The following is a 135,428-nucleotide window of genomic DNA, read 5'->3' as shown; positions in this document are numbered from 1 at the left end:
GAAGGCTTAAAGCAGCATGCCAAATACCACTGCTGAAAAAGTATGACAAATTTCAACTAAACCAATAATAAATCATTAAGTAAGAATACATTTCATATTTAAATCAAATGTTAAAATTTGGTTACTCAGAATTAAAATATAAATGTTAAAATGTCAATTACCATCAATAGATTTGTGGTAAGTTATGCGAGGATATGAAACTGACTTGATAGTACCATGATTCCATATATCATCAATGTTTATTATAGGGTATACATGATCGTTAGATAAATTGTCTATTCTTAAAATGGCTTAGAAAATTTGTTAACAGTTCATAAAATGTAGAAATGTTAGTTTTTTATATGTGAATTAATTACAATTAACATATAAAAATATTATGTATGTAGAATTAATTTAAAAATAAATTTTTTAAAAAATCACTAACCATTCTGGAGTTTACTGAATTACTGCCCGAAATTCTGTAGAACCACTGTCGTGGAATTTGGTAGGTGCCCCTCCCACAAATGGGGAAGTACTTTCCATTATCAGTTTGAAATATTGCAGAACTTCGAAACTGACAGCTGCATCTTGTCCAATTTAGCCCATAACAACAGACCCTTACAAATTCCGTATTTATTTTAAATTCGACAACCGTGCAAATAGTTCTGGGGCAGTTTATACCTTATAGCAGTTTGTTTCCTCTAGTCACTGAAGGTCAAAGTCAAGTTTTTTTTTTTGTAATTCAAAACAAGACCTTTCGGTAGTGTAATAACAGCCCCTTTTAACAATTATCACCGGGCTTGTTTTCACACATTAGACATGGCTTAAACGGCGAAATAGCCTATTTTGAAATTACAACGGTAAGTGGTCGCCCTTGTTTTCAAGTTTTAAACGCGTTTTGACAGTTCCGTTTCCGTGGCCTACTAATTATTTGTCCCTCCGTCTACCCGTTGGGTTTTATATTCTTCTCGACATTCTAGGGGATGGGAGATGATTCAGCAGGACGGAGGATCCCTCGCCCGACCTTAGAGTGGTGAAGAACTTAACAGAAAAAGTATGGAACTTAAAGTCTGGGTGGAGGGCATCCAACGCATAGTGTGTGGAGTTACAGAATCTACTACTTGCCAGGTGATTTAAACGTCAAAACTTATAATCAAGAGGAAAAATCAACCTATCAAATTTATATTTATTTATCTTGTTTGTTGTAATCGATTGCTTAATCTATCCTCGAAAGTTGTTGAAATGAAAACCAATTTTGTTTGTTTTACTTCTACCTTTATAAACAGTGCAGTTTTTGATGTACTGAAAACAACGGTGTTCTCATGAATCTTTCTTTTTGTTTTTTGAGACAGTTGGTTAACTTAAATGTTGGAACGCAATATCGGGTGTATGTTCTAATCAGAGGCATGAATTGCATACACAATGAGCATGTAAATTGATCGTCTTATTACACATTCTGCCCATGAAATTTTCAATGTGTTTAGAATGTTATGTTGCTAATGCACCGCCAATAGATCTTGTCCTTAAAGAAAGGGTAGTCACCCGCCAAAAAAAGAAAAATGAGACAATCGATATAGGAGCAAGCCAAGGGGAATAGACTGGTTCCGAAGCACAACTGGAAAGGAGGTGAAAGAGTCCTTGGAAAAGATGACAAGGGCATCATGGCAAGAAAGATGGACAAACAGCAATAAGGGTTGGCTGATATTCAAACTTTTCCCCAGCATCGAAAGGAGACAAAAAGCAAAATGGCTACACCCCGACGACTGGACCACCCAAATGCTATCAGGACATGGAAACTTCGCAAGCTATCTCCATAAATTTAAGAAAAGAGACAGCCCTTTATGCTCCGTTGCATTGCAGCACTGAAGAAGACGCCGAACATAAACTCTTCAGGTGTACCAAATTCAATGCAGAAAGAGAATGTTTGCTAAAAACCTTCACCTCAGCAGAATGGCCACCTAATCTCCATAAACTAGTCTGTGATACCAAATCATTTGCAGAACTAAAAGCCTTGCCTCAACTACGCTTAAATGAACACGTCCCTATTTATTCTGCTTACTAAGTCTTAAATATTGTTATTTTTATTTTATTACCGTTAGTTATTTATTTATTGCATAATTAAACATAGGTTTAGGCTGTTTTCCTCTTCTTAGATAGAAAATTTTAGATAATATAAATATATAGAAAATAAAATCGCGAAAATGTAAGTGTGCAAGGGGAAATCAGCTAGGGAAGACCTTTTATTTTAGGTTTTAAAATGAAAATATTGTTCCCTCGTAAACCGACCAGCGGTCTTGCCTGTAGGAAAGATTGTTGGGATGTAATTTTATCCATTTATTTGAAGTCCCTTAGATTTATAAATTCGATTAACTTAGTTTGTCCACCGGTGTAGGGTCTTCTCAGGTACGGCGGGGTGGTGGAAAGGGAATATAAAGAAAAGTGTGTTTAGAATAAAGATTTATTTATTAAATCATCACCAGTAAATCTGTTTAGAATCTTTGTAATTCAAACAACTTGAGCAAGTATCATTGTAGGTTGTAAATTTCATGCTGTGGTGATACTGCATTCTTTAATGGCTATCGCATTCCCTGTTAAAGTCTGCAAGGCGGTTTAAACAACCAGTGTTTAATGGCATAAAGTGTTCCAAGATAACAAAAAAATTATAAGCTATAAGCAGCAACAAAAAGCTTCAGTGAATCATTTAAGCCAATTTTAAATTAGACTGAAAAGTACATACATGGTCACACAGTTGTTCTGTTTTACATTCCCATTAATTCATCATCACAGGTCAAAATAATAAGGGGTTACTATGTATGATAGATTCAATTGGTTCTACTCTATCAGCATAGGCAACGCGAAGAACAAGACCGAGCACCCATCCTCAGTAGTCAGGATTCAGCGAACCTTTGCTTGGCATTCGGCAAATCCCGCATGGCTAGATCCACTTAGACAAAATGAAAATAAGGAAACATAGAATTCACTCATTGGACATGAACAATCCAAGAACCTTTCTAGCAAATTTTGGAAAGAAAAAGCAGTGAAATGCATTAAAGGAAGCAGGAAAAAACTTTGAATACTGGGTTCTTGACAGGACTGCGGACTGAATGGGCATTTCAAGAAGATTGTTATAGTCCACACGCATTTGCAGATTCTGCAAGGAAGCAGAAGAAACACCGACTAACTGTGGCACTTGCCTGCAGGAGGAAGTATTATGGGATATACAACATAACCATAGAAGAATTTTAACCATTGAAACCATGCTTAATAATAAAGTTTATTGATGAATTAAGACTCATCAATGCCCTATAGCTCTAAAAAGGTACAGTATATTACTCACTCTACCGGGTAGAGGAAGATATATTCCATTTTGTCGCGGTATGCCCCATTCTATCCCCTATCGTTTGTCTGTCTGCATTCGGTGAAAGAACCGTGTCAATGGACAGACTTATAAAGTTGCTCAACGGCCCAGATTGGACGCATTTAGTCAATTATGCAAAAGAGGCCTGGGCTTATCGAAATCTAATACTAGATGAATTTAACTAAGTAATTTTTTTCTTTTTTTTTTTACAACTTATCTCTCTTCCCCCGCTCTGTCTCTTGATATTTGATACCTCTGTTTCATTGATTTTTACTTCTCAGTTTTGTGTCCTCTTTCTGTTTCTTTATTCTGTTTTGGACTTTAATTTAGTTTATATGTCTTATTTTATGTATTATTCATATTCTGGTTATTTTTATTAATATACTACCGATGCATTGGTAAATATTTAGTATATTTTTTTGTTATAAATATTACATTTAGCATATCATTGTATTTATTTAGCTTAATGCATTTATATGTTTTCTTTATAGGACTTAGTTAATAATTAATCCAAACTCCAGCAGACTGTTACCTTGCCGAATTAAGTTTATTTTTTTGTTTGAATTGTCTGTAATTTTTATTTTCTTCATGTGTTTGTTCAATAAACTTATTATTATTATATTACTCACTCCAAATGTTACATCTATATCTAATCTACATTCTGTAGACTGACTCACTTTGTGAACTACTTGCAACCACTAAGATATGCTTTTTTGGCTGTGGCCCCTTTTGACAAACCTACACATTAGGCTACTAGCAAATTTACCTTCTTTTTTGTCATTTTTTAATTCAATGCTCTGTTGGTTTCTTGTATATCTAAAATGACAGTTATGTCTGTTATATTATGTATTATAGTATCTTCTTTTCATTAAATCAAGTACTTGTCTCAATCACCTGAATTTCCCCTAGAAATAAATTGGTATATATGCTTGTGTGTTTTGAGTACCTTTCATCTCTTCTAATTCTTAATATTCATGTAAAAACACTGATCATTGGCACTAGTACATTAGCATTTTACAAACTTTGAAACTTAACGGCTTCAATCGGCACAAGGTTAGAGCATTGACACAACTCATGATGTAAAAGTTACTGGTTTGAGTTCGGAACTGCTGAGATTCAAACCCAGGGTTTTTACAAATAGGCTTTTTTTACAAAAACACCGGGACCCACCAGGGCAGATATGATCTCCACTGTTGCAAATCCTTAAAACAAAAACTTAGAAACTCAGATTAGATTAGGTTTGAATAGAAGTCATCCTTTTACAACCTGCGCAACCTGAGTAGGTCAATTGTGCATCTCGATTGTTGACTAGAGCTCCTCATTAAGCTTAAGGCTATTTATTAGATCCCGATACTTTTTCCAAGACTCCCGTGTATATCCTTCAGCTTAGGCTTTTCCTACCCAAGAGCTGCTTAGGACATGCTCCAGTCTGTCTTCTTCTTCTTGGCAATATCTGCACAGGCTTGACTCTGCCACCCCAAGTCTATACACTTTCAGAGCCTGCAGTGTCCAGTAGGCAATCCAATTTCTAACACATCCTAGGTTTAGGTTCTGCTGTTTGTTTCTGAGATGGTCCTTTAATGAACATTTTAACATGCCTTTGTCCTGGGCTACATTCCTATTGTATGGAGGATTTTTTTTTTTTTTAATCCATTATCTGAGGGATCCATGTTTTTAGCAGTTTGATGCTACAAAAGGATTCAGATGTGCCCAGGTACCCAGAAAGGGTAATTATTGACAGAGCAGTAATGCAATCCCAAACATCTCTGGATTTATCACCAGCAGTAATAAACCTCAGTGCTGCCTGGCTGTCTGAGTAGATGGTTATTCTTCTATTAACATTGTCTAGCCTTTTAATCTCCTTGGCACAGTGTTCAATAGCCAGACTCCGCTTGAAAGAAGTGGCATATTAACTAAGGCTTATATGAATTCCTTGGTTTATTTCTATAAATACCAGCTCCTGACCCAAACTCGCTTTTGGAGCCATATGTATATCTCATATGGCCATCATTAACTCAGATAAGAAACAACAAAATTATCTTCCACTGTAGAAGAAATTGTGTGAGAGTAAAAGTGGCTTATAATTTGACGTAACATTAATACACCTTAAACATTATTAAAGGATTAAAAACAAAAATAAACAAGAGATTAAGTCGTTAATGCTGCCTAGACATAAACAAATTGTGTTGTAACAACTTATCTCATTTTCATTTTCCATCCGTTCATCAGTAAAAGGAGTTCATAATTATTCAGTTAAATTAGTCATTAATCGTTAAGTGCAACATTTATCATAGAAATATAATAATATGTTAATGTTTTTATAATAAAACAAATTACAGGATGTTGTTTATGCACTGGCACACGCTACTGGTAAAACTGGCCGTTTTACTTTAATTGAGAGATGGAGGAACAATGAACGTCTATTAGCTCCTCAAGAACACCCTCTCAAAGTAATACCCTCATACATATTTTTTTAATATATTTTTTTAAATATAAATTCGTTACAAGGTTGTTACAAAATGGGGCGAATATAGCAGCGAAGTACAGCTAATCCTGCAGCGTTCTGGTGGCTGGGGCACTCCTCAAGCTACCCCATCCGCCTCGCCTCAACAACAAATAGGATCCTCGTCTCATTACTCGCCCACCACCAATCAGGCGAAAAGATCTCTAAACTTCAGCCCAACCAAACGCCTCCAAGTTAAACATCAAACACCTCTTCCTGATACTAGTCAACAGGTATTTCTCAAAAGATGTATAACTTATTTTTCAAATTGGTAATTCATTTTGTTTTAGAATAATAAAAAAGATAGAGGGGAATATGCAATGTTAAATACCTTGAAATACGTGTCTCCTGATAAAAAGTATGCAAACATTATTAAGGTAAAGGTAATTGGACGTTTTTTCCCTTGTATTTTAAAAAGGACAAGGATTTAAAAAAAAATGGAATATTTATCATGTTTTATTTTATCATAGGGTTATAATGGAGGAAAAGACGAGACTGTCGTCTATAATGCTCAATACAGAGACCTTGTCAGGCTTGTTAATTACCAGAGAGAGAAACTTTCAGCACAACAAGCTGAACTTACTAAAGTACCCTTTCACTTTTCCTTTTTCCTTAGTATTTTCATTATATTTATTTTGTATTTATTTTTATTTGTAGTTTGACGCAGAAATTGTATACTGGGAAGGCAAGACACGCGAACAGCAGCACCAGATAGAGTACGTGAGCCAAGAAGCAGCAAGATTTGAAGCAGTTGCAAATTCCAATGAACAATTGGTATACTTACAATTTGTTTTTATTATTTTTTTTTATTTTTTTTTATTTTTTTTTTAATCTTTGATATGTTTGTTACTCTAGCTTAAAGCTTTGGGTTGTGTAGAAGAAGAGAAAGAATTAGTGCAGCAACAGGAAAGAACACTTAAGTCTGAGCTAACACTATTAAGGTCGAAATTAGCCAATTGTGAAACTGAACTTCTCCAATGTAAAAAGAAAATCAGGTAAGATTTTCATCTTCTATCATTAAATGTTTTTTACAAGAAAAAATTGTTTTTATTATTAATTCACTACTTTCTTGGTCCACTTGACCAATTAATACATGACAATTAATTAAGGCTTTTAGTTGAGATGAAAAAACGTTAATGGCACGAGCGTCGAGAATCAAAATCGATTACACGACATTTGAAAAATGGCAAAAGGAGGGAAAACTCATAAGGTGGGGTTGAGATGGGGAGTTGATGTCCGAGTGGATCGAGGTCACGATAGCTCAGGTGGTAGAGCAGCGGTGTATCTAGCCGAAGATCGTGGGTTCGAATCCCTCTCGTGCCATTAACTTTTTTTCATCTCAACTAAAAACCTTAATTAATTGTAAAGTATTAATTGGTCAAGCGGACCACAAAATTAGTGAATTTAATGAATTAAAATGAAGTACACTTCACTAAAGCTCTCCGTCGCCATTTCAATTGTCGTCGAGAATCCAAACCGATTACACGACATTTGAAAAATGGCAAAAGGAGGGAAAACTCATAAGGTGGGGTTGAGATGGGAAGTTGATGTCCGAGTGGATCGAGGTCACGATAGCTCAAGTGGTAGAGCAGCGGCATATCTAGCCGAAGATCGTGGGTTCGAATCCCGCTCGTGCCATTAACTTTTTTTCATCTCAACTAAAAGCCTTAATTAATTGTCATTGTTTTTATTATTTATTACAGAGAACTATCTGAGGAGCTTGAAGCTGAAGAAAGAGGTGAAGTTGCTCTTTTGGCTGAAGTTGAGCGATTGCAGAGGGATATCGAGCAAACAAAGACTAGAGCAGAGCTTACAACCCATTCTGCCGAATCTTTACGATCTCAAGTGATTTTCCGACCAAGTTGAAATTGTATCGCTTACTCGTTTATTTTATTATTTTTTCTCCTTGTAGGTAATGTCGTTAGAAACAGCAATAACTGACAAAAAGAGGCAGGTTGAACGGCTCGTGTCTGAAATGAAAGAAGCCAACCTTCAGTCTCTTGCTGCCGCACCACCAGAAGAATTTAAAATGCTGTTAGAAGGTATTGATCTGAATTATTTAATTCCACTATTGTGTTTTTTATAGCCATCACACTTGTATAGCACTATTAATTTTAATTTAATTAGGAAAATGTTTAAAATTCCTTGATTTTTTTGTCTCTATGACTGAGAATTCTATAGACTTGTAATAAGAATAACAGGTATTGGGTGTGTACATCATTTTTTTTTTTTTCCAAATTTCAACTTTCGTCCTTATAAAGGTGTTTGTTTATTACTTGCTAGTCCTGTTAGCTCTTGGGTGGGAAAAGTCCTATTGAAAGAGATTGTTAAGAAAGGGGTACTCAATCCCAAAAATCAATTTAGAATAAACAGCGACATGTACAACATAGAAGCAGATAAAATTCATTATTTACATACGAGTCCAATCTCTCTCATCAACAGTTGCCCCACCATCCTGACCTTGCTCTTAACGATTTTTACTTGTTCTACTCCCTAGTCAACCACTTAAAATTTAGAAAATGTTTGTACGAAAACGCCATGAAAATTGGACTTATAGATTCTTCTTATTTGTCATCAGACTTTTACAATAACGGGAATTGCAGTATTTTATATAAAATAAAGGAAGTTTTTTTTTAATTAAAAATAAAGCATATTTATATTTTGAAAGTTTGTCTGTTTTATGAAAAACAAAAAATACTTATGCGCACACTATAATCGACAGTCGATTATTCAGACAAAACAACTCAAACAAAAAACTATAATCACAGAATATATTTCAGTACAACAACTAAAGTATTTTTAGTTTGGACAAATTTAGGGTTTATCAGAAAATAATTGTTTTTTTGGGGGGGGTTTTTTCAAAAAGTTAATCTGTGATCAATTTCATGATTGTTGTCCTTTTTGTAAATAACTTTCTCAGTTTGAAAGCCTTAAAAGTTCTGTATTTTGCTTTCTGGCAATAGAAATTCAATTTTGTCTATGTACTTTTAGATCAGCATGATCGATGAAATGAGAAAATATTTTTCTCTGTCGGCCATGGCTTTCAGTTTTCCTTTTGTTTCTTTTATAGGAATAGGCTTGTTATTGCTGTGTGTTCAATGTGTCAATGAATTGAAACAGATTAAGATAAAGTGATCAAAGTAAGCCACCAATATTGGTCTGTTGTGCATCTCCTTTGTTGTATAGCACTTCTGATTATCCTTAAAGGTGGCCATTCACAACCGCTCCACTGCCATTTGCTCCGATCATCACCTAGTGAATTATTTCCTCAAAACGGATGACGATCTCTTGTGTTATGCTGCTGTTAGTTTATATATAAAAAGCAAAAAAACCGAAGAGAAAATGGAGTAAGAAGTAGCTCCTGAACAGAAGCCGTAATACCCACATTGATGAAAGATCTTTCCCTTGAACCCGCTGATTGGAGGAACTATTTAATTGTCCACCACTTTCCATAAACATGGTAACCTTTTGTACAATTCAATCACCTAAACAATAAAATCTTGATTGGATGTCATTGCCAATAAAGAATAAACGTTTTTGACTTTTGAGAATATACGATGGAGACTGTGCAAAAAACAACATGGATTTTCCCATTCATGACCAATATTTACGCCAATATTCCACCGTTTACACCAGGTTTTCCCATTCATGAACGCGCCATGCCGTCACGCCTTAGATGTTTGGAGTGGCACAATGGAGTTTGGTCAGGTCGAATATTCAGCGCTGCTCAGCATGCCAGTTCAGTTTTCCATTGACGGGGTTTTTGGAACGGCGTCGCTCCCTTTGGACGGTTGGGAATGATCATGAATGGCCACCTTAAGGCTTTTTACCAGATCTCAAAGCTGTTTCAAGGACTCATGTGTAACTTTCAGGCTTTTCCTCTCCTAGGAATAGGAATGTTAACTTGCACCAGCAGAGCCCAGGCAAGGAAATTTTCCCAATGTCTGTCATCGAACCACCTTTTCAAATGTAATATGTCAATAAATAACAAATGAAGCCTGAAGGGTTTAAAGGGTCAATAATTTTTATACAATTAAATTTTTAAAATTTAAAAGAACTAGGAGGATTCTTTTGTATTTTAAACTTTCAACAATCAAATCAGAGAGTCGAAAATATATGGTCTACTTGAAGTACTTAAAGCAGAATTTTTCCTTTTCCAAAATGCAGACAGTATTAAGCACAGGCTTTATTTGCACATTGCAGCATGTAGAAATATATAATTTAGATTGTGTTCAAAGTCTATTGGTCCTGAACGAATCAGGTAAGGAAAAAGTCTAACATTATTCTCAGATGAACCCAATAAAATAAAACATATCTGTGTAGTTTAATTAAACTGGCAAATTTTAAAACAAATTTGTTCTTCCATAACCAATTTATAAAATTGAATCATAAAAATTTAATGGGTTTACATTCTAAAACAAATGAAATCAATCAAATTTCATGCTTTGACCTAAGGATCGACATTCTGTCTCGGTAAGGCTCAGCATTTATTAGACAATTATATTAATAAAATAAAAAATCATATGAAAAAGGCACATAAATAAAGATGTGTATTTTTATTACAGGACCACATAAACCAGGCAGCGTTAGGAGAATGATCGGCTCACCTCGGCAGCTTGAAAATGCCGTACCCACCAGTAAAAACCCACATGGTGTTTGGGTTTAATTGAAATTCGCCTTTAAGGCATGATTTAAAGTTTTAAAAAAAGTAGACAAATCACTGCATTTATAGATGATGTTTGATTCACATTTTTTGAGAACGTTTATCCACAGCACTACTTTTTTTACCAAATTTTTGTTCTCTTCAAAATTATGTAAATTAGTTTGTAGGTTTTTATTAACATATATTATTGTTTAAATTGACTGATGATGTATTTATTTGGTCTTTCAAGATACAAAAGAACCGACCTTTTGCCGTCATTGTGGCGCAATCAGGTTAAGTTGGGTTAATTTGCTTATTTATTGACTTAGATCTAAATGCTTTGGTAGTAATTTTATTTCATCGTTGCATTATTTTTACTAGCCTTTTTCATTAATTTAAAAACAAATTACCAAAAACAAAAAATCACACTAGTCCACAATTAATTATGCGGCATCTTGACACTATTATGCATCCCTTTCAATTTTGAAAAAAAAAATCCATTTTTTACCCTATTAAAATTCTAAAACTGCTCGTAAAAGTTTTTAATCTTAAATTATTTGCTAGAGGATTAATACTGACAAATGGAGAAGTCTAGTAAAATAAATAAAACTAAGTAGTGCCATAAAATAAAAATGTGCTTTAATGTTTTATAATAGATGGAAAAAATATTGTGATTTGAAATGGAATTCAATTATATTACATATATATTTTATTACCCCCCTTCAATTTTACCATATCGACTGTATATAACAATTAATAAGGACCTTTATCAATTTTTCCCATTGGAAGATAAATTTAAAAAAAGGAAAAAAGTCTTTCTTCGTTATTACTTTTAAACTTTATTTATAATACACCTTAATTTTTTTTTTAAATTATATTTATTTTGTTTGTTAATATTAATTAATATGATACTGAATTTGTCAAAGGCCAAATCATTATAAAAGATTATTCATTTTGTTTTAAGAACTTCAAACAATTTCTCTATTATTTTAGTTGCATTCAACTTATTAAACCTTTAGTCATTTAATAAGGTAAATTATGTAAGTTTCTATTTCATTAATAGAAAGAAAATTGTTCATTATTGATTCCTTTCTTTACACCTTTTCATTAATTATACTATGAATTGATCAAGTATTAAGAGGAATAGTATTATGTTCTTCTCATTTTGATTAGACCCGTACGAGTGCTGCTGACCATAAGAGCGAATGAAATCTTAGCAATTGGGTCATATTGAACCAGGGAGAACTGGAAAGGATGCTGGAGATAGCATCCCTTGTAAGGTGGAACATTCCAAGTCTCTCCCTCTCCCCCCTTACTCACTCTCTCTCTCTCTCTCTCTCTCTCTCTTTTTCTCTCTATATATGTCATAAGGTAACAATGAGAGGTTAGGAAGTAAAGAAAACAAGAAAAATGATGAAAGAGTCAGCGTAAAATGAAAACTACAAAATATTCCATTTTATGCGTAGTAGGTCAGCAATGACCACTAGATGTACGTTAGCTCATAATATAAGTACATTACTTTCATATTTATTTATAACATTTTATTTCAAAAATATATATATCATAATTAACATGATTCAAGATCTCCTCCGATGGTATTTTTGTTAATTTCGCTAATTCAGCCTCTTACTGAAGGGGATAACAGTCTGAATATTTTTCAAGGTGTTTTCTCATATATTCTTTCTGCTCCCTGAAACAAATAAATAAAATTATTAAAGAACATAACAAAAAACACATTATGGATTATTATTATGATTTTTTTAATGCATTAAAACGCTCCTTTAAAAAATATATATATATAATAAAAAACATTTCGTTTAAATTTTTATCAATTAATTTTTTTTTTAATTGCAATATTAAATTATTTACATTAAAATGTCATTTTCACTTGCTAAGACATCAGTGAACATTTCAGTCCAGTTGGGTTTCTTTACTTTTTCTGCTCTTCCGAATCCTTTCAGGATCTGAAAACCAAAAAATTGTAAATAAAATATTTGATCTGACAATTTAAAAAAATTAATAATATAAGAGTTATGCATTACAATGGATTTAGCCTCTTTTTCGCATTCACTTTGTTTTTTCTCATCCCACAGATTCTTTCCATGGAGGTATTTAAACGTCCTTACCATAGGATTGTCAGTCTGTACCCATTTTTTTACTTCTTCCGCTGAGCGGTAAGCCGAACTGTCGTCAGATGTACTATGATGACCAACCCTTTAAAAAAAAATGTTTAAAAATGTTAAATTTTAGTTTTAAATTTGTCCCACCTGTATGTCATTGCTTCAACAATAACAGGTTTGTTGTTAGAAAGGCAATAATTTCTAGCAGCAAGAGTGGCATTGTACACGGCCAATATGTCATTACCGTCAACCCTGATTGATGTGATTCCATATCCTTGGCCTCTACTGACAATACCGTCACCTCTGTATTGTTCTTTAACCGGCGTTGAAATTGCATAACCATTATTTCTACTGTAAAATAAAATGTATGAACGATTGAAAATCCCAGAAAAAGTATGAGAATAATTACCAAAAGAAAATGACCGGGCATTCAAGTGTGGCTGAAAAATTAAAAGCAGCATGCGCATCTCCTTCGCTTGCAGCACCATCTCCAAAATAAACTATAACGCATTTTCCATTCTGAGCTCTTTTAAAAGCATATGCTGAACCAACAGCTACAAAACATGAGATAATAAACTTCTTTTTTTTTTATTTTACTAGATTTTTTTTACCTTGTGGCATCTGTGTAGTTAAAGGAGACGATATTGTAATAAAATTATGAACTTTACTTCCGAAATGGCATGGCATTTGTTTTCCTTTTCCTTTATCCAAATTATTACCGTAACATTGATTCATACATTCTTCAGGAGTAAATCCCCTCCAAAGAAGAACTCCTAATGAACAGATAATTAAGTTTAAAAGATTTTTTTTTTCAATTTCATTTTATTACCAGTTTCTCTGTATTGAGCGTAAACCAAGTCTTCATTGTCTAACGCCGCTGCAGAACCTAGGTGAGAAGCCTCTTCTCCGTAACTTGTCATATAAAATGATATCCTACCCTGTCTTTGCGAATCGTATAAAATTTTATCCATCACGTTTAATGTGACCATTGTTTCGTACATTTTGACCAGTTTCGCATCATCTATCTGGGTAAATTGATATTCAACATTAACACCAATAATGTTAATAATTTTTAAAGGAATACCTTAGGTTCTTCATTTTTATTTAAAACTTGGCCAGATAGGTCGAGCACCCTATAACTCGGAATTGTCTTAACTGTATCGGGAGAAAGAAATTCCAGGCTGGTGGTAAAGTTTTCATTTTTGTTGTCTTCAGCTGCAGCTAAGTTTACAGAAAACAGTCTTCTAGTTATTGCCTAGAACAGCGCAAAAAAATTATTCAAGGAGTTGCATTTTTTAAGAAAATTAATAAAAGTTTCGAATTCTAAGTTAAATTTTGATTTGTGTAAGTAAGATCAAAAGCGTCTGCATTTTTATTACAAAATGTATGGTAAGCGGCCATTTAATGGACCGAAAAAGGGAAAAACTGACACAGAAACCAGCCGAATCTGTAAAGAAGCAGAGACATTAGAGCATGTCCTTTGTGACATCAATGCTTTGGCTCGGAAACGGCACAGCCTCTTCAGAGAGGCAAATATGTCGCCTGAAGAGGAACCACAGAAAGCCCTAAACTACCTTAAAGGTTGTGTACTTTCAATGAATACAAATAAACGAAAATAGAACCCATAATAGATCTTTTAGGTCACATTGGAAGAACTGGACTTTTAATCGACCAGTGATGCCGAGAAAGGAAAAAAAATTATACACAAACTTTTGTCTATCAAATTTGATTAGTACTCATCATTAAGATTTGAAAAGTATTTTAATATATTGAATTTGAATATATAAATTCCAACAATGCATAAATATGGGGCTCAAAAAATTGAGTGCTTATTTATTTTTTTAAATACAAACACCCAATAAATTAATTTGTGATTTTTGTCATGTGATATGAGCTATATTACTTCTAATATATAACAAGTTGGCACTTAAAATTTTGAGTTAAGTATAAATTTCTCTTGTGCATGGGCTGCTGTTTAGTTTTATTCTTGTTTTGTTCTCTTAAAGATGTTTATAATAAACACATATCAATATTTTTGCATTTAATGATTTGGAAGATTAAACCACGTGACTGATTTTTAATATATATTCAATTCGAATTTTAACAACAAAAAGCCCACTCACCACAAGGTAATTTGTCACATTTTTTGACAATGTATATCATATAAAGTTCTAAGTTAGACTGATTTTCATAAGTGGGATTTATTATCCGGACAGCTTTAATCGTTGCAGGATTACACGAATGAGAAATATGTCAAATAACTTGTGACTATCAAATTTGGCTAGTAGTTAGATTATGTCAAATAATTAAAAATTAATTTATCAAGTGTTTGTTAAAAAAAAAAAAACTCAATTATTTGAGTCCTATATTTATGCATTGTTGGAATTTATATATTCAAATTCAATATATTAAAATACTTTTCAAATCTTAATGATGAGTACTAATCAAATTTGATAGACAAAAGTTTGTGTATAATTTTTTCCCTTTCTCAGGGTCACCGGTTGACTAAAGTCAAGTTTCAAATTCTAAGGTGAACTTTGATTTTCATAAATGAGATTTATTATCCGAGCAGTTTTAATCATTGCAGGATTACACGAATGAGAAATATGTCAAATAACTTGTCTATGAAAAAGACAAAAAAAATTTAAATTTAATATATAAATTCCAATAATGTTATAAATTTAATACTCAAACAACTGAGTTGTCCTTTTTTTAAATACAAGCACTCGATAAATTAATTTTTGAATATTTGATATGTGATATGAGCTAAATAACTTTTCATATATAATAAGTTGGCAGTCAAAATTCTGACTTTGGTATAAATTTGACTAGTGCGTGCTTTTTAGTTTTCCTATAGTGTTACTGTTAAAGATGTTTTAATAAATCTATATCAATATTTTTGCTCTTCATCGAGTGGATTTAACGTATGTTCCATTCTAATTGTAACAACAAAATGCCCATTCCATGACCACATAAACTGTCACGTTTTTTTATATTGTGTATCATTGCAATCTCAACTTGTTTCTTTTTTGTTTTTATGCAAAATAAACTCAAGTTTCAAATTCTAAGGTAAACTTTGATTTTCATAAATGAGATTTATTATCCGAGCACTTTTAATCATTGCAGGATTACACGAATGATAAATATGTCAAATAACTTGTCTATGAAAAAGACAAAAATTTAAATTTAATATATAAATTCCAATAATGTTATAAATTTAATACTCAAACAACTGAGTTGTCCTTTTTTTAAATACGAACACTCGATAAATTAATTTTTGATTATTTCAGTGATATGAGCTGTATAACTTTTCATATGTAATAAGTTGGCAGTCAAAATTCTGACTTTAGTATACATTTGACAAGTGCATGTTTTGAGTTTCCCTGTAATGTTACTGTTAAATATGTTTTAAAAAAAAGTATATCAATATTTTTAGCACTTCATCGAGTGGATTTGACGTTTTGACCTGACTAAATGATTGATTTTAACATATGTCCCATTCTAATTTTAACAGCAAAAAGCCCATTCGTCACAAGGTAAACGGTCACTTTTTTTTGGCAGTCTCATCTCAGTCGCAACTTGTTGATTCTGCCAAATTTTAACCTACATTTTCCCAATAACTTCAAACCCAAATTGTAAATTTAAATAGGTATAATGAAAAAAAAAGTCAATACCTTCGATGTTCGGTTTCGAAACAATTTCGACAAAACTGTAACGTATCTGACTGACATTGTTAAATTTACAGTAAAATATATATTTTAGCGGAGGAATCAAGAATGTGATTATGAAGAAACCCTTATCGAGTTTAAGACGATTTATGTAACGTATTCTTTAAGGTTATACCAATCTATTGGAGTAAATTGGAATGTACAACTCGTTTTTTTGTTTTTTATTTTTTATTTTTTTAAATGGGTCAGTGACGTCTAGTTTTCGTAATAAAATAAAATAATGACAACATCCAATTTCGGTATGTACAATTAAGTTTTAAAGAAGAAAAAAACTTATTTTATATAATGTTATGTATTTTTTTTTTAAATAGAATTAATAAAACTCGTACTGGTTGGATTTCTGTGGGGTACGACCAATGTTTTCCTCAGAACAGGTTCCAAAGGAGTGGAGAATGTCAAAGGAGACAATAACGTATCAAAGACGATAAACGAAATTGTATTTTTAGTAACGAATCTTAAGGTTTCCAAATCACCAGTAAAGATCCAAGCGGAATATTAATAACTTTAAATCGTTTACAGTACATCGTACCGTTCCTGCTAAACCAGTTGGGATCGCTCTTGTATTTCGTTACACTGCAGAGTTCAAGTACGTCGATAAAGAGAAAATTTAAAAATGAATTCATTATTCCCATGCCGTTTCAGATTTGACTCTGGTCGTGCCATTCGTGAACTCTTTGACTTTCGCCGTTACGGCAATCACCGGATGGGCTTTCAATGAGAAAATGCCAGATAAGAGTAAGAGCTTAACAGCTTTAACAATTTTTAACTTTTTTTTCATTAATTTTCCTTTGTTCTAGATTCGTTATTCGGATTGGCCCTGGTAACGCTTGGAATCGCCTGTTTTACCATCAATTCTGTCAATTGAAAAATTAATCAAAATATTGTTCCTATATATAGACAAAAAAAAAGCATTGTATTGTTTTGTTTTTTTGGTTGTTTATTTGTTGCCATGAAACAGCTGAAGTTTCAATAATTGTTCTAGAACAGTTTGGATGTTTGGATTCATATTTAACTTTTGATTATTGGAGTTATACATTATTTTAAAGGTAACTTTTTTCTTAATTTAAGCTACGTATAGATGTATTGTAAGAATTATACAAATGACTTTTGTATTTATAGTTATAATTTTTTTTTTAAATATATTTGCCCTTTAAAAAGCAAAATGTTCCTTTTGCACATCTATCTTAAGGGCAAAACAACCCTTTATGAATCTTGGCCTCTCAATAAGATTATGTGTTGGACATATCGACCAATTTTTTACTCAAGAATAATCCAGATCTTGGTATGGTCTGCATGAAAAAACATTCAATTGTTATCTGCCAAGCTGTTGACCTATTTCAAGCTCATCTTCAGGGCAAAACAATCCTAAAGATGTTTACAAATTGACATAGTTAAGTTTTTAATCAATGGTTTTAATTTTATTTGAAGATAGGCTCCCAACATTGCTAAGAGCTATCAAACATTTATTAAAAACTTCCTGTTGTAGACATCATCAAGAATGTTTTACTCTGATTATGACCTTAAATAGGGCAGAAGCTTGGCAGGCGATTGAATTTGCTTTTTTCGTCCAAACCATATTGAGATCCATATTATTCATCAATAAGTTTATGCCAGAAGTATCTATCATTTGCGGCTGCGAGCTCATAGAATAATATTCGCATCATTGCGTACACCATCAATCCACTTAGCCCTTCCAACCTCTATGGAGGGGAATTTTCTCTTTTCACATTTACTTCTTTGTTATTCAATCTTCGCCATTCTTTCTTTTATATCAATGAAAATTTTTCTTTAAAAATAAAGAGATTATTTTTGTCTTTCCTGGGGATGGTGCAAGTATGAGAATCATACTGGGCATATGAGGGTTTTCTACAGCATAATTTTTGTGTTCCTGAAGATTAAGCTGCTTTTCATATATGTTGAAAGGTTAAGGTAGCTACTATTAGTAGGTATGATTCTCTTGGGATATGGTTTTAAAGGAGCTAATTTGGAACCCAAGATAAATAAATTTGTTGACTCTCTGAAAGAGAACAAAGAAAAAACTTTGAGCTCTTGACTTATCCACAGTATTTTAACGGACGTAAAGCGGTTTTATTGGTGGTACATTATTAATTTGAGGAATTCTTTTAGATCCTCTAGTGTTCCTGACTATATACATAAGATATTATTTACGTAGCGTTTCCAAAAAATGACAGATTTAATTAATGTATTTAATTTGAAAAGAATTTTTTGAAAGTTATTCATGAATATTTCGGTACAAGCACTATTTTGAGTTTGCATTGTACACATTGACAACAATTTGGCATTATTCTGTCTATATTGTATTAAAGTAAGATGTCCAGCTTCACATTGGTTTGATAGGCTTAGATAATCCTGATAGTTATGGTAAGTTCAAACAGTGTAGGTGCGTTCAAAATATCTTTTAGTGTAAATCATAAAAATTGTAAACCCATTAATAAATTTAAAATGTTTTGCATTATTGCAGAGGGATGGTGCTTGAACATAAAACTGAAGATCTTAGTAAATTTTTAAACCCTGGGGAATTCATTAAAAACGGGAAAAGGTATGTACGAGTGGTGACTCATGACAGTGTCAGAGATCTCATAATACCAAACCCAAATGCTAACTTGAACACGGCTGTCTATTGCCCAGAAGAGCTTAAAGAGCTTTCAAACAGGAAAAATGTATGTTTTTTTTTTTTTTACGATGATTGTAAAATTGTCTAAATACCGTTTGTTTACTCGTAGTTAGGAACAGAGAACGTAACAGCCTTTTCCAAAAACCTTAAAGAAGAAAGGGAAAATGAAGCTAGAAAAGCAGCTTTTAGAAAGAAGGAATTACAGTCTTATCCTATTTATAAAGAGTACGGCCCAAGACTAAACAAGGCGAGTTTATAAGCTACACAATGTTTACTTATATTTTACTGACTCAAAATTTAGTTAGAACAAGAAGCAGAAGCAAAAGCGAATTTCCTCTTAAACCGTGCAAAAGAAATAAGGGAGGAAGACAACGACAAGATAAAATTGTGCAATAAATTAATACTAAGCACAAAATGCCATGCCATTCGGGATGCACAAGTTGCAGAAAAGCAGACGATTCAGTATGTTCTAGCTTTAATCATTATCAATTTAATAAATTAACCACAACAAATTTGGCAGGAAAGAGTTGCAAGAAGAAGAAAGGAGGCTCGACATGATGATGGAACAAGAGAGGAAAAGAATGTTGGCAAAAGAAATGCTGGACAAAAGCGGTGACCACGAGAAAAAAGAAGCCTATAAAAAGGCAATTACCGAACAGGTCCAAGGAAAAATTCTCGAGCGGGAGATGGAAGCAGAAAGACTTATTGAGGTTTGTTCGTACAACTTTTGCAAAAACAAAACTGCTAGTACATTATCTACTCCTACAACATATTTATACAATCTAAAAAAAAAAAAATATATCCTGTTATTATTATATTGAGAAAGCATTAGAAATTGTTTTGTTTTGCATATTTATTAATCTTGTCATCTCCAATCATCCTGATTTGCCCATTTTTGCTTGTTTTATCTGACAGGTGTTTTTTTGGCTTTTCTGGAGTCATAACTTCAGTGGTGGGTTTGACTGGCAAATCAACAAAAATAAGGTTGATCGGAGATGAAACTATATTATTCAGCTGGCAAACCTTACAACATAAAAGATAAATTTAAAAAATGAAATACAGGGGATCACCGTAGCTGAGGGGTTAGCATGTTGACCATCGACTCATAGACCCCGTTGTTAGATTCCCATCACCCCCCTGGCTATTGTTTTCAAAAAAGCCTTCCCCCCCCCCAAAATATATATATCTCATTACATTCCTTCGCTAATATGCAAAGTTCATAAGGCCATTAAAAATAAATAAACTAATGCATATTTGTTTTGACATAGGAAATGAAAATTTTGAATGAAACAGCAATTCAAGGTCAAATTAATGAGCTCCAACTCATGCAGAAGAAAGCTGAGCAGCAAAAGAAAATGCGAGAAGACTTGAATAGAATCAATCAAACCATGATTGAGAGAGCGGATAAGGAACGAAATCAAGCAAAACTCGCTGACTTGAAAGTAAGGATTTTATTCATTGATTAAATATATATATAATATTTTTAAAAAATTAATTATAATTATGGGCAAATTTTAGATCCAAGAGTTTATGAGACAGAAGGCAGAATTGGAAGACATGCGTGAAAAAGAGTTACTAGCTGCTAAGACAGAGAGGGAGAAAGAGTTAACCAAGCTAAGAGCAATGCAGCAAAAGGCTCAGGATAGAGAGAGCGAAAAAGACGCACTCCGGGCTAAACGTAGGCAAGAAGAGGTGGAAAGAGAGTGGCGTGAGAAAGAAAAACGCGTCAAAGAAGAGAAACAGATGAAGATGGATAAGCTCAAACAGGAGAGAATGAGACAGATCGAAGAGAAAAAAAGAACCCAAGCCATAGAGGCTGAGAGGGAGCGTCAAGAAAATTTAAGGCTGCAGGCTGTAGAACAACAAATCGAGAAGAAGGAACAAGAAGAAGAAAACAAAAGAAAACAGGTGAATTCTGTGCAACTAAAATATTTTATTAAAATATTTGACTTTTTTTTTTTAAGATCTTCCCTGATTATCACATTTTACCCATTTTTACAGTTTTCATTGCCAGCCATGTGAAAATAGGTACCTCATGATAATCGGGATGATCATGATCACACTGTCACCTCACAATGTTTCACAAAATAATTTTCATTTCTTACTTTATTATATTTAATTATAGGGTCTCGAGAAGTATAAAGCCAGCCTTTTAAAACAAATAAACGAAAAAGAGTATGAAAGAATAAAAATGAGAAAAGCAACATATGAAGAAGGAATTTCAGCAGCGATTGAGAGACGCAACCACGAAGATTTCTTGAAAAGCATAATTAAGAAGAAATTAAATGCTATAAGGTATTGTACATTATTTAAATGTACAATAAATCTGGATAATTTAAGTAAATACTAATTAACTGAAATCTTTCCAGGGTAAACAACGTGCCTGAAAAATACGTCGAAGAAATAGAAAAAAGACTTAATATAAATTAAGATTATGGTTTGTTATTCCTCTTGCACTCCAACTAATGTTGCACTAAACTTACAAAAACACAATCTAAAAAAAAATAAATAAAACAATCTGATAATATGCATTGCTTGGTGTTGCCTTTTATGTAAGAGTATTGAAAACAAGGCGACGGAGTTTGGGAAGTTTTAAAAATTGAAATTTGTGTATTCAATGGTACACGTTAGAGTTAAGTAGATGGCCAATAGAGGAAGTCAAAGTAGGTCTTTCGTTCATCATTGTGGCTCATGCCTCTCCTCTTACGTCAGTCCTCTAAATTTTCTTTCCTCGTACGATCCCTAATTAAAGTAGTATACTTGTTGACCATCTTGACTCGAGAAATCAGTGATAACTCCAAGACCACTTCACACAGCCCCTGTTGGATTTTCTCCAGGTCATGCTACTTCCAAGCCGTACTGTTTTTTCAACGGCAGGTTTCACTGTGAAATTAATTTGTTTACCCATCCAAGACTTGCTCTTAGTTAACCCCCAACGTTTATGCTGAAAAAGTTAGTCAAGTAGTGAACTTGAAATGGGATCAGCTCCTTTGAAATTCATTCTTGCACATAAGCCATCGCATCCTTGCTCTACCTCGTCATTTGTACAGTACAGTTTTGTTAACTGACAAAATTTATTCACACACTGGAGAATCTGTAAGATATTTTCTCATGACTGTGAATGTAGGAAAAATGAAACAAAATATTATTTTCAAACAATACAAATTCTAAGCTTTTTTTAATGATAAAGATACAAACTAGAAGTGGCACTATGATAAGTCAATAGTTTATTATTATTAGTTTTAATTTTGATGAAAATCAGGAATAATGAAAACAAAAATTCTTACATAAATATATTTTATCACATATAAAATTGCTTATTTACAAGTGTTCTATGACGCGAGAGCTTTTATGTTCAATATTGTATATAATTTATGCTCATATGTCATAATTGTTTTATCAAAAGTATATAACATTTTACAACTTACATTTTTTTTTTTTTTAATCATAGAGGTTTATATGCCAGTGATTGTTTTATAAAAGCATCCAATTTCTCTTTGAAAAGATCACTCTTGATCGGTTCGTCAAGACTGCAGACAGGATTTTTCACAACGTACTCAACGTATATCTGTAAAAGGATCAAAGTATTCAAAAAGATTTTATAATGATCGGGTTGGAAATAAAAATACCTGGCTGTACAATTTTCTAATGAGATCTCGAATGTTGTGCGCATTGACATCGGTGTTCAGGACGAATTTCAATCCGGTCGGTGTCTCGAGGAAGTGCAGAGCGTATTTGTTCGTCTTATAGCATAAAAACCCTTCTTTCATATCAAGCGGGGAGATCTTAGCGACAAATGACTTTATCGAGAACAACATCCCGTACATTAACTTGGCCTCCTTGAACAAAAATTCTCAAATAATTTTTTTACTTAAAGGATTTTTTTTTACATACCTCTTCCCTGGACATCCCTGATTGCTTCACTCTGAACCATTCTGTATAAAACAGCAAATTACCACTTCTGTCAAATATGTACAGATTATGAATTGTCATCGCTTCACAAATATTATGTAATATATATTATTTTAAAATAAAGGGTTAAGTTTAAAACATACAACAGAAAAAATTGAAACTTGGTAATGTATTTCTAATTCTGAAGAAATAAAGCATAAACAAACTTTTGATAAAACACTGCGAGAAGGTTCTTTTATCGATAAAACAATTACATCGATCCTGTTTACCCTAAATTTTCTACAGACCCGCTATTTTCCGGAAAATTCGAATTGAAATATTTAATTTATTTTTAATTTTCTAATTTGTACACTCCAGACAGATTTATTTTGGGTTAAAACAAACATAATTCGAATAATAATAAATGTTGCAATTTCATTTGACATATACATAAAATTGATTATCCCCTTATTATTTGAACTTAATAAATATTTAAAAAGTGCAAAATATGTCAATATAAAAAAATAATATAAAGAATAATCCAATATGAACAGTTCTGTAATAGTTTCAAATATTTGGATGTTTCTTTCACCCTCAACTGGCAAGTTTTTTTGTTTGTTTTTTTAACAAAAATACTTCAGCTTCCTTGGTTGCCTTGGCAACTCTGAGAGCTTGTAAAAGTGATGATGAGAACAACAGAAATGTAATATATGATTCCCTTTCTGAAAATTTTTTTTTATATTTAGCCGAAATTTGAGGGCCAAGATATGGTGGACTTTCTTGAGTGGAGTCAAGTGGGTGTTCTAATCTCATAATTGCTACTCCATTTTTCAAAAACCCACCCGATGCTTACGTAGGTTGGAAACTAGTAGAGTATCCACAGATGTTACAATTATTTTAAAAATGTTAAATTGGTTGTTGGTTTTGTTGAACGTGTCAGATACCCTACTTCCCAAATATTGTTTTATGAGACTGCAAAAGCTAAATGCTGAAAATTACACAATTCCTTTCAGTTGAGTTGATGAAATTAGATCACAACTTGGAATTATTGATACTCATTGTAAAACATTGGATCTTTCAACAATTAAAGAAAATATTACAATTATTTAGAATCAAATAAAAATAATTTGTTATGTAAAGATATTGAAGTTGTCTTATACAACGACTTTAATTTGGCTAATAGAAAAATTAGCAGTCTAACATGCAATAAACCTTATATAAATGCAAATGTTCACATCAGTAAATATGAGTGTTTGCTCAATTGAGACTTGCAAATAATCAGTCATGCGGTACGTATTTAACAGGAGATTACACTTATTTAATTCTGAACAACCTTCTAAATTGCCCCCCTTAAAAGAACCCGAGCACCTTACACTTCCATTGGCTCCTCTCAGAACAAAATATATCAAAAATTACATTCCCCTAAATAATTTTAACAATGAGGATAAATTTGTAAGCATACTTACTATATCTGACACAAGTGATCTAAACACACTAAATGACACGTATATATTTTTGTTAAATATGCTCTAAAATATAAGAGCAATTTTTGTTCGCTAGGATCATATCTGCGAATTTTTGTATTGTATGTGATACAATGTTTTTTATTTTGTTTAAAATATTTATGAATGTACATTATTATTATTATTTCTGGTATGCTATATTGTATGTAATGGCAGGATAAATTTGTTTTATTTTCATTACAATATTGATAAATGTATACTATTATAGTGGTATGTTATATTGTATATAATGCCAGGATCATTTTTTTATGTAAATGTATATTATTATTATTAATTTCACTAATTTCATCTGCTTGACCAATTAATATATTATAATTAATTAAGGTTTTTAGTTGAGATAAAAAAGTTAATGGCACGAGCAGGATTCGAACCCACGATCTTCGGCTTGATATGCCGCTGCTCTACCTCTTAAGCTATCGTGGCCTCGATCCACTCGGACACCAACTTCCCATCTCAACCGCACCTTTTGAATTTTTCGCTCCTTTTTGCCATTTTTCAAATGTCGTGTAATTATTATATGATTGATTTTTAATTGATTATTAAATGAATTAAATGATTACACGACATTTATTATATCTCAACTAAAAACCTTAATTAATTATAATTGTTATTAATTATTAATCCATTTATGGTTAGTGGTCTAAATGATCAAATTATTTATTTCAATTGATTATTATTTTTAGGTAAGGTCTTGGTTGAATGTAAAAGTTAATGTCACAAGCAGGATTTGAACTCTTCAGCTTGGTCTTCTCAACCAAGACTTTACATAAAATGAATAATTAATTAACATTCTTAGTAATATTGTATGTAATGAAGACCAACCCCCATCTATATGTCTGAAACTGTAATAGATTAAAAATAAATTACTAAAAAAATAATAATAATAATAATGAATAATCATAGCATAGAATAATGTAGAATTTCAGTGTTCTATATTATATTGTCCTTGCTCATGGTTTCCTTTTTTTATGGAAAGGACAAGCATGTTTTAATATTATTTTATTACTTTATATTATTATGTAGATGTGTTGTAAATTCCAGAATATTTCCTGGAGGAGTGTCTCTTCACAGTTATTAGTTGTATCATCTGGCTCTTTGTACTTTGTAGATTTCTCTTTTTTCCCCCTCTTCTATTTTCTCTAATCGACCATGTAATTTCTTTGTGTTCCAAATCATGCAAGGAGATTCTTTGATTGCTTGTGTCCAGTAAAAGATTCTGTTTTGATGTTCGATAATTTAGTTTTCACAAGGATTTTTCCTTTAGATCTCGAATGTAAATGTAACTAAGCGGAAAAAAGCTCAATCAATCAGGGCTTTTATGATTGGCCCGGTGGTTTTATAATTGATAAGAATGATTGATTTATGAGATGAGAATAATGGCGTCGTCGTTCGGCGGTTTGAGTTTTCTTTTTGGACTTTTTTTGTTTGATTTGTTTTTATTGTTTTATAATATTTTTAAAAATTTATTTTTTTGGTGTTTAATTATTTCTTTTTTAAATAAAAAGAATGTTTGAGGATGAAATTATAGTCATTCTATTTTGGTATCGATATTCGATAGGGCTTCGATGTATGGAGATGGCTTGATACGTTAGGGTAATCGCCGTTATATTTTTTTGTTTTTCGACATAAAATCTTTTTTTCCCTGCCTGAAAAAAAATACCTTTGACCACAATTGGTCACGAGTATTTGAATTGGTTTTGGAAAACGGCCAAATGATCAAACGTTTCCAGATGACGTCATACAGGAAGGAAAGATCGTGCTCGGCTTTGACCGCTCGTCGTGGGAGTTTTGGACGCCATCGTCGACAAAAGTTTTAATGGTCGATTGTGGCAATGGCGGACTTGTTATTTGTTGTATGGGGCCCCAGAGTTTAACGTACTTTCAGTGATCGCCCTTTTGGTCCCAAACGCGTCAAAAAGGGTTTTTCAACGTCGGTTTTTCCCTTTGAGCTGTTAAACGACTGTCTCGGGACAGGAGCCCGGTTTGTTTTTTAAGTTTTTAGTTATTTTTTCTTTTAATATTCTTTGTTTACCGCCTCTCTGGACAGGTTTTGTTTTTTACCGAGTTTTCCGCCTCTGTGAAACAGTGAGAAATAATCTTATAACAATTGTCTAGTCTTGTAAGGTTTGTATTATTCATGGATCATTTTTTTTTCTCTTACTGGCTGGTGGAACGTTGTATATTTTTCTATCCGGGGGGCTTTCTTCATTCTTGATCGCTCCACGGCTTGTACCCTTCACTCTCTCACTATTTTTACATTTTCCCCCTTTTATTTTGCTATTAGAAATTTGTTTTCAATTTTTCCGCTCACAGAACTTTCTTGCACGTCGGCGTTAACGTTTTTGTGTATTTTTTAAAATTTATTTGCTTTCTGATAATATAATTCTTCTTATTTCATACACCGGTTCTCTCTATTTCTCTCTAACCAAGTTTAATAAACACGTTTAAAAATCCCTGAATTGTTTTTTTTAAATATATTTTTAATGTGATTTTAATATTTTTTTCTATTTAAGTTTTGTTATACATAAATACCAAGGTAAAAAAAAATTCAATGACATCATAAAAATTAAATATATTAATTTAATTTATTCAAAATAATCAATTAAGCATAGTTCATTATTACAAGTTAGTAGTGACCACTATTTAGATTTATTGCCTTGGCTTGCCTATTGTCTCTCTTGTGAGATAGTGTAAAAACCACAGGCAAAGACAGGCCCTGCTCTGAAGGAGAAACTAAATTGTGTCTGACACAGAAACAGCGAAGACAAGCAGACTAAAACATTCAATTTATACAACTCAAAACTCAAGTATGGACTGATTGTGTAACTTAACATGTTCATTGCGGATGAAGCCACAGCGACGTCAAGTTCTCACAATTGTTTCTAATATCGTGGTTAATATACAAGTTAAACGAAATTGGTGGTCCTGCGGTGAACATGTTAATCATTCTGGTTTGACTTTTCTCTAACTCATGATAGTATACAAAACCATAAACCAGCACTGAGGAATGTGAAAAGCTGGAATGTAGAAACAATGAAGACAGGCAGATTAAAATGACCAATTTATATTAACTTGGTTAGTTACAATTGTGTGTTGATAATGGAGCTTAACATGTTCATTCCGGTCAAAGCCACGGTGATGGCAAGCTCTCTGCTGTTTCAAATATCTCAGAAAATATCCACCTGGTAATCAAGTCAAGTGAACTACGTTCAGCAGTGAACGTGTTAATCATCCTGGTTTCACTTTTGCCTAACTCGTGAGTGTGTATATAAAACCACAGACCAGTACTAAAAATGTGACAAACAGAGACGTATCTGTCGGACAGAAACAATGAAGAATCAATTTTATCTTTTTTTAGGCACTTAATAATTTTTTTAGAAAAACATTTTTCTTTGTTGTGCCAATGTTTCGATCTTTATTGAGATCATCTTCAAGGCTCAAAGTGTTTGTTTTCTGCGTAATTGTCTCATTCTTGTGTGCCGTGTTGAGAGTGCCCAATATATAGCATATATAACATTGATGATAGGTACTCGCAACACAAAAAGTGTCCGATTGGTATACACATAGAAGAAAAAAGCTTCGAAGCCTGAAATTCAAAGTGTTTCCTATTATCTGCGGTGTTGCTTGGTATGTTTCCTCCCACAGATAATGAGAGTCTATTGTATATTAACTCAATTAATTACTATTAAGTTTAACATGTTCACGGACGACTCCATAGTGGCATGAAGCTCCCAACTGTTTCAAATAACAGGAAATATCATCCTGGTAAACAAGTCAAACGCAATTTGTGGTCATCAATGAAGGTGTTAATCATCCAGGTTTTCTTTTTTAAGATAGTATACAAAACCAGACACATACATACACAGCTTTAAAGGATGTGAAAAGCTGAAACACGTCTGACAGATTGAAATCAGTAAGGATAGCCAATCCAAAATTAATCAATTTATATTTTCAAAACTATAATAGTTAACACGTTCATCACTATAAGTATGTAATTATTATGTACTATTCTATAGCTAGATAGTACATAAAATAGCAGACAAAGACAGACCTCACACTCAAGAACGTGAAAAGCTTATATCAAAGACAGGCAGGTTAAAATGATCAATTTATATTACTCAAAACTAGTAATATAGCCAACTGGCAAACAAGTCAAAGAAAAAGGTCCCACAGTGAACATGTTAATCATCCTGGTTTGTCTTTTTTTTCTGTCTCGTGAGATAGTATACAAAACTATGGGCACAAGCAGACCCAGCATTAAAAATGAAAAACTGAAACGCAAGAAGTAAATATTTTTCTAAGTATTTTATTTGTTATGTTCATACTTATGAAGGTTTTCAAGGGATTAGTTGTAAATATTTCGAAGGCTGATTCATCTTTATTTACAAAACACTTTTTATAATTCCTGTCTTCTTATTATTTTATTTTCAATTATAGATAATCTTTAAAAAAGTGTTGTCTTATAATACAAATGTTAATGGAAATGTTTTTGTAATTAAAATTGTACTTTGTAATTAAAATTTGTTAACTGCAGGTATGAGCGCAATGAGTGCGTCTTCTCCGCCTGCGGGGCTGATGCCGCTTAGCTTGATAGCCGAGCATAAGTCCACTGTACCCCAAAGTGTCCAACCGTTGCCGAGGACGGAAAAATGCCCACCGACTGTCCAGCCTACACCAGTAGTCAACAAGCCGAATGTAGCCAATGGCATGGAAGCAACCACCATGGCTCCAGTCCCGTTGGTCGTCCCTCAGCAGGTTGAAATTTCTCATCCGATCACTGCCATGGAGACAACACCACCTCCTCCACTTCCGACCCCACCGACACATCAACCTAATCTTCCTTGTAAGTTTCCTTAAAAATATTTATATATTGAGAGCATTTTTTATTCTTTCTGGAATTTTAGTTTAATTTTTTTTGTTTTGTTTTTAGGTGGAGGAAAGGCTGAGAGCAACAATTCTCATGTTGAATGTTCTAATAGTACAAACAATAACCCGGATCGAGGGGAAGAGAGTGTGGCAGAAGCTCCTGTTCCAGATATGGCATCTCAACTCCCTGTCAGCGCGGCCGTTGCTGTGCCACCACCTGCCCCAGCAATCGTTCAGCCAGCAGCTGTCCCCGCGGCCCCTGTGCAAGAGGTCGTCGTCCCCGAAGTACAGGAAAGCAGAGATGAGGAGAAAGTGGCTGCATTCCCCACAGCCCCAGCAGTCGTTCCAGAGGTCGCTGAACCACAGCAGCCGAAGGAAGTGGCAAAACCCGTTTCGTCTCAGCTTCCAACACAGCAACAGAACTCATCAGAAGTCAAAGCTGAAACTTCCACTCCTGCACCGACAGAAGCATCTCTGCCAAGCCCTGCTCAACCACCGGCTTCCAATGCAATGACATTAAGCTCCCCGGTTTCTCCATCGCCCGCTACGTCTATAGTGGCTGTACCTGTAAAATCAGAGCTACCTAAATCTGAAACAAAAGTCAGTCCAAGAACAAAACGAACTTATAAGGTATTTTCTATTTTATTTGGTTGATGCACAAAAATTGCAGGTTTTCTTTTTCGCTTCACTTTTAATACCAATTATGTAAACAAAACTATCCATTATGCAAAGGGATACACATCGTTTTAAAGCTTATTTATCTCGCTTTCTTTCTCTTACGATTTTTTCGTAAATAATTCAATCTGCTCAGTGCCTTCAAACAAAATTATGTCTAAGAGTGATTTTCGGCAAATTTATTTCTACGAATTTAAACTTGGGGGAAGTACAGCGCAAACCGCTCAAAACATTAGTGACATTTGGGGGCAAGGAACCATAAATGACATATCCACAGGTTGGTTTCAAAAATTCCATAATGGAGAATTACGATCTCACGAGCAAAGAAGGTGGTCCTGCTGTTGACAGTGACCTGTTAAAGGCTTATTTGAAGCTGACCACACGAAATATATTGAGAAATGGCTGAAGAACTTGGTGTTGACCAATCCTCAGCCATTTGCCATCTGGAAGCTATTGGGAAAACAATCTAGCCAAGTGGGTTCCGCATGAGCTGAACGACCGCCAGAAGTATCGCAGGTGTGAAATCAGTTCAATGCTTTCTGTGTGCATAAAAAATGATCCATTTCTCAGTCGTATAATAACGTATGATGAAAAATGGATTTTGTACGACAGAAGACAGCATTCTAGACAGTGGAGAGTTAAAAACCCTTAGCCAAGCTTACATAAAAAAAATTGTGGTCACTGGTGGTCATCTGCAGGACTCACTCATTACAGCCTCCTCAATCCAGGTGAAACCTTCACTGTTGAAAAGTACTGTAATGAAATTAATAAGATGGACCAAAAACTGCGACATTTATGGTCACCATTGATGATTAACCAGTCGGATGGGGCTTATCCTCCTTCAAGACAATGCATGCCCACATGTCCCTCAACGGACTCTGGCACAACTTCATGAGTTGGGTTATGAGGCTTTACCACATCCACCATACTTACTGTATCTTTCTCCTAGAGATTATTACTTTTTTTAAACATCTCAACCACTTTTTGTGCGAGAAATGGTTCAGAAGCCAGAAGGACATCGAAAATGCATTTCAGTAGTTCACCGATCCCAGAGACCCTAGTTTCTATTCTTATGGGATTAATGTATTGGATGTGCATTGGCAAAAATGTATAGATAGTATGGAAGTTATTTTGATTAAATATATTTTGTTGAAGTTAAATTGTAGGTTGTTTTTATTAGGTAGTCAAAAACCTGCATTATTTTGGCATCAACCCTACATAAATACACTGTTTTCTTTTCAACTTTTATTCATTAGTCTAATGAAAGTTCCAAAATACTTATTTTTACTTATGAATTTATTATTTTGTAGGCAAAGAGTGAACCAAAGTCAAAACCTGACACAGTTAAGGAGGATACCGAGGAGGACGATGATAAGAAACCCAAAAGGAAGCGTCTCCCAACACAAATATATCAAAGCCCAATACCAGAGCTTAATATCATAGCTAAAATCAATAAGATCGACAAAGCACCTAGTAAATCGGAAGATAAACTCATTGTATTCTACAAGTACTAAAATTTTATTTTTTATTCTGAATGGCTAAATTAATTTTGGTTAATTTCTTAATATTTATTAAATGTATTTTATTATTTTTCAGAAACGAATTCCTAGCCGTACGCAATGCTGAAGGTGGCTTTTATATATGCCAGGCGATGCAAAACATTTATCGGTCTAGTTCAAAAATTAAGATCAGATGGCTTTCACAACTTCCAAATAGTGACGTATACTCTCCTGACTTCTATGACCAGACAGGTTTGTACGTTGTGTTGTATAATTATGAAAGTATTTTTATTTTACTCGTGTATTTGTTTGCAGAATTTGATTGCATCCTGACAAACTTGAGTTTAGAAAGAATCGCAAAAGGAAAATTTAAACTACCAGCTGTGGAATCACAGAGGACAGAAAGTATACTTAAGAGAGCGATCGATGTAGAAAAGGGGATAGCAGATGATTCCAAAGTGACAGAAGAACATCCTGATGGGCGTAGGTTCAATATATTTAAGTTTAAATATATCCAGATTATTTTATATTGATTTTTTTTTTTTTTTTTTTTTTTTTCAGTTGATGTTTCTTTGTACCGCAATGAAGACCAGCTGAAAAAAAGGAATTCGCACAAAACCAAAAAAAAGACAGGAGAGAAGTCCACTTCCAGAATGTCTAAATCAAGGAGGCAGGCGCTTAAAAAGAAAGCCAAGGTGACAAAATCCGAGGTAGTGAAGAAAATAGCCGGCAGAGCTCTATTGGCCTCTAAAAGAAGAGCACTTTCGCCTGCCCCGGCTCCGAGTGCCCCAAGTGTCCCTGCCAAAAAGGTGACAAAGAAAGCAGTAGTCACCCAGTCTTTGCCCTCGGCCAAAAAAGACACTCCTCAGCTGGCCAAGAAAGAAATGAAATCAATGACTGGCAAAAGAAAAGCACCTTCTACTACATCGGCTTCTGTTCCGGAAAAGAAACCAAGAAGGGATCCTCTTGCTAAGAAAAAAAGTAAGTAAAGAGGATTTTCAAAATTCGTTTTACCTGCGATAGATCCCTTTGATTATTAGGTCACATATGTAATATTTATACTTTTTTTTAATATAGTTTAGAAAACTAGTTCAAATATTTGTTTTTATTTCTGGTCACCAATTTACAATTTGTTTCTTTTAGAGTATCTAGCGAAAAAACATTTGCTTTCTATTTCCTATTAAAGCACCAATTTCCAGAACTGTAACCAACTCACGGTTCTGCAAAAGTAAGTTGTTTTGTTATTCACGTAAGGGTGGTTTTTATTTTAATACGGGCTCTCGAGGTGCTAATATTAAAACTATTTTCTCAATTAATAAGTTAACTGCTCTTCCCCGTAGTTGTTGGATGTCTATTGGGCCTGAGTTATAAGATCATACTGACTTTGGTAAAGTTTTAACTGCTGTCTACAGGTGGAGCGACAGGAGGGGGTCCAGTTAAGGGCAGTGCGACAGCAACAGGGCCAGCAATGACGAGACGAACTCTCCGGAATGCAAAGTAGATCAAATTTTCCTCATAAAAAATACAAGAAAAACTTTTGTCGCACTTAAAAAGGGAGAGACACAAATAAATGTGTATATATGATTATTATTATTGAAACTATATTAAAAAAGTAATTAAATAAAATTAATAATAAATGCAGCACACAACACAAGAAGAGAAGCCTATAATATTTATCAGGAAAAACGGATGCATTGTATGTGTACATAATTGTTCCTATCTGTGTACAGATTTGAGGCTTGGAAATCTAGGTGCCTCTCTATTAGAACTTCTCTTTTTTCCCCACCTTTTTATTTTAAAAGTAATCGTTTTTTTTTTTCTTTTGGAAAAAAAATTTGTTATTGATAAATTCAAGGTTGTGACATGGGTGTTTTCAAACTAAAGCTCAATTTATTTCTTGAGAAACAATTCTATACAATAAGATCTCCAAAATCAAATCAATCTCTCTTTAAGTGTGCATACATAAAAATTAAAAAAAAAATCAACGAGATAGTGTTGTTTAACAAAAAAATATATATATGAAAATTTAAGAAAAAGAAAAAAGATGATTGTGCAATAAAATTCTATTCCAGTATTAGAATATTTTATCCTGAAATTGACTACTGATCGATTAAATCTCAGTTTGTATTGAAAACCTATTTAGGCATTTTCATATTGACCTTGAAACAAAATATAAAAATGAGAACCCGGTTTTGTTTTCCGGGGGACGTTGGTGTTTATTTTTATTTTTGTTGTTTCTGCTTGAAATTTATTTTATTTGTCGCAAATTGTGTTGTAAATATTTTCATTATAAAACTTGTCCACTAAATTTTCAACAAACAGTTTTTGAGAACTAATTTTGTGCTGTTCAAATTTTTTGTTTGAATATTAAAAAAAAATTAAATATTGTGTTGTGTGAATCACAAAGTATGTACACCTATATTAGAATTTAAAAGAAGTACATTTTATTAGTTGGTAGTTTTATGAGTTTTTTATTATTTCTAGACAGATTTTAAAAAATGATTTATTACTATTGTACCTTAAGTAATAATAAAAATTAAATTTATCTATAGCAACCTCTTTTGCCTTAATAAGGATTCTAATTGTATAAATTATATCTGTTGGGACTAGATAAGGTTTGCAAAACCTTTGAATTTATCCAATTTTTTAAAGTAGGTTTTTCTTCCCCCCATTTGTACAGTTTGAAACTTATATTACAAATTTAATTGTATTACTTAATTTCGTTTTTTCTTTTTTTTCTTTTTTTTTTTAAACAAAAGTAAGAAACACTTTTTTATATATATATAAATTATTGTTAAGGGGTTTGTTGCAAACTAAATGGGTCAAATTCTCTCTTAACCAGCCCGAAAGTTTTCCGGCGAAAAATATCCGGTTCTAAACATTTATGGATTTTATCATCGTCAGAAAATGCATATAGTAAATAAGATTGCTACTAATTTTGTGCAAATCAATTTTTAAAAAAGTACAAATTTTATACTATATATAAAATTAAAAAAACAAAACAAAAAACTGATTCGATAACTTTTTAAATGTGCCACAAATATCGCCATTTGTAGTCCATAAAAATAATGTACAGTTGAATGAAAGATAAACCTCCTTATTTACTTTTCAAATTATAGTATTAATTACTAGACATTGAGCAAGAAACAATATTTCATGTCTGAAAGATAATATAATTTGTTGTAATATCTAGTGTATCTATATTTTCCTTTCCTATTGGCCTGTCAATGTAATCACCGATAATTATTTTATAATAAAAACAAAAATTAATCACGTTAGTGTTTAATGCGAGATATAATTTGCACATCATTTTCAAAAATACAATAGACCATAATAGAAAGTAAGTGGGTCAGTTACCTATCACATGGTCAAGGAGAATGATTATGATAAAAACGAAACTTATACATTTGTCATAAGTTTAAGGTAAATATACCATTCCATGTAAATGGTGGAAATGGTAGTTGGTACGATAAAGAAATACAAGTTTCTTCAAATGCTTTTTTTTCTTTTTTCAACAAATGCTTTGTTGTTTAACCAAAATATTGAAACCTAAATCAGATTCTGCACTAGTGATAATATTGTATCATTCATTTGTACTTTTTTCTCCATATTACAGGCGACTTATTAGACTTATTAATGTCGTTAAAGGTACAATTAATTTAATTTTAAAACATTTGTCAATTTGTACAATTCTCAGTTACTTTCAGGTCTCATCATTCATAAGTGTGGAAAAAATACAATTTCAAAAAGGAAATATACAGGGAACAACTCGCGTGTTTCATTGGCCTCAGCTGCTAAATACTGGTTTGTATTTGCTCAAATCTGCACATGAATGTACATACACGTACGTAGTTGAGCCTATCTCTCAGTTTGCTGGCAATTCAAGCTTTTGTGTTATTCACAATAATTACCGTCGAGCACGCAGGGAAGACAGTTCGTAAAGGCTGTGTAAAATAATCTTAAACTTGTAATTAGTTCATTACTGTCTGCCAGAGAGAAAAGCAATGGACCAGATTAATCGGGCAACTAGTTCATCTTGCAGAAGAGAAAGAAGCGAAAAACCAGGCTAGGTGCCTTACAGTCCTCACCAGTTTCATTCCAAACTTAACTATTAAAGATTTTGACCACCTTAAAAATAATTTTATTTTAAATTTGAGTCGAATTCTTATGAAATGTGGAATTAAGTTTGAAAAGTTGCAAGTGGATTGGATAGGTTGTATGCTATGTCATGAAATTTTGCAGGTCTTTAGGGCTGTGCTTAATTAACACATTCATTACAGCAGAAACAATTTGTAAATACCACTTCCAAAATATGGAATTTTTAGAAGCAGTGCACTTCAAGAAAATGTGTTCTGGAACGGAAGTGTTGACTTGCATGAATATGCACTTTTGTGAAAAATTCTGCTCTCAAAGTATGACAGGTAATGCCAAAAAAGTAGTTTGATAAAGCTACAGTTTCTAAAAATTAACTTTAGTGTACAGACAAAACCAGGATGACAATGTACATCACCCAATGAACCTACACAGTTGTTTCACTATTTAAATAAAATATGTGATTAGATATTTATTTGTTGATATTTTTTTTAAACTTCTAAATTGTGTTTTGATTGCTTCCAAATAAGATCTCAATGTTTTAGGAGTTGTGCTATAATTGGAACGGATTAGTTGGTTAATGCTTTGTCTCTATATTTAGTATGACAAATTTTTAAACTTTAACTTAAGGTTCCAACCAGTGAAAAATAACAGGAGGATAACTTTAAAATGTATGAATATAAAAATTTTCATTCTTACTTATATGCCATCTCGGAGTTTGTTAAAACTTTCCATCTACTGCAACTACCGCAAGAATATATGAAAAAAAAACTCAAGAAGACTTATTAATAAGAAGAATTAGAATAAAAGGAAAACGTGAAGAACAACAAAAAGAAGAATATAAATACAATGTTTTTAAAGAACAAATCCTGTTCTCAAAGCTTGACAGGCAATGAAAAAAAGAACAAGTAGACTGGGAGGATGAAGTTGTAGTTGATATATAAAGTAACTGCTTTAACTTTAAAACAATCAAAGCCAACCAAGATGATAAATCTACAACTTCATTATCCAACAGACAACACATCAATCAACAGCATTTAACTAATTTAAATTAATTATTAAATATTTAAGTATTTGTGTTTTATTTTAAACTTCCAGATTGCAGTATTTGGATTTAAATTTCAGTTTAATTCTCACCAACTTGAGCAATGCATGTAATATACTCGAGTTTTAAAAGTTGAAATGTTTTTTGTTTTAGGGCTGGTACTCTACACCAGGATATTTGATATTCCTCGGGGTAATTAAAGATAAGCCCCACATTTACAATAATAAATTAAATTCACACACCAGACCTCATTCATATTACACCAAAGTTCTAGATACTTCTCGGGTTAATTGGGTATATGCTCCCACATTCATGCTAATAAATTGCATTCACACACCAGACTTCATTCACACTACCCCAGAGTTTATCTCTTTGCAGTTTATTGTTATGTGCTCTAGCAAAATAATTTCTCTTCACAAAGGGCATTGGAAGTGACCATGTGTGATCTAGGTATGACTATGCGCAACCTGATAAGCATGACCGTTTCCTTTTTGACCCAGCCTCCTCAGGCCAGATGTCTTTTAATTTTTTCAATTTAGATGTATTCTTTCCCGTCCAGTAGATCCTCCATTAATTTTTTATTTTATTAGAAATTCTTTTTAAATCCGCCGGATGTACATAAAAGGTAGGTTTGAGGGGTCTTATCGCAGCCAACTTTGCTGCCTTATCTGCTTTTTCATTCCCAACCAATGTGAGAACGATGCCAGGATCACCTTTCCCCCTTGACATCGATCTGTTTCAGTTTTTGTATATTTTCCTGGTCAATGGGTCGGCAGATGCTCTCCTGAGTTCTTGTATCATGAACAAGAAAGTCTGTGCATCATATGAATGTATTTCCTTTTTTCTTTTCATAATCCCTAATGCAATGGATATGGTATTTAGTACTGCTGTACATACACTTGCTGACGGAGCGAGGAGTGACAGTGTACATGAAAGGTTTTGTTGGTCAAAGTTTTGTATTGTCATTAAACATTAAACATTTTTAAGCATGTACTTGTTAAAGTTTCTCCCCCTGGATTCAGTTGATATGAAATTAACTGTTGAATAACTTTAAAATAGTATGTATCAAATGTCTTGTATAAATTATAGGAATTTTTGGATCCTTCTTTTACAAGATTTTTAGATTGTGTTGTATAATTTTTTTAATTTTTTTAGTCAGTGTTTGTTTGCACATTGTATTCAGTTGGCTCCAGGGAATTATTGCATCTTTTTTATTTAGCCTGCATTAAATATAAGAATAATTTTATCTTAGAAAGAACATTAAACATAAAATAGTTTGGAGAAAACATTTTAAAACAACCCTAGGAATTCCATAAAACAATAAAGATTAAACCCAACATTAGGTGTGTAAATTATTAATTAATAGAAAAAATAAGACTATAAGAATATTCAATTATATAATAACAACTAATAGACAAATACATCTATTTACACATTATTTATCAATGTAAACTGTGTAATAGTAACATAAATGTTTTATAGAAAAGACCTTTTCTCAATTAAATATGATATGCAATACCAAAGTTATCAGGCCAAAAGGGCAAAACTATTGAATTGAATGTTGAATACTTCAAAATCACTGAGTCAATAAATGTTTTAACATTTTCATCATATGAATGTATCATTTTAAATAATGTTCTCTTGGCTGTTAGGGATGTGGTAAAAAAAAATTATAATCTTCGCCTAGCTTTTGGAACTACAGTTACCTTCTTCAGGGCTCTACAATAGGATATAGTACACATTTTAATTTTGGCCATAACTCTCATTTTTGTATTTACTGATTTTTAGTCAGAAGTATATAAACTTAAATTCTTTTGTTTTCATGTTAACATTGTACGTTATCTGCATAAGTTGGTCGATAAATCTACAAAACAGTATCTTTTTAAACTTCCAAATTGGATTATGTTTTTATATAGTAAAGATGGGGTGAGTATGTAGATTCTCTTTTTGTGTATTATATAGATGCTAGATTATGTAGAACCATCATTTACAAAAAATGATATAAAAATAATGTTTTATGGAAAAATCCTATTCCCAAAATATAGCAGACAATAACAAAAGGGCTAAACTATTGAACTGCATATTAAATATCTCAAAATCTTTGAGTGAATAAATGTTCTAGTATTTTTATCCAATGAATATATTATTTTAAGCTTAAAAATTGGATTGTGTAAGCATTTAAATTCTCTGAAGCTATCTCTCTGCTCAACCATGATCTCAATTCAATCAATCAATGGTCAAGAAATAACAGCAATCCTTGAAACCCTAACAAATCTCAGTCCTTATTAATTTCCAGAAACCCATTAATACAGATTTCCCAACCCCTCATATCAACGGCTTCCCTGTTAATTTTTGTCCAAAAGTTAAAAATTTTGTGTTATTTTTAACTACAAGCTTACACGGCATGACCATGTGAGCTCTATTATTAAAAAGATTTACTCAACCTCCATTCTCTTTGACGCCTTAGCTTTTTCACTCCACAGAAAACTAGAATTCTCTCTATTAAATCCCTAATTATTCCTTTATTCTCTTAGTGCTATTTTTTCACTTTCTTTGGACTCAGTCTGCGAGTCGCCTTCAAACTGCTTATCATTCTTGCATTAGATACTGTTATGAAGTTAAGCGAAGAGATCATATTTCTTCCTACATTAACATCTTCAGCAACCTTAACATTCTAAGCACTTATAAACTTTATTAACTTATAACTTTAACTTAACCTTTTAATATACATGTTTAAAATTAAATCAAATAAATGTGCTCGATATCTATAAACTTTTTCCCACATTTCTTATCCAAATGCATCAAAATATCCCAAGTCTTCAACACTCCTCTAAATCTTTAGCCTTATCCTTCAGAATTGCAGGGTCAAGACTATGGAATTTGTTTCTGCTTTTCTTTTATAATGTGGTTTTAATTTCTGATTAGACATAATTAATATTTTAAAGAATATATTATTGATTATTTTGAGATCGTGTGATGCTGTCTTGTGTGATGTAGGTTTAGAAAAAAATTTTTCTTTATTGTACCAACATTTTGATCTTTATTTACATCACCTTCAGGGCCTGAGATTTGCAGACCTTGTTTGGATTATAGAAATACAATTAAGATATGAAAATGAATTTATACAATAATCTAAATAAAGATCAAAACATTGGCACAATAAAGAAAATGTTTTTCTAAACCTACATCACATAAGATCGCATCTCATGATCTCTAAATTATCATTAATTGACGGTCACTAAGTACTACACATTATCATTATTGTTTTGTAATTTTTATATTATTATTTAACTATGTTTATACAACTAAATTTATTTCTCATATATCTACAAGTAAGGGGCTTAAAATCATATTTGTATCTTTAAAATAAATAAGTAAAGTTAGAATTGGTTTGTTGGTTAAAATTTTGTCTTAAAATTAAACTTTATAAGCTTTTAAGCATGTATTTGTTCAATTTTTTCCCTGGATTGAGTTGATATGAAAATTAACTGTTGAATAACTTTAAAATAATGTAATAGTAATGTTTTATGGAAATATTCTATTCCCAAAATATATCAGGCAATGCCGAACATTGTCAGGACAAAATTGAACTGGATTTTAATCTTTTCTCACAATCTTTGAGTGAATAAATATATAAATGTGCATTTTTATCCAATGAATGTATTATTTAAGCTTACAAATTGTATTGTTAGCGTTTAAATTTTTAAATTTCGATTGATTTCCCACCAAATTTGAAACCGAATATTTTAAGAGTTGCAAAAGATGGAATAGAGTATTTCGGAGTATTTATGCCATGGCAATAAATTTTAAACGTTTTTTATTATGTATTTATTTAGAATTTTTTCTCCAATACGGTTTTTTCATTATTTTTTAGGTCTGGATGACAATGAGCAAATTTGGGGATACTTAACCCGGTGAGTAGGTTACGTTTACCACTCCGCATTTAGCTTCATCATTTAACTTCGGCTGTTAAACGGATTTTCAACCTCATTTGTGAACAAACAGATAAAATATGAGCTCAATCGGAACAGGCGTAAGCATTCAATTATTTACATTTTATTGATTTTAGCATTCTAGGTTATTACAAACAAATTTGGTACTTGAATAAAACAAAAACAAAATTGTCGTTTTGACTTGCCTCAATGGTTTACAGACCCTTAACTTGTAGTTATTGGTTTATATTTACTATAAGTTTACTCAACTTGTAATATAATTGAAATTTTATTTCACAATAACATGATAGACCTTGAAACATCAAGGTCTATGTGGAGAAAGCTTAATGTCTGTGAGGATTGTGACTTGTCTTGTCTAACAAATCCAGCAATAATGATTGAGTGCAGTTCCTATGAAACATTACCTGTTCCTTGGTCACTCCTATAAAACTGTTCTGCTTTTTCTTGCTGGTTTTGCCTCAGGCAGGTTAAAGCTTATTACTATAGAAGCCAAATTTGGCAAAATACCTTGATATAGTTGATCCTTGGTTGACATCATAACAGTTGACGTTTCATTATTGCATTGCCGAGTCACTTCGGATTGTCCTGAAGGTTCACTGACCTTGTTTCATTAACACGGTTGTCGGAAACCCCTTGTGCTCATTTTATTTTCGCTTTTATAATTAATTTAGAGTGAGAAGTTTCGTCATTGTGGTTGGTTCTGTTGTTTTGCACTTGTTCCTGTTTTCAGGATCCTAACCCTGACATAGAGGACTTACTGAAACTAAAAATGGCAAAATGCTGAAAAGTGTCTGACTAAAAAATCTACCGAGAATGACTAAATACAATTCTTATGAAACATTATCTGCTCCTTGGTCAACTCTAATAATCCTGTTATGCCTTTTCTTGCCGATTTTTTCTGTACAGATTGTTACTATACAAACCAAATTTGACAAAATGCTGATACAGTAGAACCTCGGTTAACGTCATGACAGTTTACAATGGTTCCTTATTGCTTGCTCATTCGCTCATTTTGTGTTGAAGGTTGACGGACTGTGTTTCAGTAACATGGTTGTCGGAAACCCCTTGTGTTCAACTTATTTCCTTTTGCTGACTTTGCATGTGCATTCTTCACATAAAAATTGTTCATATAGTGTAAGTGGTTTGAAACTTTTCAAATCATGCAAGGAGTTTCTTTGAACAGTGAGACTTCCAAATTTGTCGCAGGTAAATTTAAAACACCTTGATGTAGCAAATACTACTGTCAGGGACAATCACACATCAGATATTTTTCCTTTCGGTACTAACTCAAGGTGAAATTCTCTGATACGTTTGTCATAATACAAATTTCCTATTGGAAATATCAACTGAGCAGTAGAACTGCTTGTATGAAACAAATTAACTAATTACGTTCATTAAATACATAAAAATTGTTAACATAATTATATAAACTTAAATTTTCATTGTTTAATAAATATATTTTTTCTTATCAAGTACGATTTATCAGCCTCTCAATTTTCTCCTGATGGAAGAGTCTTTCAAGTTGAATATGCCCAAAAGGCTATTGAAAACAGTGGGTGAGTTATATTTTTCTTAATAATTAATTAATCTTATGTAAATTTTTTAAATTTCATTATTTTTCTTTTACTTTCAGGACTGTTATCGGTCTCAGGGGGAAAGACGGTATCGTACTGGCAGTTGAGAAGTTAGTGACATCAAAACTGTATGAGCCAGGGGCAAATAAGCGACTATTTACGATTGACAAGCATATCGGAATGGTACTATAAATTATAATTTATACCATTAAAAATTAAATTAATTAATTTATAATTTGTTACAGGCTGTTGCTGGATTGATATCTGACGCGAGACAGCTAGCAGAGGTAGCGAGGACGGAGGCCTCGAATTACCGCTCACAGTTTAAAAGCAGTATCCCTCTTAAATACCTAAATGAAAGGGTCGCTGGTTACATGCATGCGTACACGCTGTACAGTGCCGTCAGGCCTTTCGGATGCAGTGTGATACTCAGCACTTACAGCCAACTCGACGGCCCTGAAATGTATATGATTGACCCTTCAGGTGTTTCATATGTATGTTTTTATGATTTCTTGTTTTTATTTATTGTTTCTGTGTACTATCTTAATTATTTTAGGGATATTTCGGATGTGCTGTCGGAAAGGCTAAACAAGCTGCTAAAACCGAAATTGAAAAGTTGAAATTGAAAGACATGTCTTGCAAAGAGCTTGTCAAAGAAGCCGCAAGAATGTAAGCGATTATTGTACTCTTTTAAGTTTTAACTTTCTCTATATTTTTTTTCCTACCATTCCAGCATATATTTAGTACACGACGAACTCAAAGATAAACAGTTCGAACTAGAAATGAGTTGGATTGGTGCACACACGCAAGGTTTGAATGAAGTGGTTCCACCTTCGGTACACGCTGAAGCTGAAAAAGATGCCAAGGCAGCGATGGAAGAAGATTCAGATTCAGAAACAGAGGATCTCTAAAATTCTCACTATTTAAAAAATATATATTTCTTTAATAAATTAAGTCTTTTTTTTTTTTTTTTTACTGTGCACACAATATTAAACTGTTTATAATGCGATATTTGTTTATATATTTTATCTTTTAACCCCTCAAATGTTTAAAATTTGGTTGCTGGAAATTTTATTACGCAAAATTCTATTGTGATAAAAGTTACAAATCATTGTTGAGAATAAAGTGAAAGGGAAATAAAAGTCAAATTTTAAAATTTTCATATTTGAAAATTCTTTATAAAACAAAATTTGTCATTTATAAAACCTGTATAAAAATAACAATTTTTTTAAATTACAAAATCGAGTTTAAAACCAAAGCAAGTAAATGTTATAAGTTATTTGTTGGATGTACAAAAAAATAAGAAGAAAAGCGCACAAATTCAATCTATGATTTGTCAATTTGTGCACAAAAAAAAAGTAATAAGACAAAACATTCAAACAAAATGTATCAACATATATACAGGTTTAACTTTATCTACTCACTAATACTTGCGTTCGACGGCGCTTCGTTTAGTGTTAGATAAAGCTTTTTTAATAATGGCCCAGTCTTCGAGAATATCTGCTTCACTTAACATGTACACAATGTAAGGTCCATTGACGGTGACGGGTTTCCTCCTGGTAGAGTCAGCGTCCTTGTTGCCCCTCTTCCAAACCCTTCCACCGTTCTTCCCACTCCGGCTGTTTTTATCCGTCGAAGTGTATATGTCTTGTTGAAGGTCGACGTTGTTCCTATCGTCTTCTAACCTTCTTATTTTCTCTTCAATTTCTTCCTTCAACGTGTCGAAAAGAAGGCTCTTTTCATTCTGTAAAGAAAACATTGGATTTAGTGTTGAATTTCTTTATTAAAATTAAAAGGCGGCTCACCTCGAAATTTTGACGAGCGGCCTGTTCTTCGGCTTTGAAACCGTTTTCTATGTTTTCAAGCCTCAGTTTCTTTAATATCCCAGCAACTTCAATGCGAATGCGCATATTGTCCTGCAGCTCTTGCAAAGGCTCGGTATACTCTTTGGCAGTCCCTTCATGAACTTCTTCCAGCTTGGTTTTTATTTGAGCAATTCTCTCCCTGTACAGCCTAAAACAGAATAAATAAATCAAAAAACTCCTGGAAGGGAGCAAATATGTAATTCAATGGAGTTTATCCATCAAAATAATTTTTCTTAAGATTATTAATCAATTTTTGTAAGTTGTTGCAAATATTTGGACCTAAAAATCTTAAAAATAAACAATATCAAAATAATGATAAAAACTGTGATTCTTACTGTTCTCTTAAGGAGATAAATTGCCGTTCCAATTCTGCCAGTGTTTCCATGCATTCATTTCTCCTCCTTTCGCATTCTTCCTCATCCATTTCTTTAAAATAAAAGAGAGAAAAAAATGAGCCAAGTCAATAAATAACTGTGACATGCAATAAATAATTACCAGAACTGTCATCGGAATCGGAAGCATCGCTGCTGTCCGAAGTTGAACTGGATTTGTCTGAATCGCCAGAGTCATGATCCATTTCATCTCCGTCAGAATCCTCCCGTTCATCCTTGATGCTCGTCATAATTCGAGTGATGCTAAGGAGGAAAACTGTGAACAATATTTACCAATTCGATTTAATTAAACAAAGAACCACCAACATAAAATGTAAATAATGTTTAAGGGGAAAATTAATCAATAATTTGTTTTTCTCAAGGAAAATAAAATCCTACTGGCATGGGAACTTCTGTGTGACATGGGATCATTAACGAGAAACTGCAGAAGGCTTTTCACTATAAAGTACACACCAAATAGATAGTTAAAATCAATTCTTAGTTCAGAAATATTTTAATAACTTAAAATAAGCCAAGATTTTAGGGTCATGGGTTCACTGGCTAGAGACTCATCTAATCCAAAATCTACTTACAGGTAAAAATGAAAGAACTTGGATAACTTTGTACTTAAGTATTTCTGGCTTGAAATAATGGCTTAAACCTTATGTAGGAGGCAAAGTGTTTCAGTGTAGACTATTTGGCCAAAGATGAACATGGCAGGAATGATAATCATCATTCATCATCGGATAGTTTGGTAATCACTAACTGTTAACAACCCATGGGATCTTTACCTCTGGCTTGAATAAATACAATTTCACACCGTTCGGCGAATTTTTTAAATCAGAAATTTGTCAAATCGAAATTGAAACCTCCGGTGAAAATAATTTTTCGAGAAAAAAAAATTGAGTCAAATCACAAATTGAAAGTAGAAGAAAAACAAAACAATATTTTGAGACGTACCTTTTTCCCTATCCAAGGAGTTTCGTTTTCATTTAAAAAGTGTGTTTTTCCACCCGCATAAGACCTAATGGTGAATTTTAAACGGGTAGAAGCATCAAAAACTAAAATAAAAACCTGAATTAACCTCTTGGAACTAAGTTTGTAAACAATTTCGAACCTTTCGCATTCTCTGGCCCAATGTCCCTGAGTTCCCGCCTGGCCAAAAAAAGACCACAAAAAAAAGTTCCAACAAGCCAATAAAAAAATAAAAAATTAAAACATTTTATTAAAACAATCCGATAAAACTTTAAAGTTTATTACAGGGCATCAAATTTTACTAGGCTTCGATAATTGTTTTTTTACTTGTTCAATTACATAACACACCCATGCGTCTGATTTTGAAGGTTGAGCCCCTTATCAGCTCAATTGGGTTAATTTATTAAAGAATTGAATTTTGGAAGGGATGGCGTCTTAGCAGCTACAACAGTATAAAATCCATCGTCATCAGTTCAATCTTGCTGGAAGAATGAGTTCCAACCTTTTTAGACGCATTACTAAGCAGGTATCGTTCTTATACTTAGCTTTTTTCCTAATCAATTCGACATTGAAAAAAATTTCGGTATATTAATACACAATTTAGATGCATATACGGATATTTTTAAAATGTGCTTAAGGCCATGTCGATAGTTGTTATTTAAAGAAAAATGAAAAAAAAATTATAAAGTTGTTTTATATCAAAGATATCAAGTGTATTTAATTTATTTTTTTTTTGCAACAGCACGAATTCCATGCCTTTGGGCCTATTTCCTTCGTTTTTATTTCATCTAAACTTTACATATTTTCATTGTGCCAAGATCCAAATATATTTCACATTTGTTACATCATTAGCTCTTATATAACAACTAAAATCTACTTTTTTACATCCTCATGAGCCGATCTTGGATTATCATACATGAAGGGTTAACAAAGTATTTTTTTCTAGTCTATTAATAAGGTATCCGAATTAATTGTTGCAGGGGTATTTGGATTACAGAGGGTGTTAAAACAAATCTGTGCTGATGTTGATCACTCATTCTTTCTTTCTCTTGCTCTCACTCTTTCCCAGTAGTCCAAACTTTTGCTGAAAGGGAATTCGGATTTCACTGGACTTGATCATTCGTTTGTCTCTCATTCAATCACTCACTCTCTTACTCATCTCTCTCTCACTCTCTCTCTCTTTTTTTTTATATTTTATTTCTTTTTTCTTAATGTGTAGAGATTAGTGACCGTTAATCGTTAGTTATTCAGATATCGTGAGATGCGGTCGGGTGTGATGTAGGTTTCAGAAAAACATTTTCTTTATCGTGCCAACGTTTCGATCTTTTGTTGAGATCATCTTCAGGGCTCAATAAAAGATCGAAACGTTGGCACGATAAAGAAAATGTTTTTCTGAAACCTATATCACACCCGACCGCATCTCACAATATCTGAATAACTTTTTTCTTAATTTTTATTTTAATTTCTTTCTCTTAATTGTTCTCTTATTCTGACTGTTCATCTCTTTCACACACACACACATATGCTCACGCTCGCTCTTTTCTTTTTCTCTCTCCCACAATCTCCCTTTCTCCTCAAATAATGTTTCATCTGTTTACATTAAAATTTTGACTTCTTGAATTTTTTTTTTTTGTTCAGATTACTGGAATGTTCAGAGTGCAGACGGTCAGATTAGGGCCAAAGCACTGTATTATTTAATTCTGTGACGAGTTGGATTTTGTACGATATTGTCCTACTTACTATCTGTGCGTTATGTTCATCTTAAGAACACATTCGAACATACCTATATTAACATTTCATTGATTGTTCTTTTTCTTTATTCTCTTGTGCTCTGACAGAGGGTGTCTTCTCATCCAGGGCTTTTACCTCCTCAATCTTTTTTCGTTGATCTCCATGATTTAGAATCTCTCATCTCTGTCTCTTAGTAACTATTTTTTATTGTTGATCGGCTCTATTTTTCTTTTTTGTGCATACTCCTTTTCAAGGAATTTCTTTAAAAATTTAAGTTACTGCTGCCTTTTGAAATTTGTCTACCTATAAAAAAATAAAAACAAAAATGATTTAATAAAATAATTATAACAGTGCAATTATAATTAAAAATTGTACATGTCGCTGAGAGAAGTTATTTAACTGACTTCCAAGTGAGATGATGTCGCACAAATGCCCAGATGTTTTAACATTTTGTAGTGGGAAAAGGGATTCAGCCGATGAAACGGTTTTTCAAATTGTTCCATTTCTTAAGAAACATTGCATTTTATCATTTTTTGTGTTGTATAAACAGTTTATTTCTTTATTCTTCTCTTGGGTCCGTTTATCCCTTTAATGCCCCACTCACCCTGGGGCTCGATCTGCTCATTCATATGGATACTCGTGTTTGAGAAAGGTTTTAAGAAGATAGAAACAGAACATTTTTAAAAGAGTGTGATATTTTGAATAGTTTTAATATATTTGTTCATAAATCAAAAATAAATCATAAATCAAATAGTTCATAAATCAATTACAAAACAAGTTTGTTTCATTCACCGTGATACTGGTTTGACATGTGCACTCTTGGTTTTATATAATTTCTTGACTTCCGCTATTTAAAATCTTCCCAGTCTCTCAAGTTTTTGCTATTATTTTGAAAATGCACACGTTCAAAGGAATATGCTCACTTTACCCAGTTCTCATTTCTTTAAATGCAGCTATTGCCCTTCTAAACTGGTCTAAAGCTGAAGTATTTTATTTCATTTATTTATGTTTTTTTTTTTAAATTAATTCTTGGATCCCGCAACCCTAGGGGTTGACCCTACTTCCCTTTATTGGGAAAATGAAATTTCCTTTAGAAATTTGAGGACTTTCAGGAGGAGAAAATAGCCTACTAAACACTTGACAATAACAAAGGTTGAACAATAAATAATTCATGATCACATTATTTTTTCAGTTGTCTAAAAAAACTAAATTGTAATTTTTTATATTAAAAAATTATTTAATAATAATTATTTTTTAATGTCTTTTATTTTCTTTATTTTTAGCAAACTGCCACTCTTAAGAAGTGGTATAGTTCTGCTGCAGTAGTGCCGAATACAAAGCTTTTCATTAATGGAAAAACCGTCGAATCTCAAGCTGCGGAATGGATAGATCTTCATAATCCAGCAACAAATGAAGTAATGGCTCCATGCAATAATCATGATTTGTAGTTAATAAAAAATATTTTTAAAAGAGTTAATTATTATTCGTCAATTTAAATTTTAAAACAATCTTTTACTTTGACCTTTATATACTGTTTTGATCTCTTTGGCATGATGTTTACAATTATGTTTCTTGTATTACAATTTGTTGTATTTTTCCTTAATTGATTATGAAATTTAACAGTTAGTTACAAGAGTGCCAAAAGCGACTCAAAAAGAAATGGAAGATGCTGTCCAATCGGCTAAAGAAGCCTACAAATCTTGGTCGAAAACATCAATCATTGCGAGGCAACAAGTCATGTTCAAATACCAAAACATAATCAAGTCTAATATGAGAAAACTGGCTGAAAACATAACATTAGAACAAGGAAAAACTCTCGCTGATGCTGAGGGCGACGTATTAAGAGGATTACGTAAGTGATAAAATTGTTGAATTGTGAAACATTCCAAAACATGCAGTAATATTATAATTTATAATCGTAGAGGTTGTGGAGCATGCCTGTAGCATGCCGTCGCAATTGTTAGGTGAAACGCTTCCTGGAGTTGCCAAGGATTTGGACATCGTTTCGTACCGGACACCGTTGGGTGTAACTGCCTCTATAACACCTTTCAATTTTCCGGCCATGGTGCCTCTATGGGCAATATTGATGGTAATAATCTGCGTTAATACGTATGTTATTAAAGTTTTTTTTTTTTTTTTTTTTTTTTTTTTTTTAACGTAGTTCTTTGCTATTTTTATTTTCTTATTTTTGTTCAGCCTTCTGAAAGAGTCCGTTGAGCTTGTATGATGCTTGTTGAAATGTTGAGTGAAGCAGGCTGTCCTCCTGGTGTTGTCAACGTTATCCATGGTGCTCATGCAGCTGTTGATTTTATCTGTGAGCATCCTGATATCAAGGCCATTTCATTTGTTGGATCTGACACTGCTGTATGTTTTGTTTATATAAATTTAATCCATTTTCAGTAATTTAACATTATTATTACTATTTATTTTCTTTTTTGAAGGGTAAATATATTTATGAAAAAGGATCGAAAAATGGAAAACGTGTCCAGAGTAATATGGGTGCAAAGAATCATGGAGTTATTGTAGCTGATGCAAACAAAGCAAACACGTTGAACCAACTTGTCGGTGCTGCTTTCGGTGCAGCAGGGCAGAGGTGCATGGCATTGAGCACAGCGATTTTTGTCGGTGAGGCCAAATCGTGGATGAATGATTTGAAATTACGAGCTGAACAGCTTAAAGTCAATGCTGGAAATGTACCTGGCACCGATTTCGGCCCTGTTATCTCACCACAAGCTAAAGAGCGCATTGAAATGTTAATCCAGTCCGGCGTGGATGAAGGAGCGACTCTCTTGTTAGATGGAAGGAATTTGGTTGTCAAAGGTCTCGAAAAAGGAAACTTCCTCGGTCCGACTATTTTAACCGATGTTAAACCAAACATGAAGTGTTATACAGAAGAGATTTTTGGACCTGTGCTCATCTGCCTCTTTGCCGACACTCTTGATGATGCTATTGAAGTAATAAATAAAAATCCATATGGAAATGGAACAGCCTTATTTACAAACAATGGTGCTACAGCTAGAAAGTTTATCCATGAGGTTGATTGTGGACAGGTAAACTTATTTTATTTTTGTTATTTATTATTATTAATTGACTTTTATTAAAGATTGGAATCAACGTTCCTATTCCTGTCCCTCTACCTATGTTTTCATTCACTGGATCAAGAGGCTCATTCAGAGGTGACCTGCATTTCTACGGGAAGCAGGTTAGATTTTTTTTTGTACCTTTCAATAATAAAATAGCATAAAAAATTTACTTTTCTTTTCAGGGCGTTCACTTTTACACAGAAGTCAAAACAGTCACACAGTTGTGGAGGTCGACCGATGTGACCCATTCACAGGCTGCTGTCGCTATGCCAGTGTTGCGATGAAATTGAGGGGGGGGAACTGAAAAGTTCAGTTATAAAAATTCAGCTTTAAGAAGTCTTCCGATTAAATCAGGCTGTTAAAACTTAAATTGTGTTATTTCATAACAACTGTAAAAATACATAAAATGTATTTTTTGAAAATTAAAATATATTTACATTCCTGTTAAATTTATTTTTGTTATCTTAAAACCTTGAAAATAACGTCAAAACTTACAGACTTTTATTATACTGATTCCTAACAAAACTAACAATATGATATATTCAAAAACTTTTCTTCTGAAATGATCTTTTTGTAATCTTTTTGTCTTTTTCTTTTTAACAAAAAGAAGTGCACAGGAAATTACGGACGTAAATAAATGTCAGTGTTTTAATCGTTTCTCCATTATCACACTGTTTGTTTAGCACTGGGCTCAATGGATGAAGAAACAACAGTTATATAAATGTCAGTGTCACCTTCAAGGATTTAAACTTCACATAATAGAGATAATAAGGATAAGAAAGTGTGAGCTTAACGATACAGTAGCAAACCATTAGAAAATATATAGAACAGGATTTCACATTTTCTGTAAAATGTAAGCTTACTCGAGTTTTGTACAAGTGATGGCAGCGTCAAACCAGCAAAAAATATTGTACGCTGTAATCGACAATAGATTTAGTACTCTGTAACAAATTTGGTGTGCAAAAAAATGCGTTTTATTACTTCATGGCGGCTATGACAAATTGGTAATTTTTTTTGGTGTCTTCGGTTCACATGTGACGTCGCATGATTTAGCACGGCTAGTTTGAAGGATGTGCGACAGTTTGGGAGATCTCTTGAGTGAATGTGCCAAAAGTGTGTGCTAGAATTTAAAAAAAAAAAAATGGAAGGTCCTAGTACTAAAATTTCAATAGAAATACATTTATTATCATCTAGACAACTATAATAAAGAGTTCCTCACTGAAGATAGCACAATGCTGAAGTACTTAGGAGTAAATACCCCAATGTTGGTTCAATATAAATAATTTAAATATTTTTTATTATTTAGAGATCATGAGGTCATCTGGTCATCACATCTCACGATCGATCTCTAAATTGTCATTAATTAATGGTCACTAAATACTGCACGTTAAATACTTTTATTGTTCTAAGCTTGTAAATTATTAATAAAACGTTTATTTTAATCAAATTACCAAAAATAGCCATTTGAAAAGAAATTTGAGATAATCAAATGAGTGCTTTGTCCTTCTTTAAACAGAAAGAGGCCTACACCTCAATAATGGTCATTGCTGATTTTATGACAAAAAGAAAGATCTTTATTCTCATATGTGGAGGTATGGTATGACGTTTGTTATCTTGAAGGGTGGAATTATTTCGAATAGCTAAATAATATCTTCCACGAATGCCAGGGAAAACGTTACGTTAATTAAATTGCCATAATGCTATCTACACTTGTGATCTTTGTTATTTTGAAATATTAAAATTGGGATAATATTGCGTTTCATTTATTTAAGTCAATGTCAAAAATACATTCAAAAATCTAAATTCCATACAGGCATTTGGAATATTCTAACAAAGAGCAGAAAAAATGTGCACAAAATGTATACAATTAATAGAAACAAATCAATATGATTCCATTGATTTGAAGAGGGTTGAGGTTTATGAATAGTAATTGTGACATTAATCGATAAGATTATTAATGAAGATTAGTAATAATTAATTAAGCTTTATCACATGTGTATGTAGATTGACGTCCAATTTGGCTGAGTGGACTCTAAGCACTCAGATAATCACATATGCAAAAGATAGACACTCAGGCTTCATATTCACAAGTGCACAAACAATCAGATATGAAACAGGCACAACAGGCAAAACAAACACAAGCATAAATATACTAGCACATACATAATCATATATGCAAAAATATTCAAACTAAAAACAACCAACAACACGAATAATAAATATACACATAAGAAAACAATCAAATATTTAAAAACAATCGAGGCACACAAGCTTCACTACACGAAAAATATAATAAACAACCATGTATACGAAAATATACACGCTAAAAACGGAGGTAACTTTCTATATACAAAAAATAAATGCACAAGGACACAAACGATCACGTGCGGAAAAAATAAACTAAACAGCACACAAACATGTAATCAAAAACAGAGGTACACAAGTTTCCCCATGCACAAAAAATATATGCACAAGTACACAAACAATCACATACACGAAAAAAGTACACACTAACACTAGACAATCTCATATGCAGAAAATATACGAACTAGCACGCAAGCAAAAAAAAGCAAAATATACAAACACTAGACACAAACAATAACATACACGAAAAATATACATACTAAAACACAAACATATAATTAAAAACTGAGGCAGACAAGCTTNTTTCCCCATGCACAAAAAATATATGCACAAGTACACAAACAAGCAAAAAAAAAAAAAAAAAAAAAATACACCCTAGTAACTATGACATACGCAAAAATTATACACTAGCACGTAAACAATGACACGCAAAATATACAAACACTAGACACAAACAATAACATACACGAAAAATATACATACTAAAACACAAACATATAATTAAAAACTGAGGCAGACAAGCTTCCCATAGACGAAAAATATATGCACAAGCACATAAACAATCACATATGGAAAAAATACACATTAGCATGTAAACAATGACATACGAAAAAAATATATGGCAACTAATCTACATGCAATAATTTACATTTTCTACCATGGACTGTCTTTTTACTTCAGAAGTAAACCTTTCATAATTTTCATTATTAACAGGGTACATTTCGTAATTTCCGCTTTTATTAAACAATCGGAAATGTTTGTTCCCATTAAGTCATTGATCGGCCTCGCCGTCACTAATATTTTTCTTTTATTTTAATAAGGCTTTCGGAGCGCGTTTCTAATTAGAAGACCTACGCTGAATTATCTTCGATGAGCTAACTGATTTTTCCTCTATTCGTCGTTCTTTATCAATTTCGTAGTATACGATAATTTTTATACGCAAATGCTATCTCGTCATTAATAAAATCTAAAATACTTTGAATATAAAAAATATATTTTGCATTGTATAAATTCACTTTTTTCCACATTCTACATTTATTTGTTCAATTTAAACAATGTTTGTAAATCCCAGGCCCTGAAGATGATCTCAATAAAGATCGAAACGTTGGCACGATAAAGAAAATGTTTTTCTGAAACCTACATCGCACTAGACCGCATCTCACGATTTCTGAATAATTAATCAAATCTAATTTAATATTTGTACTCTCAAATCCAAATAACATGTCGAATTTGCTATGGAGTCATATACATGCAGTGCATAGTGGTATTCAGTCGGTTCTCCGGGATTGCACCTTTTTCTTTCAATTCCCTTAATTTTCGAATACTAGCAAATATTCGTTTTGGAAATCTCCGGGATCTGTCTCTATAAAAAGTGTATCAATTAATTTTTGACAAATCCCGACGAATCTCACTCTTTTCGGGCTCGCCCTTCAAAGTTAAGAAGTTTTGAACGTCTCTGGATAAGAGGATTTATTGTTTTTTTAATCTCTACACTTACGTTAAATTTTGCAAGCTTTTTCAACTCCCTTTTTTTCTCTGGATTTTATTATGTTATATTGAGTTTTTAAAACACCTATTTTTTATAACATCTATGTTTATTTATGCTCGTGGCCAAGTACAGAAAATTTATTGACTCTTAAATGTGTTTGATAATGAATTATCTTTTCTTTTTTTTTCGTAACACAACCTTATGGATTATTGTAGGAAAATACCCAAGGGGTCGGGGCTGAAAAGTCGCTTTTCAATCCATTTTAAAAGAAAAATTAATTACAGTTTTAATAAGTGTACTAGGGGCGTCGGTGGCCGCAACGGTTTAGGCGTTGACACGGCGCTCATCACTGTAAGGTAAAGGTCCCGGGTTCGAATCCTTCGGCCCTGCATTCGAATCCGACATATTTACAAATGGCCTTTTTTTCAAAAACACCGGCACCTCGAGGGTTTATATGACCTCTGCTGTTGCGAACCCTCGTAAAATTAAAAAAAAATTACCTGGCCACCCCCTGCGTACCTAAGGGAGTCTCCATACCGACGGACCATGGCCACTAAATTAGTTTTTATGGTTTGCAATTTAAGGGGGTCTTATGGTACTTAATGGCTTCCTTCGGCCTTGTCCTAAAAGGAGAGGCTCAAGAAAGTAAGGAAATATTCTATTATTATTAATTTACCTAATCTAACAGGTCTTCCCCTTGATGGTTTATTTTTTTAATATACATTTTCTAATAAAACAAATAAAATAAAAACAATAAAATATCTTCTTCAGTTTAGTACTTCTAAATTTATATTATTGCTACTATTATATATATTTTTTAAATTTATTTTGTAGTTCATTGCACTACATTTTAAGCCGCTATCTTTTGCGCAAAGTTCCATTTGAGATTAATAAAGTATTTTGCCATGTACTTGCAGTAAATATTGCATACAATTTGTCGTTTATAAACAGATCGATCCAACTTCGTTTTGCTCTCTCCGCAATCTGAGTGCAAAAAAGGACCTTTTGCACATTATTTTAATTGTCCTGTTTATGAGCCACTTCAAATGGCTTTCGTAAATAATGGTACTCATGTGGGTCAATCCATTTTACCTGGTGAAATTCTAGTGGAGGTATTGTATCCAGTGTTAAAAATACGTATAAGGTATATATATATTACACAGGGCGGGCGACCAGGACCCGAGGGGTTAAAAGCCTGAGTAGGCCCGTACCCCATCCCTAGAAGGTCCGGGACCTGGTCGGCTCACGAGTCCTGTATAAACCTATTGGACCTATTCACAAACCCCAGGATTGTGGACCATTTTATCCTGGGGAGTGTTTTGGTTATGTCCTCTCCTTCGAAAGTATTAAATCTTTCCCTAGCATACCTATCGCATTCTGCGAGGTAGTGTCGGGCCGTTTCTTCTTTTGTTTCGCAGAAGCGGCAGAAGGGGTCTGGTAGAGTACCCATTATGAAGAGGTGTCTTCTCAAGGGGCAATGGCCCGTTAGGATACCTATCAGCCTCCTTATTCCCCTCCTAGAGTTAGAGAATAGCCATTTCGATTCTTTAGGTTTGATTTCCTTCAGAAACTCCTTCGATTGCCTGCATCCTGGGGACATATTCCATTCCTTAAGGAATTGTTTCATGCCCCAGCTACCTATACTCTCTTTTGCTGTGCTTAAAGAGTGGGGTAATACCGGTTGTGGTCCGACGAACTCAGTATTTGATCCTTCCTTGGCCAGGCTGTCCGCCTCCTCATTGCCATAGTGCCCCTTATGAGCAGGTATCCATATGAGGGTTACCCTATTCTCATACCTGGTGATAGTCCTATTAATGAGTTCAACGGTTTCCTCTACCAGTCTAGATGTTGATAGTTCTTTTTGTAATGATTTTAGACTGACCTGACTATAAGGTATACAACTACTTTTTTCAGAATATGGAAGTGAGGTCTTTTCTGATAAGCGAATGAGCAATGTGATGTATGAATGAAAATATTGTAATTTACTACTGAAAAATTAAGCAAGGGAAAGTGTTAACTTGCCAAGGTGTAACGCTTGACTCAAAGCTAAATTTTGTCAGATACATAAACAATCGTGTGGGGTGCTCAGGAGAGAGTCTGGAATAACGATACCCAATAAATTATTAATATTTAGGATGTTCCCAGCGCGGAATTTCACTAGCCTTATAAACAATAAGATACAAGCAATTCAAAATAAATTTTTGCGGCTGGCCACCGCCTCTGCAAGAAATTTAAGACTGAGTTGTATGAAAATACAAACATGATATGGATAAAAGAGGAAATACATAACGCGGTCAAAGAATTTTTTATGCGTACGGGGGGACCCCACAAATCCGATTTGCTGGTCCATTGGGGCTTATCCCACGCCAGCTAAATGGAAACACAGGCGAATTTAACTATTTACCGAAACTTTAATCTAGTCTAGTTAGAAAAAGAAACTGCCTGTCATATATTTATTTATTTACTTATTTAAATGTATTTTTAAATATATATTCCTATTTATTTACAAGTTGTTTTTTTTTAATTGGCCTTATGATCTTTGCATATTAGCCATGACGAATCTCTTATATATGTTGTTCAAATTGGAATCACATACACGAAAAAAGTACACACTAACACTANTGGGGGTTATCGGGAAAAAAGGGCCAGAGGCGACGGTGGGAATCGAACCCACGACCGCGGCGTGAGAGTCTATCATGCTAACCACTCGGCTACCGCGGTCCCATTTACAAGTTAAATCCTTCTGTTTTGTGGTTTTTTGCAAACAAATTTTCCACTTTTTGTATTTATGTAAATCGTATTGCAGTAGGAAGTTAGGAGTGCTACGTCACTTTCCCTACTATCTATTGTTATATGTATTGTATTGAAATCATGTAAATAAACATTAGTTCATTCATCTTAAGAATGCAAGTAATAGTGGCGTCGGTAGCCGCAACGGTTTAAGCGTTGACACGGCGCTCATCACTGTAAGGTAAAGGTCCCGGGTTCGAATCCTTCGGCCCTGCATTCGAACCCGACATATTTACAAATGGGCTTTTTTCAAAAACACCGGCACCCCGAGGGCTGATATAACCTCTTCTGTTGCAAACCCTCGTAAAAAAAAAAAAAAAATAATAATGTATGTAATAATAAATATATTTATGTATAAAAATATGTATATATTTATATGTAAAAATATATTTCACTACAGTTAACGTCAACCTTTATAAATTCTAGGGCTTGGTTTGTAAAAGTTTCTGTGACCTTATTGTTATTCTTAGAGGACGCTCGTCTCGAAATAAAGTATTTCTCTTTCTCTCAAAACGTGTAAGAACATAAATTAATGAATTTGTAAAAGAGTAATTTGCTCATTGATTGACATGTTTCACTTAAAATTTTTTATTCTCCTCGGATCTGAGAAAAATATCAATAAAAAAACTTTAAATATTAAAAACATTTTAGGACCTGTGATGTACCCCTGAAGCCCTCTCGAAAATGTAAAGTAGGACATGGAAGAGTTAATATTTTACTTATAATATTTTATTTAAATATTATCATAGTGAAATAATAAAGTTTAAGAGGGGAAAGTAATATGTTTGTACCTTTGGGCGTTTAATCTAATTAAGTGCCTTCTGTCACTAAACTGATAAATTGCAATGTTGTCAAAGTGTCCTATTTGGATTACTAAACTTCGTTAAAATCCATGTCATCCATCGTCGGATGACATGTTGAAAAGAGATATAAAGGTGGTAACCGGTAACGTGGGGGGCGACGGCTGCAGTTTTGACGTAACTCCCTGCTAACGCGAAGCGTTCAGTTCCAGTCCTCTCTCGAACTTCGGTGAAGTAACAGAAAGCAGGAGGTCAGCCGACTCTGAGTGAAAGTGGCCGTTTCTACACGACTCATGTTCCAATAATTCCCAGTCAAAATAAGGTACTCGCTCAGGTACACCCATCCATGCCTTTGGCCCTTTTGAATATGAATGTGATTAATTTTCTAAACATTTCAATCTCTTGAGGGCTCCTGCGCCCTGGGTAGTCCTTAGGGTCAAAAATAAATTACATTTTTTCTTTTTAAAATATCCTAACCTAAGGTCTACGCCTTTGGCCCTTTTGAAAATGAATGTGATTAATTTTCTAGACATTTCAATCTCTTGAGAACTTCTTGCTTCCTGGGTAGTCCTTAGGCTCAAAAATAAATTCCATTTTTAAGTCTAAAATATCTTAAGCTATTTCAATATAATTATATTTAAACATTAAAATTAATATTAAAAAAAAATCAATTATACTTTCACCATACGATCCATTGTATTCACTTCTTTCTGCTAAAGTTATTCACAATTTAATCAACAAATGCTATTATTGCAAAATCAGCTTTCCCCTCAGTAATTAAATTTACAATTTAATTAGCTATTTACGGGAGTTAGTTGACAAGAAAGCGAAGTAAAATACTAAAAAATCCAGACGGATGTTCTACTTATAAGAAAATGTACAAATAGTTTATCATATACAAATGTGTCGAATCCAATATAAAAACACATCTTAAATTTTTTGAAGACAAAATTTTCCTTTTTGTTTTAAGAAACAAATATCCATAGAAAATACAAAAAAATTATCAACAGTTTCTTTTCAAAATTTACGCTAGAGTGGGTTTAAAAATTATTTCCGCCCAAAGTGAAACTATAAAAGTGCTAATCGTCCAGCATTTAATAATAAAAAAAATAAGACAATTAAGAGGATTGTTCCAAGTTACGCGGATGCCTTCAGATTCCTGAAGAAACCGAAGAACTAATTTTAAAAAACGAAAATCATTCTGACGCAATTCAAATTGCTGAGTCAAATTTTAAAATTGAACCTAGCTTGAAAATCAATCACACGGTTAAAGATCAATTGTCAAGGTGAGAATTTATATAAAAACCAATACATAAAGTAAGACGAACATGAAGAAGATATAAATTTATTAAAACGTAAAATTGTTGATGGGGTGCACAAGGGCTTTTTTCCGATATAAAGTAAAAACGGAATTTTGGAGGGAGTAGTTGAACAATATTAGTTAAAATTGACAATGCCATCAAGTTACGGTGCTGAGTACACAGGCAAAAGACATTTTCTAAATTAGCACAAATGTTTTCACTTGAATGCCCAGTTGCGTGATGGCATGCTTAAAAAGAAATAGGATTATTTACCGAAAGTTCCGAGCCACTTTGGATATGAATAATTAATAAATTTTTATTACAACGTTATCAAAACTGTCGTTTTTTCCTCGCCTCGGTGGTTTTTTAAACAAAGAGTTACTAATCGAATAACAGACGGCTACTAGATATCGACACGTCTTAAGAAGACTGAATTAAAAAAAAAAAAATTAAAAGACGGGCACAATTTTTAAAATTTTTAAATTCATAATTCATCGTCATTTCTGAGAAAATTACATTTGTCTGTTTTCTAACTTTTACAACGTTTACCATAGTTTTGTAATTATGCAATTTTTTATTTAAACGTCGTTTCTTAATCGCTGAGAAGAATTTTAAAAAAGAAAGGAATATTATGTATAATTTAAACTATAAAATCAACATATTAGGTTTAACCACTGTACTTTATCACGCTCCGCCTGTGTCTTATTAAAGAAAAAGAAGAAATGCAGTACTCTCTAAGTAATCCGAACTAATTACTACAGGGGAGTATTTCAGGGGGAAGGATTCACTGAACAAAAGAAATTCTCGAAGTTTAAGCTGGTCTCGGTCTTTCGCATGACCCCTCTCACTCACAATAACACTCAGTCACTCACTCTCTCTTGCTCTCACTCTTTTATTCACACTCACTCGTTGACTCACTCTCTTTCTCGCATTCACTCTCTCTTTTTCTCGCTCCCTCCCTGTCACTAACTTGTTCTCACTCTCTCTCACTCATCCACTTACTCTGTCTCTCTCTCTCTCTCTCTCTCTCTTACTTCACTCGCTCACTATACCTCTCACTAACTTGCTCTCACTCTCTCTCACTCATTCAGTCACTTTATGTTTCTCTCTCTCTCTTTCTTTCTCTCGTTCTCTCCCTCTCTCTAACTTCACTCGCTCACTCTACCTCTGACTAACTTGCTCTCACTCGTTGACTCACTCTCTTTCTTTCTCGCATTCACTCTCTCTTTTTCTCGCTCCCTCCCCCTCACTAACTTGCTCTCACTCTCTCTCACTCATCCAGTCACTTTCTGTTTCTCTCTCTCTCTTTCTTTCTCTCGTTTTCTCTCTCTCTAACTTCACTCGCTCACTCTACCTCTCACTAATTTGCTCTCACTCTCTCTCACTCATCCAATCACTCTCTTTCTTTTACTTTTCTCTCTCTCACTCTTTCATTCACTCTCACTCATTGACTCACTCTCTTTCTTTCTCTCATTCATTCTCTCTTTTTCTTGCTCCCTTCCTTTCACTCACACACTCTTTTTATCTTAGTTCACTCAATCACTCTACCTGTCACTAACTTGTTCTCACTCTCTCTCACTCATCCACTCACTCTATTTCTCTCTCTCTCTCTCTCTCTCTCTCTCTCTCTCTCTATTTCTTACTTCACTCGCTCATTCTACCTCTCATTAACTTGCTCTCATTCTCTCACTCAACCTCTCTCTTTCTCTCATTCACTCTCTCTCTCGCTCCCTCCCTCTTACTCACTCTCTCTTTCTCTCATTCACTCTCTCTCGCTCCCTCTCTCTCACTCACGCATTCTCTCTCTCTCTCTCTCTCTCTCTCTCTTCTCTCTCTCTCTCTCTCTCTCACCCAGAGAGAGCATCGAATGCAAAAATTGGAAGGTTGCCTATATTCCCACTGTTGTTTAAGAAACTAAATTAACGAAATCAACTGACAAAATCACCATACAGCGAGAACAACGCAATCTTGGCTGCTGTAAAATCGATCCGAGTCGTTGAACTATGCAGTGAGCTGAAAGGAGTAAAACTTCAAAAGAAAATATGAATAGACGCCTTGAAAAGAGATCTATTAGCCTTTAAAAATTTCCTTATAAAACTAATCCAATAATCGATTATGATTTATTTTAATGTAACTTTTTTGGTTGTTCAATCTGGCGTCAAATTTTAGCTGTATATCAACTATCTAAGCTGATATTTTTTGCCTGTAAACACAAAAATGTTTATTAAAATTATAATATATTGAACCATTAACAACCAAGATTCTAGAATTTATTCCTTTTTTTTTGGGGGGGGGGTCTAGTTGGTTCATTTACTAATGTTTATGATTTTTTTAAAAACTTTTTTGAAAGAGTGAGCGAAAACTGTTGGAAAATGAATGAACGAGATATTATCTAATTTCTTCTAGAACTGTACGTTTCCTTTTTCCCAATATCCTTGACTTTTAAACCTTTCTGAAGGAACTAATGAATTTTTCCGACCGTGACGATTTTTTCATCCCCTTAATGGCGTTGGTTGGGGTTTACCACGGGTTATGCAAGTCTTTTAATACCGTCGGTCAACAAAAGGGATTCTGGAAGGAATCGCGGATTAGCGGATTTTGCCATTTTATCCAACCCCAGGGGTGGTGGTGGGAGGGGGTTGGAAACATGGATCAATTGTGATCATCCCCATGAGTTGAGCATATTTGTCGTGTTGCATCAGTTACTCACAGACCAACCACGAATATCAAGCCAAATATAACTAAGTTCAAAGTTTATTACAATTAAAAGAAAAATGGCTGACACTAAGGGCACAATTTTGTAGAAAGTCCTATCTTCTTTAAAAAACGTTCAACAAAAGTAAATAACGGTAGTTATAAACTGAAAGTATGTATGAAGGCTTTTATGCTTTTAAAACCATGAAATTCTTCCTTTGTCCAACCTGAAGGTTGACGTTGTATGGCCGAGCGACCCGTATGTTGTCTGCGACCTGTTTTGAAACTTCGTCTACAAAGGACTTTCCCGCTGTTTAATTCAACAAATTATTAGGTCAAAATTAGCTCTCCCATGAAAGGAATGCAGAATGTATAAGGATGCGCCCTCCAAGATTTAATGTATCTTACATAGATCATTATTGATTAAAATTGTATTCTTAAAAACAAATTCTCGTATTAATACATAATTAGTAAGCGTGACGGGTCTTCTCTGCAGATCCTTTGTTCGTAGATCGGCCATGAGACGGCAAAGCCCTGTCATAAGACCTGCCGAATCTGCATCTTTTCCCGATCATATTATGTATTCTGAAATGTCTGTCTTTTCAAATTCTCCAAGGAGAATTTTAGATTGCAAGGTTTGCACAGTGGGTGAAACTGAAACAAGATACCTTGGTATGCGTTGACTGTGAGAGCTTTGGTAGAGTAGATCAAGTCAGTGATTCTTAACCAAAAATCATCGATTTTTATAATTCTGTTGCATTCCTTTTTCATATAATGCGACCTGTATATTAGATTATTTGCAAGGATCAGTTATTTTTGAATTTTTTTTTTCCTAGAACCTAGCGGAGTGTGACCCGGTTTTACATTGAACTTTAGAACTGTATTCCAAAGGACGAACGAAAAAACGATCGACTAGAACTACTAGAAACATTAGAGTGCCTGAGAACCTTTGAAAATAATAGAAGAGGCTACAGACTCATCTACCATATCATAATATACAATGGTAATATGATTGGCATTGTCTCATGTTGGTGAACCTACACTTACTGGCTCAGGTCGAGACAAGGCTTAGTTTTGAGATATCGAAGTTTCCCTGTCGTACCGCATCCTGTCACACCTTGTACTAAAATAAGTATACAGTAAACTGCTCATGACTAATTTGTTGTATCGTACTTAGAAGAATCGACACCTGATGACCCAGGACGAGAACGATAGAAGAGCTTTCGTAACATCGAGGATTACCTACCTTGCACTAAAAGAAGTACATTTTAATTTGTTCATGATTGATATGATTTGCTGTAGCACAGTTTGATTGACCGATACCTGATGTTTCAGAGAGACGTTTGTAAGGCTTTGTTTTGATATATCCCAGTGATCGTTGGTCCACACGTGCCACACTTTAGGCTAAAATATGTTCTATATAAAACTGCTCATGATTGATATGATTAGCTTTAGCGCAGTTTTATGAACATACAATGAAGCCTCAGATCGAAATCTTCCGCGGCTCTGTTTGGTAACATCGAAGCTGCCTCAGATTAAAACACCTTGTACTAAAAGAAGTGAGTTTTAAACTGCCCATGATTGTTATGAGTGTCTGGAGCACAATTCCTGATAGGTCAATACCTGATATCTCAAGCCGAGCTTTTAGTTTTGATATATCGAAGTTGACTTGTTTTCCGCATGCTGCCACACTTTCCAAATAAAATAAGTATGCTGTAAACTGCTCATCAATGATATAATTGGTATGATTAGCAGTAGGGCAGTTTGATGAACCGGCACCTCGGTATGGGCCAGGTCACCTCACAACTAAGTGCAGCAAACTGTCATGTGAATTCACGGTAAACTCGCAATGATGATGATGTTGGATACTAGGAAGCGGGGAAAGCTCGCTAACTTCCTATGGTAAATAATTGCTATGATAGGCATGATTGGCAATGCCTCACGCTGATGGATTTAATGGCTCTGGTAGAGACAATATAAGGCTGTGTTTAGTAATATCGAGGATGTAAAAGACGCACATTGTTAACTGTCATTGGCATGACTAAATGAAGAAATAACCTGAGGCTCTGTTTTCAAATATCGAGGCTCTCTCAGTTCACCTCAACTTGTACTCAAAGAAATTGATAGACCTATACCCCATTGCCCAATTTGTCTATATTCGATGGCTCTGAAGATTTCAAATCTTCGAGCTAGTAATGGTCATATACAATGATCCTTGGACTAGACACTCATGGCTTGAACCTTCTTCAAGGTTCACCTTTTCTTGACGGTTTTCTCTATTTCCACTCTCTTACTGCTACTAGGCGGGTAGTTTTGTTCAGGAAGATTTGTTTAAACTTGAATTTCTTTCTCGTATGGTTAGGAGTCGTGAATATCCCCAGAGCTTCTTTTTGTAGGGAGAGAGGGAGAGGGAGAGGGAGAGGATGAAAGGGAGGGAGAGAGGGAGGGAGGGAGAGGGAGAGAGGGAGAGAGAGGGAGAGAGGGAGGGAGAGAGAGAGAGAGAGAGAGAGAGAGAGAGAGAGAGAGAGAGAGAGAGAGAAGGAAGAAAAGTAGAAAAGGGAGTGAGATTTTCTCGAGGTCTGGAGGGTAACAACCTGCACTTTGGTGGATCGATGTCATCGCTCTTGTGATTCGCAAGTGAGTTATTTTTGTGCCTGGTTTAATCATGTACAAATTGCAGTTTTTAACAGTAAAATAATAGAACTTGAGGTTTTATTTTATTTCTTCTTTAATTTTTTCGAAGTTTGGGTATTGACACCATGACAATGAAAACGCTTTTCATCCATGACCTCGTGAATTATAAAGTAAAGAAATTCGACTTTTTTTTAATCTTTCTATTGACTTTTAAAGGTAAGACTAAAATGAAACAAAGACAACCCCATTAGATGGAACTTTAATCACATTCGTTTTTTTCTCCCTCTCTTATCTTTTAATTCATTTACAAAAGAGTCAAGGTTAAAGATAGCGGTCGAATAGAACGTAAAGTTGGGCTAATTTTATTAAACTGTTGATTAATCAATTTTTTTGGTGTTACAGGACGGGTAATATGGAATACAACGTGACCAGCCCGAACCACGGAGAAGACGGCCCAGTTCTTCAGTTCGAAACTTCAATAGAAACGAACGTAACAAATTGCAATCCTTTGTACATTCCTTCTATCGACGAATACTTCACGGGTAAGGATAAGACGTTCGTCCTTCGGTTTCGAAAAAAACTGACGGATGTGGGTCACCTAAGTTCTTGAACTGTTCTTCGACAAGGCTGGTTCAAATTGTACAAAAAATACACAAGAAATCCATGGACTCGTTTTTGGATAAGATGGTTTTAAGACTTTCTGTAAATAATTAAAAAATATTATTTTATTTCAGTTTATTTTGTATATTTTCGAGCTTGTTTCACTTTTGATTCTTAACTTGCAAGTTTTTTACTATCATCGATCGAATTTTAAAGATTTGAGTTTGTTTTTTCAATGATCCAAAAGGACAATAATTATATTATAAAGTTTATTATTTGTCAATTTTTTTTTCTAATTTAACAAGAAATCTATAGTTTATAAGCCATATTCACCCTAAAGCAACTCAAATAAACTTAAAACATTAAGATACAAATATAAATTTGACAATATTTCATACATTTCATTCATTTTACATCAAAAGAGTAAAAATATTGCAAACTTTCAAAAATTAATACAAACATTACAACAAACACAAACTGTTGAGCAGGGAAAAACTATAGTTTAAATCGTCAGTGTTTCGAGGACTTAAAGACGAATATTTCGGAGTATTTTTCTGACAAATATGGACGAAATGAACGTCCTACATTTAAATGTGGCTCCTATGGTCAACGTTGTTAATTTTTTTTCTAGCTTTGATAGTCAACGATCTAGCCAAATTTTAAAATGCGAGGGTTGTTGGGATGTTGCAAGTAGGAAATCGTACATGCAACGAATATCGCAACCGATTACCCCCCCCCTCAATGGTGTGTTTCGAAACGTGGAAAGAAATTACATTTGGATATTATAATGACCCCCTCTGGAAAAAAAGTTTTGGTTTTGTTGCGAAATTTGATTATTTAAGTTCTTCTTATAAATACAATTTCAACTGTTGATTGTTAGACAAACAGGGGACATTTATACGACTTTCACTCGAGCGAATCATTGTTTTTCCATTATAGCCTATAATGATTCAATAAACTTTTAACTTCGAGCTTCGAACTTTCGAACGAAATTGAATGAGTTCCAATTTTACAATTAGCCTTGCAACAGTACAACGACTCTTCATTGTGCAACACCAGACGATTTTTTTCGTTTTCCAATCGATTATCAATTTATTATCACAACTTGGCGATTTTCCCCCTGAATTATTAATTTCAAAAAATTAAATATATAGACAATATATAACTTTATAAATGAAAAAAAGGAGATCCAGTTGAGGTCTCAATTCATCTGGACATCTTTTTTTCTTTCATCGTAAATGTGGGCCAATCATCCTACTACCATTATTAATAATTTGGAGCTGGATAATAATAGAAAATTGATGAAAATCGTCTGATTAACATACTCCATTCTGTCACATAATTTTATTATATTATTTTATAGTCCAGACTATACTAAACAGACAGAACCACCATAAATTAACTGCTTCATTAGTCATTGTTCAAAAATTATAATCATGTTCAGAATGATTCAAAGCAAAAATAAATAAAAACTCTAACTAATTATTCAGAAATCGTGAGATGCGCTCTGGTTGTAGGTTTCAGACATTCTTTCCCTGAAGATGATCTCAATAAAGATCGAAACGTTGGCACGATAAAGAAAATGTTTTTCTGTAACCTACATCACACCGGACCGCATCTCAGGATTTCTGAATAATTATCGATTAACGGTCACTAATGACCACACAAAAAACTCTAACGTGAAAAACTTTTGTAATTTGAGTGTTTTTGTTTGTGTCTATGTACGTGTTTTTTTGCGAATCTACGTCTGAGTCGCATTAGTGTTCGTTTGTTGCACATTAGGTGTGTGTGTGTGTGTGTTCCGTATGTGTTTGTTTTATGAAAGTTAGTTTTTGTAACGTTTATGGGTGTGAGTATTTGTTGTGTACCAGGTGTGAGTACCATGCGTATTTGTTGTGTATTTGCGTGTGAGTTTCGCATATAATTAAGTAGCAATTCCTCTCATACAGGGAAAATTCCAAGGGCAATGGCAGGATTCGAACTCAGAACGGCTAGCGCGGTAAATTCGAGTCGGGTGCCCCTCTCATAACAGGTGTGCGTGCTTATTGTTATGTAAATATGTGTGCGTTTCGAATAATTTAAATCGACTTTTTTTTATTAACGATTGTCACATTGGTCAGGGTGCTTAGTATTTGAAAAAATAAAACAATACACAGAAAAAGGTGTAACTTCGTCAAGAAAGCCAATGGGATGTCTGATGAAGCATTCTAATTAAATAATTCATTTTTAATTAAATTTTATAGTGCGTAAAAATCGTATGTTGGTACAATATATTAATATGAGTTTGTTTTTACGTGTGCGGAGGTATAATTACATAATAGTTAAGCAAATATATATATGCTTATAAATACTAAGATTTTAACATTTTTTAACTTAAAAATCTATATTTGTCGTAACTGTAATATTCACAGATTGTCATGATAATTTTATCAATATATCACAATTCGATCTGAAAATGATCCAGGCTTGTTTTGTACAGGATTTAGAGGGGGTAAATCAATTGATTGACTTGAATGATTGTTCTTTTATATTCATTTTTATGTGGAGCATTTTGATATTTTATGTTTCGATTGCCATATGGTTAGCAAGGTTTCTAAACGTAAAAGCATCTTTCGTCAGTGTCCCTGAAGAAATTGTAAAGTGACAACGGACCCAGTTACCATTCAGCAAGACTTCACAATTTGACGCGATTCAACATTTCAGTAGAGTGTGTCAATCCTGTTGGACTCTACCAGTTGCCATCAGCATCTACTGGAAACGCAAAGAACGGATCCAAGTTTCAGACTTTCTCCAACATAACACCCATGATGTAACCGTTTCCTTCTTCCGTTTGCGTGCCCCTTTCATTAATTAATTCCAAAGGTTTCAAACCCAAAACCGACAACCTTTGTATCAGGGTCATTTCCAATATAGCGTGATGATAATAAAAAGAAGCAGAAGACAAATGGAATAGTGCGTCAACCAGTGGCCTAATGAATAATGGTTCAAAATGGACAGAATATAATATAAAAAGACGGTTTTTTAATAATTAAAATCATTTCAGTGCTTTGCTTTTATCTTGCTGAAAATATAAATTAACATCTATTAACATACTCTTTTTAACCTGAACTACATATTATCTGAATGCTATGAAAACCCCATATCTTACAAAAAGAATAACACTAGTGTTTATAAATTCACTTTTAAAAAATTGGTTAAATTACATGGACAAAAATTAAAATTAAACATAATGTGTCCAGTTGCAGAACAGGATTTTTTATCAGATTAAAAAATAATGGTCCAAATAACCCAAATATAATTGTACGCTGTGGACCATTTAGAATAGATAGAATTTGTCCTTTTGACCCTTTATTTTTTAATCGATACTTTACAACAACTATGTTTAGGTAGTTCATTTTTTAGTTTTTGCCATCCTTGAAAATTTCTTGAATTCTTAATTTTCTTCTATTTAAGTACCTACTTCGCCTACCTTGACTAGTTTTTTTTCTCACTTTTTAGCCTTATAATCTTCGTCAAATATGTATTGGCTTAAATTTACTGCGGTAAGGTTTCTGATAATCACACAGATGACCCAAAAAGAACAGTTTTTAATTAATTATTATCGATTATTTTAGCGAGTTTTTTAAAACTATTTTTGTGCAACAAAGGACGACATTGCAAGGCAAAAGTTCTTTGGTAAATGACAGAGCAATAAATCATATTTTATAATAAAGCGTATTTCTTAAATAAAATATTTCGCATTGGGGTTTTTTTTTCTCTAAAGAATTCAACAAATACTTAATTTTTAAAGTTTTCTTCATCAGGGTGTGTAAACTGATGTAACTGACGAGAAAACCGCCGATGATTGCTGAAGCAACAGCGCAGCTTCACCATCCAAAACTCTCAGACATTAAATTCTTTTTACATGAACTTTTGTACTATAATTTGACGTGTTAAAAAAATAGGTTTGTTTAAACAATAGAAAATCTTGTCAAATTAGTTTTCGCCCTTCTATAAAATTGTGCTTTTTTTCGTGTCCGTTTGTTTGTTGAGTTACGTATGTATGTAATTGTTTTTCTTTGGTATAGATGGTATATTGTGTGTGTTATCGCTTATGTGCTTTTTGTTGAGTCTGTGTTGGACTTGCGTGTAGGCATTTAGAAAAATGTGTTTGTTTAAACAATAAATTTTATACATTTTAATCCGTGAATCACTATTCTCGTAGCCAAACGCTTTTCCATCTCGGTTCAATGGATATCCAGTGAAACACGGGTCACTTGTAAACAATAAAACAACAAACAGATCAACAACTCAAAATTTAAAATGACTCGATTATTATTATTTATAAATATTGTGTTTTAGCATTCAACGAGCTCGGCCTGGCTTTATTCACCCTAGGAGGAATAGCCTTACTTATAGTTTTATCGTTGTACTTAGATACAGTAAAGCACATAATTGAGAAAGCACCAACGGGCACCAAGACCCATTCGGTCTTCATCATGAGTGTTTATCCTGTAAGTATTTAACAATTATTGTTAATATGTGTCAATATTCTTTTTTGTGATGTCACAGGATCAAATTTAATAAACGAAAACAGCTACCTTTTTTAAAAAGACAATGGAACCGACTTTCTTCTTGAGAAGACTGTGACGGCCGATACTCTTTATTGATTGAAATTGACAAAACGGTCACTTATTTTGAAAAAAAAGAGAAAAAAAAAAGAAGTGTTTTTTGATATTTTCTAATGGTACACACGGAATCTGACTATGGTCCGGTCAAGAAATCCCACCTGTCAAGGACTCCTGGGTTATTGCACGTGTTGAAACCCAATGAAAGTCCCAATTCCGATTTGATCAGGCGGGTTTTCGTTTGGTCATTCTTAATCAAAATTTCTATAAAAAAATAATAATAACACAAATAAAATAACACAAATATAAATTAACAAGAGATGTTAAAAGTGAATCTATCCCCTTTTTAAAATATCCAATATACATATATAAAAAGATATGATTTTCAAAGTATGTCAAGACATGACTTAAATGCAGATGAAAAACCCTAGAAAAAAAAAAGATATCAATCATTGCTATTCTTCACACAAAAATTTAATTTTGGAAATACTCCAAGCCTCTTGACTAATTAGGGCAATGAGCAAAAAAAACGCTAATAATTTATCACATAATACGTTAATAATATTATCAACGGCCTTGATAGGATAAAAATAAGAATAAAAATAACGATACGAAATATTTAAATCTAAATAAATATAATTTTGACAATAGCAGTCCAATTAAAAAAACCACAGGTGGATTTTTTTATTTATGTTTTATAACAATTCTACTTGGATTAAAACTGGAGTATTTAATCATCTGAAAAGGATTTATTGTGTTTATTAATATTTTTAAAAAGTCAACAAAAGGAACAGGGGCAACAACCGAATTATATCCTTTGAGCCACGAATACCTGTCGCTTTCCTGGATAAACTTTGAGATTTATACCTGAATGAAAAACAAATCGATTTATATCCTACTGAAGTTAAAAATCAACAAATAATTTTTTATAGAGATTTGATTCTGCAGGTCGTATGACAAATTTTTCGAGCAGAAGACTGTCACCAATTTCAAAACAAGATTAGGCTAATAAACGTTTTTCTTTTCCTCCTTACATACTAAAAGGATTTTCCTATGAAATTTAGGGGACGTAAAAAATAATAAACTTATAACAAAGCAAAACAAGCTGCAACAAAAAGAATGAGCATCTATGACAATATTAAGCTTAAAGAGTGCAGCATAATTTTATTATCCTAATTGGATATTAACTATTTTAGTAAATTAAGATTATTTAATGTGTATAGCTAAAATTTTTGGTAGATTTACATCACAATGTAGCTATGATATGAGTAGAAATCTGTAGATTTTAGAGTTAAACAACTTGTTAAACAATTTTCTCCCTGATTCTAACATTAATTCATCCATAATTGTAATGGTATTATTTTTTTCCTGTTATAAATCTTGAAACATTTTCCAGTGGAGAATGTTGCTCCAGTGTAGAGTGTCATGTTTTCCTTTTTCTCTTGGGAAAATGTTACACAAGCCATGTTAATTAATTATTTCTTCAGGTGGACATTGAGTCTATGGTTGGATTAAAAGCTTCCTACTTTCTCTTTTAACCCCTTTGAGGGTTTGGCGGTAGGGTTTAGCCAAAATAAAAGGGCTGCAAAAGGGTTTCAGTCTGTAAGAAAGCTTTTTACATGCAAGAATATGGGATCTTATGGTATTTTAATTTAACTAATGATATCTGCTTGGCTGTCAAGAATTTTTAGCAACTAGATTAGATTATAGTATGAGCTGGCCTCTTTATATCCTGTGTACCACGACTCTTTTTGGCCTATTGTGCATCTCCATTGTTATTTAGAGCTCCTCATTAAGCTTAACGCTTTTGACCAGATCCCAAAGCTTTTTCAAGCAGTCTTGTGTCTATCCTTTAGACCAGGGCTTTTCCTTTCCCAGAAGTAGGAATCTGAGCCTTCATAAGCCTTCGCACTGACAGAGGACTTGTTCCTCTGTCTCTTCTTCCTGACAATATCTCTAGACTTGTTTCTGTCACTCTAAGTCTATGTATATGCGTCCAGAATTTTCAGCATCCAGTTAGCAGTCCATCTATTATTCTAGTCTTAGCTGATCCTAGTTTTTGTAGTTCTGCCATTCTGCAATGGTCCTTTAATGAATTTTTTTGTATGCCTCTGTCTTGGCTACATTCCCATTACCGAAGGACTTATTTTTAATCCATTTCATGGATTCACGTTTTTGGCAGTTTGATATGTCACAAAAGGGTTTGGGGCCATAGGTGTCCTCATGAAACTTTTCTAGGTCTGTTTGTTGCCCTTCTGCCCTTTGTGCCCTGGTACAAGGGTAATTTTGTTGTTTTCTTCAATGTCTGACAGGCTTTGTTTCAAATACTGCCAACATATTGTTTCCCCATTCTTATTAACTTTTAACAGATCGTTTTTGATCAAACATACAGAATGTGATAATAATAATATCTTGTTATGATTGTATTTTATTTTATTGACAATTAAAATCATTAATGCATTCATATGTTAATGACTTTCTCATGGATTGGGTAACGTTAGCTTTTCAAATTAGACTACTCTTGCATAATACAAGTTTCACTTCAAGAATAAAACATTAATACAATTGTTCGATGATATAATAAGAAAATACCAATGATGCAGCTATTAAAATATTTATTTTTATGTGTTAATATGTTTAGACGAATAAAAATGAATATACTGGTTTATTTACATACATACTTTAATTCTTCTTAATATCGTTACTGACAATTTCAGGTAGTCGCAATAGCCACATATTGTGCCACGATAGTTCCTAGAGCTCAGCTGCTCGCAGAAGCAGTGACCCAGGGCATGTTTATGGCATGCCTTTACCAACTGTTTTGCCTGGTGGTTGCTTATTGCGGCGGAGAGGCGGAAATGATCAAGAAAATACACCCTGGGACATTGAACATGCAAGTCACTCCATGCTGTTGCTGGCCTTGCTGTTCCATTCTGCCTCATGTCGAACTGAAGAAGTAAAACATTCTACTTCTAATCCCTACTTTAAGTTCTGACTGATACATTTTTGCAGAAAGCACGTAAGAGCTCTGCGGATGCTAGTTTTACAATTGCCTGTCGTACAAGGATTGATTTATATGATTTTGCTCGTCATGTGGGCAGAAGAACAAGTAAGAATATTCGTATTATACAATCGTCCTTTATCATAATGTATATATATTTTTTTAGAGCCTATATCAAGTGAATTACAATTATTTCCAACCTCTTGTTGTAATGTCAATTCTCTTTGGAATCTGGGGAATGGTGATGACAATGAAAGTGACTCTTACATGCTTAAAAGATTATCATATTCAAGGGAAATTCTTTGTACTTCAGCTGGTTCTTCTTTTTGCCAAATTTCAAGGATTTATTGCTAAAATTGTCGCAACGAGTGACCTCTTCCCATGTAGATATCCAATAACATCATCTGTTTATGCAAATCGTAAGTCATGTTTTTTAAAATATTTTAATGTCGGTATTTTGAATTTTTAAAAATTGGTTGATTTCAGTGATTTACAACTCTCTTATCATCTGGGAAATCGTACTGTTGTGCACCATAGCCAGATTGCTGTACAAAAAATCAATTCCAATTGAATCGTACCCGATAGACGACAATTCAAATTTCTCAAACCAAATTAAATCTAAGGATGACAAAGTGCCAAAAGAAGTCATCAGTGATAGAAATGTTCCAGTTGTTTGATTCGACTGCCTGAAAATTCACCAGGTGCAATTGTAAACTGCAAACGGATTAAGCACAATGCTGATTATTTGTTCAAATAACTGTGATAATTGATTTTAAACATGCTTTAAAATATTAAGAGCTTAATATAGTCCCAATATATTCAATTGTGTATTTATATTTTACATCTGTGTTTCATGTTCTTCAGTTCAACTACTTGTTAGCACATTTTGTATTTAATTTGTTATAAATAAACACAATATTTTATTTTTACTTTCATGAAAAAGCTTTCTTTAAATTAATCCTTTAAAATATTCGTTAGAATTATCTCTTTTTCAAACGCAATTTTATCTTGGGACAGGTTTTAGATATGACCTTGATTATAAAATCCCTACTCTTCTTGTAGGCCCTCATTTCTCCCCTCTAACAGACAACCGGCCACAATTTGCCACTTTGGATCCCAGTAAACTTATTGACATCATCAGTTAGTATGTCCCTTTCCAGGTCTCTGTCCAAATGGGGGAGTTTGCTACGGCATGTCCCAAAATGCCAACAGCGCCATGCATCACAGTATTACCCCATTGATGAGAGCATTTTCGGCCTGACCGAAGAACAACAGCAGGTAAAGCACCGTTGCAGGGAGAGCCGTTCGGGTTGAATTAATTTGTTATATGACCAGGTCAGGCCAATTAATAGATAAAGAATGACGTCAATTATATTATAACGTTAATAATTTTATAGACTTATCTCAAGGTCATTCAATAGCCACCAGATTTTGGCTTGAGTGAAATTTAATTGAATAATGACACAATTATATATATTTTTTGTGGGATTTCTTTGACCTGTGGCGAAAAGTATAAACAATTCTTCTACATCATAAATTGTTAAATCGCATATATAGCCTACTTATCATCAATCATCATCCATATTTTTATAATGCAATTAATAAGTTCAGTAATAAAAAATGAAGTTTAATATGTGTATAATATGTTGGTTGAGGACCACAGTTGCCAGGTGGTTAGACGCCGGCTAAACTCTTGGCTCATAGACCCTGTGTTCAGGGGTTCAATACCCACCATCACACCTGGCTTTTTTTCATGTACTATCCCCCCAAAAAAATTGTGTACGCATATATCTATCTAATGATGTCTCCTCTGGTTAATACACAAGTTTTATGAACCATAAAAAATTAAAATAAACATGTTGATACTGAACATTGTAATTAACATGTTTTACTATAGTGAATTAATTAAAAAATACTATTATAATTTTTTTTAAGTGTTTGCACTTCAATTTTTTCCTATGAAAGTTGATAACAATATACACATTACTCAGCAGAAATTTAGTCTGATAGAATGTGCTGAGAGTCACAAACTGTAAAAATCTGTTCATTTCCAGTGGGCAGAACTATCTGTAGTGTTCTAAATTTAAACCTTTATGCTACATGTTCGACAGAGTAGTGAAATCTCGTTAAAGTGAATAGGTGGTAGTGCTATAAATCGTGAGAATGTATTGGCTCTCTTAGTGGTATTTATTTTAATTCTTCCCTTTTTGGACCAAACATTGAGGCACTGCAAATGGATTTGTAGTTTTCTGTATGAGGTGACTGGATCTTTATGCTAAAGATTGCTGTGAAATGATGGCTGTATTGTCAGCAAAAGTGTAAAGAATTGTTTCTGAAAGGATAGGAATTAGCTAAAGAAACTGTCAGTTCTGCTGTAAAAACACTGTTGAGTACAGCCAGAGAAAATTAAAATTCACAAAGGCCTGTCCTGGTCGTTTTTTCATCCCCAGAGTGGAATCGGATCATAAGAAATATTTAAGGATGAGACCAATCAGAGTGGAGTTGAGAAAATAATTGTTTTAAGAAGATTAAATTCCTTTATTAAATATTTGTTTATATTTGTAGATGAATCAACTCTGATCATCCTGGTCCACTAATTCCCGCTCAGATGTGTTTTACCCATTTGATTTTACCCATCCCACCATCTTCTCTAGTTATGCTGTTTAAGAAAATCATCAATAGGTAAACCAGGATAGTCAGAGTTGATCAAGTTTATCACTATTAAGATTGCAAGTAATTTTTCATGATCAAACATCATAATAAACTATCAATATGGTTAATGCATAAGTTGTATATATATGTTTACAGTTAAGACAGAGCATATTTCAGTTGGCGCAAAAGGAATTAGCACCAAAAGCAGCAGAGATCGATAGGGATGATTATTTCAAAGGAATGAAGGTAAGGGATTTATTTAATGTATAAACAAATATAAAGGGACGTTTTCAATTTGACAAAGAAAACTAGGAGTTTTGGAAACAACTGGGTCAACTCGGAGCGCTCGGTATTACTGTTGAACCAGAGTATGGAGGTAGTGGTGGAGGCTACTTAGACCATGTGATATTAATGGAAGAAATATCAAGGGCTTCTGCTGCTGTTGCACTTAGCTATGGTGCCCATTCCAACCTCTGCGTCAACCAGATACGAAAAAATGGTACTGAAGAACAAAAGATGAAATATCTACCTAAGGTGAGACTCCGCTTTTGAAATAAATTTAAATAATTTTAATCCTTTGGTTTAGCTTTGTTCAGGTGAGCACATTGGAGCATTGGCCATGTCTGAAGCTGGATCAGGTTCCCACGTCGTTTCAATGAAATTAAGAGCCGAGAAAGACGGCAACAGCTACATTCTCAATGGGACAAAATTCTGGATAACAAATGGATCTGACGCCGATGTCCTAGTTGTAAGTGTAAAAACATTAAAACAGCAAAATCCATTTTAACATTTCTCCTGTCTTCAGGTGTACGCAAAGACAGACAAAAATACCAAGAAACCACAGCACGGTGTTTCGGCATTCATCGTAGAGAAAACCATGCCAGGTTTCAAAATTGCTCAAAAATTAAATAAATTAGGTATGAGAGGATCAAGTACAGCTGAGCTTGTATTTGAAGATTGTAGAGTACCAGGTATTTTATCACTATTAATTTCTTTTTAAACAACTACTTGAAAACTATTTAATTGCAGAGGAAAATATGTTGGGTGCTTTAAATAAAGGCATTTATGTGTTGTTCAGTGGCTTGGACTTAGAAAGGCTCGTCTTAAGTGGTGGCCCGTTAGGGTATGTTGTTACATTGATCATTAATAAAAAAAATAAAAATGTGTCAGTTTTTCTTTTGGGTTATGCTACTGTCATAAAGTGTTAAGTTCAGTGCTGTGTAGACGTGTCAAATATGTAGAGGTCTGTCAGCTGATCGTCGATGATCATTCTGCTCAGCCTACCTCACTGGTTTTGTCTGCCAGGTGTATTTCAGGATTTCTCTATGATAGGTGCTGAAACACATAGGCATGACAAAATCAGCGAGAAAAGGCAGAACAGGCAGATGATAGTTATGATAAATTTATGTGAAATGTTGAGAACTTTTGCTTGATAAAAAAAATGTTTACAGTATAATGCAATCTTGTTGTGACGTCGCATTTGAATATGTACACACAAGGAAACAGTTTGACCAGCCAATCGGCCTATTTCAACTAATGCAGGTAATGTGTAACACCTCAAACCCCTGAACAATCTTATAAATAGGAATTTGAATATTTTCAGGGTAAAATAGCAGAGATGTATACAAATTTGAGTGCGAGCAGAAGTTATGTTTACAATGTTGCAAGAGCTTGCGACAAAGGCCACAACAACAGAAAAGACTGTGCTGGCGTTTTGATGTTCTCCGCAGAAGCCGCTACGAAAGTCGCTCTAGAATCTATTCAATGTTTAGGTAAATTTATTTAATTTTTATTACTTTGTTACAGCAATAAAAAAATTTTCAAACAGGTGGCAATGGTTATATAAATGATAATCCAACTGGAAGATTTCTCCGTGACGCTAAACTCTATGAAATAGGAGCAGGAACCAGCGAAATAAGAAGACTTGTAATTGGGAGGACGATAAATGAGGAATACCTCAAATAATGTCTAAATATTTAATAAACGAAATCATATTTTCTAAACTGTTTATTTATTGATATAAATTAATTTAATCACACTACACATTAAAAATTATCAGTCAATTTTTTTATTAATTACACACACATTGGTAATTTATGCTAACATGAGTCTCCGGTAACATCTAAGAGAACACGATCTTATCGCCATTGGAAATGTGTTCAGATTATTTTCATAAACAACAGTCGAAGATATTTTTCTCAAGCCAAAAGTGATCACCGCATGAGGCTTTATCGGGTAGGTGGAAGTACCGCAAACACAGTACATTGCGTTTTCGAGATACATGATTAATTCCCTGGGCAATGTTTCTTCAGTGTACTCTGCCCTACAAAACAGCATAACTCAATGTAAGAGAAAAATAATAATTGATCATTCCAACTTTGTCCGATTAATCTTCATGAAATAGTTTTCTTCTAAATTTTATACAAAAGTTGATAAGGGTTAGATCTGCTAGTATGCTGACAATGTTTTTGTATTTTTGTTTCGAAAGTTGAAACAATATAAAAGTTATGTACACACCCAATCTGTAGGGTAATGTACATTTCACCATAGACCCACCCACACATTCACTTTTCTCTCACTCAACTGATTTTGGTATAACATAAAAAGTAATAAAAACATTCATTCAGTGCAATATAACTAACCTTAATTAAGTACCCCTACGTCTACCATAGACAAACCGATTTACTCAAACCCTCACACTAATAAATACATACTAGATAGGAAAAACCACATGTGGAAAGCAAACACTTCAGGTATCCAATCAAATTTTGGCTGTCATCACTGCTGTGTCTTAGAATGGCAGATATCCATGGACAAACCATACCTTGCTCTGTGCCCAACTTACTTCCCCCCCCCATGGATACCAGGAACTGGAGGAGTTCCCTGTACAGCTTATTGTACTTTATCCCTGGTTCCATTTTTTGAGGGGCTCGTAACAGAAGTGTGAATTTGAGCCCTCAGTGTGCCGGTGTTCTTCCATCGAAGAAACTTATTTTTGAAGGGGGTTGGGACCAAATTCAGGGTCGCTGAGATATGATTCCGCTCCTTCCATTGAGGAGTGCCGTGTCAATTTCTTTCAATTAGGGCCACCGGTCCCCTTATGCATCAGAAAAAATTCACAGGCGACGGTGGGGATCAAACCCACAACCGCAGGATCTAGTAGCCAAGAGTCTGACGCCTTAACCACTCGGCTACCACCCCCCAACTCACCGTACCAATAAGTATTTGGTAGAGCAACAACCGACTTTAAGGAATTATCAGGCAAGTATGACCTATATTTTAAATAATTTTGTCATCGATCATCCTGGTCTACCGATCCTCACTTATTTCTACATCTATATTTGATGGGTATGTATTCGACTGGCAAATAAAATAAATATGATTCTGAATTGTAACTGGTGGACAGTGAAAAAAGTTTTATCAGGGGCAGGGGCGATTAGCCACAAAATAATCAATAAAATTTATTTTTTATTATTTACCTTGTCTGGACAACTACAGATGCGGCAAGATCTAGAAGACTATGTTGGCCTACATTCCCCGTAAATTCTTCAATTCCGTATGAACAGCCTTCATTCCCACTGACATCGATATTTTTCAGAGACAAAAACTGAAAACTCGCCGGGAGCCATCTCAATTTATTATTTGCTAATATTAAATTGCTAAAAATTTTTATCAACATATTAATTTATTTTATAAATTTCTTAATTATTTAATTAATATAATTACTTTAAATTTGTAAGCTTTCCTAATGAATTTGGTACACGAGACAACTCATTGTCGCCTAAATTGAGATAAGACAAGTTTTTAAATCTACAAATTTCACTTGGCAAGTATTTAAGCTGAAAAAAAAAAATGTATAAAGCAAAAGTATTTAACTATTTTTTGTAAAAATCAAACACCTTATTGTCGCAAAGATTCAAATGTGTTAGGTTCTTTTGTAAATATTTCCCTTTTATCCAGCTCCAATCGTTGGACAAGCCAAATTCATTTTTCCGTAGATGCAATTGCTTTAGATTCGGAAGTAGCTCTATCTGTGATGGAAGGGTTTGCAAGCAGTTACCTTCAAGCATTAAAACGGTAAGATCTTGCAGCCGAAGTATCCTGTTGTCAATTTTTTTTATTCCACAGTTAGTAATCTGTAAGATGAAATTGTATAGCACTTTTTTTTTCAATGTTAAGTTTAAACAAAAACTATACTTCGATTTTCTCAAGAGACCTGGGATACCCTTCAGACCCGGGTAACTTTTCCCGACAACTGACTGACAATTTGGTCTTAGGGAAAACGACAGCTTTCTTCTCTTTTGCCAGATTAGGAAGAGGCAATGCACTTTTGGATCCGCCCTTTTCGGCGAATTTCATCAGAACGGAGAGAAATCTTTCGAGCTGGTTTGTGTGCGCTTTGATTCTCAAGTCGATCGCTGGCTCTTTTAGTCTTATAGTCGCTTTCCCTTGGTTCAGATACTTTGTGAACACAGTTAAAATGTTTTCTTCCACCTTTAAAATAAATAAAAAAATCTTGAATTGAGTGACAGTTTCTTCCATTTGAAACTTTTACCTGATATTTGACCCCCACTTGGTTGGTCCTAGTCTGCAGATAAATGTACACGGCCCCTTTGCCGAACATACGTCCGATTACCAACAAAGTACGTTCTGGTCTTTTTTGGTTGAAATTCAAAAGTGGCAGGACCCTGTTGTAAATCTGGACATTGGCGGTGAGCCGCATTTTCCAAACGATGTTCGAATAAATATAACTAATAAATATAAATAATAAATCAAAGGTGGCCGATTTCGTTATTGGCAAGTCGAAAGCCTTTAGAAATATCTGGATAAGACATTAGAGTGTAAGACTATGACTTTCCTTTTAACTGTAAACATAACAGTTAACAGAACTCTAGGTCGTTTCCCGCCAAACCACACTAACTACTAATTTCCCGCCGATTAGTGCTATTTTTTAAAAAGTTTGTTCTGTTTACCGTAACAAATATAATTTTCGTACATTTGAATGTTAAAAATTTTAATAATAATTAAATAATACACTGTGTAAATTTCTTTATTTTTTAATAATAAGGATCATAAGAAAAGTTGGAGAAAAAACAGATATACAGACAAAAACACGCAGGCACACAAATTCTGTCTTGAAATATAAAGAAACAACTGAGAGAGAGATAAAGAGTGAGGAGAGGAGAAGGTGAAATAGAAAGAAAGTACAAGGAAAATAGGTAGGTAAGTTAGAAATAAATAATAGAAAGAAAGTGAGTGAGAGGGTATGGCAAGGGTGTAACAGAAAGAACGTAAAAAGCGAGGAAAATAGATAGATAAGTTTGTTGGAAATAAATAAAAGACAATGTGTGAAAGACAGATAGAGTGAGAGAGAAAAATGTGAAACAAAAGAACGTGCGAGGGAAATAGGTAGGCAAGTTCGTTAGAAAATAAAAGAAGAGAGAAAGAGAGTGAGTGAGAAAAAGAGGAAGAGGGAGGGAGAGAGAGAGAGAGAGAGAGAGAGAGAGAGAGAGAGAGAGAAGAGGATGAAACAGAAAGAACGTACAAGGAAAATAGGTAGGTAAGTAAGAAATAAATAGAAGAGAGACAGATAGAGTGAGAGAGACGAAGGTGAAACAAAAGAACGTGCGAGGAAAATAGGTAGGCAAGTTCGTTAGAAAATAAAAGAAGAGAAAGAGAGAGAGGAAGGAAGAGAGAGAGAGAGAGAGAGAGAAGAGGGAAGAGGGTGAAACAGAAAGAACGTACGAGGAAAATTGGTAGATAAGTTTGTTAGAAATAAATAGAAGATAGTGTGTGAGAAACAGATAGACTGAGAGAGATGAGCGTTAAACAGAAACCACGTACGAGGAAATAGGTAGGTAAGCTAGTTAACAATTAAAACAAGAAAGATAGAGAGTGAAGGAGAGTGAGTGTGCGAAGGGGGAAACAGAAAGATGTACCTACGAGTAAAATAGGTCGGTAAGTTAACTGAAATAAATTACAAATAAAAGAAATAGTGAGTGAGTGAGAGGGTAAGTGTGTGAGTGTGTGAGAGACAGTGAGGGTGAAAGACAAATTAGGGAGTTTGGCAGAACACTCTATACTAGATTTTATGTTACATAAATTCTTTTTTTAGGCTAAATTAAACAAAAGTCACCAATAATAGACAGCAAAAACCAATAAAATCCTCAGTATTATTGTCAGGATCTTTTATTTTAGAAATATGTACAACTAAAACATTTCGTTTGAGCCAAAGAGTTAATTTGAAAAATGGCGGATATTTCTACAGCATCAAATTTAAATGACAAAATGAAATATCGTGTTTAGTTTGAAATAAAGAGATATTTTTTATGACAATAAATTGCGTTGTTTTTTTTTATTGTTTTGTTTATTAAAGTTTGACCCGTCTTTAGAATCGAGGCGCAGCCCAGCGACACTGCCAAGTGATAAGATAAATTTCATTTCTGCTGTAATTCAAGATTGTTGTTGTTAAATATTTCATGTTTCCTTTGTTTATCATCGATTAGACGACGTTAATACCACAGTTAATCCTATTATATCAACACCGAATATTATGTGCGTGTTGTTAAATGTTAAAAACAGACTTTAAAATAAATAATCAGTTGTAGTTTGACTTCAAGCAGCACACAGAAATTTTTTTTCACTCATAAAAAATATTATAACAAAAAAAAAGTTAAAAAATATAATATCAACAAAAAATGACTACGTATAGGGTGAGTGTCTTTAATAATTCAAGGGTATTGTAGTTCAATGTAACATTTACAAGATTTGTGAACAATTGGGTTGATACATTATCTCAGTTTTTGAACTTTGCTTGCAATCAATGTTGGGTTTGTTGGTAGAAAGTCTGATAAAGTAAACTATTAGCTCAGATAAAATGCTATTTATTCAGGGAAAGACTGGCCCCCCTAACCATTTAAAAAGAAACGATGTAAAATAATTTGACCAGTTCACATTGAATTCTTAAGTTAAGTATTTCGTTTAACGATTTCCAGACAGTTCGTTACGATGGAATTGGTAAATGGATTAACACAGTTTATCTCATCAGCTCGATCGCCTCTGATCATCCTTGGTTGGTACATCAAAAATTTCTATAATTTAAAAAAAGTCTATTACTGATATGACACTGAAAACCAGCAAGAACAGGAAAGGATGATCAGAGATGATAGAACTGCAATATAAAACATTGCGTCTGTGAAATAGATTTATTTGAAAAAAGTCAAAACAGCATAACATTTATGATTTACATATTGTTACATATAGATTTTATTGTTTTTAACAGCCAATCGATTCTAAGAGGGAAGAGTTCCGGAAGTATCTAGAAAGAGCTGGTGTGATGGATGCTCTCACGAAAGCACTCGTGCTTTTGTATGAAGAACCCGACAAGCCTGAAGATGCTTTGGAGTAAATATACTGCATGCCTGTTATTATTCACATATTTATTTATTTTTTAAAAAATTTAGCTTCATAAGAACCAGCCTTGGAGACAAGAGGCCGAATGCAGCGGAGATTGATGCCATGAGATTTGAACTTCAAGAGGCGCAGAACAGAGTCAAAGAGCTCGAGCGTGAAATAGCAATTCTAAAAGGCGAGGAACTTCCAGATGAAAACGAAGATGAGGCGAAAGCCTTTGATGAAGCACCTTCTGAAGTCAAGCCCTAAAACTATAAATGTGAACTAACAAAACAAAAAAAAAAACCAACAAAAAAAAACCAAAAGTGCCTTGATGCTCAAGACTAGATTGTTTTCCTCTCATTTTTTTTTTTTTTAGTACCAAAAGGTCCAAAGTTCTTAACTTATTATTTTTTAGTTTAGGAGTGACAAAGTTAACATTTTTAAGTTCAATTAGTAATAAATAAATATCAATCTCATTTTCAGTGTTAATTTTATTTACTTTTAAAGATTAAATTCTTAATTTATTCTTGTAAAGTTATAAGGTTCAGGATTATATTCTTCACTATAAGAGAATCCAAGCTGTAAGTAAAGTTTGATATAATCTGTGTAATTAAATAGTAAAATCGTACAATATTGAGATAAGTTCTGCAAGTTGATAATATGGTTTGATTGGAGACAATCAAATGATAAATATAATAGTGTGAGATATTTTGTCAAGGTCAACTAGGTGATGAACTTGTGGTTTTATCTTTTCTGATCTCCCCAATCCATCTATTATATCAGATGCATTTTGGTGTAGTCCATTGATAAAAGGATTAATCACTAGAGCTATCAAGCTACACTACAATATTATTAAAAAAACAAGGCAAAAAATGGTTTAGAATTATCAATACTTTTGAAAAATTTACATGAAGGCTAACTGTTATCACATGTAAAACCAAAGGTTGGAAGGAATGTATAATTTTATCATTCCTGGCTTTAATCAAGATGGTATGCTGTAACTGTCAAGCCGGGGTGATCATAAATGATTGAGCTGTCATACAAGGACAAATTATTTAATACAAATTAATGCAAAATATAAAAATCAAACTTCAGGAACATAGTTTTACTTATACACGAACTCAATTGTATATTCTCATTGTATATAATATTTGTAATTACCCTGTAATGTCTGTAATAAAATTAAGAATTAGCAATATTAATTAAGGCTATAGTGTTGTGTTCTAACAAGGTACAGTGCCCTCACAGTAATCCAAACGAATTTTTACAAGGGAGGAATTGAATTACTGAAAAATTTGGATAGCAGTAGATACTAAAAATGCTTATGTAAAAAAAATCATTTAAAATTTTCTTAAAAGCCTTCCAATTTTCTCTGAATTTAAGGACAAACTCGGACTAGAAAATTACGATGACCAACAACAAAACGCTGTCAGAGAAGTAGTCAAAAAATGGGTGGTTCACAACTTTACAGGGAAACTGAGCGAATCGTTTAGAAGTAATTGTGCAAATAGGCACCCAAAAACTTTGCCAGAAGTCAGGAGACTCCTTCACAACCACTATCAGTACTTAAAACAAAGCAATCTTACAATACTAAATGCAACGTGACATCAAGTTGTTAATATAGCATCCAGTAATCAATAATTTTTAAATTACGGGCCGACATCTCAATTTAGAAGTTTCCAAAAGAACCGGTAAATTACAAACAAACTCATCACCAACAAAATACGTTTGCCCCTAAACAACAGATTCATTGGGCAAAAGATCCCCAACACCTACAAGCGTTTCACATGGGGTACTCAACAATATCCAATATTCAATAGTAACAATCAAAACTTTTTGCACAGCATGGATATAAATTAGTATAGTTAAATAATGTTGCTACTAACGGAAATTATTTAAATTCTACAGAAAATTCAGAAGACTCATAATTACTATGAATGCGACCCTAGAGAATTTTTTTTCAGAGGATATGGAAAAAAGGGAACTAAGTCGGCACCACTTTTAGAGGATGGAGAAAAATACCCGACGGTCACTTAAGTAATACTACCATACATATTATTTCCAAACAAAAATTTATAAATCCTCATCGGTACGGGTAATACAAAACATTTGTCAAGCCAAATATTGCTAAAACATATTTCAACAAAAAATTAAATTCAAACCATAATAATTCGAACAGCTCATGGATCATCTTTGGAGAAATGCCAGAACTCTCATAGATTGCTCCGAATTATTCAACTTTGATTCTCTCTAACTAAAATTAATGTTTTATTTTCATGACTATTTCAATTGGGCTGGACATTGTATAAAAGCTGCATACCCACAAAGAATTCAGAACAAACACGCTTAGCTCTTATGAATTTAAAAAATTTTTATTATCAAATACATAAATTGAACAACAGAAGAAATTTGCCCTTCATGTAATGTTCATTACAAGAGGGTTTTACAGTGCAATTGAACTGATCACGGCTGACAAATCAACACTGTATCGGCTACTGTGACCCTTTTTGCAAGCTGTACATAGATATGTAGTTACCATGTGCATATTAATAAAATAAATAAACAATACCCTTCTGTATACAATTAACAAAAGTTCATTTAATATCATAAATTACTGTTGTATTAGAAAATAATATGTGTTTTTCAATCTAGGGTAATGTTATATTGGCCATAATTTGATACAATGTATATATACTATGTGTTAATAATTTTTTTTTTGCTCAAATTAAATTACATAACTACAAAACACTATAAATGTGGTAGTCAATGTTAAAAATGCTACGCCTTTAGGGCAGACCAAAAAATTTTTGTTAGGTCTGAGGATGTAGCTGTAGGTAAATAGTCTCAGATCACCTTGATTTACTCTCATGATGAGGAATGTCCAACTTTTGACATTTATTTGCCAATGTTGATTTCTATGATGCGTGATTTACCAAATTTTCATGGTCAGTTCTGAATAGTACGGTTGGTAAAGAAAATATTTAATAGATTGACTGCATGAGGTGCATTCCTTCTGAGCACGTGGATTCTTGTTCTGGGCCTTCCCATTTTTACTTTCAATCTACTTCCTGGTACACAATTCCATTCGACATTCCTAGGGCCACATCACAAAAGGGCAAATTATCACTGGCTACAGTGAAGAAAAAAAAATTGTACTGCGTGATTTTGTGATAAACATGTAATTTGTTTTTCTGTGTTTGTTATTTTATTTAATTACATATCATTTTGTATGATTATTTAAAATAAAATAAAAATAATTTTAGAAAGTAGGAACGACTATTATTCAACTACCTCAACTATTATTCAACTATTCCAAATTAAACAAATTTTCAATTGCCTACCTCACTTACTTAGCAATGCAGGGGACATAAAATTTATTTCCCTTAGATAAATAAAATTTAAACAATCATTTACATTATTTTTAAGTACCAGAGAGTTATTTTATACCATGAAATAGGTTCCACTGTGAGCAATCAAAATGGGCCAAGATGCAGTCAAAGAACTGATCAATCTACATAGGAACTGTTTAAAATAAAAGTCAACATAATTCTATATTATATTTTAAAATATATTTAAACTTGTAAGATAGTTAATGACAAAAAGCATAACATAACTCTTAAAACGAATATTTACTGTGATTATAACAAAAAAAAAGTTATATAGAAAAAATAAATTATATGATTATTGGTGTAATATTTAATACATTCCAAACAAAATTAAGATGCTGCTTTCACTCCTGCTTGTCGTTTTACATTCCAGTTGTACACCCTCGCCATATTGACTTCCGTTGTTGTAAACTGATCCCTAGAAATTGAATATGACTTCAATAGACAAGTCAATAAAAAGTGAACTATAGTTTACCTCAAAAAGTCTAAATCATTTTCAACTCGTTCTAAATTCTTTTTCGCGTTTGATATATTTTTCTCCAACAATTCAATCGCTTCGTCTAACGGGTACTCGAGCATGACATTCGCCTTTTTAAACAAACAAAAAGTTTTAAATTGTTGGTTTAAAATAAACAGAAAAGTGATAGCTTACCCCAAGCCACAGGCAAACTTTATCCGTTGGGGGAATTGAAGCTTTTAAATAACATTGTTCTGCGAGGAGAAAGCTCAATTCGAAATCCTCTGTCTCGCCCTTCTTGTTCATTAACATTCTAATCATGTCAATAGACCTTTCTAAATCAGGGATCTGCACCTTCAACCTGACAATTCATGATAATTATTTTTGTTTAAACCCAGATTCCTTCCAATTTTTAATTTACCTATTTTTCTTCGATGTAAGGTTAAATTCCATGAATTTGTATTTGCTGTGTTGCTCTTCTAATTTCTTTAAAACAAGCTCGACATTCCCATTGATGCCTGAGCTTTCCATGTAAGATTCTACATCATCCTTTAAACAAATATAAATAATAATCAGACAATGCTTATTTTTCCCTAGTCAGTATTAGCTTTGAGTTCTCAATAATGGATCAAAAAGGAGATAAAAGGAACAAAGCTAAAAGAATATTATATCAGATAAAATTATTGATTAGTTTCATCTTGATAATCTGTATCACAGAGATTACTCCTGGTCTTTGTCTTAAGTGGGTTGGCCTGTTTATATGGTCACTGGTTTTATTTTGTGGTAGGGTTTCCAAAGCATATTTGCCACACTAGGAGTAGTTAGTTCCCAGCAGAGCAGATGTAGAATTGAATATAATATTTAAAATGAAATTCTCCAATTGGCGCTTTTTTTGTACAACTGTGGGTCCAGAACTTCAGTTTCAGCTAGAATATCTATTTGTTTGGAAGTAGGTTATATTCTCCCATTTATGTAAGCAACTTAGGCTGAAACAAATGGTTTCATTGCCTTCGATGAACATTCTGACAAACTCCTGACACGTTTGAAATAAATCAAATTCGATAGCTTCCTTCAATTCTTCAATCTCCTCATTCCCAGAAACAAACCTGTTGAACCAATTTTGCGCACTGTGCTAAACTTATTGTATCATAATCAAACTCAGTCCTGTACCATAATAAAAGCTATGTTAAAATTCATGAAATAAGTATGCACAAGTTGTCGCCTTTGAAGCCACGAGGAAGAAAATATACACAGAAATGTAAAGGCACTTTTTTCTTTATGAATTGATGCATTATCCTCTTAATATTATGTGACATAAATATCTAATCCTCAAGTTGATTACAGGTGTAAAGATTAAAAACCGCACGAACTTTTCTGGTTATCTGCTATTAGAAACAAAGCTCCCAGTGTGCACATAACTTGTATTTCTTTACATGCAACACGTTTAACAAAATATTAACCATCTATGCAACCACCAGGAGACATTGTTTCATATCTTAAATAAATAAAACATTTATTGAAAATTTCAAGTGGGGAGAAAATCGTGTCTTTAGAAATAATTAAGAAAAATCCGGCACGGTTTGCCTTTTTTTAGTAAACATCTCAATAGGCCTTTAGAATTTATTGTCTATATGTTATGTTAGGTATACCATACCAGAAATTCCATTTCGGGAATTCCTGAGAACGGCTTCGAGGTATCTTCATCGACCTTCGTCTCATCCTTCTTAGATGCGTCCTTTTCCTTTGGTTCTTTGCCAACTTCTTTGTCTTTCGTCGAGTCGCCTTCCATCGTGAAAAGGTCTGAAGAAATACGCTGTTATGCTTTAGGGAAGGATAAATCTTAAGAAATACACAGAGTCTGAGCCAGGTGCGAGCAATGAGACCCGAGACGATTTTGAAACCTACACAAAAGTCTCCACTGCCTTTGAGTTAATGCATCTTACAATAATGAATTTATCAAACTGTGATCGTTTTTGTTTTGTTATTTTTTAATTTATTTTTAGTCTAAACAATTAAATTTTACTTTATGTAGGGAAAATGAGTGACATCTAATAGAGAACGCTAAAAAAACGGATATAAAAAGGATTATGCTATTTACTGACTTAGACAACAATAGATAAATATTAAAGCTATAAAATTTAAATTCATTCCGAAAAATTAACATAATTATGTTATTTATTTATCTGAACGGGCACATGCCTAAAATACAATTACAATATTATCTTAAAGAATGTTTTAAAAAACGCCTGACTGCCAGAGAAAATAGAGCAATGAATAGTAAAACTATGTCTTTTACGACAATGTTAAGTGAATTATAAACAATATACGTTTTGTTTGAAAAACAAAACAAATGCTTATTTAAAAAAAGAAAGAAAATTGAGTTGTTAAAGTTAAACAATAAATTACTTGAAAGAATAATTTAGATAGCGTGCATCCTTGAGATCAAACTTGTCGGTTCAACCACTAGAGTCAATTCTAAAACGGTTTTTCAACCGTAGTGCTTATGATTGTACATTCGCGGTATTGGGGCTTCGAATGAAGTCATACGTTAACTTAAACTGAAAACCGATGTATTTTATAAATTGCTCTACCCGATTTGGAATGTTGAAAAGCTGCATTTTTCCCCGATTTCACTGAACTCCAGGGATTTCAGGACGTACGACAAGCGTAAAACTTTCTTTTTCTCTTTCAAAATCCGGGAGGGAAATGGATTTCGAGGATTTATGTTTAGACGTTATAAAAAGCGTCCAAGAGAGGCAGACAACAATAAAGGAACAGAAATTGGCACGGGAGAAACTCAACAAAGAGGAAGAAAAGTTCGCCCAAGAAAAATGGGAACAATGCCTGTCAGGTATAATATAAAATGTTTATTTAAAAATCTTACTTTCAAAAATATACCAATAGCTCTTTTTTCATTTTCTTTTACAACCCATTTTACTATGTGATCTTCACGTCACATCTATTATTTGCAACAGACAAAAAAAGAAACACAAGAATTGACTTTATGTTTATTTGTAATGACATGACAGTATTGATGAAACATTTATTTGATAGATTTAAAGCTAGGTTTCCATTGCGTGAAAATCTCTCGTGCAACTATTTCCCAAAACTGTCTTGCGTTTTGGACACCTAGCCAGGACTGCAAAACTTTTGGCATGATGATGTTTTGGGGTGAGACAACCAGCTGTCTGTTTTTTTTTTTTTTTTTTTTTTTTTTTTCGCGCATCAGTGTTTCGCGTTGTTTGTTTTACTCTAAATGCACTTCACTTGAGGATTGCATTCGGCTTAGAAGCTTTCATGTCTTATTTTTTGTGGTGTTCGTATCGGTGGTGATGGGAATATTGGTCAACGGTTGTTTTGGAAAGAAAACGACTTTGAATCTTGTCTTAATTTTTGCATGTATTAAGGTAGTTTTACATTATCACAACATGACACGTCTCGGATGCAAAGTGGTTCCTACAAGACAAACATTATTTCAAGTTTTCTATACATAGTAGGTATATATTGCATCTGAACCTGCCAGACACGACACCTATCATTCAAGACGTTCTGACATTCTTGAGAAGAATATTTTTTCTGACACAGTCTGTGCAGGTGCGTGTCTTAGATGAGCCCCTCTGATGGTTTGCAATAAATTTAGGCTCTGACAGTCTCTTTTTGACTTACGCAAGGTAAACATTTGCAATTATTCAAGTCTTGAGCTTGTTAGTTTTTTTTTTTTTTTTTTTTTTTTTATACAATTTAGAAATAAGAAAAAAAAATCCTATTTGTCATCCATTAAATTCGGTAAAATGGTCCAAAATTCCCCTTTTTTCTTTCAGCATAGGATGACTCCAAAGCGACAATAATGAATAAGCTGCTCATCTTCATACAACAAAAGAGCTATCGCGCACAATTCTTTGATTGAAAACCGAAAACTGTCACAACAAACTTTGCCATGTTGGAACTTGGTCTTGACTAACTTGGTAAATATATGTACTCTGTTGATTTGTCGGATCTGCATCATTTTGCATCTGCGACATGTTATGTGTGTTAATGTGAATTGTCACAGGACACTGTATATCCTGGTTCAGCCAGGAGTGCTTTTGGGTATGGAACCTTGGATGTGCGGCCTTCGAGGTCCTTGCTGATGAGAGAGTGTAATGTAAAAAAAAAACTGAAGGTGATAGAGGTGAATTTTAATTAAAAACAAATAAAATGTTGGTGAATAAAACATATATGATAAAGGTAAACGCTTTAATGAATAGAAAAATAATATTGATATGTCGACTAAAGATATTCTGCAGGCCCTGAGATTTTATTTGTAAATAGTTTAACTAACCCCTAATTAGTTGAGAAATTTATCGGCCTAAATAACTTTTTCCTTTAATTAGTCAAGAAGCTTATTTGAATTTGCTTTTAAAACTTATTAAATCCTACACTCATTCCTGGTGCCTGCCGGTAAAGTGTCCCTGAATGGAGTTTAATAGTCCCGAGATTTTATTTGTGTCAACAATTTGGATAAGAAGAATAGTTATAACCGGCACTTACATCAAATTTGTAAGAAAGAAAAAAGAATTAAGAGGGTGATTATTAAAAATTAGCGAACAATAATAATATTTATTTAGTTATCTTACTAAATATATAAAATATGGGGTTTAGCTGACTAGAGTTGTTCAACAAGCTTCTTATTTAAATTATGCAATACAAATGGCCCAATGATTTTATTTCTCTGCCAAGCTCAACTTCAATTAGGCGTTGAAAAGATGTTCAGCTGATCTAGCACTTTTTAAAAAACATTCCTCTATTTGTTAAGAGGTTTTTGTCATATTTATACCAAATAGTTATCACTCTCTTCCTGGGTCCTTTCATCCCTTTAGGGGCAAACCCTCACATCATCCTGTAATCAAATTATCTGGCGATAGGTCATTCGTGTTTCCGAATATCTTCTCCAAATTAGGAAATGGGTTTTACAAATGCGTGTGTTATCCTGAATAAAAGAATTAGTACAAATCCTACCAATCAAAACAACAAATCCATTTCATTACACAACTCAGAGTAGAATGGGCTGTGAGCCTTTGATGATAAGGCCTTGAAGGGCATGGACCTCAGGCCTTAGAGCTATGTGACAATATTGTTAAAATCTGCAAATATCAGTTCACTATCGTTGATTATATTGAATGAGAATAGTCTTAGCAGGTTCAGATGATGCCCAATGAGGCTAAGGCCACACTGGAGTGTCTTGCTTAGTGCTTAGGAGCGCAAAGACACCTGGTGAACAACAACATAGAACTTTGAGACCGGCCGTGTAGGACAAGTCAGCCACATGAGTCACCTGGTATTTCTAGACGAACAGTAAAGTTGGTTTTTCCTGGCGTGTGGTCTAATTGGCGCATCCCATGGCTTTGTAATTAATAATATGACAAAAGTATTGTAAAATGGTTTGACCCCTTCTAACGCCCTCCAGTTGGACATTAAACCCTCTTGTGCCACTGGAATTACTGTACTGTGCAAATAAATATGTAAAATACTTTCAATAGAATGATGTAAATTGTTTCAGATTTAACTGATCAGAGAAGAGAAAAAGAAGAAGAATTGCAGAAAGTTGTGGTGATGAAAAAAAACGATGAAGACCTTCAGAAGCAAATTCAATCACTTCAAGAAGAAATTGTAATTGAATATAAAAAATGGTTTATTGGTTTTAAAAAGAATATAGTTTGGGGCATCGGTGGCTGCAATTGTTAAAGTGTCTCGGTGCCCATCACTGTAAGGTCCTGGGTTCAAGTTCAGGGCCACTGGACATACTTACAAATGGGCTTTTTTTTCTTTTCTTTTTTCCTCCAAAAACACCTGCACCCCTTGAAAAAATTATAGCCTAGTTTTGGTTGCTTCATTAATTATTATGTGGGGTTTTATTTGAAGTGATCAATCTTATTTTTATGCATTCCTTTTATTGAAAATGCATTTCAAGCCACACTGTGGCTTCTTTGTTGTTAATTTAATTAATATTTATTTATTTCCCTTAAGTACTCAGAGATTAGCTTGTGCAGTATTATAGTCATACCGCATAGGGGGAAGGGAAGCATGAAAAAAGGACAAGGGCAATGGCAGGAATTAAACCCATGACTGCAGGGTCTACAAGTAGAGAGCCTAACATACTGACTACACGTCTACTGCAGTCCTCTAATTATGATGGTAATAGTTTTAATATCCTAAGGAGGGGCTATAGTGTAGGACTACAGGGACTACAGTACAAAAATAAGGATGATTACTTCAAATAAAAGCAAACATAATAGTAATTTTTTACGTCAATCAATTGTATTTGTTTTTCAGAAAATAATCCAGTCAGACAATGAAGCAAAATTGTCTAATCTTTTACACTTTAACAATAGAAAGAACAGAGCACTTGGCTCTCTCAGTCTGAAAGATCAGATGTATATGGAAAGTTTAATGTAATTTCCTTTCTTTTTTTAATTAGTTGAACATTTAAATTCAGTGTTGTAATTAATAATGTTAATTATCCAATTGATATTTTAGGAAAAGGCTTAAGGCATTTAAAAAGCTCACATGTGTTTACTGGGACTACACATTTTGCGATCATAAAACCCTTTGTGGGTGTATCCTTTTTTAATTCATTATATATTTTATGAGTGTCTATTCTCATTTAATTTATTACCATTTACATTTTAATTGTGTAATATTAAAACTCTTTCATGCTTGTTGAATTCTTTTATTATTTTAAAAGTTGAACACGTTGATGTCTATTTACATTATGATTTCCTTAATATATTATCAGATATTTATAATAAAAAGTGCAATAAGGCCAAGGCTTTTAAAGTAAATTTGCTTAACAAGGAGAAGAAAGAGATCGCACATGAACTATGGTCATTTATTTATGTTTGTATATATAATGTAAATAATGTTTAAATTTAAATAAAAAAATATATAATAATATAAATTTGATATTTTTTGTAAAAATTAAATGTAATTTTATTCAATTTTTGTTAACTGTTTGAAACTATTCCCTTCATTGTCATGACATTAAAATTGCTTCTCCTATATTTTGATGTTTTACATGCCCTTTATGGGCATCGTTTCAGAACAACGTACCTTTCTTAGAAAAATCCCTGCATTTTGAAGTTTTGTTGTTTGTAGGGTGTGGGGGATGGTCAATTATGGTTAGGGTGGGTTTCACGGATGTAATAATAATAATTGGTGGGGGGGCATGGGTGGCCACAACAGTTTAGGCTTGACACGGCACTCATCTGTAAAGCCCTGGGTTCAAATCCAGCAACCCTGCATTCGATCACAACATATTTATAAATGGGCTCTCTCTCTCTCTCTCTCTCTCTCTCTCTCTCTCTCTCTCTCTCTCTCTCTCTTTCTCTTTCTCTTTCTCTTTCCTTCCCCCAAAAAATAAAATTGAGTTCAGATGTTTACATTGACTTTTTTGTAATTAATGAATAAAATGTCAATCAAATTTGGTAACCCCTCAGCAACCTTATGAATAAGAAAGACCAGAGGCAGAAGAGGAGAAAGACAAGAACTTTGAAATGGAAGAAAATAACTTTCTCAAGGAATCTACATTCTCGCTAATAACATTCTTTTATTATCCAGATGTCACATTCTCCTACTTCCTTGATACTCCTCAACATCAATAGTACTTGATATTCCTCAGATAAACAACCCCTTCCTCTCACGCTAATAAATTACATGCATTCCAATAAATTAAAAATAACAAAACACCCGATACAAACGTCTGGTCGCATTTGTATGGCTATACAGACAAGTAGAACATTTTGTTTGTTAAAATTTTTTAGTAAATGTGGGTGATTATCCAATCCAAAAATATTACATACAGAACAAAACAAACATAAACGTAATTTCTTAGAAATGTTTCGACGTCAAAAATCCAAAAATATTACATACAGAACAAAACAAACATAAACGTAATTTCTTAGAAATGGTTTATATCAACAGAGATAAACACAGCATCAATTACAGAACAGAGTGTAAACTCAGTCGCCAATATCATTAATCAAATTTAATATTGATAACAGACATATGTCATTACATTACACTACCTTTCTATATAATCCTGAAAGGATAATCTGGCTGAACCATTACCAACACATTGTTTCTCTTCGTTGGCTCTTTTCACCTCAAAGAAGCCATCGCCTTATACAAATGTCTTTTCTAAATCGACTTCCTTCCCCACCCCTTCAAAATCCAACGTATATAAACATAAAACAGCAAAATCTCACACAAGAATGGACAATTACACAGAAGACAAATACTTACAGTGAGTAGAAATACTTTGATTGAATATAAAAAATACATTTTGCATTGTATAAATTCACTTTTCCACATTCTAAATGTATTTGTTAAATGTAAACAATGTTTGTAAATCCCAGGCCCTGAAGATGATCTCAATAAAGATCGAAACGTTGGCACGATAAAGAAAATGTTTTTCTGAAACCTACATCACACCAGACCGCATCTTACGATTTCTGAATAATTAGTTTTAAGTAAAAATTTTAAAAAAAATTGAGTAAATGAACACAGACTGCTATAAAACAAATAGTCAAGGGGATATAATGCAATTTAAATTTACTTTTAGCCTATTTTTAACAATTTTTTTCAAAAACGAAGTATACCAGAGTCCTGTTGTGAAAGGTTGTAAATAATTAGAATATTATAATATTGTCAAGGGGATATAAGACCAATAAAATTTACTTTTAGCCTGTTTGCAACAATTTTATCAAAAAGTTGAGGAGTCCTCTGTTGTGAAAGAAAATTATGAGAAATTGTGAACGATTGTAAACAATTCAAACATTAAAGTTGTACAACATATAAAAACAAGTGAAAATTTAAAAATTCAAATAATCTTTAATGAAACTTGAAAATGTTGCATTTATAGTATCTGCATTTCATAATTCCCTCCTGATGAAGCCTATTAACGCTGTAAAAAAATCAAACTATAATCAATTTGGCTTTTAAAACGAATGTCTTACAGATGGGTAATTAAGTAAAAATACTTACAATTCTGCATAGATTTATATTGATTTTTAATTATTTGTTTTTTAATAGTGTTGATCTAGGAGTGGTCTGTGGAGAAAAAAAACAACTCGATCCCAAATCAAGTCTCCAGTCCGTTCAAACACTGAAATTGTTGTTTCAGTGTATTATTGTCACTTAGCTTTTTTTATTATTTCATTTAGCAGTTAGTAGTGTCGTTCTCTCGTACATATTTTAATTTGACATAATCGAAGAAATACGATGTCTTTCAGAAAAGCTTCTCACGCTGGTAGCTGGTATTCGGATTCGGGTGAGAGCCAATTGGAACAAAATTCCAACATCATAATTATTTTATTTGCCAAACTGTCCAATTTAGGTTTTCTTAAAATTGTTTTTTGTTGCGAATGCCTTCAGAAAAATTGACAACACACAATAATAGTCAATTTTTTGCTAATCGAATCTGTCATTAGTGATTTTAATATTAATCGAAAAATAGGTCAAAAAACTTAAGATATCAACTTTATCAATTTAAAACGGCATATAAAATGCTTCATCTCACTTTTATTAATGCTATTCGAAGGCTTAAATTACTCTCTTACTGACAAAATTCATGGGAAAACCTCTATCATTGAAAAAGTAAATCATCATCAGGTGATAAAAGTCATATTGGTGAATGATAATGGTCGACAAACTTGTTGAATGTTTATATTAAAAAAAGAAAAAGTATTTTTTTTTAGCTTATTAGCGTATTAAAAGTTTGGGAAAACGGGCAATTTCAACAGGCGTAGACTTGCTTTACAGAGAGATCTGAATGTGTAACTGTTGTGGTCTGAGTAGGTCAAATATATTGTGGTGATATTGTACTTTAAATTCACATTTACTCCCCATGTTAATGATAAAGTGAATAAGGGCAAAGCAGCCATCCACGTACTTTTCTCTCTGCTCTTTCACCCGCCGATAAACATCTCCTATCCAAGGTAATGATCTGACAGATGCTCCTGAATGCGTTCCCCTTCTGGAGTCTCACACACAAGACTAATGTCACCAGGCTGCGGATTATGTAAAGTTTCTGAGGTGACAGACTTTCAATTAATATGAAAAAATAGGTAAAAAACTTAGATATCAACTATATCAATTGAAAACAGCATATAAAATGTTTACTTTCACTTTTATTACTGCTACTCAAAGCTTAAATTAGTCTCTTACTGTCGAAATTCTTGGTAAAAGCCTCATCAATGAAAAAGTCAGGTGATTTGTTTTTGAAATATCATACATTATGGTCATATTGGTAAATGATTATTTGTAGATCGTGAGATGCAGTCTGGTGTGACGTAGGTTTTAGAAAAACATTTTCTTTATCACGCCAATGTTTCGATCTTTATTGAGATCATCTTCAATGCCTGGGATTTATAAACATTGTTTAAATTATACAAATAATTTAGGATGTGAAAAAAAAAAAATGAATTTATACAATACTAGAAATTTTAGACTCAAAGTATTTATACTCATTCAAAGTGTTTTTTATCTGTGTAGATGTGTCGTGTTGAGAGTGCCAGTGAGATATTGATGTTTTATGTACATATACGTTGGATTTTGAAGGGGTGGGGAAGGAAGTCGGGACAGAAAACATTTTTATATGACTCTTATATGGCACTCTCAACACGATACACAAGAATGGCACAATTTACACAGAAGACAAACACTTTGAACCCTGAAGATGATTTCAATAAAGATTGAAACGTTGGCACAATAAAGAAAATGTTTTTCTGAAACCTACATCACACTAGACCGCATCTTACGATTTCTGAATAATTATTTTTATATGAGTCGGCTTCTTTAAGGTGAAAGGAGCCGACAATGGGAAAGAATGGGTAATGGTTTGGTCTGATTCTCCTTTCAGGATTTTATAGACGAGTATAATTAGGGAAAGGAAAGCTAAATTGATGAAGAATTAGACTATGTAGAAATGTTTGATGTCAGGAATGTAATGATTGTTTTATATGTTTTGTGTGATGTGATAATGATATATGTATGTTATTGATATTGAATTTGATTAATGATATTTTAGCCTAGCTGCAACTAAGTTTACATATGTCTGTTCTGTAATTGATGCTGTGCTTATCTCTGTTGATGTAAACCATTTCTAAAGTTACGTTTATTTTTGTTTTGGCCTGTGTTTTAATATTTTTGGATTGTTGAAGTCGAAATTGTGTTGGTGTTCAAATTGCTAGGTAGCCAGTGCTGTAGGATTTTGTCTGGGTTTTTTGCAGTCATAGATATGTTGCTTTACTCTCTCATTGGGATGTAATTCTGATGTAAGTTGCCAGTTTAAACAATTGATTTTGTAAATTACATTAAACTTATTTGTTACTGGTTTGGGATCTTTCATTTTGGAAAAAATTGTGAGAATTGTTTTATAGTTTTTAAAGGCTATTTTAAAGTTATCAGAAGAAAGAAATGTGTTTAATTTATGTGATAGGCTGTGAATGAATGGTGAAGTGGTGAATGGCATGGTACATCGGTTTGTCTGTCTTTGATAGATTTGAAATTACTAATAGTATTATTAGTAATAGCAGATGGTGTTAGTGTTGAGTTGTAGTTGTTGATTATGTGTTAAGGGTAGTGATTGTTATGAAGGATATGTTTGTATATCTTTATGTTTGGTGGTGAAAAGATTCATGGCTTAGGGTAATACTTCTGTGAAGTAGCTCATTAGCTACCACATATTGGTGAATGTTGATGTTCGATAAACTTGTTTAAAGTTTATAAAAAAGTTTTTTTTTTTAAAATAAATTTTCTTAGCATAAGGAAAGTTAGGGGAAACAGAAGCTATATGATCACTTTTCCCCTCTGCTCTGTCACCTGCCAATAAACTTCTCCTGGACAACGTCAGGCCGATGGTCCTGAATGCGTCCCCCTCCTGGAATCAAACACGCAGGACTGTTGCACACAGGCTGCAGGTTGTGCAGAACAAGTTTCTGACGTGATATACATGCCTATCGGAACTGTACAATCTGACAAACGCGTTGATGCTGCTGGAATACATCAGAGATGTAGCCATTAAATTTTTAAGCAATGCGAAGATAGTACCAGTAGAGTCTGCTGCCAAATAGGTAATTATTGTTTGGATGACAAATGAGAATAAAGCTCTCCTATAATTTGTCCATGATAGCTGGGGTTGTAATATTTTATTCCCTAATAGAAAAAATAATTTAATTAAATGAATAATAATTTTCTTGTAACTTAACTAGGTGAAGGTATGTGGAGACAGAAACTCCACTAAACCACTATTTAATATATTATAAATAAAATTTTATATTCTGTTTCTTGAAGTTATGACAGTGATTTAATTATTTGTTGATAATTGATTATTGGTTAGTTTATTGTATTTTTTAATTTAATCAATTACAAAAAATTGGCCATACGAGTTTGTTAAATTGTGAGATTTCCTCTATGGACTGCTGATTGATAGATCAAATTATATACGTTCGTGTTAAATTCATCAATATATCTCGAGCATTCCTTAGGATGTCCCCTAAAGGAGCTGTTATTTTATTATTTGATTCCATTTATGAACATGACTAAATATTATGAAAATATCTTATTTTTAGCTTGCACAGCAAAAGCTGCTATTGATTATCTTTTAACTTTGTTTATAAAGGTTTAGAATTTGGAGATTCTTAAGCATTTTTTTGTAATTGGCTCGTTATTGCAGGGAAAGAATTGAACAAACAATTGGATAATTGGTTGAACAATGCCGAACTCCTTCATGGACCAGCTCGTGCCATAATTGCTCCGTAAGTGGAATATGTGTAATTATTTATCTACATTTTATAAATAGAAAACACTTTATTTTTCTTAAAAACAAATAAATAAAAATAAAATATTTTATTTCCAGGCATGCTGGTTATCAGTATTGTGGAGCTTGCAGTGCCTTTGCTTACCGCCAAATAAGCCCGATTGTGGTGTATGTAAATTTCCAGATTTTATTGAGTAAACAAGTCATTCGGAAGTAATGATGTTTGTTTTTACTTTTTAAGGAAAAGAGTTTTTATACTTGGCCCATCTCATAACGTACGCTTAGCAGGATGCGCCCTTTCAAGGGCTTCAAAGTATAAGACACCATTTTACGATTTGGTCATTGATACACAAGGTATAAAAAATAATTTTTAAGTTTATAAAATTGTTTAATTTGTTGATGAAATGTGTCCAGTCTATTCTGAACTTGATTCTACCGGTCAGTTTGAGAGGATGGATATGGTTGTCGATGAAGAAGAGCATAGCATCGAGATGCACCTGCCTTATATTGCCAAAGTTATGTCAGAGTAAGTAAGATGTGTAAATTATATTTTATGTGTGGTGATTAGTGACCATTAATTGATAATTATTCAGAAATCGTCTGGTGTGTGTGGAATAGTTGTTTGTAAAATTGATTGTCGTATGTAAAATATCCGTTAACACAGAAGTGTTGGATCATTGTTACGAGCGCGTTCTTTGATAGAGTTGTGTGTGGTGTTATGTTGGACCATTTTTCTTTAATAATGTTCAGTGTTGTTTCTATTGGTATGTTGGTAAACAATGATGAAACATCTAAATGTATTTGTTAAATGTAAACAATGTTTGTAAATCCCAGGCCCTGAAGATGATCTCAATAAAGATCGAAACGTTGGCACGATAAAAAAATGTTTTTCTGACACCTACATCACACCAGACCGCATCTCACAATTTCTGAATAATTATATTTTATGTATATAAAATTTTCAATATTGTTCTTTTGTAGTTTTAAAGATGGATTTACGATAGTGCCAGTTCTCGTCGGTTCTCTTAGCCCCGATCGAGAGGCTGCGTATGGACGTATTTTTGCCCGTTACCTAGCCGATCCTCAAAATCTTTTTGTGATATCATCTGATTTTTGTCACTGGGGGCAGAGGTTCCGTTACACTTATTATGATAACTCCTACGGTGAGATATATCAATCAATCACCAAATTAGATAAGACGGTTTGTATGTCTTTTCTACCATTTTTTTAAATAGAGATCCAATATTTTATGTAATCTATCGTTTTAGGCGATGGATATAATTGAAACACTCAATCCTTCTGATTTCACTGAGTACCTCAAGAAATACGGGAATACTATATGTGGCCGACACCCTATTGGTGTATTATTACAGGTAATTAATATTTAAAGTACAAAGAAATTAAAATTATAACTTTTTCGTCTTTATTTCAGACTGCTCAGCAGTTAGCCAAAAGTGGCGAACACAAAATGTCTTTGAAGTTTTTAAAGTACGCTCAGTCAAGCCAGTGTCGTAACATGAACGATTCCAGTGTCAGCTATGCATCTGCCTCATTAATATTTGAATAATCTCATTTAAAGTAATATTATTTATGCAAACAAATTTCAATGTAGATAGACATTCATGAGCAGAAAAAACCTCAAAATTTACAGGGTTATGCTCGTATGTACACTCGTCAGATCTCTTCTGCTTGTGGGCCAAAAATTATTTAATTATTTTGTTTGCACTTAATTAATCAAATAAATATATATTGCTTACATGTGATGTAATCTATATCAATTTAAACATAAAATATCATATTAATGTTTGTTTGTTTTTAAATAGAATTTTAATATTTTAGAGCACAAAATAATTGTTTAAATTTTATAAGAAATTTCACAAGTAGTGAATTTTGGGTATTTGATTTTGGAAATTATGATGAGTCAACACTATGACAGGTTTTTCAATTAATTTTTAATAAAGTTGGTACACAACTTGTAACACGCAGTGACAAACTTTTATTTTTATTTATTTATTTTTTTTTTTTTTTTGTAAAAAAAAAATATCTTTGATTTTATTATATTAATATAATAGTATAAGCTTAATGAACAAATGTTTAAAGTACTTAAGGTATATTTCTTTCAAAATAGTTTCATTTCTTTTATTAAAAAATAATTAAAGTATTATAATTATATATGAAAGAATTTGCTGAAGATAAGGTGGATAAACATATTGATTTTCTATAAAAAACAATCCAAGGTCTAACAATTATTTCTGAACAATTAAATCACTTTTGATAATAAATAATTTTAAAATTTAACTTTTTAGATCCATATTTCATATATTTTTACCCTGTCTATATCTGAATAAACAATTTAAGTGGCGCTTAACACGTTGACTGCGTCCTATGCTTGGCCAATTTGGTTACCTATGGTGGTACCCCATTTATCACATAAAGTGGTTTTCTGATAATTAAAAATAATTATTTCTTCATATTTGTATTACATTTGTCTAAGTGATATAAATTATTTGAGCCAACAGTTGTGCCCGCCCCCCAGCACTAAGTATGGTTAGGCAATATGAAGTAGGCAACCCGCCGTTCAAGTTAAGTTTGTTTCAACTTCAATCATTTTCCCTTTACATAATCATACAAAATGGGTAAATAATTAATTAAAATAACCAAACACATACACAGAAGAGCAAATTATTGGGTTGTCCGGAAAATAATGCAGGATTTTAAGTTTTCATTAAAAAAAATCTATATAAAATATTCTGTTTACGTTTACAGGATTACNATTTTGATTAAAGAACATTGCTTTAAAGTAACTAGTTTCTTTTTTTTTGTTTAATACCAAAATCCTGCATTATTTTCCGGACAACCCAATACATGGTTTTCACATATAAAAAAAAAAAAATCGCTTCCAGTTGAAAAAAATTGAAATGACACGTTTGCCCTTTCTGAAGCGGATGTAGGAGGTTTGAACAGAACTGTGCAGCAGGTGAAGTGGAGAGAGTGTTTAAAAATTAATGGGGAGGATGCAGACCATACACAGGAATGTAAAGAAGGATGCATTTGCCTTGCAGTCAACGTGTTAAGGAGAGAAATGTTGAAAAGCAGGAAGTCGTCTCTTTTGCTCTGCTAGTGTTGGGCTGATCTCGTGGGGTTGCGTCCAACGGTTACCTTTTTCTCCTCGTGAGTATTCCCTTGTATGGCACTGCAATATTTCCAATGGAAAAATCAATTTGTATATGCACACGCATGCAACAATTCTTTGTTTTATAACGAATAATGTGTCACCCACTGGATTGTGCTTATTCATTTGAATATAAAAATTCTAAATAAAATCAGGCAAAACAGCACATAAAACCAGTTAGGCCAAAACTAAACCTCTAATGTATAAACAAAAGAAATGTAAAATAGTTTACATGGAGCTATGGTGGTAGCCGACTGGTTAGCGCATTAGACACTCACCTCGTAGACTCATGGTTATGGATTTGATTCCCACCGTCACCCCTGGTACTGGATGCAATAATAAATCAAAATTTAACTTATGGATGCTACAATTACAATGGGGTGTGACAACAAATGGAATGAATATTATTCAGAATTGGACAGTTTATTGATTTTTGTCGATTTTCAATGATTACTTTTTCCAAAAGGGCTACCAAACAATTTTTTTCTACAGTTAATTAATTTTTTTTTAATAGTTTGTTTCACCACTTAAAATATTGACACATGAAAATTTAAAACATTTATAAAAAATATGGTACAATTTTTAATCTCTAAAAAGTCTTTATGGCTATTTATTTTTTATTTTTTTATTTTTATTAAGCTTAAAATATAATATAAATTATACAATGAAATAATTATACAAATAAATAAATATATTTTTGCATTATTCAGCTATTTATTATTTAATTTGTAATTTGTTCAACTTAATTAAACTATGTGAAATTCATTGACAGGATTTATTGGAAAAAGATTTGTATAGATAGTTTATAAATGAATAATTTTATATTGTTAGGGTCTTATGTGTAATTTTTAATAAATTATAAGAAATATATTGCTTGAAAAGTAGGCTTAATAAATGTATTAGGTTCTTCTGTAAAAAGTTTCATTTAATTAAAAATTGGCCTTAATCTTAAATACATAATTTGTTTATACATATTTACATAGTTATTTAAAAATCTTAATGGAACTTGATAATTTAATGTTAAAATGAGTTCCACAAGGCAGTTGTGGCAAAATTTAAAAATAATGACTAGTAAAATGTAAAACTATATACAGACAGACGTTTTAAAGTTATTCTAGTTGTAAAGGAGGAGGGGGTTGGAATGATGCTTGGGTTGAACGAATCGGCACAGGGAGGTGTTGTTTTGTTGTGCCCCTTCCAATTTTGGGCCCCCTTGAGCCCTGGTTGCTTGGCCCTGCTGGCTTCAACCTCGGCCTACCCGGACCCCTCTTCACAGCACCAACTATGAACAATTACAAAATTTTAAATGAGTCATACGTTTTAAATAAAAGATGTATAAAAAAAAGTTTATTTACCAGAGGGGAGGATGCCCGGGACACTCTGCCTGGTCAGGCCACCTCGCAACGGGTTCCTGGGAGGCCTTCCTCGTTTGGGTCTTGCCCTTTCTGAAGAAAGGCAAAACAAAGCAGTAGTTTTAATATTGTGCACTATTAAACCAAATGTTTTACATGAAAATATTAAATATAAATATTAACTTCACCATTATTACAGTGCTATTACTTATTAACAAATGAAACGGACAACTCATAAAATATTTATTAAATTCAAAGTGAAAAACTTGAAAAGAAAATTTTCTTTCTTCAAGTCATCTCCGAAGAATGTTCCAAAATTTACGGTTTGCTACAAATAACGCATTATTTCAATTAAAACACCTTGAGAATTCATTGCTGCATTGAAATTATTATTCTGAGGCTTTCTTTTATAATCCCCAAATGATAGAAGGCATACAAGCTGAAAATTACCTGATTTAACTGGACGTCTAATTACTGGTATATCTGGGTTTGTCGTTTCTGACGTTTGTACAGTTTCTTCAGAACTCTGACAAAAATAAATAACATTTAAAATCCTTTATTTAAAGAAATTATATTCACATTTTTTTAAGTGTATATGCATGTTCATGTTTTCCTTTTGTGTGTTAAATTTTTGTTTGAGTGTGAGCATGGTTAAGTAATACTGAATTTATTTATTTAGAAGAACTAATATTTTATATTGTGTGTACATTGGAAGTTACTGATGATATTTAGGGTGTCAATGGCATACATAAATAAAAAACTTCATAGAAATGTTTCCTAACATAAACCAATAAATTTAAAGTTAAAAATATAATCTAGGTATAATTCAATAGATTTTGTTCATTGCATAAAAGACTACATAAAAATGTAACAATTTAATATATCTATGTTTGTATTGGGGGTGTATGCATAAGTTTTTTTCGATTTTTCAAATTTTGATTTTCCCCCTTATAAAGATGATCCTTTATTACCTGCTGGCTCTGTCAGCTCTAGGGAGGGAAATGCCCTATTGAAAGAGGTAACTGATCCGAAAGGTCAGGCTAGAACCGACTAGGACGCATACGACATGGAAGCAATTAATTTTTTTTTTAAATTCATAACTTCTATCTGAGTGACCAGCCTTTACTTATAACTGTCTTGCGGATTAGGGTCGTGGTCAGAAAAACAATTATGGATGGCGCTGTAGCCGTGCCTATATTCTGCTGTCAGAGGCAAAGCGAGCAGCTCTCATGAGCAGCACTGTTAAGTCTTAACGAGTAAGAGAGTATGTATCTGGGTGATATGTCTGTATGAGTGAAAAATTAAATAAGATTGTTCTCTGTAGACCCTGAAGAAGACGAAATATATCGTTGAAAGCTCAGCGGTGGTACAAAGCACTATTTGTTTTCTGACCACAACCCTAATCCAAGAGACTATTACAAAATTCATTTGAGGCATTGCTTGTTATATGAGTTCACTCTCAAGTGATGAAATTTATGTGGAATTTACGGAGATTCTTAACATAAGTGGTTCAGACGTTTTAATAAGTGAGAGAGCTGAATCAAAGACGAGCCTCGCTGTCAAACGCCAAAGAAGCTTAACAAGCGAGGTCAAACTAACTGTAGATAGCTATCAGATTTCAGGTACTTTGCACAACAATAGAAAGAAGAGTATTTTCCCTGTGCTATGTTGTGAAACTTATGAACGGTGAATTGTCCTAAGCTTGAGGCATATCACACCTGATTAAGAATAAATCGGAAGGATTTAATTCCTATTTGGTCACTGAGGATGAGAAGTGGGTCCATTATAAAAATGTTAAATGCCGAAGGACTACTGTCGTCGAGAGCAGGATTGCACCCTCTTAAAGTCCTATTGTTTGTTTGGTGGTATATTCGAGGAATAACTTATTTAGAACTGATACCACAGAATTATACGCTTACTGTGCCCAGCTAGAGCGTCTTGAGTCAGTGTTGAAGGAAAAACCTCCAACCCTGGAAAAATGGTAGCAACTTTGTGCTTTACCATGACAAAAGTTGCATTCACTAATAGTAAAATTGCAGAGTTAGGCTGGTCACAGTTGCCCCACCATCCGTACTCTCCAAATCCGCCCCTTCAGATTTTTACTTGTTCTAGTCTATAGACAACCACTTAAAAGATAGGGAATTCGTGATGAAAACACTGAAAATTGTACTTATAGATTTCTTCTCATCTAAATCATCAGACCTTTACAAACAGGGGATATTTCTACTACCAGAACAAAATCAATTTATATTTTGAGTATGACTTTTTTCGGAAAACCCAAAATACCAATATTTTTGAAATCTTTGATTCAGCAACACAGACAATAAAAAATCTGTATATATAAAACAGTTCCATGACTGACAGACAACGCATTAAATCAAGGATCTAAAGGGCTGAAATTTCGACGGTGCATTCCTACAATGACATAAATAGCACTAAGAAAGGATTTTATGAATTCTCATCCCTAAGGGGATCAGATGGACAATTTTTTTACCATGAATGGACCAAAGTGTACTGAAGAAGAGAAGAATTCAAGAAATGAGACATTATATTACAAAGCCATACAAGCACTCTGCATTGTACAAGAAAAGTACATTAAAACTGAGTCCCGTGTGGATGAAGTCATGAGTAAAAGTAAAAGTTAATAAATAAAAAATGGATTAACCATAACTAAAATATACTAGTATCAAAAAAAAGGTCCTTATCTACGTTAGAATTAATGGCTATGAACAAATAAAAACTATAATATTTAGTGTACTCAATAATGTATAATATTACATTAAACAATATTATCAAAAAATATGTAATAATAAATAAATAAATAATTCCAGCTAAAAGAAATACTTACTATATTTACAGTTGTAGTAGATGGTACTGCTTGATTAGCTAATGCATTAGAGGCTTGGGATGGATCAACACTGACCTCTTCAGTCTTAATTTGTTTAGCTGAATCCTAAAATAATATATAGAATAATTTAAACTTGAATTTTATTGAAGATATCTTCGTTGTTAACCTTTAAATTGCTGATGGCATGTTTCCTTTTACGTTCCCTATCTCTTACATCCTGCCTTGTTTCTTCTATCTGTTTTCTTTCCGCTTGCTTCTGACGATCTTGAATAAAATAATGTTTAAAAATGAATCTTTATTAATTAAAAAATGTCGGCTTACATTTCTGTTCTATCTCTGCATCATCGAGCAAGAGAGAAACAACTTCTTTCGGCTTTAGCGTATCCGGTTTGAAGTTTCCTCCAGATATGACCATCCGTTGAATCTATGAGTGGCATTTTTTTTTAATTTTCATGATGGGAAGGTGATATTTCAACACATACCTCACTCTTTTCCTGAGCTCTTTGCAGTATCCTCTCTTCAATCGTCCCCTTGCATATTAATCTGTACACAGTCACCTGTTTAGTCTGACCCAACCTATGAGCTCTGTCCATTGCCTGTTGATCGACTGTGGGGTTCCAATCACTGTCATAAAATATTACAGTGTCAGCAGCAGTCAGATTAATTCCCAAACCTCCCGCTCGAGTACTTAGGAGAAACACAAAAATATCCGCCCTGAAAATTTGACCAATTACTAAAGGATATCCATGTGTATAGTCTTATATGTTTTGTTTAGACATATTTACCTTGTTTGAAAATCAGCCACCATATCACGCCTGTCTGATATTTTCGATGAGCCATCTAACCTCATATATGTGTGCTTTCTGTACCACATGTATTCCTTAAATGTCACAATTAAAAAAGGAAAAATTATTAATAATTAATAATTTTAAAATTATCATACTTCCAAAAGGTCAATCATCCTAGTCATCTGAGAATATATAAGTGCTCTATGGCCTTGCTGTTTCAGACGAGTAAGGAGGCCATCCAAAACATAAAGCTTTCCTGCATCTGTCACGAGAGTTTGTTTATCTAAAAAATTCAATTAGTACAATATAAATTTAAAAAAATTATGCAAGTGCATGTGACAGATGTACCTGGCACAGATATATTAGACCAGCCATGAATCGGTCTTACAGCAAGAAGACCGCCTGGTGAAACTGGGAAAAACCGTGAGCTGTGAACAAGTTGTGCGAGTTCAGGACTTCCATACCATAAAACCTGAGAACCGACTGGCCCTTCACATATCATGTGCCTATTCCAGTAATTCGCCCAACTTCTACTTGCACTGTACATTTCTCTCGATTTGCAAATCTCAACCTAGTTAAAAAGACAAAATTGTACTCAATATGAAATGATAGAATACAAAATAAAGCATACCTTTAAAGTTGGGATTTTCAAAAATGGCGGAAAAGAAACAGGATGACATTTTAATATCTGAGGCTTTCTAGGAATGTGATCAAACTCTGGAAGAAGTGGTATCTGATCATTTACCGCTTTACCTGAAACCTTTAAAACTCAGTTTTATTATTTAATTAATTTATTAATTTTATCTTTTTACTTTTAAAATTACCTCAATTTTTTTAGAACGCATTATCCTATGCTCTAGAGTTTCAGGTACTGAATTAATCACCACAGTGTCGTGACAATAAACCTGATTTTGTAAAGACACAAAGAGAAATTCATCTGGAATCTCGACCATTCTAACTTTGTAAAAACATCTTTTCCTTTTCCAATTGTGAGCTTCTTTGTTAACCAATGCTAAATGCAACAATCTAAAAAAAAAATTTAAATAATTTTGGTTAAAACGACTGTCCAGTTAACATTTTCTAAAGGTACAACATAAATATAAAATTTGATAATTTTTACCTATTCAAAATCCCTCCAAGAGTTAAGTCATATAACTCGCCAGGAGATACTCCAACAATTCTTGTGAAATTAAACAAACTGTTGTCATCATCTTTAAAAAATAATAATAATAAACAAATAACATTAATATCGAGGTTCTTTCATAATTCAATTGTACAAATTACTTTTAAGCGATGAATTAATGTAATCCGGCATTAATATTGACAACAAGTTGTATAAAATATGCTTTTTGGATTGAAGCATTGTTTGCATGAGTCCTTCATCAGTAATCAATTTTGGTACAACGTAATCTTCACTTGAGTATGTCAACGGTGCATACGGCTCTCGCCTTTCAAATAATTCAGGATGATTACAAACCTGCAAAGTAGTTGATATTTTCTAGACATTTGTACTTCTTTGTCCTATAAGGGGAAAATGAATCTAAATATTCAAATATCCAACTAGTATCATTGATAATTTATTAAGAATTAACATAACGTTTAAATCCTGGTGGTGATTGTGAACATATATCAAGGTTTTTTTAGTTCAAAAATGAAGATTGATGAAAATCCCCTTACAAAAACAAAACCATTCTGCATCATTTAAAGTTAAAAAAAAATAAAATATATATATATATATATATATTATATAACCTAATAAACAATTTTTAAACCATTCAGAACAGTGAGCATTACATTGCGCTCTTGCTTTCACCAGTGATGAACCCCTACACAGGTAATGCGAGCATGATATTGCACTCCAGTCTCTTTACTTTTAGACTGAAGTTCAAAGAAGTGGTGTGTTGCTTACCATGGTAAACAATGGCATTATGTTTTCTAAATTTTTCACACTAAAAATAATAACTTAAACAGTAAACTGCTTCTGTGAACTTGAATCTAAAAGTGAAGAGAGTAGAGCGCGATTTACTCTCAGCAGCTTGGAGAATGAAGAACACTGACCATCCTGAATTGGTTAAAAGTTAGATTATTTACTTAAACAATCATTACCTTTCTAAACTGCATAACTAAATTCATCAAATTTGATGTTATGCTCTGAGCTGATTGGTATGACCCTGATGAATGTAGAAGGTCTTCAATCTTTATTTTTTTCTTAAGACCTAGAATAAAAAACATTATTGCACTTATTTTTAGGTTAATGACATTTAATTTCATTGTGAAATGTGTTGAGGTGTGTGAACTTGTAACATATCATCTCTAATCACCCTGATGGACTTGGAGAAAACAACAGAAGATAGGTAGATCAGGATGATTTGATCAAGCTAAAAGTCGACGGTGTGTGCTATTTTTAAATTAATGTGAGACATTGCTTGCTATATAATTTCAATCTCGGGCATAAAGCAGCGGATGTCTGTTGAAATGTATGTGCAATTTAAGGCGATAACGAGTAACTGAACGAGAGGGTCAATGGTTCAGACTTTTTGTAATGGAGAGAGATGAATCAAACACTAGTCTCATTACGAAAGATCTAAAAGCTTAAAAGCTTTAACTTATTAGTGGTATTGGAAGGTGACAACAAATTAACTTTTTAATTTTGATTGGTGGTTTAATCCCTATTTAGTCCCTGGAGATGAGAAGTGGGGTTATTTGAGAAACAATTTATTGGGAACTGTTACCATGCAACCAACCTTTACGGCACAGGTAAACTGTACACAGGTAGAGCATTTAAGGAACAACGTCCAGCTCGTGAAAAGAGCAACATCATGTTCAAACATGATATCACCAGGCCACAGCTGCCCTCGTAGTAAAATCACAGTTAGGTTGCAACAAATGCCACACCCTCTGTAATCTCCAGACCTTGCCTGTTCAAATTTTTACTTGTTCTGCTCCCTAGACGACCACTTAAAAGGCATAGAATTTTTGAACAAAAATTCTCTGAAAATCAGGCTTTCATATTTCTTCTCCTCTAAGTCATGAGACTTTTACAAAAGTGGATATTTCTACTACCAGAATGTTGGCAGTATGCTATAGAAAACTAAGGAAATTCTGTTTTGGAATAAAAAATAAAATCAATTTATATTTTGAAAGTTTGACTTTTTTATGAAAATCAAAAACTTACGCACAAACCAATATATTTTCTATTCATTTTTATACCTGAATATAAAAGTTTTTGCCTGGTTGTCAAGGGGCAATATACCATGATTTCTATCTTATCTGAAAGCTCATTTTCAACATCTGTTTTGACACGACGAAGCATAAACGGTTTCAAAATCATATGCAGTCTTGATAAATGCTCTGAAATAGATAAAAATTAAATTAAAGAACAGGAGGGAAAAGTAAATAAATATACTAGCCTTACTTTCATCAATGCTTGTTTTGTGTTCAGCATGGCTCTCAATATCTTTAGAAAACCATTCGTTGAACTCATCATGTGAATCGAACATGGAAGGCATTATGAAATGAAGGAGGGCCCACAGTTCAGCCATGCTGTTCTGAATCGGTGTTCCACTCAAAAGAAGACGATTACGGCAATTAAAACCGAGCAGAAGTTTCCATCTCATGCTAAAAATTAATTTAATCATGTAAGTTTAACATTTCTGTATGATAATGAAGATTCTTAATACCTCTGAGTACTTTTGATTGCTTGAGCCTCGTCCAATATTAAATATTGCCATTTGATCCTGTTGAAATATTTAAAATCGGTGATAACAAGCTGATAACTTGTTATGACGACGTGGAAACTGGCTTCTTTCGTGTGAATGTCCTTTTGATCCCAGAACTGCCTTAAAATTTTCCTCTCCTGTTGGTTTCCCCAATACGGTACAACTTTAAAATCCGGGACGAACCTTGCCATCTCCTGCTGCCAGTTGTGAAGTGTAGATGCAGGAGAAATGATGAGAAATGGTCCCCAAACCGCTATAGAGAAAAACATAAGATTTTTGATTATTATTACAGAATTAAACTTAAAGAGTCTAGACTTACAATATTTCTCAGCAATGTGGCAAAGAAAAGCAATGGACTGGACAGTTTTACCAAGACCCATTTCATCGGCAAGGATTCCATTTATTCCCTAGAAAATTAATTAGAACAAAAGAGAAAAATTAAAATTAAATTTTATATTGTGACAGTCTGCGATTTTCTCTGACAGACCAATCACAAATAAGAAATTGTGACAAGACAAATCAAGCAAAAATAAGCAGAGCTGGATGATCTGATATGAACAAGCTACAAATCAACTTTTATCTTTTCAAGTTTAAAAATATTTACCTGATCATAGAGATTGACTAGCCAGGTCATTCCCTTAATTTGGTAACCTTTCAGAACACCTCTGAATATGGTTGGTTGTGGTTTATCCGGTCCTTCTTCAGGTTTTGTTTGGGAATTTGCCATTTGATTCTTAATCAGAAGGCCGAATTCTTTTGCTCGTTCTTCTTCAGCAGAACAAGCCTTTTCAACTTTTATTCTCACTTTATCTTTCTCCACCTCACTGAAAATATAACGCTTTGTAATAGCCATTTTATTATCTTAGGAATTAATAGTATTTTCTTCTTTATTTCCAGCTGAATTTATCACCCGTTATTAACAAAGTTGTCAACCTATTAATAAAAGCATACCAATCGTAATCGTCGATACCAGCCAAACGTGGATTTGCATCTTCCTCTAATTGATTTAAAATTCGTAGCTGCTCTTCAGCAGACCCACCGCCGAGTTTTCGAGACATGAAATGGGCATACAATTCAGTCTGGGTGATTAAAAAGTTCAGTTTTCTTTGTTGCCTTTTTGCCTGTTAAAAATATTAAAAAAACAATAACTTTCTAATTAAAAAATTATTTTAATTACATTTTAATACCTCCATTAATTCGACATCGAGCTTCCTCTGCTCCTCGGCCTCTTTTTCCATCCTTCTCCTTGTTTCCCGTTCAACTCTTTCAAAGCGTTTCCAGTACATTTGCATTTCCCTTGTGAGCCTTTTCGCTCGCCAAATAACCTCTTTCATATTTTTCTGGGACTGAAATTGACACAATGCACATTTCAAAATGTCAAAATAAAACTTTAGACTTGAATTATAAATCTTTGAATGAATTAAGATTATAATTTTTGAATTATAAATACCTGCATTGCCTTCTGGCGCCAATGCCTCATACAATAATTTGCCACTCTTTTGCAACTAGTCAATACTTCCTTGTGATTATTCATTTTATACCTCTGCACCTGGAAGTGAATATTACTATTATTATTATTAATTTTTAAAAGGGTTTTTATTATTATTATTAATTTTTAAGGGTATTTATTTATATTAATAATAATTATTACTAATCAATAATAAAATTTACCTTCCCCACTTCTTTCTTTGCCATATTTGCCCATATTTTTCTTCTACGGTGCAACATTATTTCTGCAGCCTTCGACTGAGTAACTTTCTTTTTATGTGCTACATTTTTCTTAGCTTTAGAAAGAGGTTTTATGTCTTCTTCAATACTATTTTTAGTCTGGTTCTAAAACCAAACAACCTGTAGCATTTTGAAGTATAACCGTAAAAAAATAAGTAAAAACAAAAAAAACCTTCGCATCAAAATTAAAACTTTCAGGAAGTTCGACTTTAATTTTTTCCTTTTTCTGCGAAAGCCTTTTCTTTTTATTGAAACCAGCAGTTGCAATTTGATGTTCAGGAAACTTGTCATAGTTTGATAGTAATCCTGTCGAATAATACTGGTACTGGCGATTCTACAAGAGATAAATGATAAAAACAATTCATTCAAATCAATAATTTAAATTAAAAAAAAAAAACCTTTTGATGTTTATAAAAGCTATTCCGATGTTTTTTCATCATAACATGTTGCCTAAGCATAACTTTGAGATCCTCCTCAGTGATCTCATCGTCAGATGAATCGGATGTGTCACTGAGGAGGACATCTTGCAGCCATCGTCTGTCCGGCCCAACGTTGTTAATGTTATAAAGGCGAAGTTTGTCTGATATACGGTCTACAAATAAATAATTCATTAGGAATTTTAATAAGAAAACATTTGTACAATAAAACAACCTTGTTTAGTTGTTGTAACGCCATTCCATATGGTTTCCCCCGTATAAGCATCAACGCCTGCTAATTCTGTTTCTGAGTCACTGGAAGCTTCTCCCTCCTCTCTAAAACAAATGAAAATAAAATAAATTTTATTTGACCAAGATTATTAACAACATGAAATTAATATTGTTTTGGCAGATTATGTTTTCAATATGATACAATATAGAATTCAATTGGAAAAAATTGAAATATTGTTTTCAAACTTCAATAAACAACACTGTTTTAGATTGTGAAATATTATCTCAACCAAGACCTTACATAGAAAGAATAATTAATTGAAAGAAGTAACTTGGTAAATTGACCACTAAAACGTAAATGGATTAATATTTAATAAGTAAAGAAGTATCACTTCACTAAACAGCTCCGCCATGGCCACTTCATAAGTCGCTGAGAATCCAATCCTGATTACACGACATTTGAAAATGGCAAAAAGAGGGAAAATTCGAATAGTTCTAGGCTGAAATGGAGAGTTGATGACTGAGAGGATCAAAGTCATGATGGCTCATATGATAGAGTAGCTGAAGGTCGTGGGTTCAAATCCCGCTTGTGACACTTACTTTTTTATCTCAACCCAGATCTTACATATAAAGAATAATTAATTGAAACAAGTAATTTGGTCAATTGACCACTAAAATGTAAATGGATTGTGAAATGTGATGGGGTTTGCGAAGTGATGAACCTGTAGCTTAATCATCAGGTAACAAAAGCTCATCCAAGCTCAATTGGGATACAGAGGCCGCCATCCTTTCCATTTCCTATTATTGTATTCACTATGTAAACCGAACATCTTTACACATAGCTTGATCATCTCAGATCATCCTGGACTGAATTTATTAGCTACATATTTCAGCTTTTTCAAATCAATAATTTTCAACCACTTTACCAGAATGGCCAGAGGCTACATTGCAGACCTTAAATTTCATACAGTTGAATTCAAAGAAAAAACTAAAATGTAGAAACTATGTATATGCAAAAAGAAAAATGAAGATTCAGTAAATATATATGTAATGATTATTTCCACAATGTTTTACCACCTGAAGGAGTATTTGTACTTATAGACTTATAGGCATTGAAATAATTCAATACTGCTGAGTTACTGTTATGTTGACAGAAAAAATCTGTTGAAATAACTAATTGTAAAGTACTAACCCTACTGGCTGTTTCAAAAATTCCTCGACAAAAGTCAAAAAAGATTCAATGTCCAAACTCTTCTCTAACTGCTGATGATGAAGAGGCTTAGCAATTTCCGTTTTTACAACCATTTTCGAAACTTCATCACTCATCCTGAAACTGAATTGGCTCGAATTATATTACGGCATTTATTCATTCAGTTTTTAAACAACAATAAATTAGTCATACAGACTTACACGGATTAACATGAAATTCCTACAGGAAGGACTAGTATACACTTGTCCATATTACCACTGACGGTTGACATTAAAATAAATATAAAATTGATTTTTCCACCCGAGTTATAACCTTAACGTAATAATGTATTTTAACCCATCTTGTATTTTTTTCAGCGTAAAAAAGTAAGGGCAATCATGTTAAAACCAAACGCAAGACAACCTCCGGTAGTCGAACAAAGGCTTTAAACAAATCTCAAAATGTTCGCAGTCCCAGAGTTTATCCCCATTTTAATATCTTTATAGTCTTTAGAAATAACTCGACTGTGGCCCTTTTTCCACAGCTGGCCGAAACTCTCCTTTAAAATACAAGAGATTCGATTCCGCCATTCTCACCATTCGGCCAATATTGAACTTTCAAATATTTTCTGCAAAAAATATATTGGTATATCGTAAAAAATAATATAATTATATTTAACTATAATAAAAATATGCTTTTTTGTAATTTTAATAAATATTTTTGTTCATTTTATTGAGTTAAAAACTCTGTTTCAGACCGCCACAAGTACAAGAAACTCAAACTAAGCTAACGGTGATTTTCAAGGGAATAAAAGATGGATTTTCACCCTTTTAATGTGAACCATTAAATTTAATCGTCGGCTTCATTAATGATTAGGATAAAGTACAAAATTTAATTTTTAAAATTTCTACTAGACTTTCACATTTAACAATACCATTTTAAAGATTAATTGTCTCTCCCTTAAGAACTATCTACCAATATTAGTTTTGATTGTATAAAAAAACGTATATATGTATATATTTATTTATTTATTTGTTGGTTTAAGTTAGAAAAAAATTTCCATGTGCTGTTCTGTTAAACAAATAAAATAAAAAAAAAAACATGAAAATGTTTGCTAACATAAACCAACAAATTTAATGATACAAAATTGTCTTAAAAATTCCATGTTTAAAACAAAACATATTTATGTTTATATCACAGAAATTCAGTTTAATAGCATCTGTTTAATGTAAGAAATACTATTTATCACATATTAATTAAAATTGAAATTGATTGATTTTTGTCGAATTATGTGACATTCTGCAAGTGCTGATCTGAAGCTTAGTGTTGAAAGCAGTAAGGCAGGATTTTGAATAAATGAGGAATAACGGTGGTAATGACAAATAGAAAAAATACATGTACAGAATTGTACTGAAAAATACACATAAATCTAATTATAAAAATGAAAAAATATAAAATAATAAGAAAGAAAGAGTATTAGATACATGTTGATTACAAACATGGCCACTAATCAATGGAATTTAGAGGGCTATGGAGAAACCATAGTAGGGGTGTAAAAAGGATAGGGAAATAATAGATGTGAATGTATTAGTTGGGGTGTGTGTCCTGAGCCCTTTAAGAGGTGTTGTATTCCTAGCTAATAGCACACCGGTGAGTCCTACTTCATCAAGGAACTTGATTAATAGAACTCGTTTCAGTGATTGAATCTCTTCTATGGTTACATTATATGTCCAAAAATACTTCCTCCTGTCTAGCACCATAGTTTGTGAGTAAGTGCTTTGATGTTTCCTCTCCTTCTTTGCAGAATTGGCACTTCCTGTGTTGGATTATGCCAATCTTCTTGAGATTTTCATTAAATTGGCAGTCCTGTTACGAATCCTTTTAGGGTTCACAGCCATGTCCTGCTTCCTTTAATACATTCTGTTAATTCTTTCTTTTTAAAGTTTGTTAGAAGGTTCTTGGATTGTTTGTGCCCAAAGATTGAGTTCCATTGATTCCTTATTTTCTTTTTATTCTTTTGACTGTGGGCCCATTTGCAGTGTGGTTTCGTATGCCATAGAAGGGTTCGGATGAAACAATAAATAAAAATAGTATCAGTACGCAAGTAAATAAATAAATGAATGACTCAAAAACAATTTATACATTTATTTTATGACAAATCCACACTGATTGTTGCTTATTATAGTTTTTCATTTGTTTGTTACAATAAATTACAATAAAATATAATATCGTCACATTTTTTATGTGTTGTTTGTGATTTTTTTTTAAATACATAAATTGTTGAATTACATGTAATAATGAAATAGCCAATATTGGATAGCCGACATAGTCAACATATTTTTTTAAATATGTTTTTTTAAATATGCAATAAAACTGTGTATTAATTGTAAAAGTAATATCATAGTTTTATTTAATTATTTTTTGGCCATTTTTAAAAGCACCAGAATTAATTGCGTTTATTTCATTGCAACATTATAGGATTCTGTCTTATCTCAATACACTGTATTTCTGGACCTTTATAGAAAGTTTATGTACAATAAATCAACTGAAGTTTTAGAAATGAACTGCATTGAGGATGGCATAAGATACCGAAGCCGCAATATAATAAAGTTTTCAAAAAATGGCTGACATGAAATGAAGAGAAACTACATATGAAAAAAAATGAAAATAATAAAATCATATTTTCAATGAAAAGCATATGTTTCTATTAACATAAATCCATTATTAAAGTGAATAGGATTGTGGTTTAAAAAAAAGTAAAATATAATTCTTCAATTACTTAAATAATGGAGTGGTGAGAAGATTGTAATGAACAGGTGGACTTGAAAATCAATAGATTTATTTTTGTTTTAAAAGAGTCAATTTTTGTTTATTTTCGATCATTACGAATATAAGGTAAGTATATTTTTTTAAATGAAATAATTATTATTTAGGTGAAATTATTTGTTTGTATTTGAATAAATTTGAATGGAAGTCATTCATTTGGCGGTCGACGTTCAATGCCATTTTGCATAATACTTGATCATGACTATGTTTACTTTTGTGTGTAAATTTTACTTTCTTTATAATACACTTGTTAAAAATGTTGAAATTTTTTGAATTAGTGACTTTTTCTTCAATATTACCGAGTTTGCTAGGTTTTGTGTTAATAATTGAGTTATAATTCGTTTGATCTCTTTGGCGGAAGTGAATTTAGTATCCCTTTGTCGTACATCGTTGTCGTCGCTATTCTAGTTCGCTCTTCTCTCCCACTTCTGTCGCTTTTCCGTTCCAGCTAGGCAAGCTTTGTTCAAGGACTTTGCTTTCGCTCCGAAAAAATACTGTCTTTGACTTGACCACCAGCTATCTTCTTTTCACACACAGAGGTAATTTAAAGAGGTTTATTTCTGCGAGTAATTTCACTTTGTAGTATTCGAGTTAATGGGTGGAAAAAACGCACTCTAAACGAAGCGTGTTCGGCCATTACGAACGCGTGCCCCGCAGTCGGCCTAAGCCGGACCCGACTCGTTTTGTCGTATATTCCCTCGTACAAAGTTTGTAAAACTTATAAAAACGATATATATATTTAAAAAATCATCTGTCGAAATCAATTTTTGTCGAATACGGAAATCTGGAAAAGATTTTCAATAGGATATTTTTCAGGATGGTGGGATCCCGAGTTTATGTCGGCGGCTTGCCCTACGGCTGCAGGGAGCGGGACCTCGAGCGTTTCTTCAAAGGATACGGGAGGACGAGGGACATCCTTTTGAAAAACGGCTACGGTTTCATCGTAAGTATGATTTTCCTCTGGTCGGAAAATTGTCTTTTCCGTATTTTCTATAACATTTTAATAGTTGCATTACTTTTTGGTTATGAAACGTGGAAAATGGCTTGTCGGCCAATTACTTTAAAACTATAAATTTCTAAAACTGGTTTAAAAAACAGTTAATTTTCAAAGTATTGCTTAATGTTCAAAATTCATTCAGCTTTCTATAAAATGTTTATTAAAATATTCAACTTAACGTTATTTTTATAAAATTGTACTGTAGGATAATTAAGCCTTAATTTGCAGGTACAGTATGTATGTATACGTTACACTTTTTTTTTTTTTTTTTTTTTTTTTACATATTCATGTTATAGTAATCGTTTCTGAAAAATTTGTTTTGTCAGAATTATTTTCAGAAATAAATATAAAAATTAAACATGAAATAATTTGGTCAGTGAATGTTGGGCAAAATTGCCTTACAGATAAAATAACATGACACCAAGGAATGGGTAAGTTCTTGCGACATTGGTGAACTTTCATTAATCATTCAGCTTTAAAAAAAACAAAAAAAAAACGAATTGACGTTTTTCATGGGCTTCTAGAATTGTGATCCAATCAATTGAGTGAGCACCCTAAACAGTGTTATAAATTACAAAGAAATATTTTTAATATCTATAATTATTTCAATTATGTATGTATATGCGTATTTTTTTTTAAAAACTAAGGTCCTTGTTGAGATAAAAAAGTTAGCGCGTGACAAGTGGTTAGAGCAGCGGCTATTGAGCCAAAGGCCGTAGGTTCGAATCCCGTTCATGACTTAATGTTTTCATCTCAAGCAAGACCTTAGATAAAAAAAAGAATATTTAATTGAAATTATTAATATGGTTAATTATGACGGCTAAACTGCATGGATTTATAATTATTAGTAATATTTTTTCCTTTTCTCAAATACCTCTTGTTTATTTTTTTTCTTTTTCTACTGTAAGAATAAACATGGTGAAATAATTTGAGCTATTAATTCTTTTGGTCAAATGGTTTATATATTAATAAAATTAACTTGTCAAATTATTTTAAACTGTAATGGTACATCGAGTGAGCACTCTGAGGCAACTCTGTTCAATCGGTTGACTCTATTTGGTAGCTCGGATAAAAAGTAACATTTTATTCTCCTGTTGTTAATAATTAACAATGGGTTGTACACTTGTTAACAGTTATAAATCATAAAGAAATACTTTGAACATTTATAATTATTATTAATCTTTTTTTCCTTATCTCCAGTGTCCTAGTTTGGGGGCCGCGGTAGCCGACTGATTAGCGTGAGACTCTCGGCTCGTAGACCCCGCGGTCATGGGTTCAATTCCCGCTGTCGCCTCTGGCCTTTTTTATCACGATATCCTTCCTCCCCCCAAAAAAAAGAATACGCATAACTATTGTCTGTCATTGGCTAATATGCTTAGAACATAAAAAGTCCCAGTTTGTTTTTTTAGTTTTCTTTTGTAAACATAAACACGTTAATTTTAATTATTAATTCTTTTGGTCAAATTTGTTCAGCTGTTAATGAAATAAACAGTCAAATTATTTTAGACTGTAATGGTACATCGAGTGAGCACTCTGAGGCAACGCTGTTCAATCGGTTGACTCTATTTGGTAGCTCGAATATAAAGTAACAATTTATTCTCCTGTTGTTAACTATTAACAATGGGTTGTACACTTGTTAACAGTTATAAATCATAAAGAAATACGCTTTAATTTTATTTATAATCATTATCAATTTTTTTCTTATCTCGAATGCCCCGGTTTATTTTTTATTTTTCCACTAAAAATAAACACTATACATGAATTATAGCGATGAATTCTTTTGGTTAAATTGATTTAGGTGTTGATAAAACGTAATATGAATAAATTTTAGACTTACTGTATGTATTAAATATGTTTAATTTTTCTATTAACTATTTTCTCAAATTAAAACATTTTCGTATATTTTTTATGAACAGCTTGATTGTTTGTTTTCAACTGTTTGGAGTCTATAATGTTGATAATTTAAAAATCTTTTCTGACATCTCTTATGAATGTTTCATTGATTAAAGACAGATTACATCTGATAAAAGACTCATTCTCCATTTTTATTTCATTCTGGAGGTTTTTGACAAGTTGTGTGTACTATGTATGAATTGACTAGAAAATGTGTTAACTGTTTATGTTGTAGCTTTAACTAAACCACTTTTATTGGTTGAATTTGCCACCTAGAGTCTATAATGATGATGTTAATAATAAAAAAATACTTTTCTGACATCTCTTATGAATGTTTAATTGATTAGTTATACATCTGATGAAAAAGACTCATTTTCCCTTTTTATTTCTTACGAAGATAGAAAAGTTTTATTGTGTTATATTCGTCAAGAATAGTACAAATTAATTTTTATACCAGTATTAATACACGAAAAAACTTAGCAGTCATAAAAGGCATTAACAATGAGAAATTTTGTTATTTTAAGTTTAAATTTTTTTTCAGGTAACCTTTAACATTATCTGGTAGATAAAAAATGTTATAGCCCAATATTTACAAGTTTTCACATCTTTTAAGGTTCAGCTACTCAGGAACTATTTATAGTATCTCGTATATTGGTTATGTACAGAATTAAATTTTTTTAAAGTCTCACTTTGTAACAATACGTTACACATTGTAAGGTATATAAGCTTGGCAAAGTCATAATGTTAAATTTTGTAAATGTTTCTATGCAACATTCCCTATACTTTAAATTCTCTAAAATTTTCATAGCCTTACGTTGTTTTTAGAAAACTAGTTTGGCATGACTAGAGAGACCCCAGACCAATAAGGCATAAACAATATATGATTGGAAGCAAGACAAATAAATTAAAACTCTTTGAGATACATTTGAAACTTCTCAATAAAAATAATTGTTTGCTAAGTTTAGATGCAACAAATTGACAAGGTGCATCCCAAGAGAGATGTGAATTATAACTTCCTGAGGTTTATAAAAAGTTGAATGGATTATCTGTGAACTTTACCAATACCAAATTAACTTTTATTACATGATTATATTATCACTTCAATTACTAAACATTTGGTTGAATTTACCACCATGAGTCTATAATGATGTTAACTTAAAAAAATACTTTTCTGACATCTCTTATGAATGTTTCATTGATTAGCTATATTATCTGATAGACTCAATCAGCTTTCATTCTTTTGTTTTTATATTGGAATTGTAGATTTAAATATTAGTTTGACAAAGAAACGTGCTTTTGTTTACAGGAATTTGATGATTATCGAGATGCCGACGATGCAGTTTATGAGTTGAATGGAAAAGAACTATTGGGTGAAAGGTAAGGTGTCTTTTTACTAAAATTTAAATAAATAAAAAAAGGGACTTGTAAAAATAATAGTTTTGTGTTTAGTTTCAATCACTTAGATATATTCACCCATTAATAAATTAGTTAAAAAAAAAAAAAAAAAATCAACAACAGCAGTGTGTTGATATTTTTATTAGCATAGATTTTTATTAAAATTATTTACTTTAATGAACTGGTAATTCTTGAAAATGTTGTTATAACATTGTTTTTGATTTTTTCCTACTAAAATTGTTTTATTGACAATTTATAAACATTTAGCCTTTTTAACCGTTTTGCAAAAATGCTTTTAATACCAATTAATTATTTTTTGGCATATTTTTCAATCACTAAAATAATTGGGGTTTTAGTTAATTAAAATAAATAAATAAAAATAGAAAACCAACAACCTAGAGTATAAAAAATTTAGCACCAAATTACATTAATAAAATGAATTTGAATGCTCATATTTTAAACAAATTACAAGTCCCTATTAAGCATAATGATTTATTTTTTTTACTTGTATGCCTGGGGATGCGAGAGTGTGACTGATAGTGAAATGGAGAAGTTTGACAATGATTTGTGTGTGTGTGTGTGCGCGCGCGCGTGTGTTTGAGAGAGTGAGTGAATGAGAGAGATAAAGTGACAGAGAAAGATAGAGTAGCGATTGATTTTTCAGGAATAATGGAACAGGTAAGTCTAATAATCACGGTGGATTGGAGTATTTGGTTGGATTGGAAAAAAAAGGTTTGTACAGAACAAAAATAAGAAAATACAACAAAAACATTGGTTTTTCAAAGGGGAAATAAATGGGTTCAACATTTTGGTGGCATGGTACTTTCAGTTGTGGTTGTAATGTTCCAATTAAGTTTTTCAGTATATTTTGGAAGTCAGTGGGTTGGTGGGGATATATTTTATTATTTTACTTTGCCTTTTAACTTCACTTGTTATTAAGCAATGGATTGGATGTCAAAAGTGATATAAAGAGAAGTCAGTTCAATTTCTTATAATTTAGTGTCATCACAATTTTCAAACAATAAATTTTCTGCCGTGTTATATGTTTATAGACTTGTTGGTTTTCCCTGAGAGATTTTTCATAATGACACAAGAATGAACATTTTTTGTATTTTAAAATTTACAGTATGAGACATGAGGCAAATATCAAAGAAAGCAAATGAGGAAAATAGTAGAATTTTCTCTTACTGTAAACAGTTACAAATTATAAGCATTGATAAAAACTTAACTGTATTGGACTGTTTTGACCATATTTTTGAACCTTGTTTATAAATTCAAGTTTTATTTTCCAAGTGCTATTAATTTAAAATTGTAGTATTTGGTGTCTGACTTGATACAAGGGAATTGAAAAAAAGGGGTTGATGAATGGAGCCGTGAAAATTAAGCTGTCAGTAAAATATCCCTTTTAGTCACATTGAAACGGTTAATTTTCAGGATAGTCGTAGAACATGCAAGGGGTAATGCTAGACGAGGAGGTGGGGGCGGTGGGGATCGCTATGGCGGAGGGGGCGGCGGTGGAGGCGGAGGCCGAAGCCGTCGTGGCGGTGGTGGTTGGTACAAGTAAGTGAAAACTTAAAAGTTCATATAAGTCCTAAGGTGAGGCGTGTTGTCTGTTGCAGAGTGTCTGTTGAGAAGGCGAGGGGTACTCCGCGTGGGAGCGATGTTTGGCGTGGCCGTGCACACCAACACCCTCCTCCTCCCCGCAGGCGAGCTCGCAACAGGTACCACAACCTCTCTTATTAAAATGAAGTATTTGAAGTACTTAGGCGATTTTTTCTTTTTTTCTAAAGTCAAACTTTTTTGGTTTTTCAGGGAGCCTGAATTCCGCAGTAGTGACAGGTAAGACTTAGTAAAACAATTTCTTTCTCATTAACTTCACTCGCAACTTAAAACAAACAAAATATGCTTCCAAAATTTAACCATATTTACTCGAATTATAAATATTAAGAGGAGGTGGTAATAAAAATTATTAGTAGTGGTAATACATCTTCTAGGCTTGAAAAAAATTAAAAAAAACCTTTTCATTGTCACATAAAAATAATTCAGATTGTCATTAAAAAATAATTTCATCGATGATATCAAATAGCGCGCCACTTTTGACATGTAGAACTATAAAAATAAAAACTATAAATAAATAAATGAAACATGCAACAAAATAATGCGATGTCCTATGCAATTTAGTAAAATATTTTAAACCTTTTTTGTTTCAACAAATTCGAGTAAATATGTTTGTTCAGACATGCACATTTATGTTTTTCATTAAAATTAAGTTAGTTTTTAAGAAATTATTTTGGTTAATACTGTTCAAATAAAAATCAGTAAACAAAAAGTGGAATTCTGCTCCCTTTTTAGTTTTTCTTGACTTTTTAGTTATTTAAATTATTAATGAGAACCTTGATTGAGGGAAACCATGAAAAATATTGAAATGCTAATTTTTAAAAGTTCTTTTCCTGAATTAAATGTTACATATCTGAAAAGTAAGCAAGAAATGTTTGTCCTGACATGAATGAAATTTTTAGCATTTAAATTAAATTAAACAAAGCAATACTAAAATAGTCGTAAGTTTTTGTCGTTTAATTTTTTCATCCAATTTAAATTATAAATCAATAAATGTTATTCCTTAATGGTTTTTCTTAAAGATTTTGTTTTCTTCCTTACTTTTAACATTCGCGTAAAAATTTGAAGACAAGAAATAAGTTACTTGCTTACTCTTCCCACTTTTATTGATTTAGTAAATACTGCTGAAACATTTACTATCTGGCAACATATTATACTTTACTATATATATACTACATATTTAGGTAACAGACTTTTACGGTAAAAAATTTTTCTTAAGGGGGCAGTTTTATCTATCCTTTGTCACTATTTCATTATTTTATTTTTAATTTAATGTTTTCATTTATTTTAAAACAGATATGGACCTCCTACAAGAACAGATTACAGACTGATCGTTGAGAATCTTTCAAGCAGGGTTAGCTGGCAGGTGAGTTTGCTTTTAATGTGCAAATTAGTTTTCTTTCATAAGAGAAACAAGTTTTTAATCACATGAAAAAACGTAAACATATTTCATGTTCATAAATTGTTACATACAAAATTGAACAAAAAATTGTTGAGAATAAAAGAGAGTTATAAAAAGACTGGATTGGTCAAAATCATATTAGTCCCTCGGAATTTTGAGATGGTTGATGAGGAGGCCAAAACATTGGAAAATGTTTATCCCAACCGTCCGTGTGCAAAATTGACTGAAAAGAAGATGGGAGCCCATGAGAGACAGAGAGAGATAAAGAGAGAAATTGAAATGTTAAAAAACAAAAAAGAAGAAGCAGAGAAGTGATAGAAGATGACATATCATCCGGAATAGGATCCCCGATGACCGACAACCCTTTCTCCACCCTGTTTAAGCCAGCGAAGATGAGATGACAAACGTGTGCTAAAGAGACAGAGAGAGCGATAAATATACCTGTAGTCTAATGTGGTTTTGACAAATCTTGCAATTTTTGTTTAAACTCTCTTTTTCAACTTCTTTTTGTTTACATTTTGCCAGCCATTTAAAAAAAAAAGAAATGTTTGAAAATTATTTGTTGAACATTTTATATATGTCTGTTTTCCTCTCTAAGAGTTAGAGCTCTCTCTGTTGGGCTACCAACCCGGGTGTCAGATGACGTAATGGCTTTATCTGTCAGAATGGAATGAGACAAAATGTAAAGAGAGAAGTGGTTTCGGTCAATGGGAGCCGCCTTAGGGATGATGACTCCGGCTGTCTGTAACTCACTCACTCGCTAGAGTGTCGCTGGCTCCCCCACAATCTCTCTTGGATGGGTTCCCCTTCCTGTGTGATCTGGCCGATCAATACCCAACTCCAACCCTCTTGAGGTGTTAAGCAGGAGAAGGTAAATAAAATTAAAATCAGTCCCGTCTCTTTTAGTTTTTGAATACTTATTATTTTTATTGTTCTAATTTTAAAAGTTTTAACACTGCCCTTTGGGGAATGTGCCTCTTATTTTATCACTCTTTTATTTAATAATATAGAAGAAAAGAAAATTTATACATTCTAATTTTATTTTGAACATAAAAAGCATTATTTTTAGTTAAAAATAATATTGCTTTAAATTGTTACAACTTTTGTTGTCTATATTGTAAAAAATTGAGTGTAAAACTTGTAATTTGTAATATTTGTAAATAGTTTTAATAAGTAAAGGGAAAAAGAGCACAAATATTATGCTGCAATATTTTTTTAGAAAATAACAAAAATTATGGAAAACTAAAGGGTTTGAAAAATACCTTTCATCTGATACATCGTGTCAGATCGTATCAGTTTCTTGCTGGTTTTATCTGTGAAATGTCGGAGTTAGTCTGCGTTTATGACAATGTCGGTTACCATGAATTAATAGGAGTTAGGTAGTAGGAAATTTAATTGTACTGATGTCAGTATATGTAATTTGAAAAGCATCTGAGCAGACAAAACCAACGAGAACCTACTGACCAGGATGATTGTTGATGATCAAGCTTCAGAATCATTTCACAGGCCTCATGAAAATATTTCTCAATATTGTCTTCTTTTTTCTTGTTATAAACAAATTTCCAAGGGTAGTTGGAAATAAAAATTGTGTTCATAGATGGCAAAAATAATGGATTTATTTTGCTGTTGTAGTCAATTGAATTATCAAAAACATCCACTCTGCTAAAAAAACAAAAAAAAAACATTATTAATAAGTTTTAGAAATTGAACTAAAAAATAATGTTTTTTACGAAAATATTTTTGTAGTGCTGATCTTGGTTCTGTGGTTGGAATTGATTTTTTCTTTTTAATCAATGTCTTTTAATCATATTATTTGTGCTCACTAGGTATAAATATTAAAAAAAAAAATTGTTAGTGTATGCGGAAAATTGTAATTGTTGTAAGCAAAAGCAGTATTTTATTATTAAGAGGACAAAGAAAAGTTAGGTGTTAACTTTCAGTCATTGCAAATTATGTTGTTTAAACTAAAATTGTATTTTTTCTATTAGCTGTGAACTTCATTCAATTTACCAGCTTTTAGTTTAAACTTGGTGATTAAAATATGTTCATAAAATTGTTATATGTATTTGAGTATCTGTTGTATAATTTGAATGATTTACTGCTTTTGCAATCAATGTAATGTAAATTGATGATTGTTGTTCCTCATTTCGGTTCCTTCTTATTTATGGGTTATTTTATATATTTATTGAAATAATCGGTTTTATACTGTAATGTAAATTTGTGCTGGCTAGCCTGTTTGGATCATCGGCGATTCTAGTGTTTGTTGGAAGCCTGGACTGAGAAAAAGATTTGTTTGGACTGTAGTAAGAAGAGAATAATCCCAGAATGAAGATCGTGCCAGTTGGAGAAAGGAATGCGGAGAGGAGAAAATAGTCCTGTTGTTGGTTAGCAGTGGATTATTTTTTTAAATTTTTTAATAGAAAAAACCCGGTTTAGATTAAGTGCTCCTGGATTAAAACCCTGTTTTGTGAAGAACAAATATGACTTATGTGGTTACTTGCATCAAAGAAGAATCATGTTAGGTTTAAAACAAAATATAAACAAATGTTGTGTACTTACTTTATTTATTTGTTCTTTATTTTATTTATTTTATTTTATTTGATAAAGTTAAACAATATGTTAATGTTAGGGTTAGAAATGAGAAAGGCTGATTAATAATCTGGCATGGGTTTCAGTTTTATTTTATTTTTTCCAAATGGGTTTCTTTAAGACTTAAAATTAAGAAAGGGTCTTGTTTTAGTGTTACGTGTAAAAAAAAAAGGATACCTACATCTTGTTCTTTACTCTTATCTTCGTAATTCAATTCACTGTTATATTTTTATAATGATTCACAAATTCTAATAGTAACTTTTTTATGTATTCTAATAGGATTTAAAGGATTATATGAGGCAAGCTGGTGAAGTGACATACGCAGATGCTCATAAGGATAGGAGAAATGAAGGGTATGTTAAGGCATAAAATAATGATTTAATTTTCCTTGATTTCATGTTTTTTATTTTTTTTATATAGGGTTGTTGAGTTTGCAACACTTTCTGACATGAAAAACGCTCTAGACAAACTTGATGATACAGACTTAAATGGGAGGCGCATCAAACTCGTAGAAGACAGGCGTAGGACAAGGAGGTCCCGTTCATCCAGTTCCAGGTCAAGATCCCGTTCACGCTCACGTAGGCGCTCCCGCTCAAGGTAATGTATCCGTTGTCCAAATTGTGTTGCTATTTTATCATGCCGGTCTAATCACAGGTCTCACAGCAGGCGAAGCTCCAGAAGTCGCAGCAGGAGGAGCAGTAGGTCCAAGTCTAGAGCCAAGTCTGGTTCAAGGTCCAAGTCACGATCCAAGTATGCACATTATTATTATTATCATTAAAAATAATAAAATACTTTTGTTACGAGTTTTTTATTTATTTTGTTATTTTCAGATCGCATGATAGAAAATCAAAATCAAGGTCACGATCGAAATCGCAGGACAAGAAGATGTCTAAATCCCGGTCTCGCTCTGTTGACAAACGTGATGATTCAATGTAAGCACTATTTTCATTCGAAATATGTTTTCAACTAATACTGTTGCTAATTTTCAACATTTTGGTATTTTAGGGATCGTTCTGGAAGCAAGGACAAGTCCAAGTCAAGGAGTAGATCTGTTGAAAAGAACGGAGATCAGTCGCCAGATCCAAAAGACGATTGAACCAAACTGTTTGCCATAACAGAAAACCCACATTTGACATCCAGTTTATAATGACATTAGTTTCATTATTGCTATTTTATTTTTATTTTCTTAATAATTTTGATTTTTTGTGTTAGTATAATAAAATTTAAATGCAATTTAAGGGAAAAAATGTGAAAAGTGTTTTAGAGGGAGGGAGGGATTGGAATAACTCCTATGAAGGCTGGTTATTGGGTCCATAGCGAGGCAAGTCGGTTTTTCTGACTCGTCAGAGAGCCATTTTTAAATGATTCAAGAATTTAACAAACAATTACTATAAATCATAAGCGTAGATGTGTATTGTCGGTGCATTTTTTTATTTTTTATAATTTTAAACAATAAACAATCATTTAGTTTGGCAATGGATGTCGTTTACTTTTCCAATATATAATTGGAATATAGGGTTATTTTTTCAATATTCACATGATTTAGAAAAAAGAGGAAAAAAACGAGAATACCAATATGGATTTTGAAAAATATGTGTATGTATATAAAGCATTTTTGAAAAGCTTGACCTGTCTTTTTATCATTTTTTTTTTAATGGTAAAGCATTCCCCAATGCTGATTAATACATAAAATTATATATTGTTTAGACCTTAGTCACGATGTTTAGAGTTTTATTGATGTAAATCTTACCTTTTTTCTTGCTTAGTATAATAAAACAAAAAGATTGTAATTCAGTTTATTAAATATAACCTGCTCCAAAGTTTTTGTCTTTTCCGAAAAGTGAGAACTTCCAAATATTGCAATACATGCATTGTACTTTAAGGTAGGGCGAGGTGCCCACTGGAAAGATGCAGCAAGTGATCTGAATGTAGAAATTCAACTAAACAACTGCTCAATTATCAGTGCCATGTTGGTTGGGGCAACAAAGGTTGTTTCAGCTCGGTGACAATGGCATATCAGCTAAACAGGATGTCTGCTATTTCTTTTGTCAAAATAGATGACAGAACCCATTTTAATAGAACTATTGTTTGAAAGTTATTCAAGAACTGCTTTAACAAACGTAGCATGAAGAAAATAGCTGAAGCTAAAAATATTGTAAACATAATGATGTACTATTTAGTTTTTGATTTCTGCTGATTACCGGTAATACGTCCCCTTCTGAAGGTTAAAAGGTACCATGGTATTTTTCACACGCTTTTCTCTTGTCTTTCTGACTTGCCTCCCATCGGCCAAGTGGCCTGTTAGTTTTACATAGCTGACAAATTTTGAGTGGTTTTGATTCAACAAAAAAGGAGTGATTCAAAGCGAACTCTGAAATTCGATGTACAATTCAAAATAACGCTAGGGTGGGGTCATGTAGCAGCCTAAGCTGTAGGCAGGGGAACATGTTTTTGTACACAAAAATTCTGAATTTTTTTTATCATGGTACCACCTTCCCTTAATACACATGCAAACCAGGAACATTTTTTAATACTTTGCAAGTCAAATTATTGGATGGATCAAATAATATCCATGATATTGACTACAAGTTTCCCAGTTATCTAATAAAAATTTAAGAAATTGCAATATGCAATCCGTACTACATATTTACTCTATCCATCTGCAATTTCTAGTGTACCAACAGTATATACTTAATATACATTTGCGTGCACGAAGCACCTTGCATAAACTCGGATGACATCGTGTTAAATTTTACAACCAACATAGACTACTTGTAAATAAATAATCAAAAAGTGAGAATATTGATCCCTGGCCAAACAGACTCCTCTCAGCTAGAGAAAAATTCATATATAAAATGATGGTACAATGCCTGGAGTTTCACCAGCTCTACAAATAATCATGATACGACATGTAGGCAATCTCAGATTACACAGGAATATGAACAGCTCAGTCACAGATTTGTTCTAAGATTATTTTTCATGTATGCTGTCCTGTGTTATTAGTTTAGTGTAATTGTAATAGACAGTTTATTACATATTGGCTGGGTGATCCACACTGATCTCTTATGCAACTGTATAGCATGAAATAAACTTAAAAATAGGGAAAAAGGGTTATAAAGAAATATTTAAAAAAAAGTGTGGAAAATGATATCTATTGAATTATAAGTTAATATAGTAATATTTATAATCAACAATGTTTTTCAATTGAATATTTTTTACAACAATAATATAAAATTAATTAAACATCCACTTGGTCCTTTCAGGGGAAAAAAGGCCCATAAGAAAATAGGTCAACAAAAATCACAATATTAATACATTAACGCTTAACCAATTAACATAAAAAAAAAATACGACTCAAATGTGAGATACCTTGAACATTTTTTCTCTTCTATTTTACATTTTAACTTTTAAACCATACACAATAACCTTTGTACACAAATTTTATTTTTTAATATTTGTATAATTAAATATAATTTTTATATGTAGTATATACACATACATAATTTACTTTTGACTTATTTGTACTATAAATATACCAATATACGGAGACAGCAAATCTACCATTTTTAAAAAAACCATAGTAAGTCACAAATATTTGTATTATTTTTTTGTTTTTAATTTTTGAATGTAAAATTTTAAAGATTTCCGTTCACAAAAATGTTATGCAAAAAATAAAATACGCTAAGCATAATCGACACAAATGGAAACTGAATTTAAACATATTTTTCCCATCAATGTTTGGAATCAAAATGAAACAATTTAAAGAAAATATGCCAATATAAAATGCCACTTATACCAAGATACACATTTGTAGTAGTCAATTATTCAAGCTTCAGTTAAATTTTTTAAATACAAAATAAGGTATAAGGTTAAAACCAGTCTTTAAAAATTGCTTTTGCAGCTAACAACCAGAATTCTCTGTCTCGAGCGAAGATTTTTTTTTTTTTAACATTCAGTAAACAACGTTACTGAATTTATTTACAAAGCTATAACAGCAAGTATAAATATTTTTCCCCAAATAAAATAAATATTACAATAAAAAAATATGTACAAGTTTGTGGTGAAAGAAGTTAGAATAAAGTTGATGTCTTATGACGTTATAATTTTTTCTTTTATTTTGTTTAAAAAGGTAAATTTCATATTTTCATATCATATTTTAATATTTGTTTAAATGAAATAATTGGGATTGGATTGTGACACTAAATAAACAGTAATAACTTATCAAATACATTTCTTTTTTTATCACAGTTATAAATCCATTTCTGGAAAACAAATTTCAAATTAAGTATATCAAATAATAAGTACTTACAATATATTAAAAAAATGTTCCATTAACACATTTCTTTCTTTTCCTTTTTAGAATCGGTTTTCATTCATTTTTCTCTTTTTTTAATTATATCTAGCATTATTAAAAAAATGCTGAGATATAATTTTCTAGGTTTTAAGCTAACTTTCTGTCATTATGACAGTTGTCTTTATAGCAATAAAGAAATGATAGTTTATATCACTTGCGACATCAAAAGTTTGTTACTTCGATAATCCTGAAGCAACACAGATTCACTATTCGGTTTGGCAACATTTTATCAATGAGTAGGTCTTTCTTCTCTTTTTAAAAAGTTAATATAATTAATTAATAAGTTACATTTATCACCGCACAATAGACCACTGTGGATATCGTTTAAAAATATAACTGCTTCGTCTTATCGTGATTGTATCATTTTAAGAAAGTTTTTTTTTTGTAAAAAAAGCTCAATATTTATATATAAGAAAATTCTGTTTCGTTGACTTACAAATAACAATACATGCACTAAAAATGCAATGATGCTATTGATAGATTTTATGTTTACAGGAAAAATATCAGATATTTGTTAACCAAAATGAAAATATTTAAGATAAATTTTATGACATAATTTCAATATTTTTAAATATAAAATTAGTTATTCAATTTTGTTTCAAACGTGAAATTTTGGTGGAAAAATATGACTATATGGATATAACACGTCTTTTTTCAAAACAGAACGTTCTCATTTAACATTTTTATTCTGAAGATAACAAATCACAACGAAGAATTTGTCGAAGAACCGATTTGAGAATTACAAAAATGTCTATTTTATTTCAATAAAGAGTATATGAAAAAAATCAACAAACAGAAAAATAATGAACACTTATTGAGTATAAGAAAACGTTAAATAAAAAGAAACAAAAACATTCAATACTTGTAAATTAAACAAAAATAAATTAATTTAAAAAAAAAAACAAAAAAAACGAGGTCTGAACTCAGTTTCCCCAATTAGGTTTGAACTGCGTTCGTATTCTAAAAAAACAAAGAACCAAAGTTTAAAAGTAATAACTTGAATAAATGTTACAATTGTCAAACCTGTTGTGCTATATGAAGCGATGGGGTGGTGGTGGAGGTGGAGGCGGAGGTGGATAAGCCCTGCGGTGACGAGGCAGGCTCATCTGCAAGTGTGCAGCGCCATCGCCAAGGTCTAGGCCAAGCTGAGAGCCATCAGAATCACTGCTATCGCCGAGAGAGCCTGTGGCCATTGCGACATCAGGCATCACCTGGGACAAATGACCCTCACTCCTCTCTACTGCCCACTGAAAATATTACCGTAATAAAATAACTAATATATAAATATTACTATGTAATATATAAAAATGAAATTAACGATACCTGAGTAGGGTAAGGCCGCAATAAATGATCTCCTTCTGTAACGACAGCGGGCAATACGTGGTGTTGATGTCTTGGAAACGTCATTGCTCGTGATAATCCACTGCTGCTATTGTGATGAGTTTGTTGTCCTCCTCTTGTTGAACTGTTGTTCATCAAAACACTTTTCCTATCTGCTAATACTTCCTCTTCTTCTTCTACTCTATAGCACAACGCACTCTGCAAAAAACGTACATGATTGAATTGTGAACTATAGAAAATCAGGTTGAAATTTACCTCTAGCAAATGAGCTACAGCATCTGGCAAATTGAATTCTCTTACTACTCTGAGCCTAAGTTGACGGTTTATCTCATGGCGGGATGATAGTGGGAGTGCAATGGCCCTTTGGCAACTCGGTGACTGACGTAACTTTTGTTCCCTTTTTAACATAGCACTCATCGTGCTTGAGTCAGGTACTGGGAATAACAATTTATTAAGTATAGAAGTAAATCAAAAGGAAAAATATATTTAAAAAAAAAACCTGGTATGGCTTGTGCAATGATATCGATCCCAGGAGCAGGCCTTGGTTTCTCTTCAACCATATAAAGCGTATCAGGAATATCAGGGATATACCTCGCCCTACGGAGCCTGATTAGTTCTCCTTCCCCGACTAGTTGATCCTCCACTTGTGCCTTGATTTCCTCGTAGTATGGCATGAACAGTCTTGGTCTCACAAATATGCCTGTGTTTGTAGCTCTCACCTGGATAAATAACATAAGTAGTTCAATTTTTTTTCTGTTGGTTTGTTTTAAATGTTGTTAAACATACAATTGGATTACTACAAATAAAGAACAAAAGTCACATTGTGGTAGGCCACACGATACGAACATTATTCTTGAGAACAGCAATTGATCTCTGGGCACCCGGCTCAAAGTTTAGAAAAAAAAATTGTGAGCATTGGATATATGCTTGTTTATCAATGTTTTGTGTTAAAGTTTGTGTGAGTGTAGTACAAAGGTGGTTATATAGTAACAAAGTTTGGAGTTAGAGAGAAAAGACTAAGAGAAACCTATGTAAATATTTCAAAGTACTTGTTGTATTGTTAATAAAAAATAGGAGACAGAAATTTGAAGTCCAGCAGGAAGCGTGTTTTCATCCCTGAGTTGATTCTGGGACGCCCGATCAAGAATTGGCAGTTCACTTGCAAGAGGATGGCTCGCCAGTTAAATCCCCTAGTTCCAATTTTCTGCCGTGGAGGAAAAAAGCCAGATCAGTAGGAAGTGAAAAGAACCTCCAAGGAATTTCGGGAGAAGGTAGTATTTATAGTTTTACAGAAGCATAATTAATTGCCTTTTCCCTTCATCATGTCGATCAGGCCTGAATAGGTTGGTTTTTTAACTTGGAGATTTTCTGTAACTTGTGAACGAAACTTATTTTAAGTTCTCCAGGGTCATTTTATAAGTCATCATATTGTAAGTGGTTAGGTTGTATACATGTATTTTATTTTATTCCTTCAAAGTTTTTCTTACAAAATAGCAAGGTTCTCCCCAGCCTATGAAAAAGCACCAGGGAGATTCGACTAAGCAAACTGTGAAATTAAGATTATTAAATTAATTGTTTTCTCCTTATTTTGAGGTGCCCTGCATCACTATCCCTTAATTTACTTGGGGATAGAGCTACAATTGTAGCCACTAGAAGATAGGTGTGAAGGACAGAGACTGAGCTGACCTTAGTGTCAGTGGCCAAGTGGTTAGAACTAGCCTATAGGTCTCTGGATCGAAGTGGCCAATTTTTTTTTCTTTTCCATTTTTCTTTCTTTTCTTCCCTTCCCCTCTATAAACTTGCACCTCTTCCCTTCCTTCTCCCTACCCAGGTCTTATTATTTTCCCACCCAAAGAAAAAATAACACGGCATGTAATGAATTAAAGCTCAAGAAGGAACCCACCCCATCTCTATTGAGTTTTGTGCATCTGCTGCATCAGAATTACCAAGGGAGTTCTGGATGTAACAAGGTTAATGGCAGAAATTAATCCTATTGATATTTGATCATACTTGACCGTCCTTGATTCTGGTGTCCCTACTGTACTGTTGCTAGCTTTGTCTATCAATTGAAATTTGCCCATCTGGCAGACAAAACCAGCAACAAGCAGGCGGCAAGAATTATTACAGATAATGTATGTTTATTACCTTATTACAAAGTGTATAACTAGTTTCTAATTTTACTGTATGAGTTAAAGAGATTTACCCAAGCATTTAGCCTTTCTCCTCTATCTGATCCAATCATATGGCTAGGAGGAGTTGAAACAAGCCCTCGCCTGATGGCTTGGGTGAGAGCTTCAGAACAAGTCGGAATAACATGGTCCATTCTAACAAGTGGAAGCAGTTCTGACAAAATTTCTCTCAGTTCCACGTCACTCAGATCTCGCTTTTTAACACCTTTTCTTGTTACTGAATGTGCAGTCTGACTTACAATATTTGGTTCTGAAAAGTCAATTTCCTCTTTAATTAGATTTTGTATTAAAAAATAAATATTAAAATA

At 32.9% G+C, this 135,428-nt stretch overlaps 19 protein-coding genes and 1 long non-coding RNA gene across 36 annotated transcripts in view; 13 read left to right on the top strand and 7 right to left on the bottom strand.

Moving 5' to 3' along the window:
* Positions 1–561: 561 nt before the first annotated feature.
* LOC106667515 (ras association domain-containing protein 8) lies at positions 562–11,477 on the top strand. Of its 2 annotated transcripts, XM_024227994.1 has the most exons (12): positions 562–839; positions 960–1,107; positions 5,677–5,787; positions 5,846–6,073; positions 6,131–6,217; positions 6,311–6,427; positions 6,498–6,614; positions 6,696–6,835; positions 7,544–7,685; positions 7,753–7,882; positions 10,296–10,313; positions 10,406–11,477. In XM_024227994.1, exons 2-12 carry the CDS (start codon positions 1,036–1,038, stop codon positions 10,504–10,506), a joined length of 1,263 nt encoding a protein of 420 aa, XP_024083762.1. In that variant the 5' UTR covers positions 562–839; positions 960–1,035; the 3' UTR covers positions 10,507–11,477. The 2 variants fall into 2 exon arrangements, with proteins under 2 accessions (XP_024083762.1, XP_014250988.1); XM_014395502.2 differs by lacking the exon at positions 10,296–10,313 and having other exon boundaries at positions 568–839; positions 10,406–11,474.
* A 531-nt stretch (positions 11,478–12,008) lies between these two features.
* Positions 12,009–16,450, bottom strand: LOC106667514 (2-oxoisovalerate dehydrogenase subunit alpha, mitochondrial). Its single transcript, XM_014395499.2, has 9 exons — positions 16,277–16,450; positions 13,687–13,857; positions 13,432–13,627; positions 13,214–13,375; positions 13,012–13,156; positions 12,750–12,953; positions 12,525–12,696; positions 12,352–12,446; positions 12,009–12,172 (listed from the first exon to the last, which is right to left on the bottom strand). Exons 1-9 carry the CDS (start codon positions 16,331–16,333, stop codon positions 12,109–12,111), a joined length of 1,266 nt encoding a protein of 421 aa, XP_014250985.1. The 5' UTR covers positions 16,334–16,450; the 3' UTR covers positions 12,009–12,108.
* Positions 16,339–17,569, top strand: LOC106667519 (transmembrane protein 234 homolog). Its single transcript, XM_014395508.2, has 5 exons — positions 16,339–16,569; positions 16,642–16,790; positions 16,850–16,916; positions 16,973–17,065; positions 17,128–17,569. The coding sequence occupies exons 1-5, from the start codon at positions 16,551–16,553 to the stop codon at positions 17,193–17,195; spliced, it is 396 nt and encodes a 131-aa protein (XP_014250994.1). The 5' UTR covers positions 16,339–16,550; the 3' UTR covers positions 17,196–17,569.
* LOC106667513 (cilia- and flagella-associated protein 45-like) lies at positions 17,281–21,494 on the top strand. The gene is made up of 9 exons (XM_014395498.2): positions 17,281–17,376; positions 18,813–19,011; positions 19,075–19,212; positions 19,267–19,427; positions 19,486–19,675; positions 20,234–20,407; positions 20,484–20,873; positions 21,091–21,260; positions 21,335–21,494. Exons 2-9 carry the CDS (start codon positions 18,817–18,819, stop codon positions 21,393–21,395), a joined length of 1,479 nt encoding a protein of 492 aa, XP_014250984.1. The 5' UTR covers positions 17,281–17,376; positions 18,813–18,816; the 3' UTR covers positions 21,396–21,494.
* Positions 21,495–22,243: 749 nt separating this feature from the next.
* LOC106667518 (trafficking protein particle complex subunit 1) lies at positions 22,244–23,115 on the bottom strand. The gene is made up of 3 exons (XM_014395506.2): positions 22,860–23,115; positions 22,595–22,804; positions 22,244–22,533 (listed from the first exon to the last, which is right to left on the bottom strand). Exons 1-3 carry the CDS (start codon positions 22,956–22,958, stop codon positions 22,411–22,413), a joined length of 432 nt encoding a protein of 143 aa, XP_014250992.1. The 5' UTR covers positions 22,959–23,115; the 3' UTR covers positions 22,244–22,410.
* Positions 23,116–26,158: 3,043 nt separating this feature from the next.
* On the top strand, positions 26,159–34,607 carry LOC106667596 (titin-like). 5 transcript variants are annotated; one of them, XM_014395642.2, is made up of 9 exons: positions 26,159–26,503; positions 28,914–29,222; positions 29,310–29,875; positions 31,231–31,427; positions 31,517–31,671; positions 31,735–31,902; positions 31,981–32,400; positions 32,563–32,647; positions 32,832–32,923. In XM_014395642.2, exons 2-8 carry the CDS (start codon positions 28,916–28,918, stop codon positions 32,601–32,603), a joined length of 1,854 nt encoding a protein of 617 aa, XP_014251128.1. In that variant the 5' UTR covers positions 26,159–26,503; positions 28,914–28,915; the 3' UTR covers positions 32,604–32,647; positions 32,832–32,923. The 5 variants fall into 5 exon arrangements, with proteins under 5 accessions (XP_014251128.1, XP_014251127.1, XP_024083761.1 ...); XM_014395639.2 differs by lacking the exon at positions 32,563–32,647 and having other exon boundaries at positions 26,168–26,360; positions 26,427–26,503; positions 32,832–34,607; XM_014395641.2 differs by lacking the exon at positions 32,563–32,647 and having other exon boundaries at positions 32,813–34,607.
* Positions 34,608–40,453: 5,846 nt separating this feature from the next.
* On the top strand, positions 40,454–43,033 carry LOC106667589 (proteasome subunit alpha type-3). The gene is made up of 6 exons (XM_014395628.2): positions 40,454–40,589; positions 41,983–42,065; positions 42,143–42,266; positions 42,329–42,577; positions 42,640–42,752; positions 42,817–43,033. Exons 1-6 carry the CDS (start codon positions 40,569–40,571, stop codon positions 42,992–42,994), a joined length of 768 nt encoding a protein of 255 aa, XP_014251114.1. The 5' UTR covers positions 40,454–40,568; the 3' UTR covers positions 42,995–43,033.
* Positions 43,034–43,272: 239 nt separating this feature from the next.
* On the bottom strand, positions 43,273–45,661 carry LOC106667590 (breast cancer metastasis-suppressor 1-like protein). The gene is made up of 6 exons (XM_014395630.2): positions 45,437–45,661; positions 45,280–45,380; positions 44,444–44,596; positions 44,284–44,374; positions 43,889–44,096; positions 43,273–43,827 (listed from the first exon to the last, which is right to left on the bottom strand). The coding sequence occupies exons 3-6, from the start codon at positions 44,568–44,570 to the stop codon at positions 43,507–43,509; spliced, it is 747 nt and encodes a 248-aa protein (XP_014251116.1). The 5' UTR covers positions 44,571–44,596; positions 45,280–45,380; positions 45,437–45,661; the 3' UTR covers positions 43,273–43,506.
* A 40-nt stretch (positions 45,662–45,701) lies between these two features.
* LOC106667591 (probable methylmalonate-semialdehyde dehydrogenase [acylating], mitochondrial) lies at positions 45,702–50,537 on the top strand. The gene is given in 8 exon segments (XM_014395631.2): positions 45,702–45,820; positions 48,309–48,440; positions 48,649–48,877; positions 48,948–49,147; positions 49,222–49,389; positions 49,467–50,075; positions 50,129–50,227; positions 50,291–50,537. Coding segments are annotated over 8 exon segments (1,575 nt in total). The 5' UTR covers positions 45,702–45,784; the 3' UTR covers positions 50,393–50,537.
* Positions 50,538–57,714: 7,177 nt separating this feature from the next.
* LOC106667657 (organic solute transporter alpha-like protein) lies at positions 57,715–73,292 on the top strand. Of its 2 annotated transcripts, none has more exons than XM_014395737.2 (7): positions 57,715–57,873; positions 64,583–64,722; positions 69,122–69,273; positions 72,105–72,343; positions 72,400–72,496; positions 72,555–72,807; positions 72,875–73,292. In XM_014395737.2, exons 2-7 carry the CDS (start codon positions 64,593–64,595, stop codon positions 73,063–73,065), a joined length of 1,062 nt encoding a protein of 353 aa, XP_014251223.1. In that variant the 5' UTR covers positions 57,715–57,873; positions 64,583–64,592; the 3' UTR covers positions 73,066–73,292. The 2 variants fall into 2 exon arrangements, with proteins under 2 accessions (XP_014251223.1, XP_014251224.1); XM_014395738.2 differs by having other exon boundaries at positions 57,715–57,885.
* Positions 73,293–73,468: 176 nt separating this feature from the next.
* Positions 73,469–77,043, top strand: LOC106667629 (isovaleryl-CoA dehydrogenase, mitochondrial). Its single transcript, XM_014395695.2, has 9 exons — positions 73,469–73,666; positions 75,197–75,286; positions 75,353–75,574; positions 75,627–75,788; positions 75,846–76,011; positions 76,070–76,163; positions 76,492–76,582; positions 76,644–76,812; positions 76,869–77,043. Exons 1-9 carry the CDS (start codon positions 73,535–73,537, stop codon positions 77,003–77,005), a joined length of 1,263 nt encoding a protein of 420 aa, XP_014251181.1. The 5' UTR covers positions 73,469–73,534; the 3' UTR covers positions 77,006–77,043.
* A 49-nt stretch (positions 77,044–77,092) lies between these two features.
* LOC106667630 (leucine-rich repeat protein 1) lies at positions 77,093–79,927 on the bottom strand. The gene is made up of 6 exons (XM_014395697.2): positions 79,596–79,927; positions 79,238–79,534; positions 78,940–79,176; positions 78,767–78,879; positions 78,520–78,699; positions 77,093–77,363 (listed from the first exon to the last, which is right to left on the bottom strand). Exons 1-6 carry the CDS (start codon positions 79,761–79,763, stop codon positions 77,135–77,137), a joined length of 1,224 nt encoding a protein of 407 aa, XP_014251183.1. The 5' UTR covers positions 79,764–79,927; the 3' UTR covers positions 77,093–77,134.
* Positions 79,928–81,460: 1,533 nt separating this feature from the next.
* Positions 81,461–82,819, top strand: LOC106667573 (c-Myc-binding protein). Of its 2 annotated transcripts, none has more exons than XM_014395610.2 (3): positions 81,461–81,753; positions 82,323–82,444; positions 82,504–82,774. In XM_014395610.2, exons 1-3 carry the CDS (start codon positions 81,739–81,741, stop codon positions 82,700–82,702), a joined length of 336 nt encoding a protein of 111 aa, XP_014251096.1. In that variant the 5' UTR covers positions 81,461–81,738; the 3' UTR covers positions 82,703–82,774. The 2 variants fall into 2 exon arrangements, with proteins under 2 accessions (XP_014251096.1, XP_014251097.1); XM_014395611.2 differs by lacking the exon at positions 81,461–81,753 and adding an exon at positions 81,965–82,057 and having other exon boundaries at positions 82,504–82,819.
* A 3,160-nt stretch (positions 82,820–85,979) lies between these two features.
* LOC106667571 (prefoldin subunit 3) lies at positions 85,980–88,451 on the bottom strand. The gene is made up of 5 exons (XM_014395607.2): positions 87,933–88,451; positions 86,700–86,827; positions 86,474–86,639; positions 86,297–86,409; positions 85,980–86,239 (listed from the first exon to the last, which is right to left on the bottom strand). Exons 1-5 carry the CDS (start codon positions 88,065–88,067, stop codon positions 86,152–86,154), a joined length of 630 nt encoding a protein of 209 aa, XP_014251093.1. The 5' UTR covers positions 88,068–88,451; the 3' UTR covers positions 85,980–86,151.
* Positions 88,452–88,622: 171 nt separating this feature from the next.
* LOC106667572 lies at positions 88,623–93,199 on the top strand. Of its 2 annotated transcripts, XM_014395608.2 has the most exons (5): positions 88,623–89,129; positions 91,818–91,927; positions 92,591–92,709; positions 92,795–92,874; positions 93,054–93,199. In XM_014395608.2, the coding sequence occupies exons 1-5, from the start codon at positions 88,985–88,987 to the stop codon at positions 93,182–93,184; spliced, it is 585 nt and encodes a 194-aa protein (XP_014251094.1). In that variant the 5' UTR covers positions 88,623–88,984; the 3' UTR covers positions 93,185–93,199. The 2 variants fall into 2 exon arrangements, 1 of the variants encoding a protein (XP_014251094.1); XR_001340598.2 differs by lacking the exon at positions 92,591–92,709 and having other exon boundaries at positions 93,054–93,165.
* Positions 89,524–90,434, top strand: LOC106667574. 2 transcript variants are annotated; one of them, XR_001340599.2, is made up of 3 exons: positions 89,524–89,949; positions 90,100–90,243; positions 90,330–90,434. It is a non-coding gene; the product is annotated as an uncharacterized LOC106667574 (long non-coding RNA). The 2 variants fall into 2 exon arrangements; XR_002910497.1 differs by having other exon boundaries at positions 90,100–90,434.
* Positions 93,200–95,375: 2,176 nt separating the features above from the next.
* LOC106667646 (protein MEMO1) lies at positions 95,376–100,876 on the top strand. Its single transcript, XM_014395723.2, has 8 exons — positions 95,376–95,585; positions 98,991–99,072; positions 99,174–99,242; positions 99,316–99,428; positions 99,489–99,600; positions 100,056–100,275; positions 100,343–100,447; positions 100,507–100,876. Exons 1-8 carry the CDS (start codon positions 95,537–95,539, stop codon positions 100,639–100,641), a joined length of 885 nt encoding a protein of 294 aa, XP_014251209.1. The 5' UTR covers positions 95,376–95,536; the 3' UTR covers positions 100,642–100,876.
* Positions 100,877–103,259: 2,383 nt separating this feature from the next.
* LOC106667606 (putative DNA helicase Ino80) lies at positions 103,260–115,084 on the bottom strand. 2 transcript variants are annotated; one of them, XM_014395658.2, is made up of 29 exons: positions 114,739–115,084; positions 114,521–114,661; positions 113,333–113,433; positions 113,080–113,273; positions 112,854–113,015; positions 112,625–112,786; positions 112,404–112,502; positions 112,141–112,299; positions 111,905–112,074; positions 111,558–111,777; positions 111,273–111,360; positions 110,915–111,206; positions 110,650–110,852; positions 110,445–110,585; positions 109,341–109,450; positions 108,519–108,711; positions 108,355–108,445; positions 108,059–108,260; positions 107,866–107,994; positions 107,583–107,805; positions 107,390–107,517; positions 107,232–107,326; positions 106,929–107,160; positions 106,768–106,870; positions 106,613–106,710; positions 106,447–106,551; positions 104,049–104,124; positions 103,602–103,691; positions 103,260–103,528 (listed from the first exon to the last, which is right to left on the bottom strand). In XM_014395658.2, the coding sequence occupies exons 2-29, from the start codon at positions 114,652–114,654 to the stop codon at positions 103,356–103,358; spliced, it is 4,173 nt and encodes a 1,390-aa protein (XP_014251144.1). In that variant the 5' UTR covers positions 114,655–114,661; positions 114,739–115,084; the 3' UTR covers positions 103,260–103,355. The 2 variants fall into 2 exon arrangements, with proteins under 2 accessions (XP_014251144.1, XP_014251145.1); XM_014395659.2 differs by lacking the exons at positions 103,260–103,528; positions 103,602–103,691 and adding an exon at positions 103,828–103,926.
* A 2,565-nt stretch (positions 115,085–117,649) lies between these two features.
* Positions 117,650–128,864, top strand: LOC106667508 (serine-arginine protein 55). 6 transcript variants are annotated; one of them, XM_024227976.1, is made up of 11 exons: positions 117,650–117,882; positions 118,160–118,286; positions 121,540–121,610; positions 123,063–123,188; positions 123,441–123,467; positions 124,542–124,611; positions 127,516–127,589; positions 127,657–127,833; positions 127,900–127,986; positions 128,067–128,168; positions 128,242–128,864. In XM_024227976.1, the coding sequence occupies exons 2-11, from the start codon at positions 118,161–118,163 to the stop codon at positions 128,330–128,332; spliced, it is 951 nt and encodes a 316-aa protein (XP_024083744.1). In that variant the 5' UTR covers positions 117,650–117,882; position 118,160; the 3' UTR covers positions 128,333–128,864. The 6 variants fall into 6 exon arrangements, with proteins under 6 accessions (XP_024083744.1, XP_024083745.1, XP_014250962.1 ...); XM_024227977.1 differs by lacking the exon at positions 123,063–123,188 and adding an exon at positions 123,248–123,349 and having other exon boundaries at positions 117,651–117,882; XM_014395476.2 differs by having other exon boundaries at positions 117,653–117,882; positions 127,903–127,986.
* Positions 128,865–130,372: 1,508 nt separating this feature from the next.
* LOC106667503 (BTB/POZ domain-containing protein 7) overlaps positions 130,373–135,428 on the bottom strand; it is a 9,736-nt gene continuing 4,680 nt past the window's right edge. For both annotated transcript variants that reach the window (XM_014395462.2, XM_014395461.2), the window contains 6 exons: positions 135,135–135,370; positions 133,431–133,650; positions 133,187–133,365; positions 132,914–133,129; positions 132,614–132,837; positions 130,373–132,550 (listed from right to left, as the gene is read on the bottom strand). In XM_014395462.2, coding sequence (XP_014250948.1) covers positions 132,622–132,837; positions 132,914–133,129; positions 133,187–133,365; positions 133,431–133,650; positions 135,135–135,370 — 1,067 coding nt within the window. In that variant the 3' untranslated portion in view covers positions 130,373–132,550; positions 132,614–132,621. The remainder of the gene's footprint in view (positions 132,551–132,613; positions 132,838–132,913; positions 133,130–133,186; positions 133,366–133,430; positions 133,651–135,134; positions 135,371–135,428) is intronic.

This window comes from Cimex lectularius, unplaced genomic scaffold, assembly GCF_000648675.2.
Source record: "Cimex lectularius strain Harlan isolate CLEC.00 unplaced genomic scaffold, Clec_2.1 scaffold74, whole genome shotgun sequence".
NCBI classification, from domain to species: domain Eukaryota; kingdom Metazoa; phylum Arthropoda; class Insecta; order Hemiptera; family Cimicidae; genus Cimex; species Cimex lectularius.
Note: the sequence above shows the minus strand (reverse complement) of the source record. Positions and strands in the feature narration are given on the sequence as shown.

Coding starts and splice junctions, on each gene's coding strand:
- LOC106667606 (XM_014395658.2), bottom strand. CDS start 114,654: ATGAGTGATGAAGTTTCGAAAATGGTTGTAAAAACGGAAATTGCTAAG. Junction 110,586..110,649: donor CAAAACAAGCATTGATGAAA/GTAAGGCTAGTA, acceptor TATCTATTTCAG/AGCATTTATCAAGACTGCAT. Junction 107,327..107,389: donor GGATGATTGACCTTTTGGAA/GTATGATAATTT, acceptor GTGACATTTAAG/GAATACATGTGGTACAGAAA.
- LOC106667571 (XM_014395607.2), bottom strand. CDS start 88,067: ATGGAAGGCGACTCGACGAAAGACAAAGAAGTTGGCAAAGAACCAAAG. Junction 86,640..86,699: donor CTTACATCGAAGAAAAATAG/GTAAATTAAAAA, acceptor ATGAATTGTCAG/GTTGAAGGTGCAGATCCCTG. Junction 86,240..86,296: donor AATGATTTAGACTTTTTGAG/GTAAACTATAGT, acceptor TTCAATTTCTAG/GGATCAGTTTACAACAACGG.
- LOC106667629 (XM_014395695.2), top strand. CDS start 73,535: ATGTCCCTTTCCAGGTCTCTGTCCAAATGGGGGAGTTTGCTACGGCAT. Junction 75,575..75,626: donor AGATGAAATATCTACCTAAG/GTGAGACTCCGC, acceptor CCTTTGGTTTAG/CTTTGTTCAGGTGAGCACAT. Junction 76,813..76,868: donor AGAATCTATTCAATGTTTAG/GTAAATTTATTT, acceptor ATTTTCAAACAG/GTGGCAATGGTTATATAAAT.
- LOC106667513 (XM_014395498.2), top strand. CDS start 18,817: ATGGTGCTTGAACATAAAACTGAAGATCTTAGTAAATTTTTAAACCCT. Junction 19,213..19,266: donor ACGGCCCAAGACTAAACAAG/GCGAGTTTATAA, acceptor CTCAAAATTTAG/TTAGAACAAGAAGCAGAAGC. Junction 20,874..21,090: donor AAGAAAACAAAAGAAAACAG/GTGAATTCTGTG, acceptor ATTTAATTATAG/GGTCTCGAGAAGTATAAAGC.
- LOC106667514 (XM_014395499.2), bottom strand. CDS start 16,333: ATGTCAGTCAGATACGTTACAGTTTTGTCGAAATTGTTTCGAAACCGA. Junction 13,376..13,431: donor CGCTCAATACAGAGAAACTG/GTAATAAAATGA, acceptor TCTGTTCATTAG/GAGTTCTTCTTTGGAGGGGA. Junction 12,697..12,749: donor GTTGAAGCAATGACATACAG/GTGGGACAAATT, acceptor TTTTTTTTAAAG/GGTTGGTCATCATAGTACAT.
- LOC106667518 (XM_014395506.2), bottom strand. CDS start 22,958: ATGACAATTCATAATCTGTACATATTTGACAGAAGTGGTAATTTGCTG. Junction 22,805..22,859: donor CAGGGATGTCCAGGGAAGAG/GTATGTAAAAAA, acceptor TTTTTGTTCAAG/GAGGCCAAGTTAATGTACGG. Junction 22,534..22,594: donor TTAGAAAATTGTACAGCCAG/GTATTTTTATTT, acceptor ATCCTTTTACAG/ATATACGTTGAGTACGTTGT.
- LOC106667589 (XM_014395628.2), top strand. CDS start 40,569: ATGAGCTCAATCGGAACAGGC. Junction 40,590..41,982: donor TGAGCTCAATCGGAACAGGC/GTAAGCATTCAA, acceptor TTTCTTATCAAG/TACGATTTATCAGCCTCTCA. Junction 42,267..42,328: donor TTGACAAGCATATCGGAATG/GTACTATAAATT, acceptor AATTTGTTACAG/GCTGTTGCTGGATTGATATC.
- LOC106667630 (XM_014395697.2), bottom strand. CDS start 79,763: ATGCGGCTCACCGCCAATGTCCAGATTTACAACAGGGTCCTGCCACTT. Junction 79,535..79,595: donor AAGTGGGGGTCAAATATCAG/GTAAAAGTTTCA, acceptor TTTATTTTAAAG/GTGGAAGAAAACATTTTAAC. Junction 77,364..78,519: donor TCTGTAGTTGTCCAGACAAG/GTAAATAATAAA, acceptor GCTGTTTTGTAG/GGCAGAGTACACTGAAGAAA.
- LOC106667508 (XM_014395475.2), top strand. CDS start 118,161: ATGGTGGGATCCCGAGTTTATGTCGGCGGCTTGCCCTACGGCTGCAGG. Junction 124,612..127,515: donor CAAGCAGGGTTAGCTGGCAG/GTGAGTTTGCTT, acceptor GTATTCTAATAG/GATTTAAAGGATTATATGAG. Junction 127,590..127,656: donor AAGGATAGGAGAAATGAAGG/GTATGTTAAGGC, acceptor TTTTTTATATAG/GGTTGTTGAGTTTGCAACAC.
- LOC106667515 (XM_024227994.1), top strand. CDS start 1,036: ATGGAACTTAAAGTCTGGGTGGAGGGCATCCAACGCATAGTGTGTGGA. Junction 5,788..5,845: donor CTCAAGAACACCCTCTCAAA/GTAATACCCTCA, acceptor ATTCGTTACAAG/GTTGTTACAAAATGGGGCGA. Junction 6,836..7,543: donor CAATGTAAAAAGAAAATCAG/GTAAGATTTTCA, acceptor TATTTATTACAG/AGAACTATCTGAGGAGCTTG.
- LOC106667572 (XM_014395608.2), top strand. CDS start 88,985: ATGGATTTCGAGGATTTATGTTTAGACGTTATAAAAAGCGTCCAAGAG. Junction 89,130..91,817: donor ATGGGAACAATGCCTGTCAG/GTATAATATAAA, acceptor AAATTGTTTCAG/ATTTAACTGATCAGAGAAGA. Junction 92,710..92,794: donor ATGTATATGGAAAGTTTAAT/GTAATTTCCTTT, acceptor TTGATATTTTAG/GAAAAGGCTTAAGGCATTTA.
- LOC106667657 (XM_014395737.2), top strand. CDS start 64,593: ATGGAATACAACGTGACCAGCCCGAACCACGGAGAAGACGGCCCAGTT. Junction 69,274..72,104: donor TCATCATGAGTGTTTATCCT/GTAAGTATTTAA, acceptor TGACAATTTCAG/GTAGTCGCAATAGCCACATA. Junction 72,344..72,399: donor CCTCATGTCGAACTGAAGAA/GTAAAACATTCT, acceptor ACATTTTTGCAG/AAAGCACGTAAGAGCTCTGC.
- LOC106667519 (XM_014395508.2), top strand. Junction 16,791..16,849: donor TTTTAGTAACGAATCTTAAG/GTTTCCAAATCA, acceptor AATCGTTTACAG/TACATCGTACCGTTCCTGCT. Junction 17,066..17,127: donor TGAGAAAATGCCAGATAAGA/GTAAGAGCTTAA, acceptor CCTTTGTTCTAG/ATTCGTTATTCGGATTGGCC.
- LOC106667590 (XM_014395630.2), bottom strand. CDS start 44,570: ATGACGAGCATCAAGGATGAACGGGAGGATTCTGACGGAGATGAAATG. Junction 44,375..44,443: donor CGATTCCGATGACAGTTCTG/GTAATTATTTAT, acceptor TTTATTTTAAAG/AAATGGATGAGGAAGAATGC. Junction 44,097..44,283: donor TTTATCTCCTTAAGAGAACA/GTAAGAATCACA, acceptor ATTCTGTTTTAG/GCTGTACAGGGAGAGAATTG.
- LOC106667573 (XM_014395610.2), top strand. Junction 82,445..82,503: donor AAGCCTGAAGATGCTTTGGA/GTAAATATACTG, acceptor TAAAAAATTTAG/CTTCATAAGAACCAGCCTTG.
- LOC106667646 (XM_014395723.2), top strand. CDS start 95,537: ATGTCTTTCAGAAAAGCTTCTCACGCTGGTAGCTGGTATTCGGATTCG. Junction 99,073..99,173: donor GCTCGTGCCATAATTGCTCC/GTAAGTGGAATA, acceptor TTTTATTTCCAG/GCATGCTGGTTATCAGTATT. Junction 100,276..100,342: donor TCACCAAATTAGATAAGACG/GTTTGTATGTCT, acceptor CTATCGTTTTAG/GCGATGGATATAATTGAAAC.
- LOC106667596 (XM_024227993.1), top strand. CDS start 28,916: ATGAGCGCAATGAGTGCGTCTTCTCCGCCTGCGGGGCTGATGCCGCTT. Junction 31,672..31,734: donor TGACTTCTATGACCAGACAG/GTTTGTACGTTG, acceptor ATTTGTTTGCAG/AATTTGATTGCATCCTGACA. Junction 32,401..32,831: donor TCCTCTTGCTAAGAAAAAAA/GTAAGTAAAGAG, acceptor TGCTGTCTACAG/GTGGAGCGACAGGAGGGGGT.